The following is a 144179-nucleotide window of genomic DNA, read 5'->3' on the forward strand; positions in this document are numbered from 1 at the left end:
TAAATTATCTACTAAATGAGAGGAATCGAGTCAAAGAAATGGATATTTTATTGACCATTGACGATGAAATAAATGAAACTTGTGACATTTTACCCTCTCTAAACAACGAACTCAGTCTTGTCCGTCAAAAAATAACAATAATAACGATGATGAGAGATACTGGTTTTGGAGACTTTAACTCAATGCGTGAGGGGCATCCTTACTAGAAACCACTGTCTTAAGTTAAGGGTGAAGTAAAGAAAGTCTTGAGATTCCTAAGATCGGCTTTCATGTGAGACTACATGTACCATCATAATGATTCGTGACGATCCAGCCCCCGTAGCACGAGCTCTGGGATCTTGGTATAATTAAGGCAGTCCAACAGTCCAATCGGTCTGTGCCACACAGTGGTTGTACGGCATGGACCCTGAATTGAATCGATGTGACATGCGACTATGTCATGGACCGACATCTAACTTTGTAATTTACCTTAAAGTCATTGTGGATGATGACCGCAAGGAAAATGATGCTATAATGGCAGATGGCTCTAATATAAGTCACTGAGGTTGATGACCCCATGACCATCCAAACTTCTAAGCTGAAGGCTGAACACAATTAAGTTACAGTAGTTGATGACCAAGGTTTCCACATTAATAAATTACCAGCACATCTGTTGCTCAGCAAATAAAAATCAAAGTGATAACAACAACAAACGCTCACAACACTTGTGGCAGTAAAGTCCCTTTGCCATCGGACATGTCCCCTTAATCGTTACGTTAATAAGTTAAGATTTTCCAGCAAATAAAACTAAGATTTCCAGAATATATTTTCAAGTTAGTCACTTGGTTTTAAGCTAATTCTCAAAATACGATACCACTGAATTAAATAACTTAAAATATGAAGTAATCTCATAATCCTAATTAACAACAAATTTTATCTACCCCGGACGAATGGTTTCTTTGTAATCCCTAATCATTTAATTAAAATCTTGTTTTATGCGCATATTTCCCTCCCCGCCGCTGAAAATGGGATACATTGTAATAATTACCAGTACTATTTATTTACGTCATGACGTCACTCAAAAGCTTTCATTATAACACTAAGATTAAATCCTACAATCTGCATAAATTAACACACAGCGCAAAACAAACAAATCCCTGTCACTTCGCTTCGTGACATTCAAATAAAACTTTGTACACCCTCAAATGATATCAGATAACATCACTACCGATTTTCAAATTTTGACATTCTTGAAAATGGTCATTTCCAACCTATCATATCATCGTCTCATTTCTCTCGCTTCAAAAAATGAACTCAAGTCTCTACTAAAACGAGTCTTCTCTTTCAAAAAATGAAATCTAATTCCAAACATTTTACTACACATGACACGCCTCAGTTACAGTTAATTTCTGTCTAGCATTAAGCTGGCTTACCCATCCAACAGCTGGCTGGTGTAACGGGAACGCGAGCCTCCCTTCGTTATCGCTAGACAAAACACATGTGTGCTAGTCGTACTTTACTGGTATCAAATGAAACGACAAAACTCGCCTCGCTGGTAATTCACATGAAATATAATTCTTGATTCACAAAGATTATGCGAAGAGATTTAATTTAATACGTCACTCAAATATTCTTATCCATCACGGTCCTACGATTTTACGCGGAATCCTAATTATGGACTGACCCTATTCCCATCTCAATAAATTACACAAAAACAACTCCTCGGGTTTCCTACACTGAACAACCCGGCATCAACACTACAGGATTTCAACAACCTTCTCCACAATCCTTCATTCCTCCCCATTTCGCAAGATTTGAAATACTCGCTAACACAAATTATCGACACGACAATAATATGAAATATCTCTCTTACTCTTACACAACACACTCTGTGACAACTAATCATCTCTCCTCGCGCATCTGAGCTAATATTTCCAAACCGAAACGCACAACTTGACTTGCAAAATGTTTACCGTTATTTTCCTCTCATCAATTCTACACAGATTTCAACAGACTTACGCCCTGTAACAAATTTTATCGGTCTAGTCTCGAAACATTCCTTCAATAAAATTTTACATCGCTTAACACAACGGTGTGCCTTTCTGCCATATCTAACTGAATAACTACCGATTACGCTTACATGAATTTCACCTTTACACCGAATAGAATTTTATGAAAAATTAATATCTTAACTTTGACAAACCACTAATATAGAAAATAAACGTTCGGGAATGATACTTTGCTTGAGACATTATATTCGTTTCTCAACCACCAAATGCACTACTCTACAACACTTCACACGCTAGTTTCGTGACTTTCCCGATTATCCAAAAACATAAGCAAATTACCTTTTGTCATATTCCTCTGACATTTTCACGAAATAAGGGGGTGACAAAAATGCGTCACAGGTACACACAAACATGGTGACATCATGAAATAAATAAAAGCAGTTTATAAATGTGATAATTCACATACCTGTAGTCGTACGTCGTCTCCCATCATTAGAGATTCACCAGACTCTCATTCTCTTTATCTAGCCACCTCGACAGATAGTGGTTTTACAAAACATATTTTTCCTTTTTAAATTTTTTATTTCCATTCACCTTAAAAGAATGACATAAACAAAAATGCCCTTCACATGATCTCTTCCTTGCGCGGACCGAACACATTTGTCGAACCACCGACCCTCACACGCAGTAATTTAGATTACAAGAACTATATTTACAGCTTCAATTGCAGGAATTGCAGGACCGCGGCATTAGAATGACCGTCTGTTGCCTGTCCTTGAATTTACTTGATGATTCCATATTTGGAATACCGTCGATTATCTTTATTGGAAGAATATTCTGACTCATTGATTTACGTTACGCAACTTTCGGCAGTTGCCGACCTAATCCCTATAACACAGCATTTTAAATTGTAGTTCATAGAATGTTTGCGATTCCGTACTTTTAAAACCTATCTCCACTTGGAGATTATGTTATAGCCACCTTCGACCAAAACCTATCTTCCCTTTTGGGACTTGTCTTCCAAACGCTGGATTGTAAAGTTGTTCACTGAAATGAGTGGAGTCGCCTCGAATTCACTGGACACAATGTGGGTTTACAAATGGTGCACCGTTCCTGTATACCATTTACTCCCACTCTCATGCCATTTTCATTTACCACCAAATTTTTAGACATTTTTCTACCCCATAAAAATGCACTAATGGCAGATCATGATGTAACACATAGTTGTTTATTTTAGTACCGGTGTTGATGAAAACACATTTAACGATTTCTCTAAACCAACTAAATTGCCAAATTACCTCATAAGACAGGTACTATATTTAGTCGATGTAACAGAGTTCGAACGAACAGGCACGTCTTTTGACAAATTTCCTTCTGGAGCTGTTTAGGGTCTAAAACCTTTATCATTAATGACCAAATTGTTTCACTTACACTTTCCTAACGTTTACTACGGCAGTTTCGTCGCCAATTCTTCTTAAAATGTAGTTTTTATTAGGACAAATAGTCCAACATATCCTTGCCCCTCTTACACGTGTGGGTGACGTAATTTCTTTAGCGTGCAGTCTCTGGTCAGAGATAAAAAATGTAGCTAGAGTTCATGACTTGTAATTTATAGGGACCTCATGTAATGATTTTAGGATTCTGGTTCCTTAGAACACAAAGGTCATGGGTTCAATACATCATAACACCATTTTATGATAGATGTGACAACTATAAGAACTTTGTAATTAGAGGGACAAGAAGAAAACAAAAGAAGTAGGAGAGACATTGCAAACCATTACAAATAAACATACAAATGACTTTTGTAAGGGTGTTATTTGTAGGATCTATTGTCTATGCAAATTTTTAAATTTTTATTTTATAAGACGAAACATGTCCCAAATTTATTGTAACGTAATGTGTTCGTTCGACGTAAATGCAGGACAAATAAAGTATTGAGTAGGTGGAAACTCTCTCTCAATTTAATTTAAGTGGTATGTTCCGAGCTGTCAGTGGAGAAATGGCGTGGAATGACATTAGTAGACGAATAAACTTGAGTCGTGCTTTTAAAAGTAGGAAAGATCAAAATATGAATATAAAGTTGGAATTCAAAAGGACAAATTGAGGCAAATATTCGTTCATAGGAAGAGGAGTTAGGGATTAGAATAATATATCAAGGGAATGTTCAATATATTTCCAAATTCTTTGCAATTATTTAAGAAAATTCTAGGTAAACAACAGATAGGGAATCTGTCACCCGGGCGGCTGCCCTAAATGCAGATCAGTGGTGATCAGTTGATTGAAGATTGATTCTATATTAATTTTTTTCCACTCTTAACTTAAACATTAAGAGATTGTATTCTAGATATGCTTGTGACCACCTAGTTCATCAGACAGATCCTCAAGAATCCCTTTGAAGATGTTGGCATTGATATTCCGGCCGAGCATGTGCAGAAAACAGAAATCTCCCACCTGAAACAAAGAATATAACACAGTTCAGTATAGAATTTGACTAATTATGCTAGTTATATAAAGGCACTTTTGCAGAGTTTCATTCTGTTCTGAACGCCAGTGTTATACTGTACGATAGGTTTAGGCCATGCTACGTTCTTTGATGACATGCATAATTTTAAAACAAGTTTACCATATGGCTTCTCCAGCTGGAGAGCATAGCGTTGACGTGCCATTTGTCTAGACCTCGTGGAGGAAGAACGTCTCGTTAAATTTATGTAAGCGGGTGCGTGAAAGATGGATGGAGAACTCAATACAAAGCCTGCACCGGGCGAGTTGGCCGTGTGGTTAGGGGCGCGTGGCTGTGAGCTTGCATCCGGGAGATAGTGGGTTCGAATCCCACTGTCGGCAGCCCTGAAGATGGTTTTCCGTGGTTTCCCATTTTCACGACAGGAAAATGCTGGGGCTGTACCTTAATTAAGGCCACGACCGCTTCCTTCCAACTCCTAGGCCTTTCCTCTCCCATCGTCGCCATAAGAATTATCTGTGAAGGTGCGACGTAAAGTCTCTATAGGTCTTTTCTACTCAGTGGCGGGCGGCCTACATGCTGTCAGGGGAAGTGAAGTGCGGGCAGTATGTCACTGCCCAATCAGGTAAAAGATCGCCTGGCGGTGGCGCTGAGAACTACTCAGTCTCCCGGGGAGTTTGCCGCGCTCACTTCGCTCTCCGAACTGCTGTGTTGCCGAGTAGCCTTGCGGTGTGCGTATGGGTATTACAAGGAGCTTGCTTGACGAGTTTCTTTTATGAGTACTTCTTGCCGCGTCCTTTACTGCGTTATTCGCGTGCTCATGACGCGTGATGTGACGTTAGGTTGTTTCTATTTGCATTGCTCAATATTGTTATATGTAATAACTGCACTATATATCTTACAATGGCGAAGAGGAAGGAGATAAGGAGCCAGGGTAGAAAAGTGATCAGCAATGTTCATGAATATTTTCAAAAGGAAGCAGAAAATAATGGTCCTTTGTCAGTGTGTATAAAGTGCAGCAGAGAGTGTCGGAAGCTTGTCAAGTTAGTATGCGAACCGTTCAGTGTATAGTAAAGGAAGGTAAAGACATTACCTACCCAGTCATCTGGTTCCATCTCATTTCAATCACCGCGCAAACGAATCAAAAGGAACTGTATAATAAAGGCAATCGACGGATTCCATAAACATGTAATAAGAAGAACTCTCCTCAGTTACGGTATTACGTAAAGGTGAATACCCGACACTGAACAAATGTATTGTGTAACTCTGTACTTTTGAACGAATTATTTTTCAGTATGTTGCCAATGCACTTTTTATATGCATTATTAATTAACGTAGCCCCACTCCCATTTGAAAAGCGAGGGACTCCATGGAAACAACTAGGTAAACGAAATGGAATTCTATGGGGAGCTATCAGCATTAATGGGGCTTATCGAAGAAAGAAAGTAGAACTGGCTGTCAGCAAAATGGATGCATATGGATGCGTTGGGGGTTAATGACATTCGGGTAAGGAGATATAACGAGGAAGAGACAGGAGGTTATAAAGTGTTCTTCACGGGTGCTAAACAGGGAAGGGTTGAATGTGGTGTTGGACAGTTTATCAGGTATACTATTGCATGCTATAGTATTTGTCAGGCACGCAAGTGAGCGAATGATGGAGGTAGATTTGTCAGTTGGAGGAATGCATTAGGATGAGAATTTTCTCAGCGTATTCACGATGTACGGGTGCAGACAAGGAGGAAGTTGACAAGTTTTATGAAGTTTTGAGTGACATTGAAGTCAGGGTGACCGGGCGAGTTGGCCGTGCGCGTAGAGGCGCGCGGCTGTGAGCTTGCATCCGGGAGATAGTAGGTTCGAATCCCACTATCGGCAGCCCTGAAAATGGTTTTCCGTGGTTTCCCATTTTCACACCAGGCAAATGCTGGGGCTGTACCTTAATTAAGGCCACGGCCGCTTCCTTCCAACTCCTAGGCCTTTCCTATCCCATCGTCGCCATAGGACCTATCTGTGTCGGTGCGACGTAAAGCCCCTAGCAAAAAAAAAAAATAAGAAGTCAGGGTCAACAGCATGGATAGGATAGTGCTAATGGGCGATTTCAGTGCGAGAGTTGGAACGGAAGGATATTTATTTATTTATTTATTTATTTATTTATTTATTTATTTGTGTCTTTATTAAGTGGCGAAGTTAGGGCTCTTGGCCCTCTCTTACACTTAACCACATACATTTTTTATTTTTACAGTATTAATCTAAAGTATCATTGTAATCGATTACTGTTATTGAGATATGTATGTCAGATAAGGAATTACAATAATACAATTAATTAAGGTTACTACTGATGAAAAATTATAGGATAAACAGATAGTGGATAATAACAAAAAAAAATATCAAATTATAACCTTAAGAATATATCTACAACTAGCTTAAAGAAAAACTTATTCAAATATAAGGCTAAAAATAAATTAACTAGTATGTTACCGGGCGAGTTGGCCGTGCGCGTAGAGGCGCGCGGCTGTGAGCTTGCATCCGGGAGATAGTAGGTTCGAATCCCACTATCGGCAGCCCTGAAAATGGTTTTCCGTGGTTTCCCATTTTCACACCAGGCAAATGCTGGGGCTGTACCTTAATTAAGGCCACGGCCGCTTCCTTCCAACTCCTAGGCCTTTCCTATCCCATCGTCGCCATAAGACCTATCTGTGTCGGCGCGACGTAAAGCCCGTGGCAAAAAAAAAACAAAACTAGTATGTTACGATCTGAGTGTACTAAAATCGATGTTACTATGTAGTCTATTTCTATGAACAGTCTATAGCCTTAAATGAGAGTAGTAAGAACGTAAATGGGATAGCCTAAGAACTTAAATCTAGTATGTCATTTTTGGTTTCATTCACACGTCATTCACTCTTACATTCATTCGAGTCAACTGTATGTACTCTGGAGGAATTTACGGTAGGCTGTTTTAAATGTCCTAGACGAGCAAGACTTTTTAATATCATCCGGGATCGTATTCCATAACCTCGTAGCGGAGACCAGAAATGAATGGCTGTAGGTATTCGTTCGATGCGGTGTTATTTCAAGTAGTGATCCGGAACGAGTGTTAATATCGTGGAACGAAGAAAGAAGCCTAAAATTGGACGACAGGTAGGTGGGGCTGTTTGAAGAAAGCAACTGATAGACGAGGGTCATTTGGTGCGTTTTTACGGTCATTTAAACGTAGCCATCCCAACTTTTTGTAGTATGGTGTTATATGTGCATCATGTCGGAGCTGGAAGACATATCGAATGCAAGAGTTCTGTACACGTTGTAGCTTTGTTGCTTGTTCACAGGTTAGATCAGTCAATGAACTGTCTTAGTAGTCAAAGATTGGAAATAGAAGTGTTTGTATGAGTTTTAATTTAAGGTCCAGTGGGAGAACATTTTTATGACGCTTCAAAGGATAAATAGATGCGTGTACTTTTCTGCACACATTGGTTATATGCTCATTCCAGGTCAGAGTCTCATTTAAGGTGACCCCGAGGTTTGTAACAATCTTGGAGTATGGCACTTCGGTATCATCAATGGTAATTGGAGGAGGATTGTGATTACTATTTAGAGCACATAGTCATTTTTGTGTCCAATTATTATGCTTTGGGTCTTTCGTGGGTTGATGACTAAAGCATTGTTCCTGGCATACGTTGTGAGTCGTTGTAGGTCTGTATTCATATGCTGGATCGCTTCGCATATACTATCTACACTGGTATCGTAATATACCTGTAGGTCATCAGTATACAGATGGCCTTTACAGTGGACAACTGGGGATGAAATATTATTGATATGCAGGCTGAATAATAAAGGTCCCAGCACAGATCCTTGAGGCACGCCAGATAATCTGATAGCCCATTTGGACGTAACATCGTTTACAGAGACACACTGACGACGATTTGTGAGGTAGGATATAAAGAAATTGAGCGCATTCCGGTCAACGCCAAGGAAGCGCAATTTTGAAAGGAGTAGTTGTATGTTGACTGTATCAAATGCACTGCTAAAGTCAAGGAGCGTGAGTACCGTCACCTGTCGCTTATCCATAGCAAGCCTGATATCATCTGTTACCCGAAGGAGTGCTGTCGTCGTACTGTGGCCCTTCCTGAAGCCAGATTGCAACGGGTCTAGTAGTGAATGATTTGTGAGATATTTAGTTAGTTGCTCGTGAATAAGTCGTTCAAGGGCTTTCGCAAGCGGAGGGAGTATTGATATAGGGCGGTAGTCTGATGGATAATTTGATGTGGTGTTCTTTAATACTGGAATCACTAGAACATCCTTCCAAATGTCTGGAAAAGTTCCTGAGTTTATACAGTAATTGAAGATATGAGTAATGATCGGTAATACTGCGCCGATAACATTTTTTATGAAGCCTATTGGAATATGATCTGCTCCTTTCGCTTGAGATTTAATGGAATTTAAGACTCGTTTTACTTCGTTTATATTGACGGTTCGCAATGAGAATGTTGGTTCAATATTCAAGTAATTGCCATCTTTGTGTAGCGGGATTCCGGATTGGGGTCGAGTTTCTTTGATTTGATTACCAGTGAAATGAAAGTTAAGTATGTCCAACGATATTGTTGGTATATGAGGTTCTTTAATTTTTCCTATTCCCATTGAACGTAACTGATTCCACGCATTAACTGTATTGAGATTTTTTTGTTTGATTTCTGATATATTTAAATTTACTGTTTCTAATTAATTGTTTCGTTTTGTTCCGTAGACGACAGTATTGTTCGAAATCCGTTTGCTCTTTTGTTGCTCTGTACCGGCAAAACAAAGCATCACGGCGGGCCATTGTTGCTTTTATCTCAGTGTTTAACCACGGAGCAGGAGGGCGAGTAATCCTTGCCTGCAGAACGGGAGCATGCTTGTCATAGAGTCCTAACAATAAGGAGCAGGGTTGCCAATCTGGTGATTTTGTCACCAGATCTGGTGTTTTCAGGAAGGCGTATGGTGACAAAATTTGAATTTTGCGACAAGTCGAAAATATGGTGTTTTTCTTTAAAATTTGGTAACATATATGGTGATTTTATAATAAAATGTCAATTTAAAAAGGAACTACGGTCATGAGACGTATAACTTAGTAAAATATTATGACCTATCATATAAAATATGATCTTAACATGTTTACGTAAGCGACTCGCTTGACAATAAAACCAGCGCCATTGTCGCGTGTGAGCAAGAGCGCTGGATTTTTAACAGCATCAGTGTTGTATTTCCGTGCATTATTGATCTTATTATTAAGGTGAATAATAGCGCGGTCGACATCATTCTTACTTGTAACAGTTGTAACTGGAAAAGTTAGAATGAATCATGCGAGGAGCCCAGCTCCAGTGCCAATGTCGCTGTGTGATTAAAGATAGTGCGCTGGACTTTTGAGTTATGATTGTGTGGTAGTGTCTACTTCTTAATTTATGTTAAATGTGTTAATTACAGAGTTAGTGTAGTTGGGAACCATGGGGAAGCCTCAGTATAAACAGCGATTTAGAGAGGAATGGCTTAAGGATGATAGGTATAATAAGTGGTTACTAAAAGTAGAAGGAAATGCCACAAAAGGCTTTTGCAAATACTGTAAAACTCAACTAGCTGCTAAATTAGGAGACATTGAAAAACATAGGAACACTGCTAAACACCTCAAGGCAGCCGAACCCTTTAGTTCTAATAGGCAGAAAAGTTTAAATTTTAAACCAGTTAATATTGAGACAAATTTAGTGGAAGGAAGAACGGCACTTTTCATAGCAGAACATTGTTCGGTTCAAGTGGTTGACCATCTTAGCGAGTTGTGTAAAGTGAATTTTCCCGATAGCAAAGGGATTAATAATTTGAAGTTGCATCGTACAAAATGCACTGCTATAATACAAAACGTGTTAGCTCCTCATTTTGAAAAAGACTTGATAGATGATTTACGTGAAAGTGAAAACGGTTATAGTTGTTGGATGAAACGAATGATATTTCAGTTACCAAGTTACTAGGCACTGTTATAAGATACTATTCAAAGAGAAAAAGAGAGATTGTCGTGACATATCTACAGTTAGTAGAGTTGTCAGAATGTACAGCTGATGCTATAGTTGAGGCTTTGGAGAAATGTCTGTGTAATAAAGGTTTGGATTTGACTAAATTACAAGCAATAGGAACAGACAATGCGTCTGTTATGGTAGGCATAAATCATGGCGTGTATGTAAAGTTAAAGGCTAAAGTGCCAAATCTACAATTAATCAGATGCGTTTGTCACTCTCTACAATTGGCAGTTTCACATGCATCAGGGTGTTTACCGAGGAACTTAGATTTCCTCATAAGGGAAAGTTACAATTGGTTTTCACAATCATCTCTACGGCAGGTTGTATACAAAGAACTATACGAGACAATAAATGAAGGCAACTCTCCCCTGAAATTAGTACAGTTAAGCCAAACTCGGTGGCTGTCCATCGAAAGTGCAGTGACAAGAATAATGCAACAGTTGGACCGAGTTAAAAACACACTTTGAAATCGCTCGTCTTAAAGATCGCTGTTATACAGCCGATATTTTATATTCAATGTATAGCGACCCTCAGAATTACTTGTAATTGTCTTTTCTGAAGCCAATTTTGGTTGAAGTGTAGACCGTAAATAAGAAGTTCGAAAGTCGAAACCAAGATCCTACAAAATTATTAGGTGACCTAATCCTTCTCATTAAGTCATTATGCACCAAGGTTCTACTGCCCACTGTCAAAGTAGATGTCCTGAAAACAGAAATGAATAATCATCTGGACCCAAAGCCCTATCTAGGTTATGATTTCGAAACTAAAGTATCATCGTCCTCGCTTTCTGAAGACCAACAGAAACAACTACGCGATAGATGCGTGCAATTCATTGTTGAACTTATCCAACAATTGAGGCAAAGATTACCTGAAAATATAGGGATCCTTGAAAAAATGTCTCTCTTTTCACCCGAAAATTGTTTAAGGCCTTTTAAGTTGCAAATTATTGATATAGCACAACTCTTTCATGCTGACAATAATGTTATTGCGAAAGTAGAAAACCAGTGGAGAAATCTGCATCATATCCAGTGGACTGAAGTTAAGGACACTGTGAAATTTTGGGCAGAAGTTGATATGTATAGGGATTCAACTGGTGAAAACCCTTTCAGCGAACTTGCAAATTTAGCTATATCGACTCTCGTACTTCCTCATTCTAATGCGGATGTAGAACGAGTGTTCAGCCAAGTCAATATAACTAAAAATAAACTGAGAAATAGAATGTCAATACAAACTCTCCATTCGGTCTTGTGTGTAAAATTTGGATTGAATAGGACAGGGAAATGCTGTTATACATACGATCTACCGAAAGAAGTACTGCAGAAAATAGGCACATTAGAGTCATACAACTATCCGGGTCAAGTACCCTCAACTTATACAGATCAGCCATAAATAAACAAATATAGTACAGTTTTTAATTTGTGTATATAGTTTGCAATTAAATACACTTATGTTAGGATTACGACAATTGATAACACGCAGTGAACATTTTATTATTATAATAGTGCTAGTGTTTGAGTGTGACTTGTATTCAATTGATCATATGGCTATAATATAGGCTAGACCTATCTTTACAAGAGGACACCATTAGACTTACTGAACTTTAGAGGCAGAACAGCACAACTGAAAGGAGGTAAGTGTAAATTTAATGCATTATCTTACTACATCTGGAGAATTTATAGTTTTCAAATCCAGATCTGGAGATTTCTGGTGTTTTTCAAATCCATATCTGGTGATAATGAGTATCTAGGAGTTGGCAACCCTGATAAGGAGTTAAATAGTTGTACTTTCAAATTCACGTCGTGCAATTGACGTATGTCGTCCCAAGGTAAATTATATGCGTCATATTGTAGTAGAGTTAAGTCTATATTTTTCATGTCTCTGTAGTTTACATACTTAGCTTTATACTTCGACACCCGCAGTGAGTAGCACAGATAGATAAGAACGTGTGTAGAGATACCAGGGACAGAGATTTGTTCGTGCTTGACAGCCTTATGGGGATTATTTGTCACTAAGTTGTCAATTAGGGTGTGGGTTGAGCCGTTACATGTATGTACGTGGTTAGTTGCGTCTAACGGTAAGATGGTCATGTCCATTGACATGAACAGCCTGCGAATTCGGTCCGAGTCACTAGTCTGGGTCAGGAGATTTATATTAAAATCACCGAGGATTATGATGTGTTCGTAGCCTGGTATAAGTTTCAGCAGATCCGCTTCAAGTTCGTCTATATTACTTACCTTGGGTGGCTTATATACGACTACTATTAACAATTTCTGGTTGTTGACAATCGCCTCAAAGAACATATATTCAGTATGAGGAGTGACACTGGGGGAAGATTTACAGATTATTTTGCTCTTAATGTCGTCTCTACAGTATACTGAAACACCACCACTTCGTTTACCTGCGCGGTCATTCCTGAATAAAGTATACCCATCAATTTTTACAAGCGCGGAACTGATACTATTAGTCAACCAACTTTCACTCAGGCCGATTAAATGCATATTTGTACCAGTAATTATAGAACAGACTTCGTCAAAGTGACTTAAAAGTGATAAACAGTTAATGTGGCAACACTGGAGGGTTCTAGGAAACTGCGCCAAGGCACGTTTCAATAGGATTCCTGTGGGCTCAGGTTGGGGTAGGGGAGCTACTGGTGATTGTGAAAGAGGGTTGTCATTGTCTTGGAATACGTCCGGGTCAATGGCATGCAGGAATTCCTCACCTGCTACAAGCACAGGCTCATTAGTCTTAGCCATTATCATGCATAACTAAAGAAACACTTACCGAGAATTTCCCAGGTACATTCGCTGACTCAATTCGCACACACTCAAACACACACAAATATATATACTGAAAACTACTGAACATTTTAAGACTTAAACATTAATTCACTGTTACACCTGCTGAGTTTAGAGTTCTGTTCAAGTCACCTACAGTACTAATATATTCTTTCCTTCCATTATTTAGTAACACTACTATGCGTCCTTCGACTGTCCATACCCGCTTATGTCCTAGGATATCCCTAGCTCTGTTTAGAATCTGTTTCCGGATACTCGTAAGCGGTTCAGTTATTATAAATTTAGATCCTTTGAGAAGTTTTTTAACTCTCCAAACCCGGTTACGATCTTGAAACCTAAGGAACTTCACGATGATCGGTCGTCTTCCCGTCACTACGGCTTCAGCTGTTGTACGTTTCCGCTCACCAAGCCTGTGGCAGCGGTCAATGTTTCCTAGTGAGATGTCCAGTTGTAGCTTATCCCTGACGAAGTCCGTAATTTTTTTATACACGTCTTCATCAGGTTCCTCGGCAACAAGTGCAGTAAGAGGCAGTTACGACGGCTATACTGAGCCAAATCGTCAATCATTTCTTCATGACGGGTTAGTGTCTCGTCCATCGTAGATATCTTAGTCCTTAGTTCGGCAATTTCAATGGTCACTTGGTCCTTGAAGGTTTCAAAGTCGGCAGCCAGGCTCTGTATTTCTTGTCGTGGGTTGGTAGTAGTGTCGCCAGCACTGGTGGTCGCTGCTGCTAGGCGAGCTTGGAAGTCACTCAGTTGACTTTCAAAGACAGTTATTCTTTGATTAACTTCTTTAAGTGTCATGTTTTAGTGATATATTTCCACTAGAGCACTGTACAAATGTTTTCAGTGACAGAGTTCGTACCTAGATGCGGTTGTTCTTGCTGTTTTCGCAGGATATAACAGAGAGCACTTAACACTCACACTGCACCGGCCGCCATCTTTTGATGGAAGCTCTCTTTTGAGGGGAAATGTGGGTAAGATATGGATGCTAAGAGGAATGGGAAGCGTTTACTGGACTTCTTTGGCAGTACGGGATTAGCAGTTACGAATATGTTCTTCAAACATAAGGCTATTCACCGCTACACATGGGAGGGTAGGGGTACCAGTTCCATAATAGACTATATCATAACCGACTTTCAATTCAGGAAATAGGTTACGAATATGCGGGTTTTCCGGGGATTGTCCGATGAGATGGACCACTATCTGATCTGCAGTGAATTAAGTATATATAAGCCTAGGATAGGGAAAGTGGTATATTTCTGCAGACGAATAGGGTAGAAAATATCCAGGCAGAAGTTCATGGATATGATTAGTGAAAAGTTCCAAACAATGGACAGCAAGCAGGTTTACAATATACAAATAGAATGGGTGGCATACAGAGATGCTGTAGTAGCAACAGAAAGGGAATGGCTAGAAACAAATATGTGTAAACATGGGGAAAATGCTAACATCTCGGTGGAATGATGAAGTGAGAGCAGCTTGTGAACGTAAAAAGAAGGCTTATCGGAAATTGCTCCAAACAAGGACTGATGTAGACGGGGAATTGTACGTAGATGAAAGAAAGAAGGCGAAACAAATAGTTATTGAATCCAAGAATAAGTCATGGGAAGATTTCGGTAATAACCTGGAAAGTCTAAGTTCAGCAGGGAAACTTTTCTGGACAGTAATAAAGAAACTTGGAAAGGGAGGGAAGGAGGAAATGAACAGTGTTTTGGGCGAATCAGATGAACTCATAATATATCTTAGGGAATCAATGGACAGGTAGAAGTACATACATACATACATACATACATACATACATACATACATACATACATACATACATACATTATCATTATAGACTGTTATGCCTTTCAGCGTTCAGTCTGCAAGCCTCTGTGAATTTACTAAACGTCGCCACAATCCTCTATTTGCAACTAGTGCTGTGGCCTCATTTAGTTCTATACCTGTTATTTTTAAATCGTTGGAAACTGAGTCCAACCATCGTCGTCTTGGTCTCCCTCTACTTCTCTTACCCTCCATAACAGAGTCCATTATTCTCCTAGGTAACCTGTCCTCCTCCATTCGCCATGACCCCACTACCGAGGCCGGTTTATGCATACAGCAATCATCCTCGCTACTTTCATGTCTGTTACTCCTAACTTATGAATAAGATATCGTGAGTCCACCCAGATTTCGCTCCCGTAAAGCAAAGTTGGTCTGAAAACAGACCGATGCGTCTGGGAGCTGACTTCCTTTTTACAGAATACCACAGAACATTCTAATGAACATGTCCTGTGAATATGAACTTGCTATCTCTAGTCTTTCAAGGTGTTCTGTTTTTTTTATGAACATGCGTGTATTTAAAAATAAGAGTTATAGAAGTAAACGAGGTCACAGAACTATTTACAAATAGAGGATTGTGGCGGAGTTAAGTAAATTCACAGTGACTTGCAGACTGAACGCTGAAAGGCATAAATTTCTATAACTGAATGCAAAGGAACCAGGGTATTACTTATCCTACCTCATTGGTCATGAAATAATCAAGTAACTAAGCATCCCTTTGTTTATTTGACTGCGTAAGTTTACAACACCATTCTTGGTCGATGATAATGTTCACGGTATCCACGAGCTTTTCCATGCAATGAAAATTGGTGCAGTGTATGACGTGTCCATTGACTGTATCATTGATGTAAGATAAAGGCAGTTTCATGTAAGACTACGTGTTATATTTAAATACATTATTACAAAACATGTCCTAATTAAGTATATGATAACTGAGAAGGCAAATGAGTAATGAATAGTATATAATTAATTTACAGGTAGAATAAAAACACGTAAGACATGTAAAGTAACGCGGATATTAAAATCAGTCTGTTTAAATGTGCCCTAAGTATTACAAACTGTATGCTTATTATCGCAACTGATACATGTAAATAGAATATAAACCGAGCTCGATAGCTGCAGTCGCTTAAGTGCGGCCAGTATCCAGTATTCGGGAGATAGTAGGTTCGAACCCCACTATCGGCAGCCCTGAAAATGGTTTTCCGTGGTTTCCCATTTTCACACCAGGCAAATGCTGGGGCTGTACCTTAATTAAGGCCACGGCCGCTTCCTTCCCACTCCTAGCCCTTTCCTGTCCCATCGTCGCCGTGAGACCGATCTGTGTCGGTGCGACGTAAAACAACTAGCCAAATAGAATATAATTCAAAATTATTTAAATAATAATAGAATATTTGCTTTTTGTGCTGGTGGTTTAACGTCAGGCAACACATTGAAGATTTCCAGCGACGAAAGGATGGGAAAGTGCTAGGATTGGGAAGGGCTCGGTCGTGGCCTTAATTAAGGATCAGCCCAAGCATGTTGCCTGGTGTGGAAATGGGAAACCACGGAAAACCATCTTCGGGGCTGTCGACATCTCCCGAATGCAACCTCACAGCTACGTGACCCTAACCGCACGGCCAACTTGGTAGTGGAATAATTGTGATATGTGTACAGTATGATATACTGTGCAATACAGTGCGGCGCGTTCTGTATATTCAGTGGCTCAGTGAAACTCGTAGAAATAGAGAAGTCTAGGTAAAATTGTTTATCAAGAGTCTATTATTAGCTCTGTATATTCGCGCGCGTAGAGATAATTTTGACATCAACACTCGGCTGCTCTCTGGAACCAGCGAAGAGGTTCAATTTCAAGACTAGGTGCGGGGCGTGGGACTTAAGGAGGGTGCGCTAGGCGAAGGGCTATGGGGAGCAGGGAAAACACAGCCCAGGAATCACTGGCAACTGGACCAGCGATAGACACGAGTTACATCGAGCAGTCCCGAAATTAGCCGAAGCACTGTCAGAGCGCGTGGTTAAAATTTGCCGCGTGTGGTAGGTTTTGAACGGAGCTAGAATATTTTGGTAACTACGGTTTGTATAGCATCAATAGGCGTACGTAGCCTAGGTTTATATGATTACTGAAACTTTTCATTAGTGATAGGTGTTTTATGAAAAGTAAACGGCAAAATCGTCAAGTCATAAATAACAGTAGTCTGCCTAACACGATCATATATAAGCGACGTCTTCAAAATCAGAGGAAATTGGATCAGCTTAAATTACTTGCACCTCATATTTTCTGTCTTTCATTCTTCATTGTTTTGGTAACTTCATCAAGTTGTTGCCGTATGCCTTCAAAGGAGAGTCGCTTTAGCAATGTCACTATTTTACATCTATGTAAACATCAAGTAACAATACATCTGAACACGTCATTTTCCACAGCAGTGAACCCCCAGCCGTTTTATCCACGCGCCGCCACTGGTACAATATTAACTCGTACCTGTGAATTGATCAGGAGTCAAGTTTGCAACATATGATTTATAAATGAAATGCTTTAACACTTAAATGCACGGGCTATCATATATGAAACATGGATTAAAATGTTGTTCTTGCGTCTCTGGAGAAAATTCCGAGTCGTTGCATTTACCCCTGTTGATAGAAGTAATTTTCATAGTATCAAAAGATTGCATTTCTTTCAAAACATCTATTGCCTTGTAAATGCTTAGATTCGGGGAATAAAATTGACTGCTGTGTAACGAATGGAATAATTCTACTCCATTTGTCATGTGTGGGCCATCAGACGGTTCCGTTGCCCAGAGAGATGGAGGGAAAGGCGCGTCATCAGCTATGCACGGTACGTGTTTGTAATCTTAAAATCCTATATCATCAATAAGGAGATCGACATTGAATGAAATAATAGCCTCCCTCTGAAGATGTAATGAAAGAAAGTCCAGAAAAGCACTTCAACCATATGCCGAGCTCTATAGGGGCGCGTAGCTGTGGGCTTGCATTCGGGAGATAGTGGATTCGAACCCTCTGTTGACAGCCTTCCGTAATGTCTCATTTTCTCACCAGGTAAAGGCTGGACTGTACCTTAATTAAGGCCACGGCCGCTTCCTTCCCACTCCTAGGCCTTTGCTATCCCATCGTCGCCATAAGAACTATCTGTGTCGGTGCGACGTAAAACAAATTCTGTGTGTAGATTTGACAATGATGAAAGGAAGCCATGTAACAGTATGCGCAGCCTTTTCAAAATCTCCGTGGAAACAAAGAAGAAGAATTTATTGTCCCATATAAGACATGGACATGTTATTGAGTTCCGTGCACATGTCCATATACAGTAAATAATACAATATATTGTGTTTCGGTACTGACAAAACAAAATTGCTCACCTCGAAAAGTAATCTCACTTTGGCAACTAAGTAGTTGGTTTGATAATTCTTCTAAGTTTTTTCGTAGAGAGAGCCGGGTTGAGTGGTTCAGATTGCTGAGGCGCTGGCCTTCTGACCCCAACTTGGTAGGTTCGTTCCTGGCTCAGTCCTGTGGTATTTGAAGGTGCTCAACTACGTCAGCCTCGTGTCCGTAGATTTACTGGCACGCAAAATAACTCCTGCCGAAAAAATTTCAGCACCTCGACGTCTCCGAAAACCGTAAAAGTAGTTAGTGGGACGTAAAGCAAATATTATTATTATTATTATTATTATTATTATTATTATTATTATTATTATTATTATTATTATTATTATTATTATTATTATTATTATTATCTTCCGTAGAGTTGGAAAGAGCCACCATGTCTTAGGCGGAGCACGCCGGCCTCTCACCGCTGGGTTCCGTGGTTCAAATCCCGGTCACTCCATGTGAGATTTGTGCTGGACAAAACGAAGACGGGACAGGTTTTTCTCCGGGTACTCCGGTTTTCCCTGTCATCTTTCATTCCAGCAACTCTCTTCAATATAATTTTATTTCATCTGTCACTCATTAATCATTGCCCCAGGGGAGGGCAGCCAAAGCCGGCTCAATTCCTATCCTCGCCACTAGATGAGGGCTTCATTCATTCCATTCCTGACCCGGTCGAATGAGTGGAAACAGGCTGTGGATTTTGAGAGTTGGAAAATGGCTCTTTCTACCTGCGTACTTTGATTTGGTTTGACTTCTCAGGTCCTAGGCTGAATGTGTTTTACCGATCAACCAACTATGCTTCGTTTACGTGGCATGTCGTTTCTGTAAAAAAGGTTGAAACAATAAAGGAAGGAATTGTATGGATTTTAGTGCTCTTTGGCCCCTAGGTTTGAAGTTCTTACATGGACAACCCTCAGAGTAATGTTTACAGTTTTGCAAACTGGTGCAGCACTCCTTTCGCAAACGTACCGTAATTTAATTCCCTGCATTTGTTGACCTATTGCAACTGTGCCTTCCCCCTGAGAGCTGGCCGGGTCAAGAGAGCCAAAATTAACGGCCGGAGGAATCGTTACGCTGATCACTCGTCACCTCGAAATGTACAGCAGCTATGGCTTGATCGTCCAAGGCCCATTAGAGCTGTAATGCTACGAGGTTTGTTTATAGCCCTATATGTCACAAGAGTTGGCATAGTTCATATTAGTTTTTCCATTAGGGGTCTTTACTTGAACTTCATTAATGCAAAATTACCAACCTGGGTATTGTTGACAATAGTCGTAGTGCTACGCGATGCAGTTAGCTTGAAGCGATACTGTAATAACCATTTGCGAACTGCAGGAAAGAGGATGATGGCTGTACTGTAGAGCACAGCCAGAGCAGACAGTACGGCGAGAATGATGAACCAGAACCACAAAATGTAGAATATCTTTTCGTTGATGATGTTGGTTGCTAGCACACATAGGTAATCATGTCTCTGTATGGTTCCTGAAAACAAGAAATTGTGATGATGCTATTAATCATAAGCATAACAGTCTCATCCTTCAATAATTGGTCGTTTTAAAAATAACATTTACAATTCTCAGCCCTTACTTTATGTACAACAATGGTAATTTCTAAAAGAAAAACTTTAATAATAATAATAATAATAATAATAATAATAATAATAATAATAATAATAATAATAATACCGGGCTAGTTGGCCGTGCGGTTAGGAGCGTGCAGCTGTGAGCTCGCATCCGGGAGATAGTGGTTCGAACCCCACTGTCGGCAGCCCTGAAAATGGTTTTCCGTGGTTTCCCATTTTCACACCAGGCATATGCTTGAGCTGTACCTTAATGAAGGACACGGCCGCTTCCTTCCACTTCCTAGGCCTTTCCTATCCCATCGTCGCCATAAGACATACATGTGTCGGTGCGGCGTAGAACAACTAGCAAAAACTAATAATAATAATAATAATAATAATAATAATAATAATAATAATAATAATAATAATAATGGCGTGTGGCCTCCGTAGAGGCCTGTTGCAGGTATTTTGAGTTACACCGTATTGGTGACCTGCGCATCTGTGAGGATGAGGCCCTACCCAGGGTGATTTCTAATGATGAATACGGCACAAACACCCAACCTCCGAGCTATAGGAGTCAACTAATGAATGTTAAAATCCCCGATCCGGCCGGGAATCGAACCCGTGACCTCTGTGATCAAAGGCCAGGATGCTAACCATTTAGCTATAGAGCCGGGTGGTGCTAATCTAAAAATGCATGTTTGAATAAACGTACGGCCTCAGCTATTGTAGAGCAGGTCTTCTGAAGTAGTGCAATCCAACTGTACACCACTTTTATTACGATTGTATTGCTAGTTAGCACCGAATGCGAAATTCTACCTGAACGGATATTGCGGCTAACTTAATTTAATTTTATCAGGTGACATTGAGTGCGCTGCCATTGTCTTTAACATCCCAACAACAATGACTTGGAGTGCCAAGAATTTTGACCGTCCTTCAAAAATCGATTACCACAGCTGGGATCGAACGTGCGAACTCGTGGTCATGAGTCGGACACTACCTCTTATCCACCGAGGCAACTGATGAAAAATATTGATAATGTTCATAACAGAATCCCAGATTTCAAAACTGACATAGATATTATAAAATTCGCTGGTAACTTATTCAATATGAGAGCTGGTAACGTGTCGATATTCGCCGTTTCCTTCATACCTCTCTCTTATTGTCGCCTCAGTTCTGAGGACAGCGATCTCCGAGGAGGCTATTGTTTAGTTTTCTCCATCGTTTGTGGACCTCACCCAGACGTTCTGCACCAAAGAGGTTCAATCCCCTTTCATTCTTGATAATGTTTGTCCAGCGAGTGGGAACTCACGATCTCTCTTCCCAGGAACGTTTCCAAGGATGATCACTTTTTCCATGCTGTTATTCCCACGTCGCATAGTGATTCAAAGAATTGTAGAACTCTTTGTTTACACACTGATGATGCTCTGACACTGAGGCCGAGCTGATTAGCAATGGAGTAAAAATGAAATGGCGTATGGCTTTTCATGCCGGGAGTGTCCGAGAACAAGTTACGCTTGCCAGGTGCCGGGAGCTCTGAAGATCGTTTTCCGTGGTTTCCCATTTTCACACCAGGCAAAGTCACGGCCGCTTCCTTCCTATTCCTAGGCCTTTCCTCTCCCATCGTCGCCATAAGACCTGTCTGTGTCGGTGCGACGTAAAGCCAATTGAAAAAGGAACGATCAGAAATCAGTAAAGAGGGTGGACGAAGACTATCTCAGTCTGACAAAGTAACTCACAACGACAACATTTTTAGGACAGTTAACAACTTTAAATACTTTGGAGTCGTCTTACAGACAACCAGGAAGTGCTTTACCCAAGATATCACAGACAGAACACCCTCGGCAACCAAGGCAACGGCCGAGATAACGGATCTGGGCAAGATGTCAGTTGATGCAGTGGTGCGCCTTTTCGATATCAAGTTCCTGTCTATAGTCACTTACGGCCTCGAGATAGTATGGGAACTAGACATCAACAGCCTGAGAAGATTAGAAAAAGTTAAGGTCACATACCTTTTAAGAAAGTGTTAAGTCTATCAAAATACACAATGTCTCATCTAGTGTATGTCATTATAAGGGAAACCTTTCTTATTGAGGATCTTCGATGCCGCATGGTGCTACCATCTACTCCAGCCTATAACTAGCTACCCAAGGAGCTACAGCAAAAGAAAGCAGATGTATGGACGGAATTCTACGGCATAGAGGCAATTATTTCTCGCAGATGGGTGGGAGCAAACTATGAACTGCGACACCTCGTGACCCGAAAGGCAGTGCACGGTTTTCACCACCGATTATGCAGAAAGGAAACCTATCATGCACCTGATGAAGACAATGTGTGATGCACCGGTTACGACCTGTACATGCCGTATTTTTTGACTGTTAATTGTACTTCATCATCACGCAAGACGTTCAGAGCGAACTTGGTTTGTTTACGTTTGGAAGAGCGAGCAGGCGAGCCGGCGACAGCTGTGTGTGTGACGTAGCTGCAAGAACAGGATAGACTACCCGCCTGATGCCACGTGTAGCCTGCATGACCTGGTATGTTCTGGATATGAACGTCACACCTTCGCGAACGTTCCATTGAAAAAATTTCAAACTCCTATAGTAGCAATCGCAGCGACTTGAGCGATACGTCATTTTGAAGAGGATAACATAAACGTCTCAAATTATGAATCTCAATAAAATCCGTCGAGGGATTCACGAGATAATCCGCTTCAAAGGGATCACGTTATCTGATGACGTAGGAGTGCCAAACTGAATATAAGCTGAGCTCACTAGACCCGATTACACAGTAATAGCTGGGTTTCCAGCCTGACTCTCCACGCTGCAGTATTCGTCGAAGAGCTGACAGAGGCTATCTTCGAATATTCAAAGTCTTCATGTAGGACTTAAACTCTGACAGTCGTGTTGAAATTATAAATTGTGCGCGTGTGAACTCTAATGTATAACAAAGTCTTTATAATGAACACTGAGTCTATCAGTTAAGTTGAACTTGTAATTTTTGCGTGTGATGAAGATCAAATTATTCAAAGTCTTTATATAGTAGACTCGGATTATATCCGTCAAGTTGAACTTGCACATTTTGTGTGTGTTGGAACTCTGATTACGACAAGTCATGTATTGGACTTAGGTGACAACAGTCAAGTCGAACTTATATTCTGTGCGCATGTAGAAACTTCTCGATATAACTTACTTTCGTTCTTGTGGAACTGAGTTTATTACCACGTTACCTGTATGAAAATTAGTCTCTGAATCAATATTAGTTTAAAAGTGATACTACTGCGATATACTAGGAACTGTGATATTTATTTTTTAAATATCAGTCAGCAGCTCTTAATCTCTGAACAAACATGTCATTAATTACAATGTGACACTACTACGTTATACTATTAACTGTGACATTTTGTTAAATCTCAGTCAGCATAATTTAATTTATAAGCAAGGGTGTTTATGAAAGTGTTCGAACTTTCACGTGAATGTTAATGCAAGTGATTGCCATAATCGTGTGCAACGACACCAAGGTTTCACTCCGAACTCAAACTGTGTTCTTTATCCAATTCAAACAAAATTGTGTATTATTTCTTCTGAACAGTGTGCACTGCCAGCAGTGTCTTTGATAAACTCTCGAACAGTCGCCTTTTATTATGTCAAGTGCGCCTAACAACGAACTGTGTTCTTCGTCAAAGTGTTTAGTATTATTGCATGGCTGACAGCAGTGTCTTTGATAAACTGTAGGGCAGTCATACATTTCTTTCAATGTCAAGTGCTATTTTATTTAGTGGAAAATCGCCACGAACTGTGCCAAGTGCGTGAACAATTTTCAGTTTCATGATTTCTATTCATGAACTGTGCTTTATTTTCTTCCAATTTTGAAGCTACCCGCATCTTCATCTTTAGTGAACTTATAAATTCTATATACAAGATTAAGAGTGAATTCGACTGCATATGAAACAGTGCTATTAAACCAAAGTGTCGGGGGTCTGTGTAAATTTGGACAGTCGCGTAAGTTATGTGACGAGTGATTACCTCGCAACATCGTCGGAGATCGTCGGAGAACGTCCAGAACGTCGAAAGTTCGAGACTCAAACCCATATCAAACCAACCTTCCAGTCTTATCTCAACGTAATATTAGCAACTTCCAGAACGTGTTCAGGCCCCGTTCAGCCTGGTGAACTGGGAGCACGGGTCATCAAAAGGCGATGTTGAAGACAGCGACTATCAACAGTAAGGTGATGTGCACTTGGAAATGGATTTTCTGAATAAAAACCATTATTCAATCTATTTAAAAATTTTCTTGTAAGTAGGACCCTGCCTCCTGTACCAAGTCCTAGCTAGAAACCACCCAGAAGTTCCCTGAGACCTACTTCGTACTAACCTTAAAATTAATCCATAAAGTCGGGCTATTTTACAGGTACAATGCGACAGTTGCAACCAACATTGTGAGAGATATCACGTTCTAATATGTTCCGAAAGAGGGACCTCCGTAACGAAATTCAGCCTATATGAGTAATTTCAGTGTAACATGCGTTCCAATTTTTAGCACATTCCCTTATGGATTATTGTAAAACTAGCAAATCTACCCGTGCTTCGCTACGGTACTCTACATTGTATACGGATATCGAGGTAAATTAGTGCACATGAATTGAATAAGATTTTTAAATTGGGTTTGTCTTGGATTTATCCCAGAATAAGTATTGTGAAATCCACAGACGTTGTTTCCAATGAAAGTGTGATTTGCGGAATTGCGATGATAACGGCAAGTCCACTTGTTTACTGCAATTCACAACGAAGAAGGTAATTTTCATTTAACGGCAGACCCCATTCCCTAGTGCGCGGCCAAAATCGATTTGGGGAGGTTTCATTACAATGGCAGACCCCAATTCCTACTTTCAGATAGATTACATTTGAGGAACTTTTATTATATTTGCAAGGACCTTCCTTACTGCCAGTCAAAAGTGAGTTGCGTTCTTATCTTTATAATGGCAGACGCATTTTCTAATGCCAGTCAGCTTCCTGCCGGTCACACCGAGTTGGTGAGATTCCATTATAATAGCAGGCCACTATGCCTATCGTCAGCCACATTTTAGATGGGTCAATTTGTTTATAATGGAAGACACCCTTGCCTACTGACAAACAGGATCGGGTAAAATAGTTTTTTAAAAAATTGCACGCTCCCTATAGTTCTGCTAGTCGAATCGAGAAGGGAATTATGCATTAAAATAGTGCGCAAGAGATGGAGGACGACCCCATTCTTACTGCCTGACAAAGTCGATGTGGGGAAGACTGAAAACAATAGCAGAAGCCCTCATTCTGACAGTCACTATCGATTTGCAATGTATTTAATACCAATGGCAGACAAACCCTTTCTAGATTGCTACAAATCGACGTCAATGAAAGAATATAGTCGTCATACGGAAGTATAAGGTTGTTAACCATCATTTACAGAATAACTGCTGCTAAACGGTACTTCAAATCGTAAAACGGATTGTACGATAAGACGCAATTTCTGGCCATATCTTGGGGTCATCAGCTACTCCCGTACAAGTTTCAAATTTCTGAGATTTCTCGTAGTGCCTCATTAATTCACGTCTTTTTTCATTTTTAAATATTTATATATACATCGCTCCAGCCCGACTTGCTTTTATATATACAGATGACGGATAAGCATGAGCACGTTGAAAAGTGCAGACTTCCACTTCGTGATTCATATCTCCTAAACAGTTCATGATATTAAGAAACGGTTTACGCCATCAGACGCCTCATTTATCGCTCTACATGTTTGTTCTGAACCATTTTCTCGTATCTCCCATATTAAGGGGGTAAATGGAGTTCAAATTTTGAATAGGCTGAAATATGGGTACATTTTTAACATTTTACATTACTTTTTGCCTACTTATGTATAAGCTAGAATCATGAAATTTGGTCCACATATGGCCCTTAATCGTGCCAATGTGCGCACCCAACGTGATGATCCTATCATTCTTATAAGTGTGTCAAATAATGAAATATACTTGTAAAAATCACCAAATTTACGAACAGTCCAGAAATAGGCCAAATTTAACGTATAAGGGAGAGAGATACGACAAAATGTCACGGGACCAAAGTTGTAGATCACTCCGAATTGAAGCGACATCGTGCCATCCGTTTTGTGATACGACTTACCGTTTAGCCAAAAAATAGCTCAAAAGGAATGTCTGCACAGTCATTAAAATTGCCTCAATATTTCGATATCTTTGGGGGTTAATAGTGAAAAATTTGAACATCCCGGAATTTTCCCGTCGGTTAGGGACCAAAAGCTATAATTTCACCAAATTTCAATTGTCTACCTCGTCTGGCCGGTTGTGCCGCCATCTTGATTTGGAGGGACGGGGGATAAAAATTAGGAAATTCCCGAAAATTTTTTAGCCCACGAAACCAATAGGTTGTCGTTTCGGATATATTATACGACTGCGTCCTTATGCTGTGCCCAAAATTTGAGCCCCCCCAGCGTGCCTCCTTCAGGAAATTTTGAGAATTTCCGATTTTTCTAGGGATCCTGGGGTCATCAGCTTCTGCCGTACCAAGTTTCAAATTTCTGAGATTTCTGGAAGTGCCTCATTAATTCACGTCTTTTTTCATTTTTAAATATTTATATATACATCGCTCCAGCCCGACTTGCTTTTATATATATAGATTAAAATACTGGTAATTGTGCGTTGATTTTTTACAATAGCTTAATGGAAATTGTATACGGCTATATGGCTGCATTAAAGTTATTATTACAGAAAATGCTTATATTAGTTTCTCAATTTACCGAGCTCGATAGCTGCAGTCGCTTAAGTGCGGCCGGTATCCAGTAATCGGGAGATAGTGGGTTTGACCCCACTGTCAGCAGCCTTGAAGATGGTTTTCCGCGTTTTCCCATTTTCACAACAGGCAAATGCTGGGGCTGTACCTTAATTAAGGCCACGGCCGCTTCCTTCCCATTCCTAGTCCTTTCCTTTCCCCTCGTCGCCATAAGACATATCTGTGTCGGTACGACGTAAAGCAAATAGCAAAAAAATAAAAATAAATCTCAATTTATATTTCAATTGGTACTTCATTAAAAGAACGGTCTTGTGTAATAGCACAGTTGAGGAGTGTCTGTTTAAAAGTTGCTATTGCCATCTTAAGAAAGTTGTGGGAAAAGCTCAGGAAACGTAAAGTGAAAGGCACATGGAACGAACACATGATCGCGTTTTTGGTACAACTTTTAAGGAATTACATCTTTCTGGTGTGGATTGCCCTCAGCATTCGATAATATTCAATATAATATGCAGGTGACGAAGTACTGATTTATTTTTTGGAAGTGGAAATAGCACCTTGTGAACAGATATTCCTCAGTTAAATAATGTGATTTCATGTTACTGATAGCATACGTAAATATGCACCGCCTGTACTTGCAATTTTGAAGGATTTGTTTACAAATTTTGAATTGCTGGCACCACCAATAGAATAATCAACAGCCGCCACTACTCCTCCTCCTACTACTACTAATTACTCGTCGTTACTGCTAGCCTGGTGCAGCCCTTGTAAGACAGACACTCCAATGAGGGTGGGCGGTGACTGTCGTGTATGGGAAGCTGCGTGTTATATGGTGGAGGATAGTGTCGTGTGTGGTGTGTGAGACGCGGTAATGTTGGAGCAAAACAACACCAGTCTCCAAGATGAGAGGATTAACATTTTTCTTTTTTCCTGGCCTCTTTATCAGTTATCTAGAATAGGAAATAACGCGGTTTAAGCCTACTTTTACGGCAGGATACCCTTTCCGACGTCAATACTACGTGGAAGATGTATTCACTATTGCGTGTTTCTAGGTTAGTAGTGTGATATATTGTGTGTAAATGAAGATGTTTATTAAGATGATCACAAACAAAGCTAGAGGAAATTAACGTAGAAGAATTAGCGAAACATGGTTGAAATACCCGGCCCGGCCGGGAATCAAAGCCAAGGCCTTATGAACTGAAGGCCACCACGCTGACCATTCAGCCAAGGTACCGGACAGAAAATGGGAATTAATCCCTCGTCCTGGCTGAGAATTGATCCCGGGGCCCCAAGGACCTAAGGCTAAGACACTGACTACTCAGCCATGGAGCCGGGCTTCTCTAAACAATTCCTTGTGATTTCTGCTTTATGTCGCACCAACTCGAAAAGGTCTTATGGCGACAATAGCGTAGTTTGGGGCTATGGCTCGGAAATAAGTGATCGTGCCTTTAATTAAGGCTCAGCCTGACGTAAAAATGGAAAACCACGAAAAATCATCTTCACTGCTGCCGAGAGTGGAGCACCCGAATACAAACTCACAGCTACACGCCTCGAACTGCGCAACTAACTCGCTCGGTCTCCAGATAATACTGTGTGAGTGCGCATAATGTAAATTAGGTAATTAATGTTTGTTGAAGGGAATATTAATTATGCGATTCATAAAATATATTTAATAATCGTACCTGAAGGCCCATAACGATGAAATACGCACTTGGTGACCTTCGGGAACGCTTCAGATGATGCAATATCCTCCTTTTGTGGGATGAGAGAGTTCTGGATCCCATAGGTCAGGAACTGGCCTCCCAGGAACTTATCTGTTAGGAAGATGATGACCACCTGCAGACATTTATACCATCAATGAGTTATATCACTTTCAGATCGGAGGATACAATTTTCACACTAAATTTGAGTTTTTGTCCTAGATAAGAACGACAAAAATTTTCACAATTTTTTAGAGCAAATTTACGACCTTGCACGTTTGTTTGTTTTAATTGCTTTGCCTTTACTGCAGGTTAATTTTAGCTGTAACTACACAAACTTTTAACAATTAACCCATTCCAGTCTGGGCCTTAATATCCCTTACACACGTTCTGGATTGGGCATTTTTAAGGATTTTTAAAACATTGTATCTCTGTACCTATAGGAGATTTTTGCATGATTCTTTTCTTTTTGTGCTTGTTTGAGCATCTAGTTTTGAAAAACGCTGTTTTTATCATGTCAACTATCACTTGAAATTTTAAAATTGTTTAGGGCCTATATATTATACCATGTTATGCGACTGGAGAAAAGGTCTGGCTGATAACTAAGCTGGCGTCTGAGTGAGTGGCACGCGCGAAACGAGCTCTTCGAAAGTGTGTAATTTCAAGTGTTAACAGCGGGATTTTGAGTGTACTCATACAACGTGTTCAAGTGTGTGATATCTATTGTGAAGTGATTAAAGAAAAACACGAATTTACTTATCGGCAATCCCGAAATACTGTAGTATTAATTCCGAAGCTTGTTGCGAACATAGCAGAATGGGTGCTTGCGAGCAATGTGGAGTGGAGCTGGGAAGAGCCCTTAAAGTACAGTGTGCTCAGTGCAAAAAGTGGTACCACAAGAATTGTGTGAACAACCTGAATAGATATAGTGTGTGGTCCTGTGAAAGTTGTAGTGTAAATGAAGGAGACAACAGTAAAAGGAAATCAGTGGGGAACACTATCCCATCCTTAGATAGTATATTTTCTCTTCTAAAAGAACTAACCGAAGAAATTCGGCAACTGAAAGAAGACCAAAAGACAAGAGAGACTGATTTAGGGAACTCACTCGATCTGTGTCATAAGAAGTTGGACGATACGGCCCAGCTTATTTCAAAGCAACAAACTGATCTCGATAAGTGTTTTAATCACATAGAAAACCTGACTCAGGAAAACTGCAATTTAAGGGAAAAAATAAAATCCCTAGAGTGCCGAGTGAATGACGCGGAAATGTATTCAAGAAGGAACACAATTGAAATCCAGGGGGTTCCTGATATCCAAAACGAAAGTGTACTGGACACAGTTAAGAAGATTGGACGGGCTCTGGACATAGAGGTGAAAGAAGAAATGGTGGACGCGTGTCATCGCCTCCCCAAAGCCCCGCATCAACAACACTGCGGAATTATAGTGAAGCTGGTAAGGCGAATGGACAAAGATCTGTTCATGGAAAGACGGCGAGTGAAGAGAAACCTCTCCACCAGGCACGCAGATCTTCCAGGCGACAATGTCATCTAAATCAACGAGAGCCTGTCACCGCAGAGAAGAAAACTGCTAGCCCAGGCCCGAGCAATCCGCAGAGGGAAGGACTACGCGTACATATGGGTAAGAAACGGAGTCATTAAAATGCGTAAAACTCAGGGTTCCAAAGTAGTTGTAATTAACAACCAGGATGATCTAAATAAGCTGTAAATTAATGGATGACACTGGGCTTAATATTTATTATCAAAATGTGCGCGGGTTAAAAACAAAACTTGAACTGAGTCAGAACATTCAGGCCAATGAATATCAATTCGTGGCTCTAACAGAGACTTGGCTGGACTCTACTGTGTTCGATAGTGAGGTCTGTAGTGAGCAGTACAGAGTGTACAGGGCTGACCATAGCACTAGGAGGGGTGGGGGTGTGCTCACTGCTGTCAGGAGAGGATTAACTGTGCTCAAGGCCGAACAGGTCACAAATAGTTTTGAGGGGCTCTTACTGAAAGTTGTCATTCAAGGAAAAGTATGGTATTTCGGTAATGTGTATGTACCACCTTCCTCAAAATCAGCTGTCTACAGTGAAATATTTGGATGGCTAGAATCTCATTACGAGCTACACGACAGTAATGTCGTCATTGTCGGTGATTTCAACATACCGTCAATAAGTAACATGAACAGTGATTTGAACACAAATTCGCAAAGTCAACAATTAAGAAATTTTATTAATCTTCATAATCTCTTCTTATGTAATTCAGTTCCAAACTGTAACGGAAAAACATTAGACTTAGTAATGACTAATCAAAATATTTCAAATATTGAATGCACAAGGAGCACAGACCCGCTACTGCCAGAGGATGTACACCACCCAGCCTTAGAAATAGAGCTACGATTTACATTGCATCGGGCTAAACCTAACACTTCTCCCCAGACTTCATATAATTTTAAAAAAGCGAACAACGAACGACTGTTCATGAGGCTTACAGACACGAATTGGAACTCTCTCTATGAATGCACTGAAGTTGATGCTGCAGTAGATTGTTTTTACGGCAACCTTTATTCAGCTATAAACGAATCGGTTCCCACGAAAAAAACAGGTAACGGCAAAACATACCCCATTTGGTTTAAAGATAGCATAATTCGAAAATTGAAAGAAAAAGAATATTACAGAAAGCGGAAGCACATTACGCAACATTATGATAGTCAATATAAAATTCTGAGAGCTCAAATTAAATCTGAAATTAAGTCCGCACACAGAAGATACATTGAGACAGTGGAACAAGGTATCAACAATGACACTAGATCTTTCTGGGCATACGTTAAAAATAGGAGAAAGAATAGTAGGGATTGCGACACTTACAAATATGAAAATAACGTATTAGATACTAAAGATAAAATTGTAGAAGGCTTTGCGGACTACTTCCAATCAGTATATTCCCCGCATAAGGCACAATATGGCATACCTAACGCTCCATCTTACACTAACGATACGTTGCATATTGACAACTTTGCTTTAGAAGAGGTTGAAGTAGCACTTAAAAAGCTGAAACCTAAGGCATCTGCAGGACCAGACCATGTACCACCGTATGTGATAAAAGGATGTTCAGAAGTTCTTAAGCATCCACTTCTATTTATTTATAATTTGATTGTTAAAACATCTATATTTCCATCCGTCTGGAAGTTATCACGAGTGTGCCCCATACTTAAATCAGGTGATCCCACACTAATAAGCAACTACCGGCCTATTTCTATTTTATCCGCGTTAGCAAAAGTTTTCAAATTTATGTTATGTAATCGACTAACAACATATTTAAGACCTCTTATATCAGACAAACAACATGGTTTCCTTTCACGACGTTCCACAGTCACAAACTTGGTTAACTTCACTCAGCGAGTGTCCACAGAACTTGACACGGGCGGACAAATGGACGTAGTAGCTGCAGATTTAGCAAAAGAATTCGATAAAATTAATCACGATGCTCTACTAAGTAAGTTAAACCTGTTCGGTTTCTCGAAACAACTCTTGCATTTTTTCAGTTCCTATCTGGGTGATAGGAAGCAGTTCGTTTCTTTCCAGGGACTTTCTTCTCGGGAATACCCTGTAAATTCAGGAATAATTCAGGGGTCAAATTTAGGCCCTTTAGTTTTTCTCGCATTCATCAATGACTTGCCTGAACAAGTGAAATATTCCAGCTGTCTGCTATACGCCGACGATTTCAAAGTGTTCAAAGCCATTGAAAACATAAACGACTGTGAACAGCTTCAGCTAGACTTGAAAAGTGTATTGGAGTGGGCGACTGAAAATAAACTGTACTTAAATGTAGAAAAATGTGTATCGATGTCGTTCACCAGAAGGAAACCTCCCGTCCACTACACTTACAAACTAGGTGACAGTGATTTGCGATCAGTTTGCGAGATGAAAGACCTCGGGGTTTTATTCGACCACGAGCTTACATTCAATTCGCATTTACTGAAAATGGTAGCTGAGTCGTACAAGACCCTAGGATTCATTATCAGGAATATAAAACCCTTCAAAAACACACAAATTTGAATTCGTCTGTTCAATACCATAGTAAGACCAAAAATAGAATATGCCAGCATCGTTTGGAGCCCTAGGTGTCAAACATATGCTTATCAGATTGAAAAATTACAAAAAAAAAAAAAAGATTTTTAAAATACTTACAATATAAAAAAACTGTCTGCTATCCCCGTATGGTACCCTATAGTGATATCCTTTTAAATTTCGGAGTGGAGAGTTTAGAAATTCGCAGACGGAAGGATGCAGTAAAATTTCTTTTTAAAGTTGTAAACTATGCTGTTGATAATCCTGAATTACTTTCTCTCCTAAATTTCCATGTACCTCGCTTCAATTCCAGAAATAACATAACATTTTTAAATGTAAAATCCAGGACGTGTGCCCATGATAACTCGCCGGTAAACAGACTCTGCAGTATCTTCAACAGTGCCATTCAGAAAAATAATGGCCTTGACTTCAGTTTGCCATTGAGTGAGTTTGTAACTGAACTTCATCGCGCAATTATATGAAGTCCTAAAAATAGGGGAAATTGTAAGGTGAAGTTCTATAATATTATGCAATATAATGTATTGCTTCATTTATTTTATCATTTTACTTTGTCGTGTGTTGTTCTACCGCATTAATATAAGGCTTCTTTAGTCTTTAGACCGGGCGAGTTGGCCGTGCGCGTAGAGGCGCGCTGCTGTGAGCTTGCATCCGGGAGATAGTAGGTTCGAATCCCACTATCGGCAGCCCTGAAGATGGTTTTCCGTGGTTTCCCATTTTCACACCAGGCAAATGCTGGGGCTGTACCTTAATTAAGGCCGCGGCCGATTCCTTCCAACTCCTAGGCCTTTCCTATCCCATCGTCGCCATAAGACCTATCTGTGTCGGTGCGACGTAAAGCCCCTAGCAAAAAAAAAAAAATTAGTCTTTAGAAAAATACTTTCATATTTTATATCAATATTATGCAATATAATGTATTGCTTTATTTATTCTATCATTTTACTTTGTCGTGTGTTGTTCCACCGCATTAACATAAGCCTCTTTAGTCTTTAGAAAAATACTTTCATATTTTATATCAATAGTATAAGAGAGATAAAATTGTAGAATATAGTTTAGATATAAGTTTCACCATGTTAATTGTAGCTTATCTGTCGTAGTTGCCACTGCAATTGGGACACTAAGTCCTGTAGTGTGCAATAAATAAATAAATAAATAAATAAATAAATAAATAAATAAATAAATAAATAAATAAATAAATAAATAAATAAATAAATAAATAAATAAATAAATAAATAAATAAGCAAGAACAGTTTCCTGAAATACTGGTACATTCACCCTATTTTGCTAATATAAAATTGCAATTACAAAACAACAACATTAATGAGTACGATATAAAAATACAAATTTTTCAACAATAGTAATAATTACAATAACGAAAATGGGAGCTCTTATGAAATTTTATTTTAATTGATAAATTTTGTCAAAAGTTGCTCAAATGTAAAATTATTGTTCCATTTACCACAAAAGACTTCTGAGAAAGAGAAAATAGAGTCTTCTAAACAGATAACTTTACTAATATATAGACAATCTTACGTATTCACGCAAATATGAAATACGCGGGAACATGCGCTAGGCCGTAAAACGAACTCCAGTCATAATGACATGTAAGAAGTTGTTTCGAATTCATAATGTCAATAATATGTTAATTTGCGCATAAACTTATAATATATCATAAAATATCGAAAATATCACTTTCGTCAAGCACATATTTACCGCGAGAAGCCATGTCTTAGAGCCACTGAGTGACAACATCTACTGATGCATGTTGATCGAAAATATCGTAAATTCTCTGACTTAGACATATAACGCTGCCATCTGCTTAAATACTCTCGTAACTAATACATGAAGAAACACGATATAACCACCAGAATGCGTGCATAGCTCATTCTCGATTTTTAGTGAATTGTCAAACCTTACTACGGGCTATGCCCGCAGCGCGGCCTGAACGTAATTTCGGCCGCTGATGCTCGCAGTTAGACCGGAAAGAGATGTCACATATTGCTTAAGTCCTTTCGTTATGATGATGATACACAAATTTGACTTCATGAGAGTTTCTGAATTAGTTCCCACTATTTTTAAAGGCTGAAACACACCCTAATTATACAGCCTTTTTGTAACAGTTAAATGACATATTGCATTTATGATCATTTCTGAAACCGTTTGCATCCCTTGATACTCATCAACATTTCACAACCAAGTGCTGCAGCTCTTTGGCGATATTAGAACATGAACAGGTTGAAACAGAGAGAACAAAGCCTATATACACGCGTGGTAAAAGTTTGTCTAGCAGGAAATATGTTCCTGACTTATGTTTGTGGGCAGGGCGAGAAAGGGCAATTGCATTATTCATTTACCATGAAACGAGAACATTACGGATGGCCCGAACAATAATCAAGTTTAGTACACAGATTGTATTCCCTAGCCTAATAAACAAAACAAAAACAAAACAAATCCCATGGCACTGCAGCTTTGATGGGCGTTGGCCTACGAAGCTTCTGTGATTACTGTACCCGAATGTGTATGATTTGTACCACGAATACTTCTCGTTTCATGAAATTAATTTATCAATCTGTGAAACGAATGTCGACTTGGACATTGCATATCAGAGAATCTTTCTTGAACAGTCGCTGTACAACACGAGCCAATGGTTCCTAGTACATGCCATGGCCACCAAATGCCTCACATTCTCCACACGTCTCCATCGTCACCACAAATCTCCTGGCCAGACAGACGACGTCACCGTCTAAGAGGCCAACCTTCCCCATCAGGGAACGAAAATAATTTAGTCGTCGTCGTCGTAGTAGTAGTAAGTTTAAGTTCACACTTCTGGTTTGTTTCTCGTGAAGAGAAACAGCCATTTTCCCTCTTACCGTATTGATTGTTGTGGTTGTGCATTAATGATGGTTGGAGAGTGGCGGTGGTGATTATTGTTTTAAGAGGAAGTACAACTAGGCAACCATCCTTGTGATGGTGGAGAGGGAGCCTTTTGTATCCTTTTGCAGTTTGCGGTTCCTGTGACCATTGTGGTGGTGTTTAGTGCTTACTAAGTAGTGGTGTAGTTTTTGCTGTGCTGTTTGCTTAAATATTGCTATCTAGTTGTTTTATTGCGCTTGTAGTTGCTTAGAGATGGCTACTGCCCCGCCAGAAGGTGGGGAATCCTCCTCAATTGAGGCCTCGAGTTGTTGTTCTGTTTAATAGAGCTTCTGTGCTTGGTTGGTCAACTCTATCTGAATTCATTGTCCTAATATTGACCAAAAATTTCTCAATGAACTAATTAAGTCAGGCAATTCCGCATCTATTCTTGCTTCCCTTCCACCATGGCACCCCATGGCGAAAGGGAAAAGTAAAGATAAGTCGACGCTAAAGAAACTGGCCAGAAATTCTCTAAAAGGAGCCGTTTCACTCACTAATCAATTCCAGGCTTTAGCGTCTCCTCACACCAGTGGGAGCTCCCAACCTGAAACTTTTGTTTCGACCCAGTCGGTTACCCGAAATGAGATTGTGGTCCAGACCTCTAATGTGGCTCAACCTTCTACCAGCTCGGCTCAGTACGAGACCGCTCAGACTAGGACCAGCTTCACTCTTGTTGAAGATGGCGGCGAGGCGATGGACACACACTTCCCAGACAAAAATCCCCCCCCCCCCCCATTGTGGCTGATGAAAAAGCTGAATATCAGCGCTACTATAAATACCTCAAAACTAAATACACTGGTGAAGTTTCATGCCGCCACACTAATGACTATGAAGTCGAGAAGAATTACTTTGAGGAGTCGAATGCTAGTTACTACACCCACCAGCTGCCCAGCAACAGGCTCCTCAAAGTAATAATTAGAAGATTTTTTAATTTTTTATAGTTGGCTTTACGTCACACCGACACAGATAGGTCTTATGGCGACGATGGGATAGGAGTGGGAAGGAACCGGCCGTGGCCTTAATTAAGGCACAGCACCAGCATTTGCCTGGTGTGAAAATGGAAAACCATCTTCAGGGCTGCCGACAGTGGAGTTCGAACTCACTATCTCCCGAATGCAAGCTAACAGCTGGGCGCCCCTAACCGCACAGCTACTCGCTCGGTATTTGAAACATTGTTTCTACGTTAAGACTGGGCTCGGGAGGAGCTCATGTCACTGGGGAATCAACTCCAAGGTTTATATCAATTTACTCATCGTGACGCCACGATGAAATTGATCCTGTTAAGCATCACGAGACTCCTTCCAAACACTGATTTTTCAGAGACGACCTACTCCCTTCGATACCTGTATGGGTGAGCGTCGAGGCATATCGTGGTCATGAAGGCCTTGCCCAATGTTATCAGTGCCAGTGGTGGGGGCACACGGTTAACTATTGCAAGACTTAAGATGTATTAAGTGCGGGAAAAACCATTTGGCTGCCGCCTACCCTCAATGCGGAGGCGCAAGCCAAATTTGTAAAGTGTGAGGGCGAACATCGCCCCTCTTGGAGAGGATGCCACTTGTTTCGCACCATTATGGTGCAGAAACAAATAAATGTGAAATATTATTACACATGAATAAATTAACTGAAATAAATTACTAAATTAATAAAAATAATCGAAATATCTGTAGTATGAGCGCCAGAGTTCACCAGAAAGGATCCTCGCATTTTGATAAAGCATGATAATTCTCTCCTCCAGGTCGTGTTCATAAAGCTGCGTACTGGTACATCTGCTTTAGGCTTTACCTAACCTTCTGAAAACGATTACATGGGTAGGAACTGCTCTTAGGTACATCAATAACTCCATTGATTCTAAAATAAATAACTATATTCTGAACAATATCCGTGCATGAACACCTCATCATTACACCAACATATACCTATAATACACCCACAAAATACTACTGGAAGACTCCATATATACAACAATAACAACAATAAAAACAGTGAGAAACCAGAAGTGAGGACTAAGCTTCCATTGCAATTGCCCTATGAAAGTTCATTACAAGGCATATATATGTGGATAAATACCCTTCACTGTCTCTGTGTATCAACACAACTTGCATTTCTCATTATTAGTACTTGTTATATCACACAGATACTACCTTTATAATACTGTGTTCACTGATTCTAACACTTGGTTTAAAGATACATACATTCAAGCAACACACGTTTGTTGTTCCAGAACACAAGGTATGGAAATTCTGAGATACAATAACCCATAGCTTTCACAAACATATAAGACACCAAGTCGCCACAAGTGATACAATATCAAGTGCCTAAGCACTCCACAGTTTGTAGCTCAGCCACTTTTCACAAACATAATAAGACCACGTTCCACAGAAGTCACATCTCCTCTCTTCCGCTGTTTTAAGTCAAGTCTTTCCGCCGTTCCCCATATGCCTAAATAGACCTCATCTTCCCCTTACTCTCACATGACACGTCTGGATTGATCCTGGCCATTCAATCACGAGTAGAAGATCCTCTTGGCGTACCAAGACCACGCCCTGAACCACTTCCGGATCCCATGACAATAACAGCCATGCCGCGTCGTCGGACTCTGGGCAGTTCCATGACTCACGCAATGTTTCCGAGTTGTAAATAGCACTGTTTTCCTATCCGCTTCTACAGAACAAATTTTTCTTATCGCATACGGAGATATTATTAATTATTAATGTACCGGAAGGTACACCCCAACGCCGCGCATTCAAATTCAGCGCCTAAATGAACTCCTTTTTTGGTGAAACAGTGAAACTGAAAATACACCAACTTGGAACTTTAATCAGAAGATGTCACCATCTAAATATTGAGTAATTTTGTTATTGTGCAGTTTCGTAACCTGAGTGAATTTCTACTTGTTTTGTTTGACATTCAACGAGAAGTTTGGACATTCTTCCATAGATGGCACCACTAAAAACTATGATCATGCACCCTGGTGCGAAGTGAAAGAACTTATGATTTAAAGAAGTTTTGTATTTTTTTGCTAGGGGCTTTACGTCGCACCGACACAGATAGGTCTTATGGCGACGACGGGATAGGAAAGGCCTAGGAGTTGGAAGGAAGCGGCCGTGGCATTAATTAAGGTACAGCCCCAGCATTTGCCTGGTGTGAACATGGGAAGCCACGGAAAACCATCTTCAGGGCTGCCGATAGTGGGATTCGAACCTACTATCTCCCGGATGCAAGCTCACAGCCGCGCGCCTCTACGCGCACGGCCAACTCGCCCGGTAGTTTTGTATTTCTAGATTTTTGTAACTGAATGATGTTCATTTATTTTTGGGTTATAAATTCTTCCTTTTATTTCCGCCAGTTTTGAATCTAGCCAATCCCTAATTTTTGTAATTAATTTCCAACCAATCCCGCATTTCTTCTTCACCTTGTGTTTAACCAATAAAATCAAGAGGGCGTGTCCTGATTCATCTTGAATGATCTCGAACCTTCCCTGAAGGTTTATAAATTGCGGCTTTTCACGTCTCTTGGCCAATTGATCGTCATCTTACTAAGTGTGTGTGTCAAAGCGGGAGGCGGGCGGCCTCTTTCTTCGGTCAACAGTACATCTACAAGGTAATGGCCACATAACATCTTTCTTTCTTGCTAACTACGCAGTTTAATCCGAGGGATAGGTCCGAATCGTTAACTATGTCACCTTCTTTTCTAAAAATGTAACTTTCTGCCAGTAAATGTAAAAACTTCATAAATCTTTAACTGTAAATTGGGGATAGAGAGTGACGTACCCTCTCGAGCTCCCCTTCATCTTGGTTTGAGGTGACTACGTTCCATAACTGTTTTTCATTCTGTATTGTGGTAATGTAAATTCTATACGAGTCACCTCAGTAGTTTGGGAATAGCCCCGGTTTCATCGGCCTAGAGCCCCTTAGAGTGTTTTAGTGTTCATATCTAGGAGTGCAAATATACGCCTCCATTCAGTTTGTGTTTCGGGCCATTTACTTAACCTGTTCTATCCCGCAAAGGCCCTGTAGGTTGGGTACTAGATACCCCTGCATAACATTACTTTTGAATGTGTAAGTTGTGCCTTGATGGGCGAATGATTGTAATTTTTGGATATTGGCTTGAATAGGCTAGAAGAAACTGAGATCCTGTTAGCTCTTTTTCAAATTTTGTGATTGTAACGAGTGCCTCTGGAAGGCTAGATATTGTATTTTGGGAGCAAGTGCGCCATGAATTAGGGGATTTCTGCCCTTGAATAAATTTGTGCTCTTTGTAAATTTGAGCTTAAAGCCCAAAGTGTTAAGGTTCTGAATCTTGGATTTTTTCCAATCTGGTTTAATGATTGCTACTTGCACCTGTAATATTGGCATGGAAAAATGGTTAAGTTTAAAGTTCTGAAAATATAACCTTCAGTTTAAGTTTTAAATTCTATTCTTGACATTGTAGTTAGACCCATTCACCCCGGCACCTTCTTTCAGCTCTGCGTTCCACTGGAAAAACCGTAACAATTAATAATTTAATGTTAAGAATAAATAGATAAATGAAGTAATAATTATACGAATAATGATATAAATGTCTCTTACTTGTGAATACAGTGAGAGGGTGTGAAATATGTACTATCACAAACGAGTATTTCAAATTTCAGAATAAAAGGACTCTACCGCCCACAAGTGAAGTTGACACCAACTTCTCTTTCACAGAGGCCACGAGATGTGCTCCGCCCTCTCACCCACTACGAACCTTGCCCTACCAACACAGGCGTTTCTCATCTTCGATTTGTCGGACATGAACGACATCCTGGATCTATTGAGGCAAATTAATTTTACCAGGCTTTTGCCTATAGGCTCTGTGCGCTGATGAGAAAAATGCACCACTGCGCTGCGAGTGATGAATATTGTAAGTTAATGCGATCACCGCATACATATCTCAGTCGTCTGACAGCGTGCTGCCACGGCCGGCTAAATAATAACAGTGGGATTTCAGAATGTTTTATGTAACAACAAGCGGCCAAAATATTCCGAACTTCCAGAAAGTGGTCATGTATTACATTTTAAAGAAGAACTGTTCGCAGGAAATAGCAACAAAGCGAATAACAGCAAATATGATAAGAGAAAAACGTTGGTTCACTAGAGACACTACCATTTCATGATAGAGGCAACATAGTAATTAATTTATTATTTGTGGTGATAACGAGATTAATGTTCATGTACACATTCAACAACGCTGCCTTCAGAAAAATACATTTGTTCTAATTCCAATTCGTTATATTAGCGTAGCTTAATGTTGCTAAGGAGGCTTTGGCAAAATAATATTTCTGCTGTTATTTATACATTTTACTCAGGACATGTCACTTCGCATACTGATCAACCCTGTGAACGGTCTCGACCTCGCACTTCAAAAGCGGGGAAAGAGAAATAAAACAAGGAGAAGAGCTTAGAGGACCTTTCTCCCTGAAAAAAAAAAAAAAAAAACAGGTTTGATGTCGGACAAATTGAAATTCCAGATTTTAAAACCGAATGTACACTGTCAAAAATGTTGTGGGAGGAGAACATATCAGAATATCTTAACGTAGCCAATAAATGATTGTGTCTGCATTTATAATATGATCACGACCACCTCTGTAATATAACGGTTAGCGCCACTACTTTCCTTCGTCGGGGGTCCGAGCTTGATTCCCGATACAGACAGAAACTTAACATTGACATGAGGGTACATGCAGCTCATGTTCATTAGGGGTTGATTGAAAAGAGTTGCACCACCTCGGGCGAGGACAGAATTTTACGTATGTAAAATGCGGTATTTCTGTGAGCACTTTATATTGTGTAATTCTATAATTAGCCTATATTTATTTACTGCCTTTTAAAATCCATTTCGTGAGGTTGTGACAGAATACTATAAAATTTCATATTGTGGTCTGTAGTACAGTACGGTACGTTCTTCTTCTTCTTCTTATTTATTTATTTATTTATTTATTTTGCACACTTTCGTGGTAATGATATTCAAGCAATTGTACAGATTTTAGGAAATCAAAACAGAATAAACCTTAATTTACACTACCGTTATACGTATAATTTGAACCCATAAATTTCCGTACAATTTCCAGTCGTGGCAATGACCAACGTCTTCTGCATGGTCTTGTAGATGTTGGTGTTGACATCCAAGACTATGTTAATAGAATACAATGTATCTGTTACAGTATGATGTGTGTGCTTTAAAAAAGATGATCTATTGTAGCTTACCTTGAAATTTAACTTTGCTATAATAATTTGTTTGTAATTGTTAACCTTTACATTTTGTAAAGAGTTGTTGTGTATTAAATAAATGTACAAATCCTGAATCATTCCCTGCGATTTACTGCTAAAGTCCACCGTCTTTCCAAATCCATTTCGTGAGGTCGTGAATGAAAGCTCTGTATTACAGTATCTACGTATTAATGCAGCCAAGAACAAGCAACACAGAATCATCTGAAGACAGCACTGTAAAAATAATTGAATAAATGCATGTAAACTTCACACATATTCCAGTTCATGGTGAGCTGTTGATGAAGATGCCTCTAAGTAGTTCTCGCAGTATCCACCCGCAGCAGCACAGTGCTATACGCACGGAGCCTATATTGAAGGGCACAGCGCAACAATGGGCAAGATCGTGGTTCTAATAAAATGCTGTTATGCAGTATATCTCTGAACCGTAACTTCATTAAGTCTGAAGTTCCTGTTCTCTGACGATGGACTTAACCGACTGTGCATGAAATTATAAGTGTGTTTTCGGTCAGAAAATGAGCTCGAATCTTTTATCTCTGATGACAATATTGACATCATGATTCTAGGAGGGACATAGCTAAAACCACATGTGCCCTTCAAAATTAAAAATATTACCATCTATCGTAAATGTTATACGATGAGTAATAGAACGTGGCTGTGCTGATTAACTCGAGTTTACTTAACACATCATTGACCCTCTCCGTCATGGTACTATTTTCTCGTTATCGGGATTAAACATGAAAACTATCTCTATCGACGTTTTGCGGCCTATTTACCTTCCCGCGCTCCTCTGTATTTGGAAGAAATAGATACATTGTTAAATAACTCGTTACTTGTCCCTTCTATTACTGCTGGTGACTTCACTTCCAAGCATTCATATTGGAACTCACGACTCTCAAATCCGAAGGGGAGAATGCTACAACGTCATATGAGAGAAAATGACATTGGGGTGTTTGCCCCAACAGAACCTGATTTATGGGAGTGCATTTTATTGTTGATACAGAACAAGTACAACAGTAACATACAATTTCAGTAACCAAGTGAATCTATATAATATTACTATCTGGGTAGCCGGGCTGAGTTGCTCAGACGGTTGATGCACTGGCCTTCTGACCCCAACTTGGCCGGTTCGGTCCTAGCTCAGTCCGGTGGTAGGCCTATTTGAAGGTGCTCGAATACGTCAGCCTCGTGTCGGTAAAATAACTCCTGAGGGGCTAAATTACGGCATATCAGCTTCTCCGAAAACCGTAAGAAGTAGTCAGTTATTGCTATTATTATTATTGTTACTATTATTATTAATACTTTTGACCCCAAAATTTATACAAAGTAAAAACCAAACCCAGTCTAAAAACGCAGAACTTATTGCAGTTTATAAAAACTAACCTTCTATTACATGATTATGACATTATTATACATTTTAAAATCAAACTATTGCTAGTAGATGTTGTTTGAGTCATCAGTCTATAGACTGGTTTGATGCAGCTCTCCATGCCACCCTATCCTGTGCTAACCTTTTAATTTCTACGTAACTATTGCATCCTACATCTGCTCTAATCTGTTTGTCATATTCATACCTTGGTCTACCCCTACCGTTCTTACCACCTACACTTCCTTCAAAACCCAACTGAACAAGTCCTGGGTGTCTTAAGATGTGTCCTATCATTCGATCTCTTCTTCTCGTCAAATTTAGCCAAATCGTCTCCTCTCACCAATTCGATTCAGTACGGTATCTCTTCATTCGTGATTCGATCTATCCATCTCACCTTCAGCATTCTTCTGTAACACCACATTTCAAAAGCTTCTATTCTCTTTCTTTCTGAGCTACTTATCGTCCACGTTTCACTTCCATACAATGCCACGCTCCACACGAAAGTCTTCAAAAACATCTTTCTAATTCCGATATCAATGTTTGAAGTGAGCAAATTTCTTTTCTTAAGAAAGCTCTTCCTTGCTTGTGCTAGTCTGCATTTTATGTCCTCCTTACTTCTGCCATCGTTAGTTATTTTACTACCCAAGTAACAATATTCATCTACTTCCTTTAAGACTTCGTTTCCTAATCTAATATTTCCTACATCACCTGCCTTCGTTCGACTGCACTCCATTACTTTTGTTTTGGACTTATTTATTTTCATCTTGTACTCCTTACCCAAGACTTCATCCATACCATTCAGCAACTTCTCGAGATCTTCTGCAGTCTCAGATAAAATAACAATATCATCGGCAAATCTCAAGGTTTTGATTTCCTCTCCTTGGACTGTGATTCCCTTTCCAAATTTCTCTTTGATTTCCTTTACTGCCTGTTCTATGTAAACATTGAAAAGGAGAGGGGACAAACTGCAGCCTTGCCTCACTCCTTTCTGGATTGCTGCTTCTTTTTCAAAGCGCTCGATTCTTATCACTGCAGACTGATTTTTATACAGGTTGTAGATAATTCTTAGTTCTCGGTATTTGATCCTTATCATCTTCAGAATCATAAATAGCTTGTTCCAATCAACATTATAGAATGCCTTTTCCAGATCTACGAATGCCATGTACGTGGGCTTGTCCTTCTTGATTCGATCCTCTAAGATCAGTCATAAAGTCAGGATTGCTTCACGTGTTCCTACATTTCTTCTGAAGCCAAATTGATCTTCTCCCTGCTCAGCTTCAACTTGTTTTTCCATTCTTCTGTAAATAATACGTGTTAAAATTTTGCAGGCATGATATACTAAACTAATGGTGCGGTAGTTTTCACACCTGTCAGCACCGGCTTTCTTGGGAATAGGTATAACAACATTCTGCCGAAAATCGGATGGGACTTCTCCTGTCTCATACATCCTGCACACTAAATGAAATAACCTTACCATGCTGGTTTCTCCAAAGGCAGTCAGTAATTCAGAAGGAATATCATCAATTCCAGGTGCCTTGTTCCTATTTAGGTCATTCACAGCTCTGTCAAACTCTGACCTCAAAATTGGGTCTCCCACTTCATCAGCATCAACAGCCTCTTCATGTTCCAGAACCAAATTATCTACATCGTTACCTTGATACAACTGTTGGATATGTTCCTGCCATCTTTCTGCTTTGTCTTCTTTCCCTAGAAGTGGCTTTCCATCTGAGCTCTTAATATTCATGCACCTAGATTTCCTTTCTCCAAAGGTTTCCTTGATTTTCCGGTATGCAGCATCTACCTTCCCCAGGACCATACAGCCTTCGACATCCTTGCACTTCGCCTTCAGCCATTCTTCCTTAGCTACCTTGCACTTTCTATCCACTTGATTCTTTAATCGCCTGTATTCTTTTCTGCCCTCTTTATTTCTAGCATTCTTGTATTTTCGTCGTTCATCAATCAGGTCTAGTATCTCCTGAGTTATCCACTGATTCTTAGTTGATCTTTTCTTCCTTCCTAACATTTCTTCAGCAGCCTTACTGACTTCATTTTTCATGACTCTCCACTCTTCTTCTATTGTGTTTCCTTCAGCTTTTTCATTTAGTCCTTGTGCAACATGTTCCTTGAAACAATCCCTCACACTCTTGTCTTTCAACTTATCTAGATCCCATCTTTTTGCATTCTTTCCTTTCTTCAATTTCTTCAACTTCAGATGGCATTTCATGACCAACAAGTTGTGGTCAGAGTCCACGTCTGCTCCTAGGAAAGTTTTGCAATCCAACACCTGGTTTCTGAATCTCTGCCTAATCATAATGAAGTCTATTTGATACCTTCCAGTGTCGCCAGGTCTCGTCCACGTATACAGCCGTCGTTTGTGGTGTTTGAACCAAGTATTGGCAAGGACTAAATTATGATCAGTGCAGAATTCAACCAGCCGACTTCCTCTTTCGTTCCTTTGTCCCAATCCAAATTCTCATACTGTACTACCTTCGCTTCCTTTGCCTATCACTGCATTCCAGTCTCCCATCACAATTAGATTCTCGTCACCTTTTACATATTGTATTAAATCTTCCATCTCCTCATATATTCTTTCAATTTCTTCATCATCCGCTGAACTAGTAGGCATATAGACCTGCACTATTGTGGTGGGCATTGGTTTGGTGTCTACCTTGACGACAATAATTCTTTCACTATGCTTGTCGTAGTAGCTTACCCGCTGCCCTATTTTCTTATTCATTATTAAACCAACTCCTGCATTTCCCCTGTTTGATTTCGTGTTGATAATTCGGTAGTCGCCTGACCAAAAATCCTGTTCTTCCTGCCAACGTACTTCACTTATACCAACTACATCTAACTTTAGCCTATCCATCTCCCTTTTCAGATTCTCTAACTTACCACAATGATTCAAACTTCTAGCATTCCACGCTCCGACTCGTAGAATGTCAGTATCCATCTTCCTGATGATCGCCCCCTCTCGTTTAGTCCCCACCCGGAGATCCGAATGGGGGACTAGTTTACCTCCGGAATATTTTACCCGGGAGGAAGCCATCATCAGTACATCATTCATACAGAGAGAGAGAGCTGCATGTCCTCGGGAGGTAGTTACGGCTGTAGTTTTCCGTTGCTTTCAATCGTGTTGCAGTATCAACACAGCTAAGCCATGTTGAGTATTATTACAAGGCCGTATCAGTCAATCATCTAGACTGCCGCCCTTGCAACTACCGAAAGGCTGCTACCCCCCCTTTCGATGAACCATTCGTTAGTCTGGTCTCTCAACAGATACCCATCCGATATGGTTGCACCTGCGGCTCGGCTATCTGCATCATTGGGACACGCAAGCCTCCCCACCGCGTCAAGGTCACATGGTTCGCAGAGGAGGGCTAGTAGATAACAATTAGGTATTAGAAGCAATGCATCTTAATTTATCGGCAATTTACATGATGTGGGAAGCGACTAACAGTTATTGCTGTTCAGTCCATTAATATTTGGAGAAACGTGGTCTATTCCTAAACAACTACAAAAAATATAAATATTTGTGTGGAAGAAAGGACCTCAAAAAGTCTTTAAATCATAGCGCCAGAAGTTTCAAGAATATCACAAAAGCTGCTGTATTTATGCCCATCTAGAGGCATGGAGGTAGTCTTCTTCCTCTTACCATTTTGTACGTTCGTTATTTCCATATTTTTTATCAATACATAATTATTATTTGTTAGGTACATTGACGTTATATTTTGACATCGTAGATCACGCTTTAAATCCTATTTCTCCTAAAATTACATAGACCTAACTTACAAGATACGAAACAATCACATGTGTTAGTGATCTCACTTGTTATATTAATACAACCTTTGTAAATATTTCATAACTACAAGGCACAGATGTATAGTGTCGGTCGGATGGAGGAAGCAGTTCGCCTCTTTGCGTGACATCATCCGAGCTATAGTATGGCCCGGAGTGTACATCACGAATACAGTGTATCACCTAAACGGTAGCGAAATGGCCAATGAGCAGGTGGCTGAGTGGATAGCGCCTGAGTTTTGTAATAAGGGCATCGCAGGTTCAAGTCCGCTGCGTGCGCGGTTTTCTTTTCCTTCCCACCAACCGTTCTTATTTTTCATTCTACGTATATTCTAGGAAGAACATTTCCAATGGTTCAAAAGTTGGGTGCAAAAATGAAAAATGCCAGGTAGGAAGTTGAAAATATTTGTATTTTCTCTAGACTAACCTAACCACATGGCACTACAGCGCTTGAAGGACCTTGGCTTACCAAGTGACCGCTGCTCAGCCCTAAGGTCTGCAGATTACGAGGTGACGTGTGGTCAGCACGACGAATTCTCTCAGCCATTATTCTTGGCTTTATAGGCCGGGGCCGCTCACATAGCTCCTCAATTCTAATCATGTAGGCTGAGTGGACCTCGAACCAGCCCTCAGATCCAGGTAAAAATCCCTGACCTGGCCGAGAATCAAACTCTGGCCCTGATTTTTTCGTTTTTGTACCCAACTGCTGAACTGTTACTGATATTCTTATAAATAATATGGGCAGAATGAAACACAAGAAGGACAAAAAAGAACAAAAACCCATTAATGCAGCTTAACTTCAATCGGCGATCTCTCGATGCCTGGATTGCGGCACTATTCACTGAGCTACGCGCTTGTTCGTCACTTCATTAACGTTTAGTTGATATAAGGCACTTTAAATTTGTCAAAGCCGATTTTGTTGAGAGTGCATGGATATATAACCCAATGGTTTTGGCACATTCATATTCGAGGGGACACCTTTACGTACTACGGAATAAGCATGGAAAATAATCCCTGACCTATCAACCTCCAGACCTCTTATCAGTACACATGAACAAGTTAAGTAGGAAATAAGTGGTCTCAGCCTCCTACATAATTAACCATTACTATGTACTGGTAAATATAATTATTTGAATTCCCTAACCAACAAATTGTGGTTGTAACTACTCTAATCACATTAAATATGCATAAAACAAAATACTCGATCTTCGCACTATGTGGTCTCACTTTGTATTTACTTTCAGTTTTCCATATACAGTAACCAGAAATACTAACACTTTGATTTATGATGGGCACCAGCTGCAAATAAATGTAACAGTAGTAGAATGAGAATCTTGAATATCTCTACTATGTGGGGTAATAAGCTTACTTTGACAGCATAACATATAGGTTCCGGCAAAAGGATGTTGAAGTTTGGTTTCCCAACTAAAATTTGAGGTTATTTGATCTACCATTAAAAAACCCAATTAATTGTACTTGATACTAAACAAAATTGAAAAGGCGAGACTTGCTGCTATAATATGAATGACAATATAAAACTCTGAAATTACAACGGAAATAAACTCTAGGCATTAAATTTGAAATCCTCTTGACCGGAAATATAAAATCTGTACAAGAAATTTATCCCTCACTGTTTCACTTAACAGTACCCTGAACACTTTGAGTGTTATTATGACGTATTTCTTGGAATTGGTATCAGGTGTAGGTATCTCAAACCTATTTTGGTGATGTATCCTTTTAGTTTCACAAACGAGATATAGCATGGCTTGAAAATGTAATCACACTGCACAGTCAACTTTACAGTTAATTCACTGAACTGTTAGTCTGCATTACGAAGACTCAGTATTCGGCTGTCACCAAACTGACACAAGAACTCAACCGAACAGTTACACGGAAACACACTACGAATATATAATCAATCTGGTCACTGACGACTACGTAGCCATGTCACTACTTCTTCTCCATCTAACTGACTGGCCGGCTAAGGCATAACTATCCATATTACTGCTCACTACCATCTCAGTAGCTCCTTATGGCAAGGCTCTGTATTCAACTGACTTCCACTATAGGAGACGCCTCCTTTTATAGACACTAGATGTCACATGGTATTACACCCACGTCATGGTTAAAACAGTCTATCGCATCACTCAAACCCAGCTCCAATGTGTTACAGATTGTGTTGCAATAGCCTCAGGCAGCGTAAGAACTCCCTAAAATACCCCATGCTTCTAAATGCAAACAATGACGTATGGGTTTGCTGCTATGTCTTAAACGTTGTTTCACAAAATAAATACATATCCTATATAAAGCAGTAAATCTCGCCATGTACATTATCTTAATGCTAACACACACACACACACACACACACACACACACACACACACACACACACACACACACACACACACACACACACACACACACACACACACACACACACACACACACACACACACACACACATAATGAAATAAAATTAAACAAGCGATAAATGATCAATCAGTAGCGAAATCAGATGATAGGATTGAATCAAATAATAATAATAATAATAATAATAATAATAATAATAATAATAATAATAATAATAAATACAGAGGAATGTTTGTAACGGGATTTAAACCGTTACAAAGTGTTAATGAGCGCATGTAAGCCACTTAACGGTGTATTGAAACCCGCATTACTTCTTTTTTTCGCGAATTCGAAAAGCTACATTCAAACACTACGCAGTTATTCACACCATTCTGCTACTGTAATTTGCTGAAACATTAAACCAAAATGTACACGAAACGACAGAATCCAAAGCTCCACTTAGCACAGTAACTACATGGTTACAGTGAATCTGTAGTGACGTAAGGTGGTGGCGGGCGTATGCTTCCCCCGTTACTAGCACCAATGCTACGAGATAAAGCTCTGCCTGTCTATTTACTACGTATATGTCTGTGGCCAAGATGAAGTGAGTTGCACACTTTGCAAACTCTTTTCGCTACTTCGAGGCTGGCAGGAGCATGTATGTTGGCCGTAGTGGCAATCATGAGTGCTGCCATTTACTCAGATCCCAAGTTGCTGGTGCGGTCTCTCCCCTCTTCTCAACTATCGAAGCACGAATTCAGTTGTGAGGTTAGTATTCAGGGCTTATGTAGCACAATAGGCAGTCAGAGAAGAGAGGGTAGGGTAGGACATAATTTTCACAACACCAATCACTAGGCCATGGAATGTTCTGGATTCATCTGGTGCAGACTAGGTGCTATGGAATGACAAGGTGACATCACCTCTAAGGTTATGCTGAGAGTCTGGTGATTAGCTTGCTTGCGGACGTGCAGAATAGCAGTTCGTAACTTGTGGTACGGGATGCAAGGAAGTTCATGCAAAAGTTTGAAATTCCTGGTGGATGAACGGTGAGTAGATACCGTTATTCATTATGACTGAACGGACCAGTATATCTGGTATTTTTGAGAGACAAGTTGCTACAGGAACGTGTGCCCCTAGCAGTTCGCAGCGCTATGTGTTTCATGTATGATGGGGCTTTAGTGCACTTCAATTTGCATGTACGCTGGTTTTTCGATTACACCTTTCCAGGACGCTGGACCAGGCCTCAAGGTCCAGTGCATTGGCCTAACCGGTCTCCTGACTTTAATCGACATGTGAAGACACATGACAAGTGTGGTGTTCGCTACTCCATCTAACGACATTTATAACCTGGAACGGTATATCAGTAACGCCTGTTCAGCTCTTCGATAGGTCCCACATATCTTCAAGCGGTTTCGCCAGTCCATACTGAGCCAGTTCATGGCGGACGCTTTGAGCATATCCTGTGACGTCGCCAATGTACGTCCTGTAACTTCGTCGCATGTAACTCAGTAAGGACATATTGTAGGACGTATGTTCATAGGGACACTTTTTGCTTGTTTTGATTTCAGGAATCAGCCCCTAAGTATATTTCAAATGTTTAAATACATCCTGTGTATGAGGGTTGCTCATTTGAAACGCAGACTGGTGTTAAGAAATTTACACTGTGTGTATTGGACAATATACACAGTGCTATATCAAAATGACAGCATATTGATGATCGTTTGAGAGCTTCCACATATCCCCACTAATTCAGTGAAAGCTGAAAAAGTTTCTCAATACCTTCCGCAACGAAGAACGCTGGTTGCTGATTGAACCAGTCTTTCACAGCATCAAGGACCGCTTGAAGAGTGGTGAAACGCTTAATCTTCAGGACGTTCATCAGCATGCAAAAGACGTGACTCTTGCCAGGGGAGGTATCTCGGCTCAAAGGCGGGTAATCCGTAAACCCCTGTGAAAAGAGCGCCGACTGTCCATTGCTACGTTCGTATCGTGTTGACGTACTTTACCATGCAGCACAAACACACTTTGTGTGGGAGTTTGCCCGGTAAAAGCACTTTCTTTGCACAATAATTGAATCGTGTCACGTTGTATTCGTATGGATGGAAACATTAAACACGGAAGTTGCTTCAACTTTTTCCTCTACTTAGCAGACGCCTGTCTCAGACTGACCACGTTCTGAGCTGTTACTACAAATATCAACCCACTCGGTGTTGCCACCTCTTGCCTATCCCGTCATATATTTTCAGTGTTTCCAACTCTGTCTATACTGAATTGAGCAACCCATTTTTATAAACCCCATACTCACCACGTTTATGAAGTTGAGGAATTCGCACAGGTAGTACCATAGGGCGTAAAGATTGTTTCGATGTATCGTAAGTAGGAAGTACTGAACCAGCTTTCTCTGCTGTTCCTTGCGGTCTGGCATTGTCTCCGTGGTGGGTCCTCGAATACCGTCTGTCACATCCTTTACTTTCCTGTTTTCAATATTTTTCCAGATCCAGTGAGGTGTATAAAATGCAATTCCCTGGGAAACAAGAAAATAACATTTATCACTACATTAATTCATATCGAACTGTGCATCAGGATGGGAATACGTGCTTAGGAGAATAATACGTGATAACGCATACCTCACTGAATAAACTTAATAACTGAAAACATATAGAGTGATGTATTATTAATATGCTTACCAGACATTCTAACAGGTTATATTGTTTGATCTCGAATCTCACCTTTAATGAATTTATCCATAACTTACTTTATTGGTACTGCATTATCAAGGAGTGTACAAAAATTTTGTTCATAACTTCTGCGATCAATCAATCAATCAATCAATCAATCAATCAATCAATCAATCAATCAATCAATCAATCAATCAATCAATCAATCAATCAATCAATCAATCAATCAATCAATCAATCAATCAATCAATCAATCAATCAATCAATCAATCAATCAATCAATCAATCAATCAATCAATCAATCAATCAATCAATCAATCAATCAATCAATCAATCAATCAATCAATCAATCAATCAATCAATCAATCAATCAATCAATCAATCAATCAATCAATCAATCAATCAATCAATCAATCAATCAATCAATCAATCAATCAATCAATCAATCAATCAATCAATCAATCAATCAATCAATCAATCAATCAATCAATCAATCAATCAATCAATCAATCAATCAATCTTGATCTGCACTTAGGGCAGTTGCCCAGTTGGCAGATTCCCTATCTATTGTTTTCCTAGCCTTTTCCTAAATGATTTCAAAGAAATTGGAAATTAATTGAACATCTCCCTTGATGAGTTATTCCAATCCCTCACTCTCCTTCCTATAAATGAATATTTGCCCCAGTTTGTCCTCTTGAATTCCAACTTTATCTTCATATTGTGATCTTTCCTATTTTTATAAATGCCACTCAAACTTATTCGTCTACTAATGTCATTCCACGCAATCTTTCCGCTGACAGCTCGGAACATACCACTTAGTCGAGCAGCTCGTCTTCTTTCTCCCAATTCTTCCCAACCCAAACGTTGCAACATTTTTATAACGGAAATCACCCAGAACAAATCGAGCTGCTTTTCTTTGGATTTTTTCCAGTTCTTGAATCAGGTAATCCTGATGAGGGTCCCATACACTGGAACCATACTCTAGTTGGGGTCTTACCAGAGACTTATATGCTCTCTCCTTTACATCCTTAGTAGAACCCCTAAACACCCTCATAACCATGGGCAGAGAGCTGTACCCTTTATTTACAATCCCATTTATGTGATTACCCCAATGCAGATCTTTCCTTATATTAACACCTAGATACTTACAATGATCCCCAAAAGGAACTTTCACCCCATCAACGCAGTAATTAAAACTGAGAGAACTTTTCCTATTTGTGAAACTCACAACCTGACTTTTAACCCCGTTTATCAAAATATCATTGCCTGCGTCCATCTCACAACATTTTCGAGGTCACGTTGCAGTTGCTCACAATCTTGCAACTTATTTATTACTCTATAGAGAATAACATCATCCGCAAAAATCCTTACCTCTGATTACACTCCTTTATTCATATCATTTATATATATAAGAAAACATAAAGGTCCGATAATACTGCCTTGAGGAATTCCCCTTTATAAAGCTGCTTTATAAAGCTGTGCAAATCTACTGACTAGGTACAAGATATTTCTGTATTTTCGAAGCCTAATGTACTGTCATTTGCATATAAAATAGGTTTCAATATTTTATGTACCTCAGCATTTGCTTTGTAGGGACAGCGAGCCTGCCTATTTCCAGGAGACCGCTTGTTCGATTCCCGGCCAGGTCAGGGATCTTTACTTGGTTTGTAGTCCACTCAGTCTCCGTAAGAGTAATTGAGGAGCCATTTAACAGTGAAGTGGCGGCCCCGGTCTAGAAAGCCAAGAATAACGGCCAATAGGCTTCGTCACGCTAACCACATGCCACCTCGTAATCTGCAGGCTTTGTGCTAACCAGTGGTCGCTTAGCAGGCCAAGTTCCATCAAGGCTGCAGCACCATGGGATTTGGCTTTCTAAATGCATTTATATTATGTATTTTACCGTTTACAGTGTGTTTTACCACTTCATAAATTTAATAGATTGCAGTTTAGTGTAGAAATGCAGAACATTGACGAGTTTGCTCATGCCATCAATTTTCTTCACTGGTGTGTGACATTTATTGGCTTAAAGGAGAGAACATGTATCTGAAGGTAAGCTGAAGAATATACTACCCTGCAAGAAAGGGTAACACTAGTGCCGGTTCGTGACATTTAACTCTGGCAGGGCTGTGCCGCCATTTCTTTCCCCTCCCCAATCGGTCCATTTTTCAATGACCAGCACCACGATGCTTTAGATGAATAATAATAATAATAATAATAATAATAATAATAATAATAATAATAATAATAATAATAATAATAATAATAATAATAATACTTGTACCGGGAGGTACACCTCAACCCCGTGCATTTAAATGAAGCGCCTTCAAGAACGCTATCTATCACGTAAAATTTGAAACAACTAGTGCAAGAAGTTAAGCAAATGTAAAAGTTAAAGATTGCGTTGAGTAAGCTGCAAGGGTTTGGGAGCGCAGTCTCCTTGGTAGAATTGGTAGAACATATTATAGGCTCTTTCTTGTAAAGTAAACCTGCAACCGGGTGCCTTTGGAAGGCCGGAGCGTGTAATATTTTGGAGCAAAAGTGCTCTTGATAATTAATTTGAAATATCCTGTAAAAGAAAATTGGGAGATCTTTCTCCTTGAATGTGTTTGAGATGAAGCCTCAGTGCTCTTGTTAAATTGTCAAGTTAAAGAGCGACAAGCTCAGGTTCATAATGTATATTTTTTTGATATTACCTACTTTGTACCTGATCTAACTAATTAGTTCTGTAACCCTGTTTTCGCAAAGCGAACCGATTGTTAAAATATTTACTTCTGAAAAGAAATCAAAAGAAATATAACCTTCATTTTCAAAGTTTTAAATGCGTCTTCTGTCTGTCAAAGATAGACCCATTCAAGCCCACACCTTCTTTCACCTCCGCGTTCCACAAAATACCCCGGAACAAATGGTAGCAGAGCGTGGTTGAATGGGTCTAGATAAAGCCCCCTTTGACGACGAAACGTAGAATTTGCTCCGAACTCTAAGAATTTTCACGGTTGCTGGAAATTTTCTAAATTGTTAAATTTTTCTGTCAACATGTCTGGTCCTCGCGAAGTCCTCGTTCCCGGATACTTGCGCAAGGAGGAATTAATCTACGAGCTTCTAATTAGGAAGGTCCAATCTGGAGGCACGGTTGTGGCAGATGTTGCCAAACTTAAAGAGTCGTTAGAACTTTCTATTTGCATCCCAGTATTTGGGGAGAAAGAAATTGATGAGGCTCTATCCACTATCACAGATAATACCACCGAGCTAGCTTCTACAGTTAGAGTTTTTTTTGAAGTGAGTGATCCACCTGCGAACCAACTTAAAAGAGTTCAGGTTAGGCTATTTCATTTCTACAGCAGGGCTAGGGACTTATTGTCTCTAAAATTGAAGAAGGATCATACTAAGGAAGCGAGTAACCTATTGGAACACCTCTCCGATATGTCGAATAGAGTTAGTCAATTGTTGACCGGGGCCGCTACTCCTAAGGCCGACCAAGTTCCTATGGTACATTTATTTGCGGAAGAGGATCCTAGTAAATCTATTGAGAGTAGGAAATATGTTGCCACTCAACAAACATCTGCCCCATCGAAAACTGAGTCTCGTCATCCAAGAAAACTTCCACCTTTCGTTTTGACTAGTGCAGTGTTTGAGCCTTCTCAACCTCCTATACCGTCACCTTTTATGTCACCCCGTTTCGGTAGTTTGCCTCACCCATTGGCTGTATTGCTTAAAGCAATTTCAAAGTTTTCAGTAAATTCAAGTAATGAAGTCATTTCCTTCTTAAGCTTTTTAGTCGAATTTTTTAGATCATGCTTTAGTGTTTGCTCTCTCTCACTCCCAAATACTTCAAATTATTTACCGTTATTCTGTAGGCGTCCTCTCGGACAAAGTAGTTAAAGTAAGAGCTGATCAATCATAGATAGAGGACTTCCACGCCCACCTCCTGGCAAACTTTATCCCGCCTAGTGCAATGTCATCGTTAATCCAGAAGTACTACTTTAGAGTGCAAAGGTTGGATGAGAAGTTGGCAGACTTCATTCAGGATATTAAGTTTTACACCAGAGTATTCGCTGTTCATTTCCCTAAAGACCAAATTGTGCAGACGACTGTTGAAGGTATCTCTCCGCCCTGTAGGTCGTATATATGTTTTGCATCTCGACCTCAAACCTTCCCTGAATTAGAGGCAATAGCTGTGTCAGCCGAAGGAGTAAGGTACGGCGATACGTTACGGGTCACCAAGGAGCCCCGTCCGCCTTCTAACAGTTCTCGGCCACCACCTCGCCGAACTTTTCTCACTCGCAAGTGTTATGCATGTGGATCAACCGAACATCTTCGAAACAAATGCCCCTTGATAACATCTAGTGGGACTAGGAACGGAGCAGGTCCATCTCAAGGTTGCTATAAATGCGGCTCATTTGCTCATATTGCCAAGAATTGCACTAATCTTAACAGCACACCATCTTGCTCAACTTCTGGTGATACCTCCGCTAACCCTGATAATAGGAAATGACTAGTATCATCGGCTGAGTCAGTATGTTCACCTTTCCGAGGCTCAGCTCCCGTTAAACCAAGTAAAAATTCGGTTAAGGGTGAAATTTCTTCTAATTTGTCATTTGAAAGCCCTAAAGAATGCCTCAGAATTGCGGCAGAGACCCCAGGAATCGTGTCATTTCTGAAAATTGAAGTAAATAACGTACCAGTCACGGCTTTATTAGACTCAGGAAGTGTGAGTTCCATTATTTCTGAGGAGTGGCATTCTAAATTAAAAACTTCTTGTAAATATCCGGATTATTGTAGCTCCTCTATGAAATGTGTTTCGGCAAACTCATTTCCATGAGAAATTTTAGGTTTCATTTTTGCTAAATTTCGAATTTCAAAGTTTAGTTGGATGATTAAGTTGTTAGTTGCTAAACAATTGTTTTGCCCTGTAATATTGGGGGCCGATTTCATGTCCAATACTGGTTTTGTGCTCGACATTCAGAGCAAGTCGTGCACCTTCAAGTTTGCTAGTAACTGTAATATTCCCCTTTGAAATGTAATTCTGTGTCATGTTCATCTGCTTCGCCTACCCAGAGTGAGATGTCGTTAGATCTTAAGCATCTACCTGAGGAGCAGGCTGAAAGTATTAGAATGTTGTGTCAGTCCTTTCCTGGTATATTTTCAGGTACCCTTGGCATTACTGACCTTATTTAATGTAAGATTGAGCTAACAGGTTCTATTCCAGTTAGGTTTCCGCCTTATAGGCTGTCTCCACCTAAAATGAGGGCCCTTAAGGAAATCATAGATCAGATATTAAAGGATGGTATCATTCGACCCTCCAAGTCGGCGTATTCATTGCCCATTTTTATTGTGCCGAAACCCCAAGGTGGCTTCAGGCCAGTTATTGATTACAGTGCTTTGAACCGTAAGGTGGTGTTACAATATGTGCCCCTTCCTGATCTTCACTCTTGTTTTTCATGGTTTCGAAAGGCCAAGTTCTTTACCTTCCTTGATATTAATCAGGCATATAACCAGATACCTCTAGCAGAAGAATCGAAACATCTAACGGCTTTTGCCAAGGATTGGAACTTGAATGAATACAACTGCGTGCCTTTCGTGCTCCCCACGGGTGCAGCTGTTCTTACTAGACTGCTAGGTAGGGTCTCTTCTGATACCACATTGGAATATCTGTATCATTACCTCGATGATGTCGTCGTGTTTTCAGAGACCTTCGAAAACCACTTAGATCATCTGAAGGAAGTCTTCTATCGCCTTGATTTTAGCAGTGCATTTGATACAGTCAACTTACAACTCCTTTCAAAATTGCGCTCCCTTGGCGTCGACCAGAATTCACTCAATTTCTTTATATCCTACCTCACAAATCGTCATCAGTGTGTCTCAGTAAACGATGTTACGTCGAAATGGGCTATCAGATTACCTGGCGTGCCTCAAGGATCTGTGCTGGGACCTTTATTATTCAGCCTGCATATCAATAATATTTCATCCCCAATTGTCCACTGTAAAGGCCATCTGTATGCTGATGACCTACAGGTATATTACCATACCAGTGTAGATAGTATATGCGAAGCGATCTAGCATATGAATACAGACCTACAACGACTCACAACGTATGCCAGGAACAATGCCTTAGTCATCAACCCACGAAAGACCCAAAGCATAATAATTGGACACAAAAAATTACTATGTGCTCTAAATAGTAATCACAATCCTCCTCCAATTACCATTGAAGATACCGAAGTGCCATACTCCAAGATTGTTACAAACCTTGGGGTCACCTTAAATGAGACTCTGACCTGGAATGAGCATATAACTAATGTGTGCAGAAAAGTGCATGCATCTATTTATCCTTTGAAGCGTCATAAAAATGTTCTCCCACTGCACCTTAAATTTAAACTCATACAAACACTTCTATTTCCAATCTTTGACTACTGTGACAGTTTATTGACTGACCTAACCTGTGAACAAGCAACAAAGCTACAACGTGTACAGAACTCTTGCATTCGATATGTCTTCCAGCTCCGACATGATGCACATATAACACCATACTACAAAAAGTTGGAACGGCTACGTTTAAATGACCGTAGAAAAACGCACCAAATGACCCTCGTCTATCAGTTGCTTTCTTCAAACAGCCCCATCTATCTATCGTCCAATTTTAGGCCTCTTTCTTCGTTCCACGAAATTAACACTCGTTCCGGATCACTACTTGAAATAACACCGCATCGAACAATTACCTACAGCCATTCATTCCTGGTCTCTGCTTCGAGGTTATGGAATACGATCCCAGAAGATATTAAAAAGTCTAGCTCCTCTAGGACATTTAAAACAGCCTACCGTAAATTCCTTCAGAGTACATACAGTTGACTCGAATGAATGTAAGAGTGAATGACGAGTGAATGAAACCAAAAATTACGTACTAGTTTTAAGTTCTTAGGCTATCCTATTTACGTTCTTACTACTCTCATTTAAGGCTATAGACTGTTCGTAGAAATAGACTACATAGTAACATCGATTTTAGTACACTCAGACTGTAACATACTAATATTCAGTTAACTTATTTTAGCCTTATATTTGAATAAGTTTTCCTTTAAGGTAGTTGTAGATATATTCTTTAGGTTATAAGTTGATATATATTTTTTGTTATTATCCACTCTCTATTTATCCTATAATTTTCATCAGTAGTTATTTATTTAGCGTAACCTTAATTAATTGTATTATTGTAATTCCTTATCTGACTTACATATCTCAATAACAGTAATTGATTACAATGATATTTTAGATTAATACTGTAAAAATAAAAAATTGTATGTGGTTCAGTGTAAGAGAGGGCCAAGAGCCCTAACTTCGCCACTTAATAAATAAATAAATAAATAAATAAATAAATAAATAAATAAATAAATAAATAAATAAATAAATAAATAAATAAATAAACCTCCTTTCTCTCAATGGGTCACATATGCAAATACATGTTTACAAATCCTTGTTCTTTAGCAGCCAGTTTTAGTTCCATTTGTCGACAGTTTCGCTTCTATTTTTTAACCTATGCTTTGCATCTTGTTCCTCCATCACATTAACTTTTCGTCTCTGCACAGATGTATCCCTCACCTCTAGAGAATAGCAAATATTATTAAGACAGAACAGAAATAAAATCTTAAGCTCTGAAGTTTATGATTAAGATGGCCTAATGAAATCTGTAGCTCACCTGCAAGAAGAGCACGAAGGGGACCCACTGGTAGTAGTAAACGAAACGTTTTTTATGCTCATCTTCTACGTCAGGTCCTACTCCTGGATGTGCGTAGTGCTTCCCCTGCAGCAGCTTTCGGTCCATTAGATGAGGGTATGTGTACGTTGAAGTGATCCAGCAGTACACGTTTATGAAATTCTTATTTTCCTTCTCGTCGTACAGGCACTCGATAGGGGGACCTAGAACAAAACCACTCTAACAGTTCAACATAAAATGTAACCATATAATAAGGGTATTTGGGGTCTGTAGAAAGGATGTAAAGGTGAGGGCGTATAAGTTACTGGTAAGTCTTCAGAGTACGGTTCCAGTATTTGGGACCCTAACCAGAATTACTTGATTCGAGAACTGGAAAAGATCCAAAGGAGGGCAAGTTGCAAACTTTGGTCTAGGAAGACTTGGGAGTAAGGAGACGACTTGCTCATCTAAGCGGTATTTCAGTGGATAGATGGAGTGGAATGACATTTGTCGGTGAATTACTCGTAGATTGAGTGGAGTTTAGAGAGCAGGAAAGGTCATAACATGAAGATAAAGTTGGAATTCAAGAGGACAAACTGGTGCAATTATTCGTTTATACGGAGAGGAATCAGGGATTGGAATAATTTACCAAGATAAATGTTCGATTCATTTTCTACCTTTTTGAAATAATTTAAGAAAAGACTAGATAGAGAACTGAAGGGAAATCTGCAACCTGGGCAACAGTCCTAAATGCAGATCAGTAGTGACTGATGATGTTTGATTGGTATCTGCCACCATGGTCTAGAGATAAGTACTGTAGATTCATACATGGTTGGCATGAGTTCGATTGCTAGCTAGTGGCGGGGGTAAATGCGCATTTGGTTCTCCCGGACTGAAATGAGTTCTATTCGATATAAGAAAGTCGAGAAGTACATTAACAAGACGCCTGTTTCTGGACTTTTGAACTATTAACCGCCGTCTTGCTTTCTATTATGAGTAGACCTGGGATTTTAGGCTCTAAAAAAATTAGTTTTAGGCGCCTAAAATAGACTTTTAAAACAAGTAAATAGGCTTTTAAAAGAGGAAATAGGCACTTAAAATATGTTTTAAAAATGTGTGGATAAGCAGGAAATAGACTTTAAAATATTACAATATAAACTGTAATGTGATACTTTTTTACTTTAACAAACGTGGTATCCCTATTCTTAACCAAAATAACTGCAAAATTAAGACAGAATAAAAAAGACATTTATCAAAAACAATATAAAAATGTCATTGTCAAAGATATAGATTATATGATATATCATTATCAGTACTGATCTAAAACCTTAATACTAAAATCACTGTACACAATTACAGAACTGTAGGTATCCGATAACAGTGTAAACACGAATGGAGTAAGTGTTTATTATTTGTGAGGAACATTTCTACAGTATTTTCATTCGTAGTTTGTTTTACAGTACATAACAATAATCTTCTGCAAATTTTCCACAGTCAGGCTGTGTCTTTTGTCTGTTAAAATCATTCTGAAAGCAAAAAAAGAGCGCTCCACACTCACAGATGTTAGAGGGGCATAGGAAAATTTACCTACATTTTTCAATTCAATTTCACTTGGTAAGTCTACCTTTTCGCCATCCATTACCTGATGTACCCTTTTCAGCACTGAATAACCTGGGTTCTTCTGCAGTACACTAGACCACTTGTCTCTTCTTTTATCCCATACCTTGCCCCTAACACTTTGTATGTTGTTCTCAGCTTCCTTAATTACAGAAAATTGCTGTTTGAGACTGTTTCCTTTTCTCTCCATTTTTGTAATGGTGGAAGAAATGAACAATTTGCCTGAATATACGCAATGTCTCTCTGAACACTGGAACAATCATTTAACAGCTCTTTGACAGACGACACACATGCAGAGTTGTCCGTTAAAGGCAAATTGTCTATTACAGTCATTATTTCCTCAAGATTTTTTGCATAATACAGGGCATCTTCCATCCAGGAACCCCAACGGGTGATGATTGGCTGTGGTGGAAGGGGAATAGAGGGGAGTTTCTCTCGAAAGATTGCTATTCTTGATGGAGCCTTACAGAACACTTTCTTCATTGTTGAAATGAGAGTATTTACTGCAGGAAACTCGGCCCTAACTGTTTCTGCGAGTCTATGCAAGGCATGGGTCATGCAAGTAACATGAATTAAAGAAGGATATAAAGTTTTGAGGAGGGGTGCCGTGACAATCATGTAAGAAGCAGCATCGGAGACAAGGAGAAGGACTTTAGAATCATCAACACTCCCAGGATACAACAATTGCAACCCCGTGTTGATGAAGTATGCAATGCTTTGACTATTGACTTTCTCAAGCTGTTTAGAGCAGAGAAGGTGAGCGGTAGATGCCTGATTGGATTCCACTTTTCCTACTATAAGGTTAGTAATGTACCTGCCAACAGAGTCGGTAGTTTCGTCCACACACAACCATATTCAAGACTACCCAATATCCTCTCTGAGTGACAAAATGACCTCATTGTAACAAATATCTAAGTAGTTTTTCTTTAATGTAGATGCTGATGGGATGTGCTGCTTGGTGTATTTCTGTAAAAAATCCCTGAAAACCGGATTTTGCACAGCATTACAGGGGATATTTGCTGCTACTAGGGCTCTACACATATCAGCATAGAAACCATTATGGGTTGTAGGAGATATAGTTTGTATGAGCAGAGTCTCTCTAATGTTACTTTTCATGGCTGCTTTCACCTTGTGACTGGCAGTATCTGCATGCTGCTGAAGGTGGCATTTTTTTCTCATGTGAAATCTAAAACACAATAAAGTGATGTCAGTTAGAGACTAAGATGAGGAATAGAAAATGTGAGCTATTGAATAAAATTTGTAATTTTGTATTACTTAAATTAAGCCATTATTACTCTAAAGTTAATTAAGAACAAGAACACTACAGTCTCCGAAGGGCCTCGGCTTTCAATAACGGTTGCTGCCCAGCTCATAGCCTGCAGATATTGGGTGGCATGTGGTCATCACGATACATCCCTCAGCCGTATTGCCTTGCCTCCTTGACCCCTGCCCACTGTAGCTTCTCAATTGTCCTCACGATGCTGCGTCAACACCGTTCAAGACTTCATAGATTTCTAAATTACTGCCGGTACTGGAAATCAAACCAAGGTCGCCTGGACTAGGTCTCTACAATTAATTAGAGGAGCCAATATCAAAACCTTAGTTTTAGATTAATATGAAATTTAAGATATATGCAATACCTGTTTATTACAGTACTGGCAAAAAATAACCTTGCCATCAAAAGTCATCCCTGGACATTGTACAAGCCATTGTTGTATAAGCGCACTCTTAGATGATTTCGTTTTTGGCATGATGAACTATATTCACTTAAACAGATGTTCTTTCACTGGCGACTTGACACAGTATGTCCCTTCTTACTACCTGCTCCTTGTTCTTCCTAGATAATCCTCCCCCTCACCCCGTCACTCGACACAGTACGTCCTTTACTACCTGGCGTTGTTCTTCTGCTTTTCTGCTCGTTCCAGGGATGTCCATTGTGTGATTGTAAAAATTACAGAAGTTGAATTTTATTTTAATATAGAAAATAGGCATTTTTAGGCACTAAAATAGTAAAATAGGCTCTAAAAGTCCAAATAGGCATTTTAGGGCACTATAAAACTTTATCAATGTAAGGGATTAATCATGAAACGTCAACATATTTTTAAAAAATCATGTTATTTCGTAAGGAACGAAATAGGCATTTGCCTTAAAATCCCAGGTCTACCATACCTCAGTCACTTTCATATTGTCAAAGCCAAGGATAAGACAGATACAGATCTATGAAAGTAACAAAATTGCTCTAGCCTATACCAGAAGACATAGTGCACTGTAAACACTAGGTCCTGCCAGCAAAGGCGGAATCGAAATATAGCTATACCAAATTAATTACATCTTTCAAATGTAATCAATTGACGAACAAAGGGAAATATTCAAGGTGTTGTTCAACATACTCTTAACCCGTTATAGGCCATAACATGAATTTTCCTTCGATTCGAAGATAATTGAGAACTACGTTATCGGACAGTGCTTCTGAAGTTGTACTCCGAAAATCATTTGAAAACGAGATGTCCACTTCTGGAGAAGCACATGGTTCAGTGAAGCCGAGGTACAAGAATCTTATTTCGGATGAGTTCTCTAACTTGCCGAGACGACGCGATGCTGACATATTTGACACTTTCAACCAAGGCCGACTCCAATGCTTAGACTTTCATGCTACTCTCAATTGTCCAAACATGGCGATTCGAGTAGCCGAGCATGTTCGAAACGTGGGTTCCTTATTTTCGTATGCAGTCGGTGTAATTTAATGAAAGTTGACGACATATGTTCGTTTCCTTGTAGAATATACGTAGGCGAGTGTATTTATATGAGTCAGCTGCAGTCGCTTAAGTGCGGCTAGTATCCGGTATTCGGGAGATAGTGGGTTCAAACCCCACTGTCGGCGGCCCTGAAAATCGTTTTCCGTGGTTTCCTATTTTCACACCAGGCAAATGCTGGGGCTGTACCTTCATTAAGGCCACGGCCGCTTCCTTCCCATTCCTAGCCCTTTCCTGTCCCATCGTCGCCATAAGACCTATCTGTGTCGGTGAGACGTAAAAACAACAACAACAACAACGAAAACTAACTACCTGGAATTGAAGACTTGACACGGAAAAGGATGTAAGTGTCAAAAAGTAATATTTTCAGGAGAAAGGAGGAACGTAGTTGGGATCTCAAAAATACTCTATTTGTGTATTTTTCACGCACAATCAGTGTTGTTTGGTGTTTAGAACAGGTATTACTAATAATATTATCAATAATTTACATTAAACATAATATGGATAATTATTATCCTGAACAATTGAGTGTCTGAGTAAAAGAAGGGGCTAACCCATAAACATTCAGAAATTCGTTTTATCCTGTTTTTGCATAGTGCTGGTATCTCGTAGCAATCCTGTGCACTACTTGTGGTTGTGGGATAGTTCCTTGTCTGTCCAAATAGACACAGAAATCTGAGGGTCTTGGGAATCAGTTGTATACTTAGTAAGAGAACGAACTAACCGTTGCCTACGTGATATAGAAGGCCTGGAAATGCTGGCCAGCTGATGGGGTCGCGGAGAGTTTCAAAATACGCCGCTAGATGCCATCTTTATGGGCTGACCTATACAATGCTCTTAAATGGGAAAGAACACAAGTATGTTGATATTCACCTGATAAACTAAAAATGCTATAAGGAAGGGTATATTTACAAAAAATAAACTGGTTTAAATCACGTAATACTTATTCCGTACCTGTCACTCTACAATATTTTGAAGAATCGTTTCAATTTTGAAGGTGTTTTCTCCATTAGTGTAGCCAAGGTATTTTTAATGTATTCTTGTGTGGAAGTTTTAAGCGACCGTCTAATTACTCGTAAATTCCTACGCTGTAAAAGAGTTTTTCAAAGCAGTCTCACCAAATTTGATGTTTTTCATTTCCGTACGGGTCTTGCTTGCTTGTTGTTTAAAGGGGCCTAACATCGAAGGTCATCGGCCCGCGTACGGGTCTAGCTGATCTACTTTCTTCTGTAATTTTGTTGTTTTCACTTTCTTCTCAGATTTTAATTCTCTCGGTTCTGTCAAAGCTTATTAATTACTTTCTTATATTTATCAATCGACCTCCTCAGCAAGATATAACTGGGAGCAACCACAGGAAAAGGTCTTTGAAACATTGAAACTCGCTCTTGCAAATGCTCCAGTCCTTGCCATCTCGGACTTTAACAAATCTTTCATTGTGCAAAATGATACGTCCTGCTCCGCTATAACGGCGTCCTTCTTCAGGAAAATGAACTTGGAAGGAGACCCATTGCATATGCTTCTAGAGCACTAATTTCACCTGAATCTAAGTATTCAGTACATGAACTGGAATGTTTAGCTGTGATCTTTTCATTGTAAAAATTTCGCTCATACATGGAGCATTCTCATTTTCTTTTGGAGACCGACAATCCGGCGTGGTTTTGGGTACCCAATAGACCCCGTCGTTCTGATCGTCTGGTAAGATGGGCTATTCGAATTGGATATTTCAATTTTGATGTTTGACACGTCCGTGGCACAGGTAATGTGATTGCGGATGGCGTAAGTCGTATGTATGGTGAAGTTTCGGACAATACCAACGAAATTCAAACCTCTAAATTCCTTGATTCATGGGTGTGTTAATGCCTTATATGACTGATTTTCCCGTGTTGTACCAAGACATTACTAAGCTTCAATATGCTGATTCTGAGCTGAAACCCATCATTGACAGTATTAACGCTGGTAAACATGTTAAATCGTATTTTCTTAAGAATAACTTTCTGTGTTGCAAGTCGCGAAATTACCGTAAGATGAAAATAGTTTGCCCTCATTTTCTTATTCCTGATGTTTTCAAATACTATAAAGATAATCCGTTGGGAGGATATTTGGGTGTGTTTAAAATCAGACAAAAGATCAGCCATTATTTGGAAAAATATGGATACTGAGATTAGAGAATTGGTAAACACTCGTAAGCAGTGTGCCATTAGTAAACCTGCTGTCAACACTCTTATCGACATGTTAGCTTCTTCTCATGCAACTCGGCCCATGGAGAGGCTTTTTAAAGACCATGTAGGCCCATTACCTAGAACAGCCCGTGGGCACCGGTTTATGCTTGTCTGCGTTGACGATTGTACCTTTTCTTCCTGGATCTTTCCGACTCATTCTACTAACGCTCTCACTACTATTGGTTGTTTGAACTCCATCTTTTCATCTTTTCGACATCCCAAGTTCATTGATTTGACAATGCTAAATCTTTTACTCATCATCGAATCGCATATGCAAAATCCCATAGCTCCCATGTTTAATTTCACACCCAATTATCCTCTGACTAACCTAATGAATATCGACCAGCTACTCCCTTATAGCAAGAATCCCGATGAAATTCAGGAAATATGGCGTAAGGCTAAACAGAGATTAATTGTTTCTTACCAAAGAGTTTAAAGATACAATAAAGGTCGACGAACTACTAAACTAGCTGTCGTTGATGAAGTTTTTGCGAGAACTTACCCACATAGCAAGGCCGTAAATAAATTTGCTTTTAAATTAGCCCCTCGTTTCAGTGGTCCTTGCACTCTGTTAGTTAGTGAACCTAATACCAAGCGTATTAGGCGAGTTCACCTTAGCCAAATCAAATCTACTTGAAATTGCGTAGATATAATGTTTAAGATTATAGGTTGAAGCTCCATTTAACTGAATTTTACTTAAAGTCATATAATCTTGAATGACTTGATGCTTGTTATTAGTATTACAAGAATTTATTGATGTACTATTCATTCAAGTTGTATGTGAAGCCTATGTTAACGGTAATACTACCTTAATTAATAATGATGTGGATCTACAAGGTAGTAGGTAACCTTGTGTGATACGATCGCACTAATTGCCGATTAGCAATTTTATATTCAGGTAGCAGTCAGTTAAAAGAAATCCAAACTGGAATTAAGAAGGCTAATTGACATTGTTATTCAAGGGTTAAGTCCAACGAACAATTAGGGATACTTCCTATAACTCCCTAATCAGTTTAATGGCACTGTACGCTCCTCCGGCCCTTCACTGTTGCCTTCTGGTTATGTTGAAGCTATATGGACGTCCTATTAACATCATCTCTACTGAAAAAGCAATCGAAGATCTGGTGGTGCGATTGTTTGAACTCGTCGTGAACTCCGGTGGTATATTGAAAGGATTAACAACAACATTGGTCTTGTGATGATCGCAGTGGCCATATCTTCATCGCGAAACTGTCTACTACCATATTGACATACCATTTTGAAAATGGTAATGACTTAAGTAAGACGCATGGTTCAGTATTATTTTCCTGATTGGTGACTGTTCTCGACTTATTATTGTGCAATCTTGTGAACATTTCTGCTTGAAATGTTATCCTTTGCATCCCTTGATTGAAATAATTTGGATTATTATGGTGCAATATTTGGAACATTAACTAGAAAACTTAAACTACTCATCTCTATATTGAGATATACTATGTCAGTTCCCTAGTCTCACCCTAATTCGAGTTTAGCGGGAGTAGAATGTAACGTTAATAAGGAATTTAAAATCTTTAGGAAATATTTGGAAATTTGTATCACATAATTGCTTTAAAAAGAAATGTAGTTGATGTTCATAGCAACGCTGCGTGTTGTCGTAACTATTTAATAAAGCCTCATCCAGCTGGTGGCACTCCTGGCGGCCAATATCCATAACTGCGACAATGTGGCATGTATTTGTTACAGACAAGTGACGGATGATCTTTTTAGTCTTAGCTATCATGGAGTCAGCGTTTGATGGAATTTGGTGTTCCTTCCAAAAAAGAATGTCAAAAGAAGGAAATTATGATCCTGGATAAGGATCGGAATTGGTTTCAGGTTTGAGAAACACTTTTCATCGGCACTAGCCACCGAAATTTCATTTCACAAATTTATTTTATTTAGAGCAAATTGTTTTTTCTTACGCGCATGTTGTAGTGTAATTTCATGGTGCATTTTCACTTAATTAAGTATGTATTAATTCCGGAACCTTAACTTCATACTCTAAAATCCTCATTGGCAGTATTTTAATCAAAATTTCATGTTTGGTTGATTCGGCAGGTAAATGATACCTGCAGTTCATAACTTATGCAATTTGAAATCCTTAATAACTACTAAAACTTCAACCTTTCACCTGTTAACATTATTCCAAGTAAAATTTGGAAGATATAGTATTATTCTGTTTCTTGGTCAAAGTCCCTCGAGGTCTATTATCCTTTTGCTAATGTAAACGAAACCTCAAAATTATTAACTGCCTTAAGCCTAGTTTTATGTACGCTATTTTTGCCTTGCCTATTGCTCTGTTTTGTTGCTGGGTTATGACATTTATTTAATGATGATTTGTTTTTGCTCCTCTTTCTTGTTTTATAAAGAATGACAGACTTCAGATGTTACTGATTGGAAGTATGGTTAACTGATGATTATAAGATTAATTCCTCAAGCTTGTAATTTCATGGCGGAATACTAAATAGTCACCCATTTATTCTAGTTCATTCCTTATTTATTACAATCAGATTGATTGAATTTTTAAGGCTGTGGCTTAATATTTGCCTGATCTTAAATTCTGATCAAATAAATCTGTGATAATGTTGGGGTTCCGGATGATATGTTCTGACCCAGTTGGGAGTAATAAGAGATATTCTAAATGGTTTCATTGGTTACCTGTAATTAGACTTTCTTTGAGGTACCTCAAGGTAAGTTATTATTTTAACCGGCAGCTAATTTCAACATACAGGTTATGTCAGTTTAAGGTTATTATTCTAAATATCAGCTTTTAAAATACTTTATCTTCATTTTAGTTTATATTGGTAATCTGTAATTATGAACAGATTTATTAAACTCATTTAATTTTAATTGTGTGGCTCATTTCATAACACACTAGCAGGAGAGCTGAAACATGTATTTGATATTAGTTCCTGGTCTTTGATTTTAAATATTATTGGGGTGGGTTGCACCGTTTCCACATATAATTATTGTCATTGGTAAGTATTATTTGTTTTGTGACAGACTTGTTAGCTGAAAAAACTGAAGGAGGAAAATCATCAGTTACTGTAAGAAGTATAGAAGGCGAAAAGGGGAAACACTTACAGTCCAGACACGGAGATGGTCGCAGAAATAAAAGATAAGCCTATGTTGAATTAAAAGGGTAGAAATCTTCATCTTTCGGAACATTTCTCATTTGACTAGGAGAGTGTTGTACCCGTCTGATCGAGTCTGATTGAAATACAATATTGGCTTCAATAAACATTAAATATTAAACGTGATTTTTGCTAATACATAAAATTTCAGTTCCAGCGCTGCGGAATATCTTCAAAGACCTCCGGAGAAGCGTGCTAAGCCACTCGAGTCGCCAAATGTCACGGATTGTTTTGATCATAAAGGTATTATCTTTGAAAATAAAGCTTGCCATATCCGGTGCACATGTTCGAGAAAGTCTGGGAGCAACGAACAAACGTGAGAACATTCCACAGAACAGTAGAAAAAGAAACAGAAGTTAGAAAGAGAAAGAAGATCCAAAAAATATACCCAACTCCCCTTACTTTGCATTGGAATCATTCAAGCAGGGAAAGGTCGAACACCTCTCAGCCAATGGAAGTTCGCCATTTTTACAATTTTAAAACTAGCGTGCAGAAATATTCAGTGGATGTGTAAAGTGTGACAAAAGTTTAAGAAGATTATGTGTGAGCATAACACTAGGTTAAAATCTGAAAATTTAGGAACAAGTGACAATATTAATGTGTAACAGGAAATTAATGATGAGATTGTGCGTCGTAGTAGCGCATACGTTAGAGGCTATCGCTATATTTTGACTACGTCAACGAGTCCGTGAAGAAAAATATCACTACTCCAGCCATCAAAGTTATTAAGTTAGACGATCGATTTCTGAGTCAAGACATCTGAATCGAAACGCAGTGATTTCATGAGTTACGCAAGACAGAAAGTGAAGTGATACGACTGTTGGTATGGAAAAGTGATGCGCTGAGTAGATAAAATCCACAAACATTGTAGTAATATCCTTCCTCTAGGACTCGAAGGGAAGGGAGAGAAGACTACCAGCTCCTGTCAAATCAGTCGTACTTCGAGCTGTCAATCGGTTAAGACGTGAATTGTGACCGCTCTACACCACGTGAATAAGTTGTATTGTATTGAGGAAATATTCATGGGCTATAGCCACAGGGCGACGTCCAATAGTTTTATCTTTGATGCAGCGCTGCCGATTTTACACCAATTGCATTAAGAATAAAAGGGAAGATTTCGAGTAACAGTGTTATGATAAAACGGAGATTTTATAAGAGGAATTGACACTTAAAATCGTGTTTCAGGAGTCTGCTATTTCATAATTTCAAATCATAAACTTTCCACAGATAGACGGGACACATGTTTCACTGTTAACAGAGGCCTGGTGGGGGTATTTTTCTCGTAGACGGCCTATTATGCCACCTGCATGTCTGTGAATATGAGGGCCCTACCTAGGATGATTTCTAATGCTGGGTACACCATACACACCCAGCCCCGAGCCATTAGAATTAACCAATTATGTTTAAAATCCCAGACCCAGCCGGGAATCGAATCGGTAATCGGGACCCTCTGGACCAAAAGCCAGCACGCTAACCATTTAGCCATAGAGCTAGACGTTTCAATGTTAACCAGCTGGTAATCAGTATAGACTTTCCATTTCATTCATTTGGAGAAGAGAACGGCCCGAGGAATATCACGCAAACAATAGTACAAACTGCTTCTGACGTGGTCTATGGAATGCAAGTGAGCCAGCAGGTAGGGAGTCCCAGAAGTCAGGCTAACGAGCGGATACAACAGACTTTACGGGGCGACCTTGCAGTCGAAGCAAGCTAAAATGAGGAAACTCAGAATCGCAGTTTTGCTCGGACCCAAACCACATAGCACAGAAGGACCATATTCGCGTTAAGCCCGTTATAATCTGTAGGACCGCTAAGTGTAAAACCAGTTAAGAAATATAAGTGTGTTAATATTTTATGTTGTAGGCCATGTGTCAGATTTAAAGCTTCAAGATATGTGTAGCGTGTGTAGAATCAATTTAATGACGGCCATGTGTGTGTACGGCAAGATTATTGAAATGTCCACTATTGAGATCAACATGTTCTAATTAATCAGGACGGACGCCAGCGGACCATGGGGTGAACGAGATTGCATCTAAACGAGTAAGTCATAATAAAAATCTAAGATGTAGTTTACAATAAATATATATTATCATTACGCGAGTAGCCAGTCCTAATAATTATTCAGTGCTTTGTTTAGCGTTGTAGCGCAGTCAATATCTTTGTACAGTAATTTTTCTTTGTTCACGTACAGTTATAGTAATCATATTAATTCATATTTGCAACACTAATTTAGGAGTTAATGCAAAGGCTTGCATTTAAGTCTAATTAATATGCCGTAAGTGTTTATTTGACGTGATTGTAGAGATGAATAATGTTTGATTTTAAATTCAATGATCAATTTGATGTAGAAAGTTAAACCAGGCGAGTCGCTTCATGGAAACCAGTAGTAATATTAATAAGTGTAAATTAGGAACATTTTGTCTTTTTTGTTTGTGTGTTGAAAGATCATTTAAGTGATGTAGACAGGCAACTGGAGATAAGAGTTGATTGTGAGAAGTTGGATCGCCGGTAACAGTGATGATCATACTACGATTACATATTTCAAAATGGTAATAATGATGAATATTCAGATTTTTAGATAATACGGAACAGTTCGAGTGGATAATTGATTCCTGATCCCACCTGATGGACCATACAAGAGAATGTCTAGTAAATTATGTCATGTGGATTATTTTAAGAAAATATCTGGGAAAACCAATTCGGAGATAGTAAATGTTATAAAAAGGAGTCATTTAATCTCACCAAAGGTGCGATTTGAGTAACGAGGTTTATTGAACGTGGAAGAGGTCCAGATAAGTTGATTTCTAGAACATTATAATGAAGTCTTCGCAATTTAAATAAGAGAGGAGAAAGAGGAATTTCTATTCCAGCGGATAAGCTGATGCTAATAATAATGCCTGCGGATAAGCTGATGAGAATAGTATGTCAGTGGATAAGCTCATGAAAATGATGCAATTATATGAGAGGACAAAGGTAATTTATATGCCAGCGGATAAGCTGAGGGAAATAATGTAAACTAAGTGCTCACAGATAAATATAAGGACCGTAGTAGAGATTAAGAAAACCAATGTAACGCAACATCGCAGGTTAGTGTGATTACACACCTAGACCGTTAGAGATTAGCAATATCATGGTAATATTGTCGAGTTATCCTGAACACACAATTGAGTTTACTAGGATATTTGGAGAGAGGATGTCTTTTTATCATGACAATGCCTTTGATTTGGAACCATATGAGTTTAGGTTGACATCGCCTGTTTACATATTTTGTTGTGTTGTAAGCAAATTTATTTCATTTGTGTATAATAACGCAATTTAATTTCACTATTGCAAACCCCAAGAACAGACATGAAACAACACTCCTAGTCATGGCAAGCGCTAATTTCAGTGATTAGATCTCCATGGGCTCTGAAATTAACAAGCTTCATAGAATCAGACATTTAAGCAATTCGGTACTAGTGTGTTGAAGTTCAATCATGTGCGTGAATAACCTGTGTGTAAATAAAATAGAGTAGTGTTAGAAGCAGAATGTTTTTTATTTCAGCTGTGTTTTATTATTTTTAATAAGGTAGTGTAGATTATGTTTGCCTGTGACTCCCAGTGTAATATAGTCTTTTCTTTCTTTGAGTGGGAGAGTTGCCCACAGTATTTGATTTAATGTCAGGAAAGTAGATGGCTCGTGTAAAATTAGGTAAACAACTTCTTAGATTTATTGATGTTACTCAGGCAACAACCACAACAGTAATTGCATTACTGAACAGAAAATTTGTAAATTACATTTATAAGGTTGAATAATAGGACCAATTTATGTCAATTAACTGATGCCAATTATAGCTATTCAGTTAACCTAGATGAATTTAAGAATTCAAATCTCCGCGTGCTGTGTTTTATACAGTGATGTCAGTGTTTAGTTGGAAATTATGTTTTTATAATGTTTAATGTAATGAAATGGAATCATAACGGGAGTAATGACTCTGTAATTTTGGATGTTATGGTATTAAAATTCTAGCACCCACATTGTACCAGGTTATGGTTTATTTCAGTGGCGAATTTACTGCAATTGTCAGTGACATATTTTTATTATTTATATTTTTAAACTTTGTTTGTTAGTGATTCATGTGATGAAAACACGTCAGTTAAGCAGTAATCGTCATGTTGATGTACAATCAGTCTATGAGAATCCATGTATTGAAAGTTAATTAATTAGCGAGATTATTAATATCTCTTAATGAGTTTTAGGTAACCTTTGTGAAGTTTTTTTTTTTGCTAGGGGCTTTACGTCGCACCGACACAGATAGGTCTTATGGCGACGATGGGATGGGAAAGGCCTAGGAGTTGGAAGGAAGCGGCCGTGGCCTTAATTAAGGTACAGCCCCAGCATTTGCCTGGTGTGAAAATGGGAAACCACGGAAAACCATCTTCAGGGCTGCCGATAGTGGGATTCGAACCTACTATCTCCCGGATGCAAGCTCACAGCCACACGCCTCTACGCGCACGGCCAACTCGCCCGGTAATTTGTGAAGTTTAAATGTTAGAACAATTTAGTTTCATTTTCATGGTTTGATTACTTAGCTACACTGTCACTATAATAGCCACTTTTATTTGATTATTTCTTATTTTATTTTATGGGTGAGAAAATGTTTAATTTCATTTAAAAAAATTCATATATTTTGAAATTATCAGTCTGTGTCGGAGCATTTATTTAGTACGGTAGTATAGCCTTTACTTTGGTAATCCCTATAATTGCACTCAAAGACGACTTTGAACTGATCACCCCTGAAGAGAGAATCTCCACTAGCGGTATTTTATTTGAAGCCGAGGCAAGAACCGCAACCATACACCGCAGCTCTACCTATAAAGGGTGCAATATATAGATTGAATTATTATTATTTGCTAATGTCGCTCCGTGTAATGCGAACACATAAAAGCTGGCAGCAGGACTTGGTTCAGTCATACGCCACCAGATGATATTAATGTTGCTACTTGCTCCAAAATGACAACCTCACTGTATTGAATGAGCAGCATGAACTATTGTCTTCTGTCTACTATTGTATTCAATAAGCGAAAACAACACACCAGAGAGTAGAGCTAGATTCTGTCTTATGCCAATAAGTGATGTCAATGTTATTATTATGATTATTATTACCGTATTATTATTATTATTATTATTATTATTATTATTATTATTATTATTATTATTATTATTATTATTATTATTATTATCTAATCAGTTTATCGTCCAGGGTTGTACTTTCCCTCGAACTCAGCGAGGGATCCCACCTCTACCGCCTCAAGGGCAGTGTCCTGGGGCATGAGATATTTCGTTGGGGATAAAACTGGGAAGGAGGACCAGTACGTCGCCCAGGCGGCATCACCTGCCATGCTGGACAGCGGCCTTGTGGCGGATGGGAATATTGGAAGGGACAGGCAAGGAAGAGGGAAGGAAGCGGCCATGGCCTTAAGTCATGTACCATTCTGGCATTTGCCCGGAGAAGAAGCGGGAAACCAAGGAAAACCATTTCGAGAATGGCTGAGGTGCGAATCGAACCCCTTCTACTCAGTTGACCTCCCGAGGCTGAGTTGACCCCGTTCCAGTCCTCGTACCACTTCTAAAATTTCGTGGCAGAGCCAGGAATCGAACCCGGGCTTCTGGGCGTAGCAGCTAACCACACTAACCATTGCGCCAAAATGACAATTTCACCTCGTTGAATGAGAGGCATTTTGTCGAGAAAGAACCAAGCATACGAAATTCCATCTCAGCCGAATCATATCTCTACCATGGAAACGCCTACAACGAAGCATCCAAAATCAATATTTGTTAAAATGTCCTTCCTCAAACTTGTATGCCAAACCTATTTGGGGCCGGGTATGCAGTGAAATATCTTTTCGTAGCAAGGTTATATGGCTGAATGCCCTTCCGGACGTCAGCCTCATCAGAGGTGTTAATGAGGTGAAATGAATGACACGATATATTATAGTGGGAAGGAAGTGGGTGGAGCCCTATGCTGGCGCATAGCCTACTCCTGTCTACAGTATTAGCACCAAAGTATCTGTTCAAGGCTTTACGTCCCTATCGGACCGTAAGCAGCATCATATGCCCTTACGCCATATGCGCACTGCGAAAAGTTTTGGAATTTTATCCAAGCTTTTGGCACGCAATCTAGTTATTAGAAATTGTGTACCAACACCTCCCCTACCTTGCCGGCCAACGTTCTAAAGGCGACTCGAGCAGGCTAAACACGGTGTCCGATCATTTACGTTTTGACGATCATGGACACCGTGCGAACGGCACTAACCGTTCGAAATAATGTGCTTTCATAAACCAGAAAAAAAAAAAAAAAAGATTCACTCATTTCTCGGAAAGATAGTATTTTTCACTAAATAGCTTCAGTATGATGGTCATCATTGCATTGTTCCTGTAACTCGTATCTGGTACGAATTTAAGTCTCTCGAACGTTCGGTTTTCTCAATCTATATATGTATAATAAGAGTTTTGCCTGTACATTGCTCAGAATTTGAAAATAATGGTATTTCTTTATAGGTCATCTCCACGGTAACAAGGAAATGCCCTTTTTACTTTTCCGTAATTTCTGTCTGTCTGTCTGTATGTATGTATGTACACGCATCAATAGAAAACGGCTAAAGAAAATTTAATGAAAATCGGTATGCAAAGTCGGGGAATAAGTCGCTATAATCTAAGCCATAAATAATTTTATTCACGCTGAATGAAATGGTAGTTTAGGGAAAGGCCTAAAATTTAATTCTCAAATATTAATAGTGGTCGTATCGATAAATACCACATAACCAAAGTTATAAAGAATTAAATTTCCGACCATTTATGTCTTATACATTTTTACTGTACCGACTATGATAACACAGATATTCATGAATTTGTATTTCTGTTGCTAAGTCCATATCGACGCCGAGCCACGAGAAAATGTTTCAACAGAATTTAATGAAAATCGGTATATAGAGTCGGGGAATAAGAAACTACAGTCTAAGCTATAAACAATTTTATTCAACCTGGATGAAATTGTAGTTTAGGGGAAGGCGCATAAAACTTAATTTTTAAATACGTATGTTTTTGGTCCTATCGAAAATTACTACATAACAAAAGTTACAGAGAATACAATTTCCGATCATTTATGTTTTATTCAGTTTTACCGTACCGACTATGCTGAGTGGTATTTCAGAGTCGGAAGAAAACTAAATGTGAAGGCCTACAACATCAAAAGCGCATAACATTGATCAACAATAACATTACATTGACCATTGTTTGCTGTGATGTTATTTGTCTATTATGCTGCCTCTCAACTCCGATAGATGGCATTACTGCTGCGTACCGAGTATAATAGACTGACTGAATATTGGCAGGAAATAGCCGGGGAGTTAGAAAACGTCCTTCTTTAGCATGTCATTCCTCTGCTTCATACATTTTCGGATACAACTGGTACGTAACACACTGGTCCTTCATAGGCAGAGGCTGACTTAGTAGTAGTAGTAGTAGTAGTAGTATGATGGCCTGGTCTAGAATAACAATTTAGGCATATTCCGAATTATAGCATCACAATTCACTAAATAACTCAAAATTCAACCCTGAAAAGAGCAGTTTCTGAAGGAAAGCTTCTTCCTCTTCACTTTTATTAAATTATACATTCATTTTATTCCAAATTATCAGTGAAGAGGGGGTTTCTCCTCTGGCTTGGAGGAAAAATTTGCCTCGAAGTCAGATAGATTTTTCCGCCACCAGTGTAGTGAATTGATATTTTCCAACTCATCGCGTTCTCCTAGGAAACAGGTTAGTAAACGGGCATAGTTTTTGCCCTGGGAGTCTCCACTATTCCACCCTCTCCCCGCCAAACAAAGGACGAAGAGTGTTCACGAATCACGACTGTCTGCTGCTTGGTCATTCCAGCTCTGTGCACTGTTAGATTGTCTTGTTCGTTAAAAGTGTGAAAATATGTGGTGTTTCATTTGATCGAGTATTTCATATGAAAGGATTGCTTTTAATAGCGCCATTCCTACTGACGTCATTGTAATGTATGTTCATTTCAGTTGGAAAAACCACTTAGACAGCCTTTCTGAGGATGTAAAAAGGCAGGTGGAGAGTGAGTGTCTACCATTATAATGAAAACTCCCCAACCTGATTGTGACTGATGGTATGCAAGCGGGTCTACCATTACAATGAAAATTCCGTAACTCAGTCTTCATTATGGGAAAAGATGTTTGGCGACTTCCCCGTCGCGTTTCTAGGGTAACGTTAAGAGCTATGCAATTTAATACAACTTTGCTCACGACGTGTACACTAGAATTCCGTATACAATGTAGAATTTCATAGCGAAGCACGGATACATCAGCTAGTATACTATATGTGGAAGGCAACAGAAGTCACGATGTAGCGTACGTAGTTCGACCACAGCCGAAAGATATAGCCATGTAGCTACGTCATTATGGCGAATCTGAGGCAATAACTTCGCTAATAGAAACGTATTTTTCTTTAAGTACAAAAGTCGTCATTGTGAGAGGCCCATTGTATTATTCTTGTAAAGAAGACATGACGGATTTTATGTATTTAGATATAGATATGTATAGATATGTATATGTATAGATATGTATTTAGATATAGATAAACTCAACATTTGGTAGACAATTTCCTATGTATATTCCATTTGATGGTTTTGACTTCAGATCCGGGTCGTGCACTATGGCTTGTGTTATGAGAAGAGTCTTTGTCATAAAATAAATAAATAAATAAATAAATAAATAAATAAATAAATAAATAAATAAATAAATAAATAAATAAATAAATAAATAGTCCGCCTCTGTGGTGTAGTGGTTAGCGTGATTAGCTGCCACCCCCGGAGGCACGGGCTCGATTCCCGGCTCTGCCACGAAATTTGAAAAGTGGTACGAGGGCTAGAACGGGGTCCACTCAGCCTCGGGAGGTCAACTGAGTAGAGATGGGTTCAGTCCCCACCTCAGCCATCCTGGAAGTGGTTTCCCGTGGTTTCCCACTTCTCTTCCAGGAAAATGCCGCGATGGTGCCTAACTTAAGCCATGGAGCCGGACTGCGACCATGGTGAGGAACCATCAGTGATACAGGCTTGTTTTGAAATCAGCAGTGTAAGATTGTCAAAAGTTATCATCAACTAGTGACAGAGATTATATTGTAAAAACTTTCCTCGCTGCTACTTATATTAAGGTAAGGGTGTTATCTGCCCGAAGGCAGGTCTGTACCTCCGCAGAGGTGTGCCTGAGCCGGAGTTTACGTGCGGTAGGGTGGCCAGTTCCTTTCCGCTCCTCCATTCCCTTACCCCCACCAACAGCGCGTGGCAACCCATCCACTTCTCGACCACACCCAATGTTGCTTAACTTCGGAGATCTCACGGGATCCGGTGTTACAACACGGCTACGGCCGTTGGCGCTACTTATATTAGGCACCTGCCGAAAACTGACATTCTCTTGCTTACTGATAGCTTATAGACGACAAAAATATTTTCTGATTCCTGATGTTGCTGAAGCCACTTGGGCTCTTTTCCTTTCCGGTCGGCGTTTAAAGCCGGATGCTCTTACGGACGTTTCGTGATTTCTGAGATGAAAACCTCAACGCAAGATGGACCAGGACTCGAACCTCAGTCTTCCATGTGGGAAGTCAGCAGCTGACTCACAGAACTAATTACGCCCGCATATTATATTATATTATATTATATTATATTATATTATATTATATTATATTATATTATATTATATTATATTATATTATATTATATTATATTATATTATATTATATTATATTATATTATATTATATTATATTATATTATATTATATTTGGAATATGCCTAAATTGTTATTCTAGACCAGGACATCATACTATTACTACTACTAAGTCAGCCTCTGCCTATGAAGAACCAGTGTGTTACGTACCAGCTGTATCCGAAAATGTATGAAGCAGAGGAATGGCATGCTAAAGAAGGACGTTTTCTAACTCCCCGGCTATTTCCTGCCAATATTCAGTCAGTCTATTATACTCGGTACGCAGCAGTAATGCCATCTATCGGAGTTGAGAGGCAGCATAATAGACAAATAACATCACAGCAAACAATGGTCAATGTAATGTTATTGTTGATCAATGTTATGCGCTTTTGATGTTGTAGGCCTTCACATTTAGTTTTCTTCCGACTCTGAAATACCACTCAGCATAGTCGGTACGGTAAAACTGAATAAAACATAAATGATCGGAAATTGTATTCTCTGTAACTTTTGTTATGTAGTAATTTTCGATAGGACCAAAAACATACGTATTTAAAAATTAAGTTTTATGCGCCTTCCCCTAAACTACAATTTCACCCAGGTTGAATAAAATTGTTTATAGCTTAGACTGTAGTTTCTTATTCCCCGACTCTATATACCGATTTTCATTAAATTCTTTTGACCCATTTTCTCGTGGCTCGACGTCGATATGGACTTAGCAACAGAAATACAAATTCATGAATATCTGTGTTATCATAGCCGGTACAGTAAAAATGTATAAGACATAAATGGTCGGAAATTTAATTCTTTATAACTTTGGTTATGTGGTATTTATCGATACGACCACTAATAATATAAATATTTGAGAATTAAAGTTTAGGCCTTCTCCTAAACTACCATTTCATTCAACGTGAATAAAATTATTTATAGCCTAGATTGTATTGACTTATTCCCAACTTCACATACCAATTTTTATTAATATAGGACTACTAATAACAAATATTTGACAATTAAAATTTAGGCCTTCCCCTAAACTACCATTTCTGTCAGCGTGAATAAAATTATTTATGGCTTGGATTGTAGCGACTTATTCCCCGACTTTGCATACCGATTTTCATTAAATTATCTTTAGCCGTTTTCTAGTGACAGACAGACAGACAGACAGACAGACAGACAGACAGACAGACAGACAGACAGACAGACAGACAGACAGACAGACATTACGGAAAAGTAAAAAGGGCATTTCCTTGTTACCGTGGACATGACCGATAAAGAAATACCATTCTTTTCAAATTCTGTGCAATGTATAGACAAAACTCTTATTTTTATATATAATATAATATAATATAATATAATATAATATAATATAATATAATATAATATAATATAATATAATATAATATAATATAATATAATATAATATAATATTCGCCTCTGTGGTGTAGTGGTTAGTGTGATTATCTGCCACCCTCGGAGGCCCGGGTTCGATTCCCGGCTCTGTCACGAAATTCGAAAAGCGGTACGAGGGCTGGAATGGGGACCACTCAGCCTCGGGAGGTAAAGTGAGTAGAGGTAGGTTCGGTCCCCACCTCAGCCATCTTGGAAGTGGTTTTCCGTGGTTTCCCACTTCTCCTGCAGGCAAATGCCGGGATGGTACCTAACATAAGGCCACGGCCGCTTCCTTCCCTCTTCCTTATCTATCCCTTCTAAACTTCCCATCCCCCACAAGGCCCCTGTTCGGCATAGCAGGTGAGGCAGCAAGGGCGAGGTACTGGCCATTTCCCCCAGTTGTATCCCCGACCCAATATCTCACGCTCCAGGACACTGCCCTTGGGGAGGTAGAGGTGGGATCACTCGCTGAGTCCGAGGAAAAAGTCAACCCTTTAGGGTAAACAGATTAAGAAGATATTATATTATATTATATTATATTATATTATATTATATTATATTATATTATATTATATTATATTATATTATATTATATTATATTATATTATATTATATTATATTGCCCATAGAATTTTGAACGCAGGGACGAATGGTCGAGTTCAGCTAAAGGGATCACAGAAAAGAACGAGAAAAATCACAGAAAAAATGACCATCGGTTCAGTACCAACTAAAGCTTTTGCTTTCTTGATGTGCCTGGAATTCTACAGAGCTTGTGGTCCTAGAATTGGTTTCTTCAGACTTCTAAGAACTCATAACTGATAGCCTTGATACATTCGGAAGACTATAGTCGCCAGCAAGTGAATATTATTATTACCGGTAGATATTACTGTATTATGCAATGATATTATGTAAGATAGTAATACACACTGCAGAAGATTACATTGTAAATTTAATGTATGGTAAATTTGGTTTCATACCTTTTTGGAGGAAAATAATAATTATGTCTTACCTATAAGGCTGTTGGCTGTAGACAGGATACAGAATAGGAAGAGAATCATCGATGTAAAACGGTAATGACAGCGGAACACTGAATTGTCGATGACGGGCTTATCTTCCAAAAACTGAACTTTGGTTCGACTCCCCAATTTCGACACATAGCTGAGCATCGACATCTTGGATCACTCTGAAACACAACAGTAGGATGTTTTGCTCTCAACTTAGCTGTTAAGTTGTAGCTAAAGACTTTAAAACAGTTGTTACACGATAGAAATGGTGGGGGTAAGAGGTATGCCGATGACAGGAAGGCCTCCTAGTGTGGTTTGTCGACACATTTCCTTCATGGAGTTTTGATAGCAGTTATCACGTACATAATCTACTTACTACAACGCACAGAATACGTAAGAGGAAAACGGAAAAGCAAGGCTATTTACATCATTCCCCGATTTAAAATGCGCTCTCTAAACTATGCGTTGTGTAACACGTAGTCAAATTACTCGAAGTAGTAACACATGCTCAATTTTTGAAATTTCCTTTTTTTTTTTTTTTTTACGGAGGTATGACATTCGCATCCTCACATCAAACCTCAGAATGCCTTAACTGATAGTGTGAAAGAGGCCTATCATATGGGATGATGTAATTTGCCTGACCTTTTTTCGTCATGTGAATTGCCTCCTGTTTACTAGAGTTGGTAATACACAAATTACCTCCCATTTGTCATGGACGTAGGAGCTTCAAATCCGCCACTGAGTGCATCTCACATGGCACCACCTGCCCATCCACCGAAATGACGTCATGAAGCCACCAGCTTCCCGTCTATAAAGTGGGCAGAACAACGTCATCAATTAGATGCACTACTAAAACCTCAAGAAAGGTATGAACAAATTATTCCTTACAAAATTATGTCAAAAGGATACATTTGGTACTTGCGGCAAAATTAAAAATAGATTTCCCTCATCCACAATTTTAAGAAATCGTAAAAGAGAGAGTTGGATATTGAAGTGAAAAATATAATTTAAACTAATCAAATTATGTGAAGAGTCCCTATTTTACCAACGTTACTCAAGAGTTATATTATACTTCACATACTAGCTGAAATATATTTTACCGGATGAGTTGGCTGTGTGGTCAGGGGCACGTGACTGTGAGCTTGCATCCGGGAGATAGTGGGTTCGAATTCCACTGTCGGCAGCCCTGAAGATGGTTTTTCCGTGGTTTCCCATTTTCACACATGGCAAATGCTGTTGCTGTACCTTAATTAAGACCACGGTCGCTTCCTCCCAAATCCTAGGCCTTTCCTATCCCATCGTCGCCATAAGACCTATCTGTGTCGGTGCGACGTAAAGCCACTAGAAAAGAAAAAGATATTTTGGCTCTAAGTTTGTTTGTCCAACCCTTGTCCCGTTTCTCTACGGGGTCGGGTATGATGTAAGATGAATCTGTCATGGCGGGTTTTTATGACCGGATGCCTTTCCTGCCTTTCATCAGAGGAGTTAATGAGATTAAATGAATGATGTGATATATGCTACTAGGAAGGGAGAGGGTATGTGCCGGCACATACCCTACTCCTGTCGAACAGCACCAAGGGGTCTGCTCAAGGCTTAACGCCTCCGGGTCTGCTCAAGGCTTAACGTCTCCATCCGACGGACGAATCACCATGAACAGCGTCATATGCCCCCATTCAATATGAGCACTGAGGAGAGGTTTGGAATTTCATACAGGCTTTTGGCACATAATCTAGTGATTAGAAATTGTATACCACCACCTCCTCCTTCTTACCGGCCAATATTCTGATGGTGAAATTTTTTCGACCAACGGGACTTGAACCAGCTAACCATGGTGTTAGACCGTTTAAACGTCAACGCCTTAACGATCATGGCCACCAGGCGGGCTTCAAATAGATCGATACAAGTTTCATGTATGTCCAACACTTATCCCGTTCCTCTGCGCGGTCAGCTATGAAGTGAGATGAATCTTTGTAGCGAGTTTTTATGACCGGATGCCCTTCCTGATGTCAACCTCATCAGAGGAGTTAATGAAATGAGGTGAAATGAATGACGTGATATGTGCGGGAGAGGTTGAAACCCGGTGCCGGCACATAATCTACTCCAGTTGAATAGTACCAAGGGGTCTGCTCAAGGATTTACGTCCCCATCTGACGGATGAATCACAATCAACAGCGTCATATGCGGAGTGGTTTGGAATTTAATCCAGGCTTTTGGCACGCAATCTAGTGATTAGAAGTTGTATACCACCACCTCCCCTATCCTGCCGGCTAGCATTCTGATGGTAATTTTTTTCGAACAACGGGACTCGAACCGGCTAACCGGAATCGGACCGTATAGACTTCAACGCCTTAACAATCATGGCCACCACGCGAGCTCTATTTTGGCTCTAAGGAACCATGCAAAATTAGAAATATTATAAAAATTATAAACAAATGAAGTCCGCCTCTGTGGTGTAGTGGTTAGTGTGATTAGCTGCCACCCCCAGAGGCCCTGGTTCGATTCCCGGCTGTGCCACGAAATTTGAAAAATGGTACGAGGGCTGGAACGGGGTCCACTCAGCCTCGGGAGGTCAAATGAGTAAAGGTGCTTCGATTCCCACCTCAGCCATCCTGGAAGTGGTTTTCCGTGCTTTCCCCACTTCCCCTCCAGGCAAATGCTGGGATGGTACCTAACTTAAGGCCACGGCCGCTTCCTTCCCTCTTCCTATCTTCCATCCCCCCGCAAGGCCCCTGTTCAGCATAGCAGGTGAGGCCGCCTGGGCGAGGTACTGGTCATCCTCCCCAGTTGTATCCCCGACCCAATGTCTCACGCTCCAGGACACTGCCCTTGAGGCGGTAGAGGTGTGATCCCTCGCTGAGTCCGAGAAAAAAGCCAAACCTGGGGGGTGAGCAGATTAAGAAGATAAACAAATGAATTTTATGCAGTGTTTTCAAAAACATCATAACTCTTATCAGTGTTAGTTGTAAATTAATGAAATTCACATACAAGACAAACTATTAATATGACATTCAGATGGCATATTTTTAATTAAAATAACCAGTTTTAATAAACGTATTGAAATATTGTCATGTTATAAAGCCACTAGAAGACTTTTCAAAAATGCATCAAAGTTATAAACATTTCAAATAATATGATAAAAAGGATTGGTACCTCCATTTTTAAACAAACAACACAACTCGCGTTATGAATGTATCACTCAATTCGTTCTATTTAAAGGGTGCTGTTATAAAAATGTTTACTTTTCATTCGATGAAGCCTATTTAATAACTAAAAATATAGCCCCTTTTATTTGCTATTTTTCTTCTTCTTCTTCTTCTTCTTCATCTATTTACCCTCCAGGGTCGGTTTTCCCCTCGGACTCAGCGAGGGATCCCACCTCCACCGCCTCAAGGGCAGTGTCCTGGAGCTTCAGACTCTAGGTCGGGGGATACAACTGGGGAGAATGACCAGTAGCTCGCCCTGGCGATCTCACCTGCTATGCTGAAGAGGGATCTTGCGAGGGGATGGGAAGATTGGAAGGGATAGGCAAGGAAGAGGGAAGAAAGCGGACGTGGTCTTAAGTTAGGTGCCATCCCGGCATTTGCCTGGAGGAGAAGTGGGAAACCACGGACAACCACTTCCAGGATGGCTGAGGTGGGAATCAAACCCATCTCTACTCATTTGACCTTCCGAGGCTGAGTGGACCCCGTTCCAGCCCTCGTACCACTTTTAAAAATTTCGTGGCAGAGCCGGGAATCGAACCCGGGCCTCCGAGAGTAGCAGCTAATCATACTAACCACTACACCACAGAGGCGGACTATTTGCTATTTTTTCCATTTAAAATGTACGCAATGGCGAATACATTTCTACTAAACTCTCAAAAAGTATGAACAGAAATTCCCTACAAAATTTAGTCAAACGGTATTTTTGGAAGCCCTCTCTTGAAGACGTGAAAACATTTCTGGGTCCGGCCTTGATTCCACTGAAAACTTAACAGTCCTTTTAACACCAGTCATCCAAATTTAAGATCTTAAACGAATACAGAGGGACACATATGTGACACTTAGAAGCCTGGGTAAAAGAAATAAGTCTGTTTTAGGCAAACACATTATTTTGTCTTGCACTTCCACAAAAACAGATTATTCGACTTGAGTCTGTAAGGGCTGTTTGTTTCATATTCCTGCCTATCTAAAGTTTTAACTCACTTTAATTTTTGTAACGGACAGTTTCTGATCAATATTTTAACTACATTTTAATCCATATCATTAATTTTTGCGATTTATGATTTATGCTTATAAAACTGGGAGCTCTAAATGTGCAAATGAGAAGGTTACAGTGGCGTATTTATAAACGAGAAGCACGTTCGCTCTCTCAAGTAAAGAGGAGGTGATTTACGTAAACGGGAGGCAATTTGCCGTCTCTGTATTCAAAAGGAGATTATTATTATTATTATTATTATTATTATTATTATTATTATTATTATTATTATTATTATCATTATTATTATTATACCTCTATGCTCTGTGCTTTGTTCCATCAGGGGTCGCCGAGGCCGAGGGCTGTTAGGTCTTCCGGCAGGTCATCCATCCAGCGCAATCGTGGCTTTCCTAGAGGACGTCTGGTGTTCGATCTTCCCTCGAGTAACTTCTTCACAAATGTCTCTTTGGGCGTGCGGGCTAGATGGTCTACTCACGGGATTTTTCCGCTCCTTTATTTCTGTAAGATATTTGGCTTCTGTATCAGGAGATAGATTTCTTCATATCTTCAAATGCAATCGATCAAAAAGCCCAGTCCCAGTAATGATCGCATTCCACGACTGGAATTAGCGTAGGCTATCAATGAATTTAAAACAATTGTACGTTCTTCAAGAAGCAGTTCACTTTCGGTACCGGAATGCTCATGTTCTTTCCGAAGGAGATCACGTGACCGGTCAAGCACAAGGGCAGGACAGCGTTTTAACCCTAACAGATCACTGTGCTGGTATTATTTTAAAGATCACCAAAGAGCAAAGAAATGTCAAAGCTATTGCACATACCAGTCATGTTCCATCATCAATTCTAGTAATCTGTCAAACTAGGACGCTCTACACTAGTGGCAGCCGGCGACTCGCGCCGTCTATCTTTTAGTTACAGAACCAGTGGATGTAGATATTTAGTTGACACATGAATTGATGTATCTTTAGTTCCTCTTTCGGCTAGTGATCGCTGAAAGAAAGCAGAGTGAAACATTTATGCCAAAAATGACACATGTCTTAGCTCTTGGCTTACGGCCCAACTTTTCATGGAATTTTCTGTTTTCGTACACACAGTATATATATTTCAGTAGATCTAAAGAACAGGCGACTCATTGACTCAACAACGTCTTCAGTGACACCTGGCACGCTAGTTACGGTTTCGGGCATAGTCAGTTCACGTTGCGCCACCATATCAGAAGCATGCGGACGTTCTAAAGAAATTTCCCAACTTGCAACATGAAAAAATCCGAGGTGTTGATCTTCTAAGAAGCAGCCTCGCAGCTGCAGCACTACTGGCTCATCCTTCTTCATACTTACCCTTCATTTTAATGGTTGATGTCTCAGATTGTGCAATCGGTGTATCACTAGAGCACATCAAAGATAATATTTTGCCACCTTTAGCATTTTTCTCTATGAAACTCACCAGTGCGGAGAAGACAGTGGACCTCGCTGCCTACTCTGACGCTAACCATTTTCAGTATTTGTTAGGGGGACGTGATTTTACAATTTACACATACCACATGCCACTCACATTCAAACAACGGTTGGAGAAATCTTCTCCTTGACAGATCCGACATATTAGTTTAATTGGACTTTCCACCACCGGCATAAGTTATACCACTAAAAAGAAATCATCGCAGCCGACGCATGCTCACAAATTGCTTCACTCACTATACCTTCAACTATACGAACGGAACAGATTTCGGAGATTCACCAGTGTGACGAAGAGCTAACACATGTTAAGAAGTTATCGTCACTCGTGTTCCAAAGAATAATATTGACAAAGGGTAAGGAAATTATTCGTGACGTCTCAGAATCTAGTTCGTCCATATGTGCTACTGGAGGTAATTTGAATGTCAACTGTTCAAATATCTTATCAACGCACTAGGCGTTGCCCACATAAAACTACAGCCTACCATCAGGCAGCAATGACAATTTACGGAAACACGATGACTAGAAAAATTTCCAATAGCAAATTACAGCTGCAACAGTCTTATTGTCAACGTGGATATCTTGTTTTGGTGTACCTACAGATCGCGGAAGACAATTTTAATGTCAATTGTTCAAAAATCTTACCAGCGCACTAGTAATTGTCAACATAAAAACTACAGTGTGCCATTCGGCAGCAAATGGCCAAGTCCGCTTTAAAAGTACAGCTATTTTACAACTGGGTTTTGAAGCTGCCGTTAGTCTTGTTGGGTCTTCGCTCGTACATGAACCCACAAATCGATACCATTCAAGCGGAAATGATCTTTGGTTCAATGATCAGGTTACCAGGAGCTTTACTTAATGAACAGAAGTTATTGACATTACAGCCTTTGTTTCCAAATTAAAAGAGCAGGCGAGAAATCTGAAACCAGTTCCCACTGAACACCACGACCACAAGATGAACCATGGTGACAAGCAAGTTCGTCTTCATTCGAAAATGCTTTATTCTACAAAATTCACAAGGAACCACATGGGACACACCACCAACTTCACCAAGCACCGTCACCCCTGAGACATAGGCTACTGGAAACCCAGCCAGTGAACCTTCAACACAAACTACAAGATCAGGCCGACGCGTCACCTTCTTGTCACTGCGGAGGGAGTGTCTAGTGGACCCTAGTGTCATTTTCGTAATCTTTAATTGCTTTTATGTATGTAAGTTACTTTATTCGCAAGTCCGGCTCCATGGCTAAATGGTTAGCGTGCTGGCCTTTGGTCACAGGGACCCAGGTTCGATTCCCGGCAGGGTTGGGAATTTTAACCATCATTGGTTAATTTCGCTGGCACAGGGGCTGGGTGTACGTGTCGTCTTCATCATCATTTCATCCTCATCATGACGCGCAGGTCGCCTACGGGGGTCAGATCAAAAGTCCTGCACCTGGCGAGCCGAACATGTCTTCGGACACTTCCGGCACTAAAAGCCATACGCCATTTCATTTTTCACTTTATTCGCATTATTTGTCGTGAGTTTACATGCTTTATTAAAAGTAAATTATAAGAAACAGTGCTTTCTTTTGTAGATTTCACAATAAACATCCATGCCTCTATGCCTGTCAAATGCTAAATTCCATACCAAACCAAGCCAAATCAAACCCCATGGCGCAACAGCCCCGAAGGGCCATGGCCTACCAAGTGACCGCTGCTTAGCCCGAAGGCCTGCAGATTATGAGGTTCGCGTGGTCAGCACGACGAATCCTTTCGGCCGATATCCTTGGGTTCCTAGGCCGAGGATAATATTCATATATTCTTTTAATCTTCAAGTATTAGCTGTATATACTTGTTCTTTCATTTTTTGGAGGTTTCTTAAAGAAGGTTGATAGGTTGATATTATTTGTTATTATTTGTTATTTTCGACGACCCGAAGAGTTGGGGAAGGAAAAATTGCCACATTAAATAATTAATAAATTAAAAATATTAATTTAATTGATTTATGTGTATGTCCTAAATTTACCTGTCAGCAGCAAATATATTTCTTATACTCAAAAATTATGCTCCCAGTAGGGAACCATCATTTAATTTCTCCAGCTCCCTTTGTAGATGAGTTGGCCTCCTGATCGTAAGATCGCGGGTTCAAACCCGGCAGTGGTAGTTGGATTTTGGGAGACGGGGAAAAGTACATTTGACACACCATGTCGTATGACGTCGGCATGTGAGAGATTTCTGGTTTCTCTGCAATCTGAAAGAGTAACATGGAACGTCAACATTGATGTGCAGGCACACAAGATGGCATCAAACTGAAATGTCTGAGGTCATACCTTTACGGTTCAACCATTACCGCTGAAAGCTGGGAGTGCGTTGATGGGTGGTATCTGAGGAAAACCAACAGCTTTAGTTAGGACGGGGTAGCTTCTGGCACCACAATAAGGCCGTTTTGGGTCTTCTAAAATTTTAAATCTAAATGTTCATTTGGAGATGGAATAGAATTAAATATTTCGGGATTTATAATCCTGACGTGTTATAGTGAAATAAATTTTGAGTCAATGAAAATACACTGACTGACAGAGCAAATGCAACACCAAGAAGGAGTGGTTCGAAAGGGATGAAAGTTGGGGAAAAAACAGAGACGGCACGGACGAATAATTGATGTTTATTTCAAACCGATATGCAGGTTACACAATGCGCACCGCATCGACTCAGTAGGATGTAGGACCACCGCGAGCGGCGATGCACGCAGAAACACGTCGAGTTACAGAGTCAATAAGAGTGCGGATGGTGTCCTGAGGGATGGTTCTCCATTCTCTGTCAACCATTTGCCACAGTTGGTCGTCCGTACGAGGCTGGGGCAGAGTTTGCAAACGGCGTCCAATGAGATCCCACACGTGTTCGATTGGTGAGAGATCCGGAGAGTACGCTGGCCACGGAAGCATCTGTACACCTCGTAGAGCCTGTTGGGAGATGCGAGCAGTGTGTGGGTGGGCATTATCCTGCTGAAACAGAGCATTGGGCAGCCCCTGAAGGTACGGGAGTGCCACGGCCGCAGCACATGCTGCACGTAGCGGTGGGCATTTAACGTGCCTTGAATACGCACTGGAGGTGACGTGGAATCATACGCAATAGCGCCCCAAACCATGATGCCGCGTTGTCTAGCGGTAGGGCACTCCACAGTTACTGCCGGATTTGACCTTTCTCCACGCCGACGCCACACTCGTCTGCGGTGACTATCACTGACAGAACAGAAGCGTGACTCATCGGAGAACACGACGTTCCGCCATTCCCTCATCCAAGTCGCTCTAGCCCGGCACCATGCCAGGCGTGCACGTCTATGTTGTGGAGTCAATGGTAGTCTTCTGAGCGGACGCCGGGAGTGCAGGCCTCCTTCAACCAATCGACGGGAAATTGTTCTGGTCGATATTGGAACAGCCAGGGTGTCTTGCACATGCTCAAGAATGGCGGTTGACGTGGCGTGGGGGCTGCCAGCGCTTGGCGGCGGATGCGCCGATCCTCGCGTGCTGACGTCACTCGGGCTGCGCCTGGACCCCTCGCACGTGCCACATGTCCCTGCGCCAACCATCTTCGCCACAGGCGCTGCACCGTGGACACATCCCTATGGGTATCGGCTGCGATTTGACGAAGCGACCAACCTGCCCTTCTCAGCCCGATCACCATACCCCTCGTAAAGTCGTCTGTCTGCTGGAAATGCCTCCGTTGACGGCGGCCTGGCATTCTTAGCTATACACGTGTCCTGTGGCACACGACAACACGTTCTACAATGACTGTCGGCTGAGAAATCACGGTACGAAGTGGGCCATTCGCCAACGCCGTGTCCCATTTATCGTTCGCTACTTGCGCAGCACAGCGGCGCATTTCACATCATGAGCATACCTCAGTGACGTCGGTCTACCCTGCAATTGGCATAAAGTTCTGACCACTCCTTCTTGGTGTTGCATTTGCTCTGTCAGTCAGTGTATAACCGTTTGTTTACCTATTTTTGCGCACATCCCGTCTAATAAACGAAAGAAAAACCTGCACCAAGGAAGTAAGAAGCCAAAGACGTACAATACGAAATAAACAATTGTTACGCCATTTACCTACTGGCTCACTCATGTTTGAGTACCGTTTCAAAAACCTTCAGAGCTTTGGATTAATTACTTAGCAACAATAAATAATTTTTACGATACTTTCTTGCAAATCTATATGCAGTATAAGAGTTTTGCCTGCACATTACTCAGAATTTAAAAAGAATGGTATTTCTGTATCGGTCATGTCCACAGTAACAAGGAAATGTACTTTTTACTTTTCCGTAATTTCTGTCTGTCTGTCTGTCTGTCTGTCTGTCTGTCTGTCTGTCTGTCTGTCTGTCTGTCTGTCTGTCTGTATGTATGTACGCGCATCACGAGAAAACGGCTGAAGAGAATCTAATGAAAATCTGTATGCAAAGTCGGGGAATGAGCCACTGCAATCTAGGATTTAAATCATTTTATTCACGCTAAGTGAATAGGTAGTTTAGGAGAAGGCCTAAAATTTAATTCACAAATATTTATGTTATTAGCAGTCCTATCGATAAATACTACATAACTAAAGTTATATAGTACTAAATTTCCGGTCATTTATGTCTTATACGTGTTTACGGTACCGGCTATGATAACAGAGATATTCATGAATTTGTATTTGTGTTGCTAAGTCCATATCAACACCGAGCCAAGAGAAAAAGGTTAAATAGAATTTAATTAAAATCGGTATATAGAGTCGGGGAATAAGAAACTACAGTATAAGCTATAAACAGTTTTATTCACCCTGAATGAAATGGCAGTTTAGGGGAAGGTGCCTAAAATTTAGTCTTTAAATTCCTATGTTATTGGTTCTATCGAAAAGTACTACATAACAAAAGTTATAGAGAATACAATTTCAGATCATTTTTAATTCAGTTTTACCATACCGACTGTGATAAGAGAGGTATTTCTGAGTCGGAAGAGAACTAAATGTGAAGTGTACGTCAAGGCTTAAGCGTTTTGAGCTGCAGCCAGTAGCCAACGGAAAAGCCTGTTGTGTTGTCAAGGCTGCTTCACAAGCTACTGTCCTGGCCTCTACTACTGTCGGTACTCAACACCTAAGGTTTAGAAAATTAAAGTCCTTAGCAAATTAAAATCCATCCATGTGGCTAAATGGATATAATGCTTGCTGTTAGTCCGATGGCTCCGGTTCAGTTCTCAGAATCACTCCCCCCCCCCCATACTGTTGATTCCACTGGCCTGGGGACCGGGTGTTTTTGACGTCTTCTCCATTCATTTCATTCTCATTAGGTTAGCACCAAGCCTATACAGATGCCATGCACCATTATTATTTCTATTATTATTATTATTATTATTATTATTATTATTATTATTATTATTAAAATTTTGAATAATATAGCATTACCAGCGGCCTTACCCATGATTCACTGGTTTATTAGCTTCCTAGGGAGTTCAGTGATGGCGTCCAACCCATAATCACGGGTTCGATTCCGACCAACAAGAGAACAATAAATCTGAAACATTGCATTTCATTTTAGCAGATCTACCTATAAAAAGAAAACGTTATTACTCCTTTAACAACAGCGCTGAAGTGTCTTCCTACAAGGAAGTAGAAGTAGACGGGAGTGAAATACCAGCACTCTGGTATCTATGTAATTAAGTCAGAAGTATGAGGTGAGGAAGTATATGTTGAGGAATGCTTTGTTGTTCGTTAGCAGTGGCAATCTTCATAGCGATGCTTACCACACCTACTCTCCGGTCCGCGCACCTATTTGACATACAGCAGCAAACCGCGCGAGGAGATTCGAGGGGTGAGGGACGCAGAGTCTGGACTGCAAGATCAGTCTCCGATGCCTTGCTCTCAGAAGTACGTGGGATGTTTATTCTCATTAGTTTCAAGTTTTATAAATGGAACAATGTGTCAGAAGCGTACATTATAATATGCTTTAGATTTCCATCGTTCTCATTTGAGGTCAGGGCTTCACCGATAGCCTTGGTAGCTGAGTGTTTGGAATATTAAGAGACTTACGATGACTTTGCTATGACATTTCCTTGAGAACGTAATGACATCTTGGTAGATTGCCAGGAACTTCATTTTAAGACAAGTCACGTATTTTACCTATCTCGTGCGCAGCTCTGCAAATCGTATGCATTGCATCTGGGAGATAGTGGGTTCGAATACCACTGCCGGCAGCCCTGAAGATGGTTTTCCGTGGTTTCCCATTTTCACAACAGGTAAATGTTGGGGCTGTACCTTAATTAAGGCCACGGCCGCTTCCTTCCCATTCCTAGGCCTTTCCTATCCCATCGTCGCCATAAGACTTATCTGTGTCGGTGCGACGTAAAGCAAACAGCAAGGGAAAAAAAAGAAGAAAGAAAAGTCGTATGCAGATCTCACTGCGTCAAGTCTGCACTATAATAATTCCTTTTTGGTTACATCCTGTAAGCTTTTCAATGAACACTGTCGCAATATTAAAGGCAAGTGGTAATTTACTATTGATTTGCGTACATGAGAATTGTAATCATGATTTCCTAGCTATCCCTAGAAATTGCAGTGTTTGGAATACTAAGAGACTTACCAGTGGCGTATACTGAGGGCTACCAAGACTGTAGGTGAAGCCCAAACCTCAAATGAGAAGGATGGAAAACTAAAGCACATTATAATGTAAGCATCTGATACGCTGTTCCATTTATAAAACTTCAAAGCATTGAGAAAAATCGTCGCACGAATTTCTGCGAGCAAGGCATCTTGCAGCCCAGGCTCTGTGTCTCTCTCCCCTCGACCCACCTCAAGCGGCTTACTTTTGAATGTCAGATAAGTGCGGGGACCGGGTGGATAGGTGTGCTATGCTTCGCTCCACCATATCGCCACTGCTAACTACAAATACAGTATAGACAATACACGACACTTCCGGATTTAGCCTTGTTAAAATGGGAGACAATTGGCGCTCCTAGTGGCGTGACTTGGAAATTTACGCTAAATTCAAATATCAATGGAAATTCATATACGAAAATGGATAAATAAATTGTGAAAGTGTTATTAAGATATTAACTTCAAAGTTGCTAAAGCCATCTGGATAAATGAAACAAGAATGAAGTAACAGATTATTTAAAGACTGAAATTAGACATATAATCAAGATGTGAAATGCACTGCTGTGAAAGGGCTTGATCGTTAATCTATGCATTACTTTTTCTTTTTGCTTTAGCATTCCTGCCTGTACGTTTCTGGTTATATTTGTCTACTCCCTCATTTCAAAAACATTGTATCATCACATTAAGATACTTGTCAATAAACAGATCGGCACATGCCTATCTTTTTCTCTTGGAAGGACTATCCCTTCTGGAAAGGTCGGTAGCATTTGATGTTTCATTTTTTGAGAGCTTCTATGTTGGTACAGATCACTTCTAATTTGAGGAGAGGGATAATATAAAGAAAAGCATGAAAATGCTATCAATAGTTATATTTTGAGGAATATTTAAGTACAATTAGAGTAAGAATTTAACATACCCTTCGCTGTATAGTCGGGGATTTGTAAAGTCGCTGACCTGAAAATGATCTGAACAGATCGTATAATTCTTATTGAAGCGTAACGTAATTTCTTTCATATATACTTTATCGAAGTCACTTCTCTGACGTTTCAAACCCCACAGTTCACACCTTCAACAACACATCGGTATTGAAAGTTAACTGTTGCACTATACAATAACATAAACTAATTATATTTTAAGCCAATTAAGATATGGGTATCGCAGGTCATAAGTTTATGATGTACTATTATCACTGGAAGAATACATATGCAAACACAATATTTACTTACATTTTCTCGTCACGAGGGAAACGGAAGAAAGACCGCGAATCCTTCTGCACTTCATAGTCATTTTCATTCATGTCGAGAGGAGATATAAAGGAATGACAGACGCTACCATTTACTTACGTTAACTTACTGAAAACGTATAAATAACACCAAAAACCTCACAAACAAATACACGTGCTCTTATGATAGAATCATTAACTCCAGGTCATTCCGCTAGACAGAGCTCTAATCGCTGTTCGTCGATATCTCGCAGACTGTCGTGTATCATCTCTACTGTATTTAGACTACCATCTCTAGTGATTCAGGTGTTGAGTATTGACAGTAGCAGAGGCCAGGGCAGTAGATTGTGAAACAGCCTTGACAACACAGCAGGCTTTTCCGTTGGCTGTTGGCTGCAACTCAAAACGCTTAGGACTTGATGTTCTCTAAACCAGCCTTCGAAGAGGGGTAGCGTAAGTCTAGTGGTAGCCCACGTCTTGTTCCCAGCATACGCCACTGAGACTTACCATGACTTTTCCTTGGGAACGTAGTGATGTACAGTACTTAGTAGGAAAGCCGTGAAGTTCCTTGTAACGCAAATCATGTGATGGCTTGTAATTGATAACCTTGTCTAACATAAGATATATGTTCCTTCCTAAAAAAAGTAAATATTTATTTGTGCTTGTCCTTGAGCTCTCATACGAAATCATCTTTACACCATTCTGTTTACAGACAGACTTGCTGTACGGGAGTGAACGCTAGGTGGACTTAGGATATCTTATTCATACATTAGCAATAAACTAGCTGATGTACCCGTGCTTCGCTACGGAATTCTAGGTTAGGTAGTGTACACGTAGTGAGCAAGATTGCATTAAATTGCATAGCACTTAACGTTACCCTAGAAACGCGACGGGGAAGTCACCAAACGTCTTTTCTCATACGAAGATTGGGTTAGGGAATTTTCATGGTAATGGTAGGTCCCCTTGCCTTCATCAGTCACAATCAGGTTGGGGAGTTTTCATTATAATAGCAGACACTCTCCACCTGCCTTTTTACATCCTCAGAAAGACAGTAGTTTTCCCAAATGAAATGAACATAGGTCATTACAATGACGTCAGTAGGAATGGCGCAATTAAAAGCAATTCTTTCATATGACATACTCGATCAAATGAAAAACCACATATTTTCTCACTTTTAACAAACAGTACTACGCTGCCGATCTAACAGTCCAAAGTTCAGAGCTGGAATGACCAAGCCGCAGACAACCGTGATCCGAGTGAACACACTTCGTCTTATTTCAGCTGGGTGGGGGTGTCGAATAGTGGACACTCCCAGGGCAAAAACTATGCCCTGTTTACTAATCTGTTTTCTAGCATTACCCGATGAGTCGGAAAATCTCAGTTCACTACACAGGCGGCGGAAAAATCTATCTGACTTGAAGGCAAATTTTCCCTCCAAGCCAGAGGAGAAACCCCGTCTTCACTGCTAATTTGGCATAAAATGAATGTAGAATTTAATAAAACTGAAGAGGAAGGAGCTTTTCTTAAGAAACGGCTCTTTTCAGGGTTGAATTTTGAGTTATTTAGTGAATTGTGGTGATATAATTTGGAATAGGCCTAAATTGTAATTCTAGACCAGGTAATACTACTGCTACTACTAAGTTAGCCTTTGCCTTATGTGTGCACACTGCTCATTCAAAACAGCTTGTCAGAGTAGGGATCGAATAGCTGGAATACTATGATGAACCAGTCTGTTACGTACCGGCAGTATCAGAAAATGTATGAACCAGAGGAATGGTATGATAAGTCTGTTACGTACCGGCAGTATCAGAAAATGTATGAACCAGAGGAATGGCATGCTAAAAAGAAGAAAGTTTTCTAACTCCCCAGCTATTTCCCGCCAATATTCAGTCAGGCTGTTATACTCGGTACGCAGCAGTAATCCCATCTTTGGAGATGAATGCAGCAAACAAAGACAAAGAACATCACAACAAACAATGGTCAATGTAATGTTGTTGATCAATGTTATGCGCTTTCAATATTGTAGGCCTTCACATTTAGTTTTCTTCTAACTCTGAAATACAACTCTTATCATAGTCGGTACGGTAAAACTGAATAAAATATAAATGGTCGGAAATTGTATTCTCTATAACTTTTGTTATGTAGTACTTTTCGATAGGACCTTTCCCTAAAGTACAATTTCATCCAGGGTAACTAAAATTGTTTATAACTTAGACTGTAGTACCTTATTCTCCGACTCTATATACCGACTTTCATTCAATTCTGTTTCTCGTGGCTCGGCGTTGATATGGACTTGGCAAAAAAATACAAATTCATGAATATCTCTGTTATCAAAGCCGGTACGGTAACAATGTATGACATAAATGATAGGAAATTTAATTTTATATAACTTTCGTTATGTAGTAGTTGTCGATAGGACCTCTAATAATCTAAATATCTGAGAATTAAATTTTAGGCCTTCCCCTGAACTACCATTTCACTCTGCGTGAGTAAAATGATTTATAGCCTAGATTGTAGGAGCTCATCCCCCGACTTCACATACCGATTTTCATTAAATTGTCTTCAGCCGTTTTCTTGTGATGCGTGTACAGACAGACAGACAGACAGACAGACAGACAGACAGACAGACAGACAGACAGACAGACAGACAGACAGACAGACAGACAGACAGACAGACAGACAGACAGACAGACAGACAGACAGACAGACAGACATTACGGAAAAAGTAAAAAGTGGATTCCCTTGTTACTATGGACATGGCCGATACAGAAATACCATTATTTTCAAATTCTGAGCAATGTACAGACAACAGTTTTATTTTATATATATATAGACTAGCTGATGTACCCGTGCTTCGCTACGGGATTCTCAGAAAGATTGACTTTGTGGTTTTCCTAACTGAAATCAACATAGGTCATTGCAAAAAACGTAAGTATGAATGTAGCAATTAAAAGCATTGCTATCATATGATCAAATGGAAAGCCGCACGTTTTATCACTTTTAACGAACAGTGTTGCGGTTAGATTGCGGTGCCAATCTAATAGTCCAAAATTCCAGAGCTGGGATGACCAGGCCGCAGATTGCCATGAACACTCATCTGCCATTATTCCGCTAAATATGCACACTGTTCATTCCAATCAGTGCCTCAGAGTAGGGATTTAATAGCCCGAAAGCTATGATGATCCAGTGTGTTACGTACCAGTAGTATCAGAAATTTAGAAACCAGGGGAATGGCATGCTAAAGAAGAAAGTTATCTAACTCCCCAGGTACTTCCCATCAATATGCAGGCAGGCTGTTACACTCTGTACGACTGAGCGAGTTGACCGTGTGGTTAGCGGTGCGCAGCTGTGAGCTTGCATCCGAGAGATAGTGGATTCGAACCCCATTGTTGACAGCGCTGAAGATGGTATTCCGAGGTTACCCACTTTCACACCAGTCAAATGCTGGGCCTGTACCTTAATTAGGGCCTAAGGCATTCCTAGCCCTTTCCTATCCCATCGTCGCCATGAAACCTATGTATGTCGGTGCGACGTAAATCAAATAAAAAGTACTCTGTATGCAGCAGTAATCCTATCTACCGGAGATGAGCGGCAACAGAAGACACAAAGCACATCACGACAAACAATGGTCAATGTAATGTTATTGTTGATCAATGTTATGAGCTTTCTATATTGTAGGCCTACACATTTAGTTTTCTTTCGACTCTGTGATTTGTAAAATATTTTATGCCGTAAACTGTAGTTTCTTATTCTCCAACTATACACACACCGTTTTTCATTAAATACTGTTTACCCATTTTCTCGTTACTCGGCGCTGATATGGACTTAGTAACAAAAATCCAAATTCGTGAATATCTTTGTGATCATAGCCAGTACGGTAACAATGTATAAGACATCAATAATAGGTAATTTAATACTATATAACCTTAGTTATGTAGCATTCATCGATTACACCTCTAATAAGAAATATTTGAGAATTACATTTTAGGCCTTCCCCTAAACTACCATTTTTCTCAACGTGAATACAATTATTGACAGCCTAGATTGTAGCAATTTATTCCCCAACTTTACATACCTATTTTCTTTAAAATATGACCACTAATAACATAAATAGTTGAGAATTCAATTTTAGGCCTTCCCCTAAACTACCATTTCTCTCAGCGTGAGTAAAATGATTTATAGCCTAGATTGTAGAGGTTCATCCCACGACTTCACATACCGATTTTCATTAGACCACTAATAACATAAATAGTTGAGAATTCAATTTTAGGCCTTCCCCTAAACTACCATTTCACTCAGCGTGAGTAAAATGATCTATAGCCTAGATTGTAGAGGCTCATCCCCCGACTTCACATACCGATTTTCATTAAATTCTCTTCAACCGTTTTCTCGTAATGCGTGTACATACATACATACATACAGACAGACAGACAGACAGACAGACAGACAGACAGACAGACAGACAGACAGACAGAAATTACGGAAAAGTAAAAAGTGCATTTTCTTGTTACTATGGACATGACCGATACAGAAATACCATTATTTTCAAATTCTGAGCAATGTACAGACAAAACTCTTATTTTATATATATAGATGACATGAAAGTAGCGAGAATGATTACTGGTACAAGAGATTGGAACAATGGCAGGAGGTCGCTCACAATGAAGAGATAAAGACTGTTATAAATAAACTTCATGGATGAAGCTGTGCATATAAAGTGGATTCGTTGGCGGAGTCATGTGATGCGAATGAGGGAAGATGGGCTACCTAGGAGAATAATGGACTCGGTCATGAAGGGTGAGGTTAGGTACAGTTTTTAATATACTTTTCGCTTTTTGCTTTACGTCGCACCGACACAGATAGGTCTTATGGCTACGATGGGATAGGAGAGGCCTAGGAGTTGGAAGGAAGCGGCCGTGGCCTTAATTAAGGCACATCCCCAGCATTTGCCTGGTGTGAAAATGAGAAACAACGGAAAACCATCTTCAGGGCTGCCGACAGTGGGATTCGAACCCACTATCTCCCGGATGCAAGCTCACAGCTGCGTGCCCCTAACCGCACGGCCAACTCACCCGGTACAGTTTTTAATGAAACTAAACGAGGGTGCAGAGCCAGTTAGAAATGGGGGATTGTAGAGGCTCTCAGTTCATACACAAAGACTTGCAGACTGAACGCAGAAAATCATAACAGTCTATAATGAAGACGTATGTATGTATGTATGTATGTATGTATGTATGTATGTATGTATGTATGTATGTATGTAACAACATAGACTACGGTACACCCTTCTCTATTTTTGACAGGAAACTTCAACAGCTTACATTGATCATGGAAGTTTTCCAGGATTGAAGGACGAGATCCGATTGTGTTTATATGCGGTGTTTGAATTGAAATATTGTGGAACTGTTGTGTAAATACATAATTTCGTGTGGTATAATTTGCTTAGAGTGCATATGAAATTAAGAGAAAGTGTTACTTGAGTAAGTTTACACTGGAGGCGGAAACAGTACAATCATATTTTCAACAAGAAATATACAATATTTACACGTTCAGTGTATTGTGAGAATTATATTACAATTTAATTATTTTTTACCATGTGGTTTAGAAAGATTTTAGGCCTACGTATTAAAATGTTCCAAGTTTTCAAATGTGAAATAATTGGACTCTTATGTATATGTCAGATCATCAGTATTTCTGGTATCACGACATTATTTGGAATATACTGTATGCCGGGTTTAATTGCTTTAAAACGTCTTTACTCTGTTTTATATTCAGTGCTTACATTTAACATTTTTCTATTTATGTGTGGCGATATAGAACAGCATGGCTGCCTTTCTTTGATTTAGATATATTTTTTTTTGCTAGCGGCTTTACGTTGCACTGACACAGATAGGTCTTATGGCAACGATGGGATAGGAGAGGCCTAGGAGTTGGAAGGAAGCGGCCGTGGCCTTAATTAAGGTACAGCCCCAGCATTTGCCAGGTGTGAAAATGGGAAACCACGGAAAACCATCTTCAGGGCTGCCGACAGTAGGATTCGAACCCACTATCTCCCGGATGCAAGTTCACAGCCGCGCACCTCTAACCGCACGGCCAACTCACCCGGTTTTAGGTATGTTAACAATGAGTTGTCTTACGTCATAAACATAGCTATCACCATTCGCTTAGCCACACTTCGAAAATATGATACCATTACTTATTATTCCACATACATCGAGAACGTTATATTTTATTTTTATTTTACAGTTTGTTCTACGTCGCACCATAGTCTTATGGTGGCGATGGGATAGGAGAGGGCTAGGAGTGGGAAAGTGTGTCTGGTGTGGAAATGGGAAACTGCAAAAAACCATCTTAAGCGCTGCCGACAGTGGAATTCGAACCCACTATCTCCCGAATGCAGGCTCACAGCTACAAACCCTAACTGCATGGCAGAAACTTCATTGTTTTGCCATTTTATTGTTTTTGGACATGGTAGTATTCGCCATTCAGTGAAAGCCCAGTTGGCGATGGTCTGCTTCTTTACCGAACCCGCCAGAGATTTAAGAATGGCCGAAGGGATGGTATGTGGTTCAAATGGTACATGCAGCTCACCGCAATTGCAAGGTTATAGCTACAACAATACAACAATTCATAGCACGTAGCCAATTCACTCAGTAATAATAATTTCGTGTGGCTATTTCTAGCCGAGTGCAGCCCTTGTAAGGCAGACCCCCCAATGAGGGTGGGCGGCATCTGCCATGTGTAGGTAACTGCGTGTTATTGTGGTGGAGGATAGTGTTATATGTGGTGTGTGAGTTGCAGGGATGTTGGGGACAGCACAAACACCCAGCCCCCGGGCCATTGGAATTAACCAATGAAGATTAAAATCCCCGACCCGGCCGAGAATCGAACCCGGGACCCTCTGAACCGAAGGCCAGTACGCTGACCATTCAGCAAACGAGTCGGGCATTCACTCAGTAAGGAGATAGTATTTATTTACCGATTATAATTTTTCCTGATTGGATTTTTCCCCCTCACGCATGCAGTTAGTAATTTTTAATTCATAAGTAATAGTTCATACAAGATGTTATAAAATAATAAAATATTAATTAAAATGTATTATTCTTGAACTGTATACAGTATACATATGCCAAAAGTATATTTCATGGATTTATCTTGCAGTAATTAATCATATGCAGACGTTTGAAAGTACTTCCTAGGCTTCAACGAAGTTCTGGAGTCGACGGGACCTCCTCATGTATATCATAACTTCTTACTACTTGTACGCTCTTTCTCCCGTCACTTTCCTTTTATTTCCTTTCCAACATTCCAACGTAATTTGGTTCTTTCCTCCATTCTCCATTAAGTTCGAGTTCATTTTAAATTCGATTCCTCTGATCTCTTACGTCCCTCCACAGTTTTTTACAAGGTATGCCACTTTCATACTTTTTTACTTTTCTTTATAGATTTATTCTTGAATGTACCAGTTACCCACTAAGTGATTATTTTTGTAAATATCTTTAATATCAATTTCATATAAGGGGTCATCACCATTATTAGTTTTATCTTCGCTTGACATCCAGAATCAGTATAGTGCAGTTTATTCATTTCATTTTATTGTGTACTTTTTGTATTGTGCATTTCATGCTACCACCGGTTATAAGCCACAAGTAGCAGGAATAAATACTTATTTACTAATTTCCTTTCAGTTAACATTTTGGTTTTTATTGTCATATCTTCTTTAGGGCCTACTGACTGTACAGAATTATGCTGGTGTTTTCTTGTGGTTATAATCTGCCCTTACTGTTTATTTTTCTGTGTCGTTTACCCTTTGGACTATCATCTTATTTAACGCCGATTCTTCCGTGCAAGAAGTCCTAGAAAGGTATCGTGTTATGTGCCTTGTTTCATATGCTATTATAATCACACAGATTTATGCACTACTTCGAGACCTGTAGTTCTTTTCCTTTCCTTTCTCCCCCTGGGAGTTGGAGCGGTAGAATAACATCCTCGTTATTTTCTGCCTGTCGTAAGAGTTGACTAAAAGAGGCTCTTAACTTTGGAGAGTTGGTTGGTGACCACGGGAACCTTAGCTGAGTACTGACATTGCTTCCACTTACTGTACTTGTGCTAGGCTCCTTTCTTTCATCTATCATATCCGATCTCCCTTGGCCCACTCTTGTTATTTTACGACCCCGATGATATTAGATTTGCGAGTCCTAGGGAGTCTTTATTTTCACACCTGTCGTGGCTCTTTTCTTTCTTTGGCCGATACCTTCATTTTTCTAAGTATTGAGCCCCATCCATTTTCCCCTCTGATTAGTGTTAATAGAGGGTGGTTGCCCAGGTGTAACTTATTTCCTTTTTAAAGTAACCACCACCACCACCACCACCACCACCACCTATCCTTTCCTTTCTCATTCAGAAATGTACACCTTTGAAACGATGTTAAAAGTGACTTACAACGTTATTCTAGTCAGCCCTTCAATTGACTGATTTAGGACGGTACAGCCAGCTATGATGTGATGTGCTTCCTCTTTATTATTATTATTATTATTATTATTATTATTATTATTATTATTATTACCATCACCTGTATTTTAATTGGAGCTAGTGAAATCACGAGAAATGGTTTCTAGAATGGCCGAGAGTGGAATTCTAAGTCCTGATTTTTCTACGCAGTGTTTCTGGAGGCAGAGACCACTTCAACAATGATGATCAAAACCAGTCTCAAATCCTAACCACAGCAGAGTAGAAAGCTTCTGGGCTAACTGCGGCAGCCAACAGTTGGAGATAGATACAAATTAGAAATGTGTAAGAAATCTTGAGATCCTTCGTAACTGAGTGAAGTAGATAAATATTCTAATAAGCCTCGTATCAGTTAGACATGAATACAGTATATGACGCGATCTTGGAAAGAAACTTGTATCTGGGTGATGTCTCTCCTCATACAGCTGCAATATTATGATTCATTTACTGCAAAAGCTGAAGACATTTTCCTTAAAGGAAGTAACAACAATGCGTGGTAAGTTCCTCATGGAGTCACACTCTGCGGGCATAAGTTTCACAATGTCGTAGAATTGCATACTAGTTTAATCATAGGGAAACAAGATGCATTCTCAACTGAGCTCCCGTTGACAAAGAGATTTAAATTATATGAGGAATATATGTGAACAATAAATTGTATGAGGCTATAATTTGTGGTTACCAGCATAAGGGTGGAAATTACAGCAGTCCTGTGGTTGCATTGTATCATTCTCTCTTAACCACGAGACATGAATCATTTTACTGTAGACTGGCCAGTTACACGCTCAGTGGCTACAGTTAAGCTCATGTTCAGGAAAGTGTCTATAAAATTACAAACACTCCTAGCGATCATAACTAAATGTGAATGTCGGTCTTTCAGAAAGATTATCATCCTTTAAAGTTGGTTTAAAACGACATACCCTTGCCTCTATCCACATGCAGTACATAATATGAATTGTGTATGTATGTATGTATGTATGTTGGGTATTCAGCCCGAAGGCTGGTTGGATCCTCAACAGGTTCACTATTAGCTGTCAGAGATGGCCTAGGTGTCACTGAAGAGGCGTACTAGGGAAATGAGGAGTGAGGTAGTTTCCCGTTGCTTTCCTCACTGAGCCAGAAGTTGCTATTGCACATCAGTCTGTCAAGCCCACTGAAATGCGTGCACCAACCGACCCTATGAGCGACATTTTCACACCATTCATAGCAGGGACTGGCTGCATAAGGAATGCAATTACTAGTGTCACTCATACCTCAGCCACTTTCATATTGTCAAAGCCAAGTATAAGACTGAGACAGGTCAATGAAAGTAACAATTTTATTCTAGCCCGTACCAGAAGACATAGTGCACTGTAAACACTACATCTTGCCAGCAAAGGCCTACAATATGAATTATAGCATATACAATTAATTTGAAGCACACGTACATGTAGGCCTAAGGAAAGCTAAATACAAAGAAAATATTGAACTAATTCAACTATTATGAGCACAAACTAAATCTAACGGCCACGTATCGCTATGCCACAGTGATCTGAACGACTGTGTGATGAATCAGCTCAACGGTGGGGCATACGAAAATAGGATATTGGAATTCGAGTGCGGGGAAGTATAACATAATAGATCTCGCTGTATTAGCATATATATCGTGGGACGATGTGGGGAAACCCATACGAAAGCTGCAATACATACTTATTTATCATTTCTCATTTGATGGACTGAGTGGCTCAGTCCAGTGGTATTTGAAGGTCCTCAAATACGTTAGTCTCGTGTGGATAGATTTATCGGCACGTAAAAGAACTCTCACGGGACTAAATTTCGGCAGCTGGGCAGGACGGAAATTCTAGTAGACCAAAAAGTACCGGGCGATTTGGCCGTGCGGTTAGGGGGCCGCAGATGTGAACTTGCATCCAGGAGATAGTGGGTTCGAGTCCCACTGTCGGCAGCCTTGAAGATGGTTTTCCGTGGTTTCCCATTTTCACACCAGGCAAATGCCGGGGCTGTACCATAATTAAGGTCACGGCCGCTTCCTCCCAACTCCTAGGCCTTTCCTATCCCATCGTCGCCATAAGACCTATCTGTGTCACGGCGACGTAAAGCAAAGAGCAAAAAAAAAAAACAAAAAAAAACCACTGTCGGCAGCTCTGAAGATGGTTTTCCATTTTCACACCAGGAAAATGCTGGGGCTGTACCTTAATTAAGGCCACGGCCACTTCCTTCCCATTTCTAGGCCTTTATGTCCCATCGTCGCCATAAGGCCTATCTGTGTCGGTGCGACGTAAAGCAAATAGAAAAAAATATATGTAGGCTAACTTTACAGTCATCACGTACATTATTCAAGACAATGACTATACTATTTTATGCCACATGTATTATAATATAAATGTTATGATGGGACTAGCTACCAACACAGAATTTCTAACCTCTTCAATAATAGTGACTTGTAGGCCTATACCACGTAAAACTAAATTTTGAAGTCTTACGTCAGGTAGTCAGACTCTGGATGTAACAAATACTGATAGGCCTATATACATACCTAGTCTATTCTTGATTGAAGTACTAATATCATTCTCCTTCATCTATCAGCTGATTGAGTACTTGGCTAAAACATGGCGGCTGGACTGGCCTTGGCCACACTGTACATATAGATTCACTGTAGTCTCGCGCTTGTTGGCCTCAGTTGGCCGTTGAGTCCAATGCGTATAACGCTGTGTGATCAGTTTTCCCGCTCTGTTATCAAGACATTCAAGGCAAGAACTTAAGGCGATGCCTTGTTAATACCGCACAGTTGTTTTAATGTGCTTAACAGCCTATATAATTAGTAGGATATCCAAATATTATTATGTGCTGGGCATAGTGGATACTTTACAGTGTAGGTTGTTAAATTCACTTGCTCTGACGCTGCCATAATGTGCACGTTGCGGAAAGTGGCATCTCACTCCGACCCTCGGAAGATATGCCACTTTTTATTCGGGTAAGATGCCGAATTTGATTCTTTAGATATAACAATTTCTTTTCGTAGGAATATCCCAAGAACATATATCAGGGCATCAAACCGTGAGAGGAATGAAAGAGATTATTCAGATAGCAGAGGATGTGCTCCTCCCTCAAAGAAAGACAACAACAGGCTTGAAGATCCAGCGGAATCAGCGATTGCAAATGAGACAAAGCCAGGAACATCGTTTGAAGCAATTTCTCCTGTACCTATCTTGGATCCGTTACCTAACGCAGAATCTCACAGAAGAACATCGAATAGACGATGCAAGAGCTCGACGAGAGAAAAGTAAGACCAAGAAATTCACAACGAATCAATCTGTTAGACTAAGCAGGTCAGAGAATGACAATGACTTTTGTGCCCTCAATTATTATGGCAAAAATGGACCACAGGTAGACAGGGGCGAAGCGTCAGGGGAGACAGGGTAGACAGCGTGCACCCTTAACATTTTGTGAAAGAAATATTGTCTAGTAATTCAATTACTTTTTAGAACATTAATTATTTCCAGATTCGTGGCATTATTGTATTCCCCGCTTTTCTTATTTTCGTCTCACTTCCGCAATGCTAAGGCTCGCGTTAGTTACACGAAGCACTTAGGCGAAAGTAGACGCTGTCCATTCTGTGTATTTTCCCTTTGATTTTCAAAGCTTTCAGATACAAGGTCTGTCTAGGGAGGTCAAGTCACGAATGCTACTTATGGAGCCGCCATATTGGGTCTTCAAGCGAGCGTAATTAAAGGCAAGTGTATTCGAATTTAGAGGATTTCGGTACCGTACATTGAAATAAAAGCAATATACCAACTATTGTTCATAAAGAATTTAATTGGACATCTACTGTTCATGTGTATATAACTGTATAACACTTAAATTATATGAATACATTCACAGCTATTTGATTAGGAAGATAATTAACAGAGCCTGATTTTTTTTTGGAGAAACAAGAATCAACAGAAAAGCTCATATCCTACTCTTTTACTTCCTTACAACTTGGTCTCACTGTGTTTCTTATTAATATCATCTGTCAAATACGTAATATTATTGACAAAAACATACAAATCTGTACAGTACCTGTGTCATTTTATGATTGCCGGTACATGAAATACTGAACTTGAAGCACTGTACTAAAAGACAATTGTAATAAATTATCTTCAGCGTTTTCTTTATAAAGAAAGTAATTACCGATACTGCGTTTCTAAAAGGTTTCCCCAGTATGTTGACAAACACTGAATGCCTCTTGAGTTGAGTGCATTAAATTATGTATGGTAACTGTCGCTATCCATTCATGTGGTAATTTCCTTGGGTTCTAAAGCAAAAATACTCTGCACATATGCAACAAGAGTGACGTTCTAACTAGTTTATTGATAACCCATGCAGCTATATAGTACAAAGTGGTGGTGGTGGTGGTGATTATTGTTTTAAGAGGAAGCACAACTGGGAAACCATCCTCTGGTAACACTAATAAGAAGAAAACAAATGGAAGGGGTACAGCACTTCGAAAAATGAAGGTATCGCCAAAGAAAGATTATGGCCGCAAAGTGCGTGGAAATAAAAACTTCCTGGGCCTCGAATGCGCTAATGCCTTCGCAGTCGGAAAAGAACAAGTGTTGATAAAGGGAGGTCGGATGGGATAGAAAAAGTCCGAGGGAGAAACTGGTACCTCGCCTGACACAAGTAAGTGAAAGCAATGTCAAGACTCAGCTAAGGGCCTCGTAGTTACAACCCAAAATAGATTTCCCCTTGTGGGTGGGCGCAATAGAATAACACCCATGGTATTCACTGCCTGTCATACGAGGCGACTGAAACGGGCGTCAGGAGCTCCTAACTAGGGAGTGTGGGTTGGCGACCACGGGGCTCTTATTCATGCATATAATAATAATAATAGTCTAATAATAATAATGGTTAAGAAAATTAAAGCCATTGGTAGACACGATTCCATATGAAACAGAAATTCTTTCTTTCTTTCTTTCTTTCTTTCTTTCTTTCTTTCTTTCTTTACTTCTTTCTTTCTTTCTTTCTTTCTTTCTTTCTTTCTTTCTTTATCTGTTTACCCTCCAGGGTTGGTTTCTCCCATGGACTTAGCGAGGGATCCCACCTCTACCGCCTCAAGGGCAGTGTCCTGGAGCTTCAGACTCTGCATCGGGGGATACAACTGGGGAGGATGGCCAGTACCTCGCCCAAGCGGCCTCACCTGCTATGCTGAAAAGGGGCCTTGTGGGGGGTGGGAAGCTTGGAAGGGATAGACAAGGAAGAGGAAAGGAAGCGGCCGTGACCTTAAGTTAGGAACAATCCCGGCATTTGCCTGGAGGAGAAGTGGGAAACCACGGAAAACCACTTGAGGATGGCTGAGGTGGGAATCGAACCCCCATCTACTCAATTGACCTCCCGAGGTTGAGTGGACCCCGTTCCAGCTCTCGTACCACTTTTCAAATTTCGTGGCAAAACCGAGAATCGAACCCGGGCCTGTGGGGGTGGCAGCTAATCACACTAACCAGTACACCACAGAGGCGGACAGAAATAGAAATTCAGTCACTATTAAGTTGAGTTAACCTAGGTTAGGCTATTTTAGGGATTACATTAGGATATTATTTTAGGCTACGGTACATTAAATTGCAGTAGCTGGTTAGTGCGAGTGAAGCGAATGTTGTGATCTTCAAGTATTTGTCCAGCCATATAATGTACTCTAGACAGCATTTAAGATGAATTAAATATAGCTATAAATAATAACTACAGAACCGTATAAGACTGCTATTAACAATTGTTGTAATGATGGCAAGCTGCACACTAATTGTTGGTTTGAAGTTGGTTCAAATATCTGTGAAACGTTTCTACATTGCATGTAGGGTTAGAAAGATACTGTCTGTAGTTTACATGAAAAGGAATGGAATGAAATGGCGTATGGCTTTTCGTGCCGCGAGCGTCCGAGGACAAGTTCGGCTCGCCAGGTGCAGGTCTTTTGATTTGACTCCCGTAGGTGACCTGCGCGTCGTGAAGAGGAAGAAAGATGATGAACGACACATACACCCAGCCCCCGTGCCAGCAAAATTCACTAATTATGGTTAAAATTCCTGAAACTGCTGGGAATCGAACCTGGGACCGCTATGACCAAAGGCCAGCATGCTAACCATGCAGCCATGGAGCCGGACACATAAAAAGGACATCAATACTACTATTATACATTTCCTGTTACTTGCCTTGCTTGTTTTGAAAGACAATTCTCTTTCTTTGGGAGATTTCCTGTTACATGGCAAAGACTTGGGTGGATTAGGGACGTTGAACATTGTTGGGATGGAATTCCACTTGAGTAGTTTCCGTCCATCTGCCCTTTTAGTTCAAATTGCGATTCTTCAAAATGATGCTAGAAGAAAATACATAATAAGACCTATAAATATAAAACATCGTTCTAAACATATTATTATTCAGGAATAATACGAATGTATAACTTCACTAACCGCGCGCAAGACGGAGTTATCTGTAGGTTGTCATTTGTCACGCCTACAGTTTTTTACCCACTGAGTTCTCCTTTGCTTATCTCTCGGGAAGCGAAACACTCTAATTCCGTCAGTTGTCTTATTTTGACATTTTGGTGCGGCACAGTATGCCATTTTCCTCCAAAATACAAGTAATAACTCACATAATTACATCGGGCACGCCCACATAACAACGATGTTTAAGACCCAATATGGCCGCCACCGCAAAGGATTGAGGTAGCGTGACCAGACCTCCCTAGACAGACCTTGTTCAGATAGAGCAACACTAACGCTATCTGTAGGTGCTGACTGTGGAACTATGACTTTCCTATAGCGAGATGTCTCCGCCCAGTAGACAGACTTACCAGCGTCTCTTCTTGCTCTCATTGGCTAGTATTTGGATCTCTCTTATAAAGGTGCTCTTATTGGCTACCATCTTAGACATGCTCTTAATGTTATTAATTTGAATTTACTTTATTATAAGACACGTCTAAAAATAAATCAATAATATATAAATACGAAGTATAGTAAACTTACACCTAATAAATGAATGGCAGCATCAAAACCCTTCAAGTACGTGCATTTTCTTGCCCGCCAATATTAGTTGCGGTATTATAACCTCAACAACTATTGGCTTCCGGTATTAATAAGCTACTCCAGAGTACGTATACGGAAAAAATTGCTTAACTTAATGCTGTATATTCCGTTAAAGTCAGTTTCTAGTAAACGCGCTATGAGAGCATTTAAATTAATTAAAACGTATTTAAGGAATTGGATGACCAACCAGAGACCGTCTAACTTGGGAACTCTAGGTATAGAGAAGAAATTTTTGTGGAATTTTAGCAAGACTTCAAGACGAGAGTAATAGATATACAGTATTTGCCGAAATGAAGGACAGGCGGATTAAACTCATTTACAAGAATATTGTTTAAGGCGACTTGTACGAAATACTATTTATTTCTTATTTATCTTATTAAATCTACATAACAATGAAATATATTGCAATTTTTATTCTAAAAGTATGTTGTTATTTCACAACTCCCGCGGCCTATTTCGTCTATATTTAAAAGTAAACCAAGAGCACGTAGGGTTATAGGTTGTTATAGGGTTTGTCCTATTTTCAGAGTCATTAATATAATACTGAATACAGATGTATGCGTCGAAAACAAAATTCCATATAATAATATGATTAAAACAGTTTAAATAAAATAAATCTCTGTCTACCCCCTTACTTAGTTCGCGCTTCGCCACTGCAGGTAGACTGGATTCGGTGCATCGTTTGTGATAAATGGTTACATGAAACCTGTACAGATTCAGAAAACATGTGCAATAACTGTGCTAAAGAACTTTGATACAAGGGTCATTCATACATCTGTTTTCATGTGGTTACAATAAGATCGTATGTGTCTATTCTTTGATAATCATAGTAAACATGCTTTATGAATTGTATTTAGACGATTTGTCCCCTGAATGGCATAAAACTACTGTAGTAGTCAAAACTCATCCAGATGTAATTGCCATCATACCCCGACGCTCGGGGTGAGATGACTAAACACATGTCTTTATAAATAAATGTCTAAAACATAAAATTACGAATGATTGGCATCGCTAACTGGTCTATATATAGAAACACTAGATAAAATATACTTGTTTTATGTCTAACTCAAACTCTCAGTTTTCATGTAAATGTTTGTCCTCAAAACACTAAGTTGGGCATCTTCCCCAGATCTACTCATATTATTGTCCAAACCACGATACTCAAAAAACAAAAAAACAAAAAAGAAAAGAAAACTGGAACATTCGGCGTATGGTTTAAATGGTGCAGCTTACGTGGAACAAAATAAAAAATAAAAAAAACAAACAACCGTACATCTGGTAACCCTAATTGGCTTCTCACCAAGGCGACCGCGATTCGAATTCCGGCAAATATGTTTGTGTGTGTGTGTGTGTGTACGTACACTGACGGAAAATTAAATCTCATCACCAACAACGAGTTGTTGATGCCAAGCTTACATTCGAAAGGCTTTCATTCAGTAACTCTGAATGAGAACGTAACTTCGAGCCTCCATGGCTCAGGCAGCTGTGCTCCGGCCTCTCACCGCTGGACTTCGTGGTTCAAACCCTGGTCACTCCATGTGAGATTTCTGCTGGGCAAAGAGGAGGCGGCACAGGTTTTTCTCCGCCTACTGTCATATTTTCCAGTATTATCTGTCAGTCATTAATCATTGTCCCAGAGGAGAGCGACAGGCCGGTAGATGGTGGCTTCATTCATTACATTCATGACTGGAATCAGGCGGTGGATTTTCATGTTCATTTTTCAAGAACGGAACTTTCTTGGTGGAAGAGGCAAATCTAACATTCCATAGAGTATCTGTGCAGCCTTATTGCCTTTGCCGATACACCACATGTCATACGCCAATCTCACATTTATGCTGTACATTTGTGCACTTGCTAACTTAGAAAACATAACAGATGTCTCTTTACCACAAACTGTACGTAACAAATTAATACTGGAGGCCAGTCCCTTCCTATTCGCTAACACACCGCCTGCATTTAGTAGCACTTTTTACTAGTTCCGAAATAGTTCGTAAGTCTACTATAATGTCCCCACTAAGTTTCTTAGCTTCAACAATGTCGTTACAGTTACTAGAGTTCTTACGCTCATAGGAGTCTAGACAAGAAGGCCTTTCCTTACTAGAAGAAGGTGGACTTTCCGCCATTATTCAGGCATGGTGTTTCACAGGGAACCCAGCAGTAATCCCATCTATAGGAGATGGATGGCAGCAGAAGAGTCAAATGACATCACAACAATGGTCAATGTCATGTTATTGTTGATTAGTTTTATGAGCTTTCGATATTGTTGGCCTTCACATTTAGTTTTCTTCCGACTCTACCATATTATAGCATCTAATGTATGTTCCCTGGAACGTAGGCCTATACACTAAGGGTACAACCTTACTATTTCTCCCCTGTTAATATTGAAGGTAGCGATTTTTAGTTTTCTCATTGTTGGATTCGATCCAGTGTCGCCAGCTATACTGTTTAGGGACCCTACTTGCCGATAAGACGTCTTACCGTTATTGTTAATCTGGCACGTTGGCAGTATACAGTCATGGTTTATTTCGTGATTTGCGAGAATGACGTATTGCCACTGCCGTATTGTTAAATTTAAAACATATTTTCTTTTTCTGTGGGACTGTAAATCTGTTTGGGTAATATCAGGTAAGTAGGATGGTATCACGTTCGAGTGATGTACTGTACCGGTACTGGGTGTGAAATTACGAACGCACCATTTTATTGTTTACGGTATTATTTCGTCCAATAATTAGGTATAGAATTCGATTAGGATGTCTGAGAAGCAAGAAAAATCTTCAAGAAGTCTTCCGAAAAGGAAAGCAGGACATTTCGTTAACAACCTAATGTAACCTAACCTTGTCTTTTCACAATTTTGGTATTGTTTGCAGACTTAGCCTTCGTGTATTCTTATTGACTTACGACATATGTACATGTAATGTATTTGCTTATGTGCATTATTACAGCGTGGTTTCTCACCAGTCCGACGAATATTAGCAAATTTCAAGAAGGGAGCTGAATTATTTACACACGGCAAACACCGGAAGAATACGGTTATACTAATGCGTATATCAAAATAAAGGCAGAAATATATAACAATAACACTCCAGTGGTCGCGCGGATCACAATAGTGATCCAGCCGTTTAGATTTTTCCGCTTCTGTTTTCTGGTATGACCCTGAGTACCTGTGTAACTTCCTCGCGCCCCATCCACTCTCTGATTACGCAGTAGTCTGCTTACCTTGACTGATGGTTGTTGCGTTATAAAGCAATTTATTCTTGTGGATCACAACTGTGATCCGTGCGACCACTAGCGTGACTTCTTTTGACTTTGTTTGTTTTCTTATTACGGTGTCTAATCTCAGTTCATGTGCATATATCTACTCCGTTTCATGAGTTTATATAAATTTTTGATATATAAGTACAAATGGATGACTATGAGAATATAAATCGATGACTGAATGCACCAGGCAGTGAGGTACCTTATGGAGGGAGTAAGTGAGACAAATCACAATGTCCGGTAATTTTTCAGGGATTGTTTATAAATGCACGCATAGTTATATTACATTTTACAGAAAAAAGTTCTTTTCACAATGCATAATCATATTCATTGAATAAATAGCATAGCATAGCCTTATATTACAAAGAAAGTACGTACGGATCACAATTGTGATACGCGCGACCACTGACGTGACTTTTCTTCGCGCGACCACTGGAGTGTTAAATTTAGTGAGGGTGATAGAGAGAGAGAGTATTTCCTTAAATCCTCATTAAGCTTGAAAACCGAGTTAACTATGAATATCTGGATTGATCATTTATTATCATTTACTTGGGTAAGGGAACCTCCGTTATTGATACTTACATTGAGGTTAGTTTGTTGATGGTTATGTCTCGTGATTTCAATATGTAACTAGTCAATTTGGCTGCAGTGACGAGCCATTAAAAAGAAAAGGATAGGACGGCACGAGTACTTCAAGCGATCGTTCCTTCAGGATTTTTTCTCATTTTTAATAATTATCTTCACATTTTTCCTTGTCGATATGGACCGATGACCACATGGTTTTGCACCTTAAGACAATCATGACAATAAACAGTGCCACTTAACACGACTGAACAATATTTCCATGCGAGCAATATTCGGCTTTGACTAAACAACGAAAGTCTAAAATCATGAATTCTATTATCATAGTCGGGACGGTAAAACTGTATAAGACATATTGAATGGAACTTGTATTCTCTATAACTTTTGTTATGGCATGTAATAATTTTCGATAGAACCAATAACAAAGGTATTTAAAAAATAAATTTTAGGCACCTGTCCCTAAGCTGCCATTTCATCCAGCGTGAATAAAAATTATAACCTAGACTGTTACACCTTATTCCCGGACTTTACATATCGATTTTCGTAAAATTCTGTTCACTCATTTTCTCGTTGTTCGGCGTTTATATGGACTTAGCAACAAAAATCGAAATTCGTGAATATCTCTGTTATCATAGGCAGTATGGTAAAAACGTACAATACATAAACGATTGGATATTTAATTCTATATAACTTTAGTTATGTAGTATTTATCGATAGGACGATTAATAACATAAACATTTGAAAATGACATCTTAGGCTTTCCCCTAAACTACCATTTCACTCAGCGTGAATAAAATTATTTATAGCTTAGGTTGTAGTGCCTCATTCCCTGCCTTCACACACCGATTTTAATGAAATTCTCTTCAGCCATTTTCTCGTGATGCCCGTATATACGTACATACATACATACATACATACATACATACATACATACATACATACATACATACACGACGGAAAATTAAAAAGGAAATTTCCTTGTTACTGTGGACGCGACCGATCAGAAATACCATTCTTTTTAAATTCTGGGCACTGTACATACAAAACTCTTATTTTATATATACTCATTTAGACTATTCGTCATATCGTTTAGCAATTCAGCTGGGGTTTTTCAAAGTTTCTATTCTATCACCTTGCTTTCAAGTGGAATACATGGAGTCAGGCATAGCGTGATGCACTTTGCAGAATGTTTTACACCGTAATATTCAAATTGTCACGTACAAATCACACCTTTAGCACTCACACGGCCATTTCTGAAATCGAGAGGAGTTGGACCCATAGACGCTGCCGTTGCCTACGATATCTCGAAGGCAACGACGCTGCTCATTCATGTAGCACCAGGGTAACCAACATGAAAAGCAGTGGTCAAAGAATAAATAGAGCAAAACCAAAGAAAATCTGCTGCAGCCGGGATAAACCGCCGAATGTACAACAGACAGAAGGGGAGGACTGGGGTATAATTTAATGGAATTTTTAAAAAAATCGTTATTTCGACTAATTTTCACTTCATGGTTCCCTTAATACCGGACGTGAAGTTCGACACTGATACGCCTGCCTAGTTGTAGTTATCATCGTCCACCAGTAAGTACCACTGCACTGAATTGGCTCTCTAACATGTCTTTCACTTCCTCTGAAGTCGACTTGCTTCGCGCGACGTTCTCACGAAAACCCAGCGGGACAGTCCCTTATCCGTCCCCAAACGAATTTTTTTTTCAGCCGACAGGGTGTTGACCTTGATGTTATTGCCCTTTAATATAGATCGTTTCTCATGAAATGAACCGGGAATCGATCTACATGTTATGTAAAAGTCAAAGTTAAAATAAGGTTCGGCGGAACATTTTTTGTTGCGACGAGGAAGATATTACTGATGATGAAAAAAGAGAGGGAAAACTAAAAACGTCCATAGTTGCACTACTTAAAGACTGAAATAACACATAAGAATGGGAACGTTTTTCAAGACATAGGCAGAGGCGAACGGCCAGCAGAAAAGTATAGGAGAGACTTAATCATAAGCAGCATTGTGCAATTGATCCTGACACCACCTATTGACATTGAAGGAAATCAGTGGTGATACGTTCAACTAACCTCTGTTCGAGGCAAAAATTCGTCTCTCAAGGCCAATAGTCCTTGAAGGTATAATAATAATAATAATAATAATAATAATAATAATAATAATAATAATAATAATAATAATAATAATAATAATAAACCAAACCCCATGGCACTGCAGCCCTTGAAAGATCTTGGCCTACCAAGCGACCGCTGCTCAGCCCGAAGGCCTGCAGATTACGAGGTGTCGTATGGTCAACACGACGATTCCTCTCGGCCGTTATTCTTGGCTTTCTAGACCGGGGCCTCTATCTCACCGTCCGATAGGTTCTCAATTCTAATCACATAGGCTGAGTGGACCTCGAACCAACCCTCAAGTCCAGGTAAAAATCCCTGACCTGGCCGGGAATCGAACCTGGGGCCTCCACGTAAGGGGCAGGCACGCTACCCCTACACCACGGGGCCGGTTAATAATAATAATAATAATAATAATAATAATAATAATAATAATAATAATGTGCAGAACAAATATGGAACTTGAAGACGATATTAAGGATTCGCCGAAGTGCCAGCACGATCGTCACCTTTGTGGATTTTAAGAAGGCGTATGACTCTGTGGACAGACAGACAGTATTTGATACTCTAGAAGAACTCAGAGTGGACAAGAAGACCAGAGCACTTATCCAGCAGACCCTCACAAACACGACCTCTGAAGTGAAATTCCTTGGAGAAATGTCTGAGCCTTTTGAAATATGTACGGGCGTTCGTCAAGGTGACAGCATCTCCCCTATTCTGTTTAACTTAGTTCTAGACAAAGTTATTAGAGAGTGGAAAAAGGATATCAAGGGTGTGAACATCGGAAATTTGGGAAGCAAGGTCAATGTGAAATGTTTAGCATTTGCTGATGATCTCGCAATCATTACTAAGACCAAGGATGAAACAAGGTATGCCATACAGAGACTACACAATATAGCATCAAAGGCAGGCCTCCAGATTTCCTACGAGAAAACTAAGTACATCGAAAATCTACGTCAAAATAGCAAAAGAACTCCGCTAGAGATGGAAAATGGCACAATTTCACAGGTGCCCTCCTTCAAATACCTTGGAGAAATTATACTACCATCAGGATTAGACAGTAGTGCCAATGTAGAAAGAAACACCAAACTACATAAGGCATACAGACTGACGTGGAATTACTACAACAAAAGAGTCATATCGCGTAATGCAAAATTACGACACTACAAGACAGTTGTATTTCCCGAAGCTTTATATGCCTCAGAAACCATGTGCTTAGGTGGTCACTCTAAAATTACAGAAATTGAAAAGCAGGAGCGGAAAATTCTCAGTAAAATTTATGGTCCTACGAGAGAAAATGGAATGTGGATTAAGAGGAGAACAGCGGACCTCTACTCCTTCACCGACAGGTTTACTGATGCCGTACGGAAAAGGCGCCTTAATTTCTATGGCCATATCTACAGAATGAACAGCGACAGACTAACTAAAAGATTATTCAAAGTAATCAACTCAAAGAAGATCAAAATAAAATGGCTAGAAGAAAGTAAGGCGGACCTCCAAGAAATAAATATCACAGACGACATCATGGAAAATCGTGGAGCTTTTGGAATAAAAGTAGCAGCCAATCATAAATTTAGTGAGAAACCAAAAAAGACAACTGGTAGGAAGTGGTCGACAGAACGCAAGATGCAACACAGTGCATTCATGAAGAGATTTTGGGAGGATAAGAAGGCACAAACCATCAAACCAACTAACAAGTTCAAACGCGCTCTATGAATGGGCATAACGAAGAAATAATAATAATAATAATAATAATAATAATAATAATAATAATAATAATAATAATAATAATAAACCAAACCCCGTGGCACTGCAGCTCTTGAAAGGTCTTGGCCTACCAAGCGACCGCTGCTTAGCCCGAAGGCCTGCAGATTACGAGGTGTCGTGTGGTCAACACGACGATTCTTCTCGGCCGTTATTCTTGGCTTTCTAGACCGGGGCCTCTATCTCACCGTCCGATAGCTTCTCAATTCTAATCACGTAGGCTGAGTGGACCTCGAACCAACCCTCAAGTCCAGGTAAAACTCCCTGACCTGGCAGGGAATCGAACCCGGGCCCTCCGCGAAAGAGGCAGGCACGCTACCCCTACACCACGGGGCCGGCTAATAATAATAATAATAATAATAATAATAATAATAATAATAATAATAAATATAAATTAGATCCTCAAATCTTAGAAGCAAACAACTTGTCGTAATCTTTGTAGACTTCAAAGAAGCTTATGCCTTCGTGGACAGAGAAACGCTCTTCAAAAGGCTACTCTTGAAGAATCTGGTACAGATAAAAAAAACCTTGGCATTATTAAAAGAAACATTTACAGAAACAAAATCCAAAATAAAATTTCGAGGAGAAGTCTCAGAACCGTTTGGAATCAAACCTGGAGTACGGCTCATTAACTGCATTTTGGATAAGTTAATAAGAGAATGGAACTTTAGACATTAAGAAAAATCCAACAGATCAGATTAGGATATAAAAAAGTTGAACATCAAACTTAATTTTCTAGCTTTGCGGACGACTTAGGGATATTTTACAAAAACATTGAAACAGCAACTGAGCAAATAAACTTTTCGAAATAAGCTGCTGAAAATAGACAGCAGGGTTACAAACTTATTTTGAGAATTCGTAACGAACATTAAGAATGTTCCAAAATTCCTAAACACAAGATGCGGCATAATTAGTTGAGTAAATATAATCAAGTAACTAAGAGAAATAATACAACCAAACGGCTTAGAAAAAGAAGGAAGGAAAAATAGAGCTCTGAAGATGGAATTGGCATATCAGTTTACGAAAGACATTTACAGTAAGATATCACTCTCAGTTAAAACAAAAATTCAACATTACAACACTCTCATAAAACGGAAATACCTTAATTCAGCAGAATGTTTAGTCCTAAACAAAAAAGAAGAAATTGAAGAATTAGAGAAAAGGGAAAGTTTACTAAGGAAAATACATGGACCAAGAGAAGTTGGAAGTACTTCGATGATAAAGAATAATAAAGAAATGTTCATACCTCCACATAGGGTTGGCGTCAGGAAGGGGATTCAGCCGTAAAACAGGGTCAAATCCAAATGTGAGACACAGTTCACACCCGCGACCCCACATATGTGGGAAAAGCGGTAAAAAAGAAGAAAAAGTTGTCAAGCTGAAAAAAATAAAATTACAAATCTGATGTCTTCAGAAAAAGAGAAAAGCATAATTTATTCTTTATGGTGACTTGGTTCGAATGAACCAGAAGAGACTGAAAAAAATGTATTTGACCATATTGAGAAAATTCCCAAAACACAAATAAATTGGTTCATCGAAGTGAAAAAGAGGATTGAGCAGAAATGAAGATTACGAAAGCATACAATATTCTAGATAGGCCTATATTACGAAATAGGATTAGAAAGTTAGAAAGACAGCGTGCAACTGTCTGGATGGATGAAAGAAAAAAAGAACGTAGTGAAAGGAAGAAGAAGTACTGGAGAGACAGAAAATCAAGAAAAGGGACGAAAATGTGAGGAAGTTTTTACGTGGTCCATACATACACGAAATTGAAGAAGGAATAGAAGAATTATGGGTGGATGAGTCTCAGATTGTAAGAGTGCTCGCTTTATGAGCTCATATTGGCGGGATCGATCCTGATTCAGTCCGGTGATTTTTAAAGGTGCTCAAATACAAATACGTTAGCCTCGTGTCAGTAGATTTACTGGCACGTAAAATAATTTATGCGGGACAAATTTTTGGCACCTCAGCAAAAATCGTAGAAGTAATTACGGGACGTAAAACCTATAATTTATAACGTATTATTATTATTATTATTATTATTATTATTATTATTATTATTATTATTAAATGTTCGGAAGTCCGGGTCCTGGGCTGAATGGACTTCGGTTCAGAGGGCCCCGAGTTCGATTCCCGACCGGGAATGGCTAATTCTCTGGCTCGGGATGTACTTTGTGTTTGTCTTCATACACTATTTTTCATATACGAGCATGCATTTATGTACAACGTGACTGAAATACGTTTCAACTCAATGTTCTTGCGCGCTAGTAGTGAATTCCTAACTAGCTACACAGCACAGCTGACTGTTCTTACAATAATTTTCATTTCCACTTGAATATAAAATATATTACTTCCTAAACGTTACTCGTCGTTGTACAATTCACTACCAGCAAGTTACAATCAAGAGCAAATAGTGTAAGCTGCTCAACCTTACCTTCGAGTGTCTGGACGGTAGATATCAGTTCAGATCACTGTGCCTCCGTTTGATGTAATGAATGCCATGCCGTAAGCAGACATGTCTTCCCCTACTGCCGATGAGTGTACACAGCTCATGAGGAAAAGTCACACAGTTGTTCGATTCAATTGAAACCTTGACAAGTTCCTTGGCCATCAGCCCATGTCTCGGTTTTCCTTATTTTTATTTTTTTTATTTTTTTTAGAATTGTGTGTCATCTGCATGCTTATGAGTACAGACAGGTGCAATATGAACAAAAAACATTTTACCAAAATATATTTTTTTCTCCGAAATATGAAAATATTAAAAGACATGTTAAAATACGAAATACATATTTTAATGCTAAATCTCTGTTCTGAACCACTTAGAAGAGGTGTACAACAAAACACGCCTGTAAACCAGTAAATCTTATAAAATATGATATAATAAGACGATTATCATGAAATATGAATATTACTAAAATATTAAGCAATGATGGTGCTTGTTGCTTAAAGGGGCCTAACATCTATGTCATCGGCCCAATAATTATAAGAAAACACGAAAAGATTGCGCGATATGAATTCTACTAATTGATAATTCTGTGTATTTATGGCGTTAGCAACCAAGGTTTGGAATATCAAATTTCATACTTTGCTTGTCCCTACTCATGAAGTATGTGGCAACCTGGAATACATGTTTTAGATCTTATAATATTTTGTCTCTTTCTTGGAATAATTATTGATTTGTGAATGTTACACAAATAATTCTAACAGTGCCAGGTTTCAAATATCCGATTTTCAGAATGGAACAATTTTCAAGTCATCCTGGAATGGTTATTAATTTACTTTTCTACAAAGTTGAGTGCTTAGGAGTGGATTTGGGACCATACCAGATGTATGCCTAAGTCTTTTCCGGTTTCATTAAGAGATAGCGAACAGTACGCAGATAAGAATTTGACGCATACGTCAGTTTGTCCATCTGACATCAACCTACCAACACACACAAGTTGAGTCCGCCAACACTAGCGTCCGTGTTGTATCGCTCAGTGATCATGATGACGTTTGTGCTTGAAGATGGTTTTCCGTGGTTTCCGATTTTCATATCAGGCAAATGCTGGGGCTGTACCTTAATTAAGGCTACGGCCGCTTCCTTCCCAATCCTAGCCCTTTCCTATCCCATCGTCGCTATAAGATCTATCTGTGTCGGTGCGACGTAAAGCCACTAGCAAAAAAAAGAAAAAACCCACAAAAGTGTGAAGACTCTTGAAGCCCGATAAAACTGTTAATGCACAACGATATCGCCAACAAATGATTGATTTAAATCGCGCATTAACCGAAAGACGACCGGAGTGGGGCAGAAGATATGGCAAAGTGATTTTGTTACACGACAATGTGCCGTGTCACACGGCAAAAGCAGTGAAAGACACCCGTTGATGGAAAAAGAAACTGTCGCCCTTAGAATATTGGCCGGCTGGGTAGGAGAGGTGGTGATATATAAAGTAGATTATATTTTTTTTTGCTAGTGGTTTTACGTCGCACCGACACATATAGGTCTTATGGCGACGATGGGACAGGAAAGGCCTAAGAATGGGAAGGAAGCGCCCGTGGCCTTAATTTAGGTACAGCCCCAGCATTTGCCTCGTGTGAAAATGGGAAACCACGGAAAACCATCTTCAGGGCTGCCGACAGTGGGGTTCGAACCCACTATCTCCCGGATGCGAGCTCACAGCTGCGCGCCCCTAACCGCACCGCAAATTGTATTGTAGGAGGCTCTGGATTTGCTCGCTTATTTCAGTCAAGCATCTTCTCTATTGACAGTAAATTCTCGTAAACTGGAGTATTTAGGGAATATCATGAGGAAAAGGCAAAAATATGCTTACTACAGCTGATTCTCTAGGGAAAGATAGAAATAAATAGAGGACGTGGTAGAAGAATCTCTTTGCTGAAGAACTTGAGAACATGGCTCAGTACAAGTTCAGAGGGACTTTTCAGATCATTTACAGAAAAAGAATGTGTTGCAATTGTATGTTACCGTCTGTTTCAGATGGAAGATAGTGAACAAATTGCCTGTTTTCCAGGTAGGAAGTCAGGTAACGCTACGTGTAACGTACATATTATTCTCTTGTTAGGTACGTCATTCACGGATTGACGGATTTTGTGCTGGCATGTTTGATGGGAAAGTTGAGGCTCTTACTGGTACTGCTCCCTCGTGGTTGTGTCTGTCTTTTTTTTTGCTAGTGGCTTTACGTCGCACCGATACAGATAGGTCTTATGGCGACGATGGGATAGAAAAGGCCTAGGAGTTGGAAGGAAGCGGCCGCGGCCTTAATTAAGGTACAGCCCCAGTATTTGCCTAGTGTGAAAATGGGAAACCACGGAAAACCATCTTCAGGGCTGCCGACAGTGGGGTTCGAACCCACTATCTCCCGGATGCAAGCTCACAGCCGCGCGCCCCTAACCGCATGGCCAACTCTCCCGGTGAGTTGTGTCTGTCTCGAGAATTACTAAGGAATTCTCAAACTTCTTCCGTGAGTGGTGCTAAAGCAATGCAAAATGGCAAGGTAACAACCGTTATTATGAAGTGGAAAAACAGCCAAGTTTGGATGATCACTAAACACACCAAGACAATATTCATGCTAAAGGCAGAACTTACGGAAGAGGGAACAATGTTAGGAAGTCCTCGATAGTAATCGATTACAGTGCTATGAAAAGCAGTATAGATTTACTGTGTCTATTACTCTGTCATCTTATCATGCACCTCTGCGCAAGACGGGTACACTGATACTACAAGGTCGCAAAAAAGATCCAGCTCTGTAACTTCCGCCAGCAAGTAGCGGCGAGAATGTTCTGATTCCGACAGATTCTACTGGCACGACGCCAGACAGGAATAACAATTTCCTGGAAAGGTTACAATAACTCACTGACGAGAAATATTGCAGTTACACTGATTAATAATTTATTGCAGTAAAAAAAAAACACTTTTTGAAACAACATAACATTCTCTTCCAGGAAAGGTTGTAGACACTGTGAAGAATACAGATTATAGACGCATTATCGGTAGTAATGAAGCTTATAAGAAAATAAATGCCAAGCGTTTGCAAGTCATGTCAAGCTGTAGTTGCGTATCAATCCCTTCAGCCGTGTTAACACTGAACTGGTTCTTGTTTCCATCCAAGAATTATTTTAAACAGATCTTATGCCGTTTTGTGACCATTTTTCGTCTTTTTCTATATTTATTTTTCCTTTAAATATACTCTGATGTGGACGGCAGAGACATCGAGAGAATGTCTCAACATAGTGAGGCGATGTCATGCATAATATTGTACCAGATCATGGTACTACTTCAGTAACTTATAGAATGGTAATAAGATCAAGGAGTGTTTTTTCATACATAATACAGTATACCATATATATATATTTAGCCTTACTGATTACTCAAATTAGCATTCTATCAACCATTTCTTTTCGATTTACTTCACACTGAACTGGATTGTTTAACTGGATAGGATTAAAAACTAACCTGGGAAATCTTCCTCTCTTCAAACAAAATATTAGGAAAAGTAAACAAGAGAATCTTCGGTACATTCTATAAAAGAGCGACTCCATATGGGAAAGAATGTGTTCGATGCGTTCGTGCAGATCGTTCATTCATTCATTCATTATTTTTTTTTTTTTTTACAATTTGATTACGTCGAACCGACACAGGCAGGTCTTATGGCGATAGGATACGTTAAGGCTAGGAATGGGAAGGAAGCGATGCTGGCCCTGTTTAAGGTACAGTCCCAGCATTTGCCTAGTGTGAAATTGGGAAACCACGGAACCATCTTCAGGGTTGCCGACAGTGGGGTTTGAATCCAATATCTCCTGAATACAATAGAGTAAATTAATGTATTATTTGGGTCCACCTTTTCAATACAAAATGTAAAGAGGGACTGGTTTCGACCTAGTACTAGGTCATCGTCAGCCTAAAGCAAAATTAAAACACAAATACCGAAGAAATTAAACAATGTAAAGACACGTAAGGTCTCGTAAAAGTACATACCATGTGAGATATTGTGCAGCACTATGTTAACAAATAACTCTTTGAAAGGGATTCGTAATAAGTCCAGTGCACATTAAAAAGATGTTGTAGATGCTGGATTCTTAAATTTGCTGCTGTATATTCGAAGAACAACTGAGATGAAGTTACGTCGTTTTTTAAGATATTCATAGACTTAAAAACACATGGATGCTGGAAGGCTCTTCAGTTCTTTGGAACTTGAAGGAAGGTAATTGTTGCGTGTGGAGGCTTAAGAAACCAGAGATGCGCTACATTATGTTAAAAAATAGAGATCCATAAAAAGGTCCAGTGCGCCGTATAAAAGTAACAAGTTTTAAAAGTAATCCTTAAGTTGTTGGTCATGGAAATCAAAAAAGGTTGGTTTTCAAGCGATGCTGTTGTTCATTCAGAGATCAATTGAAATTACAGTACCGTAACATTGTCTTCTCAAGATGTTTATAAACTTGAAATAAATGTCGATGAGAAGTAAGATGCTAGAAGAAAGCTCTTCTGTTTCTAGGATAAACATAAAGTTTACGCTTGAATCTGAATCTGAACAAAGAATAAATTTTTTAGACTTAACCATCTTATGGGGATCACTGTAAGTACCTTGGTGTTGATATAAGGAAAGGTCTTCATTGGGGTTATCACATATATGGGATTGTAAATGAAGGGTGCAGATCTCTGCACATGATTATAAGGGTATTTAGGGGTTGTAGTCAGGATGTAAAGGAGAGAGTATATAAGTCTCTGATAAGACCCCAACTAGAGTATTGTTCCAGTATATGGGACCCTCACCAGGATTACTTGATTCGAGAACTGGAAAAAATCCAAAGCAAAGCAGCTCGATTTGTTCTGGGTGATTTCCGGCCCCGTGGTGTAGGGGTAGCGTGCCTGCCTCTTACGCGGTGGCCCCGGGTTCGATTCCAGGCCAGTTCAGGGATTTTTACCCGGACCTGAGGGCTGGTTCGAGGTCCACTCAGCCTACGTGATTAGAATTGAGGAGCTATCTGACTGTGAGATAGCGGTCCCGGTCTAGAAAGCCAAGAATAACGGCCGAGAGGATTCGACGTGCTGACCACACGACACCTCGTAATCTGCAGGCCTTTGGGCTGAGCAGCGGTCGCTTGGTAGGCCAAGGCCCTTCAAGGGCGGTAGTGCCATGGGGTGTGGTTTGGATTTCCGACAAAAGAATAGGGTTACAAAAATATTGCAAAGTTTGGGCTGGGAAGGCTTGGGGAGGGAGAAGGAGACGAGTTGATTGATTAAGTGGTATGCTACGAGCTGTCGGTGGAGAGATGACGTGGAATGACATTAGTAAACGTGTTTGAGTGGTGTTTTTAAAAGTGGGAAATCACAATATGAAGATAAAGTTGGAATTCAAGAGAAAAAAACTGGGGCAAATATTCGTTTATAGGTAGGAGAGTTAGTGATTGGAGTAATTTACCACGGGAGATGTTCAATAAATAGAGAATCTGCCAGCTGGGTGACTGCTCTAAATGCAGATCAATGTTAATTGACTGATTGATTGAAAAATCCGTTTTCCGATGAAAAAAAAACATCCGATGATTGTATCCGAATTACGAAAGAAGATACAGTCATTTTTGCGTCTTTGCGGTAACCAGTGTTCATCAGCAAGTTCGACAATCTACAAGACCATTATGAACAATGCATGAGACGTTAGGGTTCGGATTTTGAACACATGCTGTACTGACGCAGATACGCGTTGCCGTCTTCACCTTACTTGTTACCTGTTATAATGACGTATCTTGATGTTCATAGCATGTTTATAATTTCAGTACTGTTTGCACTCTTTGTTAAGTGGGTATAGTTTTTCATGCCATCTCCTATGTTGAACAATGAATGCAGTCAATTTTTGACTCGGTGATCGTTTGAGTGAGAACGCGATGCTGGTTGAGGCAATGATAGCACGAGCGAAAGGAAACCAGTCACTCTATTGCAAATAAATACTATCTCGTGAGGACCTCTTTCGAGGTTTCATTATATAGGAGAACATAATATCTCCATATTACTCGAGAAATATATTAAATGCAGAGAATTTTAAAAACATCGCACCTGAATATATTGCATATCAGCTGCTGTTTAACAATGAATTACTGCACTCCTTGTTCTCTCTGCATTACTGGGCATGGAGGAAAATGTGACAAAATATTATCTTGCTTACTTCACCCATTCCGGATAAGCATGTTGTTGTTTCCTTCACAAGAACCACAAACCTATGCGTTAAGCATAACACGTCCCAGTTGTGTCATGGGAATCTTAAAGAGAAACTGATATGCAAAATAAGTGGTTTGACAGAAGGCAGTCTGGGTTAAGGAAATGTTATTCCACTGAAGCTCAACTTGTGGGATTCCAGCAACATATAGCAGTTATCCTAGATTCAGAAGGTCAAATGGACTGTATTACGATTAACCAGCTAAGGCATTTGATAGGGTAGATCATGGAAGACTACTGGCAAAAATGAGTGCTATTGGACTAGAAAAAAGAGTGACTGAATGGGTGGCTATATTTCTAGAAAATAGAACCCAGAGAATTAGAGTAGGCGAAGCTTTATCTGATCCTGTAATAATTAAGAGGGGAATTCCTCAAGACAGTATTATTGGACCTTTATGTTTTCTTATATATATATCAATGATATGTGTAAAGAAGTGGAATCAGAGATAAGGCTGTTTGCAGATGATGTTATTCTGTACAGAGTAATAAATTACAAGATTGTGAGCGGCTGCAGGGTGACCTAGATAGTGTTGTGATAAAAGTCAGGTTGTGAGTTTCACAAATAGGAAAAGTCCTCTCAGTTTTAATTACTGCGTTGATGGAGTGAAAGTTCTTAATGGGGATCATTGTAGGTACCTAGATGTTAATATTAGGAAAGATCTTCATTGGGGTGATCATATAAATATGATTGTAAGTACATGGTTATGAGGGTATTTAGGAGTTGTAATAAGGATGTAAAAGAGAGGGCATATAAGTCTCTGGTAAGACCCCAAGTGGAGTATGGTTTCAGTGTATGGGACCCTCACCAGGATTATTGAAGAACTGGGAAAAATTCAAATAAAAGCGGGTCGATTTGTTCTGGGTGATTTCCGATAAAAGAGCAACGTTACAAAAATGTTGCAAATTTTGGGCTGAGAAAACTTGGGAGAAAGGAGTCGAGCTGCTCGACCAAGTGGTATGTTCCGAGCTGTCAGTGTAGAAGTGGCGTGGAATGACACCAGTAGACGAATAGGTTTGAGTGATGTCTCTAAAAGCAGGAAAGATCACAATATGGAAGATAAAGCTGGAATTCGAGAGGACAAATTGGGGCAAATATTCGTTTATAGGTAGGGGAGTTAGGGATTGGAATAACTTACCAAGAGAGATGTTCAATAAATTTCCCATTTCTTTATGATCATTTAAGAAAAGGCTAGGAAAACAACAGATAGGGAATCTGCCACCTGGGCGACTGCCCTAAATGAAGATCAGTAGTGACTGATTTATGTCTTGACTGACTGACTGACTGATTCATCATCTCCGAGCCAAAACTACTGGATGTAAAGAAATTAAATTTTAGGGATACATTTATATTACTGTGTAGGTGCTCACTAAGGGAGAATTTTTGGATATTCCGGCACTAAGGAGGTGAACAGGGGGGTGAATTTTTAAAATGATGGTAGCTATATCTCAAAAACTTAAAAGTTTACTGACGTAAAAATTGGTATTAGAATCTCCTTTAAAACTAAAGTAGCTTTTTTGTTTTCAGAAAATCCCATTAACGGGGGTGAAATATAGGGGAAAATTGGTTGAATACCTTTTATTAGGGTACTCATATATTAAACTGAGGATGTTACAGACATGAAAATTGGTATTTGGAATGCCCTTTGAAAATAAATAAACACGTCTTTTGTGTTTTTGAATAATCCGACAATAGGGGGTGAACAGGAGTGACAGACGGGGGTGAATTAAAAAAAAAAGACTATACCTGCAAATTATGTTAGACACGTAACATGTTACATATTTGAAAACTGGCATTTGTAATTTCCTGTAAAAGTAAAGATTTTTTTTCGAAAAATCCACTTAAGGGGAACTGAAAAAGGGGATATACCTCAAACACCTCAACATGTTGCAGACGTGAAAATTGGTACTTGGAAACTCCTTTAAAGATAAAGAAACAAGTATTCTTTTGTTTTCGAAAAACCCTTAACGGGAGTGGGGTTAAATAATTGAAAAATTAGTTGAATTAATTATTTGTATGAATATATATACCAAAAAAGTCTAAAGATGTTACAAACGTGAAAACTGGTATTTGGAATCTCCTTTAAAAATAAACACGCATTTTGGCGGGGGAAATCAACCTGGCATGGGGGATGAAAACGGAGATGAATTCCTTTTACGAGGATACATATGTCTCAAAAACGGAAATGTTACAATAATGATAATACGTATTTGAAAGCTCTTTTAAAGAAACGGGTACTGTTTATTTATGGAAAATTCACTTAAGTTGGGAGTGTGAAAGGAAGTGAAAAAATTAAATTCTTTTTCTGGAGGAACCTAAATCTCAGAACTGAAGGTTACGGACGTGGAAATCGGTATTTAGAATCTCCTTGAAAAATAAAGAAACATGCATTTTTTTTGGTTGGAGTGAAACTAACTTAACGGGTGAGGGTGGAGTGAAAAAAGAGTTGAATTCTTTTCATGAGGATACTTATATCTCAAAAACTGAAGATGTTACAGACATGAAAATTTGTATTTGTTCTTTCCAAGTAAAGAAACACGTAATCTTTTGTCTTTTGAAAACCCACTTAAAAGGGGGTGAATTAATTGAAAAATTAGTTGAATTTTTTGTATGAGGATACTTATATCTCAAAAACTAAAGATGTTAAAGACGTGAAAATTGGTATTTGGAATATCCTTTAAAAATAAAGAAACACGCATTTGTATTTCTTTTGGAAAATCGACGTAAGGAGTATGGGGTTGAAGATAAGTAAATAAAGATTTGAAATATGTTTATAAGGATACTTTTTCTTAAAAACTGAAACTGTTACAGACATGAAAGTTGGTATTTTGAATTTCCTTTCACAATAATGAAACACGTTTTTTGTTTTTGGAAAGTCCACTTAAGGCGGGAGAGGGGTGGAAAGAATTGAAGAAGAAGAATTATTATTTTTATTAGTATACATTTATCTAAAAAAACTGAAGGTGTTGCAGACGTACAAACATGAAAACTGGTATTTGGAATCTCCATTAAATATAATGAAACACATATTTTTTTGTTTTCGGAAAATCCAGTTAAGGGGCTGAAAGGAATTGAAAAAGCGGGTGAATATTTTTAAAAATGAGTACCGGTATATCTACATTATATGCCAAAAACTTAACATGTTAGAGACAAAAAACTTGGTATTGGAAAAGTCCTTTAAAAGTACAGGAACATACACCTTTTTGTTTTCGGAGGAGGCACTTGAAGGGGATGAAAATAAGTGAAAAATAGTTGAATAATTTTTATGAGGATACTTGTATCTTAAAAACTGAAGATGTTGCAGACGTGAAAATTGGTATTTGGAATCTCCTTTAAAAATAAAGAAACCTGTATTTTTGTTTTCGGAAAATACACATAAATGGGTGTGGGGTGGGGAAAGGACTGATCAAGGGGTTGAATTCTTTTTATGGGGATACTTATCTCTTTACAGATGTAGGGATAGGTATTTGGAATCTCCTTTAAAAATAAAGAAGTATTTATTTTTTCGACTTGAGAGAAGACCGTTCCTCACATGTAAAGTTATGTGTCGCATGGTTGTCTTAGCCCCAAAAGGTAATGCCACAAACACGGTTTACAAAAAATTTCTGGGGTAAATGAAACTCAATTTGTGGGTGAGTTTTCATAATTTAGGAATTTTCAGATAATGTCTTAGTACAATGCCGAGGAACGATTACTTTGATCAAATTACGAAATCCACGCGAGCGAAGCCGCAGGTAATTGCTAGTTTTACAATAAGGATGAATAATTCTGAAACTCGAATGAGTGGCAGTGACAAGCGGAGGAATGATTTGGCAGGTAGAGGGAAGGCAGACTTATCCCGTGGGACTTGTCTGCAGTGCAGACTCTGTATGGTACTTTTGATGGGCGGTGCATCCTTGATTGCAATTACGTAGCCCGTAGTCTAAGGAAGCATTACATATTTCATTTTGACTACCACTTACACCCATTCTTCTCACGGGAATTTTCAATGGATTATGTACTTTCCTCAGGAATTTATGCGAAGTCACGTGCCTCTATTCACATGTTTAATACGGTATGCTAAACCAAGACCAACTCCAATACTCAGACCTCAAGGCAGGTTTCGATTATTGGCAAGATGGCGGTGAGCGCGGGCCACAAATGAATTCAGTGTGATCTTGAATGCCAGTTTAAAGTAATTGTTGCGACTGAAGTATTTCGGGTCTGCTTTTGTGGCTGCGTTTAGTAGTCTTCAATAGTGACAAGGAAGTATAGGATTCGTCCGGTTCTTTTTTTTTAAATGGAAGTTTAATATACTAAGTATTGTTATCTACTGTTTACACGTGGTCACGTGTAGGTTATGTGTTTGTTTATCTTTGTGTTCGTCTGTTATTGTTAATATTATTAGTGTCGTTTTAGAATGTATTGCAATGTAATGTACATATTTTAGATTAACATGGGTTATTGAGAAGCTTAAGAAGTATAACAACTGTGCTCTTTGTGTTGAGATGCTACAGTCCGAAGAAGAAATGGTGATACACTGTGATGTTGACCAACTGTTCTCATATTTTAGGCAGTTAAACAGAAGTGACTTGAAGTGCCCATCACCGATCATGGTTTCTATGTGTTGTAAAATATTCATGCTCTTTTAGATCCTCATAAGTAGTGCTTATGAAGTAGAATTTTCAAAATTAGAAAACCAAAGGAATGCAATAGTTGCTTTAGGTGTTGAGGCCTTTGAAAGGAGTGGTGATAACGCGAGTGATATATGCAACTGTGGTGTTTCTTGACCAGAATTATGAAGAAGTGTGTAAAAATTCTGGTCTATATTTTTATTAACAATTACACAAAGGTCTTAAATGAAAAGAAAACTCCCTCAAGGAATTTCCAAGAAACTTGAAAAACAGGGAGCCAAGAAAGAGACTGATGAAACAACTCTCAGGCAGAAACAGCACTTTAGGAAAGAATTGAAACTCAGCAGCAAGTAACTTTAAGGTAATACATTAATTAATTTTGAGTCATTAACTAATGTTTATTTTTTGGTGTAAAAACTTTCTTTAAAATTGTTTGTTGGATATGCACAGTGCTAGTTTTGTTCGACAGCAATATTTTGGTGAAAGGTGTATAATAGGCTAATGGGTATGTTGTGATAGTGTTATTAAGTTAGAAGGTTAGGAGGAAAATTGATTTTTTTCTTTGTTTGGTGTTATGTTGCTTAGTCTGTAGGCCTAATTTTTATGTCGGATGTGTGCACGACTAGTTTTGTTCGACTGCAATGTTTTGGTGAAGGGTGAATAACGAGCTAATGGGTATATTGTGTTAGTGTTAATAACTTAGGAGGAAACCCTGATTTTTTTCTTTGCTTGGTGTTACACTATGTTGCTTAGTCTGTAGGCCTAATTTGTATGTTGGATGTGTGCACTACTGGTTTTGTTCGACTGCAAAATTTTGGTGAAGGGTGAATAACGAGGTAATGGGTGTCATGTTAGTGTTAATAAGTTAGGAGGAAAACATATTTTTTCTGTGCTTGATGTTATGTCACTTAGTCTGTAATTTGTTTGTTGGAAGTGTGCAGAACTCGTTTTGTTCGATTGCAATATTTTGGTGAAGGGTGAATAATGAGCTAATGGTTATATTGTGTTAGTGTTAATAACTTGGGAGGAAACCTGATTTTTTTCTTTGCTTAGGGTTATGTTGCTTAGTCTGCAGGCCTAAATTGTATGCTGGATGTATGCACTACTAGTTTTGTTCGATTGCAATATTTTGGTGAAGGGTGAATAATGAGCTATTGGGTATGTTGTGTTAGTGTTAATAAGTTAGGAGGAAAACTGATTTTTTCTTTGCTTAGGGTTATGTTGCTTAGTCTGCAGGCCTAAATTGTATGCTGGATGTGTGCACTACTAGTTTTGTTCGACTGCAATATTTTGGTGAAGGGTGAATAACGAGCTAATGACTATATTGTGTTAGTGTTAATAAGTTAGGAAGAAAACTGATTTTTTCTGTGCTTGGTTTTATGTTTCTTAGTCTGTAATTCGTTTGTTGGAAGTGTGTACTACTAGTTTTGTTCGACTGCAATATGTTGGTGAAGGGTGAATAATGACCTAATAGGTGTGTTGTGCTAGTGTTAAGAGAAGGCAAACTGATTTTTTGTTGGTATTATGTTACTGAGCCTAGTCTGTAATTTTCTTAAATATGTGTTTATATTTAAATGAAGTCGTATTTATAACTTACTGTTTGTTGTAAAGCTTTCAAAGTCCGCTCTATGTGACATACTGTCACTGATAAAGCGCAATTTAAATTACCACTGTTATTTTATGTTTCAAATATTCTGTGTTTGACAACCAGGGATAAACATTTTCGTACTACAAATTTCTTACGACTATTATTATTATTATTATTATTATTATTATTATTATTATTATTATTATTATTATTATTATAGGTTATTCGTCGCTTTGGCCCGGTACGGCAGCCATGTTTTTCTTGCATTGTGGTCTGAGTATTGGAGTTGGTCTTGGCTAAACTGATATTTTTCTCCGAAAACACGTGGCAGTACGTGAAGTACGATAAAGCTGAATAACGTCGAGGCAGATTGAGGACGATTTTCAAATTTAACCTTTGAACAGACTCCTTGGTACTATTCGACAGGCGTAGGCTATGTGCCAGCACCTTCTCTCTTCCTACTATCACGGTGAAATTTTCTCTGCTTGTTTGTTTTGTTTGTCCAACATTGTCCCGTTTCTCTAGGGGGCCGGCTATGAAGTGAGATGAATCTGTCACAGCGGGTTTGTATGAAGGGATGCCCTTCCTGACGTCAACCTCATCAGAGGAGTTAATGAGATGAAATGAATGACGCGATATATGATAGTAGGAAGGGAGAAGGCGAAGCCCGGTGACGGCACATAGCCTACTCCTGTCGAATAGCACCAAGGGGTCTCCTCAAGGCTTAACGTCACCTTCCGACGGACGAATCACCATCAACAGCGTCATTTGCCCTCACTCCATATGAGCACTGCGGAGAGGTTTGGAATTTAATCCAGGCTTTTGGCACGCAATCTAGTGATTAGAAATTGTATACCGCCATCTCTCCTACTCTGCCGGCCAACATTCTGATGGTGACATTTTTTCTGGCTAACAACGGTGTCAGACCGTTTAGACTTCAACGCCTTAACGATCATGGCCACTATGCGGTCTAAAAATTCTCATGCTTCTCAGTTCAATATTGTTTGTCTGACCACCGGCGTGGTGCTCTGCCGGAAGACTCATCAAACCCATCGATGTTGGTACCTACCTTGTTATCAGCTCTGTCGAAATTAGTAATTTGACTCTTTAGTTCTTCTCGTTAACCCACCTTGAAGTGACATGCACCAAGTGTCCCACGGGACTTCGACTTAACATCCAATTTTTCCTAAGCACCTCTTTTATTATCCGTCGTAGGATACGTATATATAAACGAACGGAAATAACATATACTCTGGTTTTCCAATAAACCTCCAATCATTCAGTGATTTTAAAATGATATGCTTATTAAAATCTGCTCCTGGATGATTAGACTCTAAATATGAAATACGGTCGAGATTTAATCAATATTGTAAAAGAGAATTGAAAAAAATTATTCTGGTCTTCCTATAAATCCCCAGTATATTCCATGATTTTTAAATGATGTGCGTATAGAAACCTGCTCCTCGATGAGTAGAGTCTAAGTATGAACTTTTGGTCGAGACATAATGATTCGTGTAACAGAGAATTGACCAAATCTCTTCTGGTCCTACACACCCCCAGTCTATACAGTGATTTTTGAATCATATGCATATGCAAACCTGGTCCTTGATGAGTAGACTCTAATTATGAAGTTTGGTCGAGATACAATCAATAGTGTAAAAGAAAATTGAAGAAAACTCTTCTGGTCTTCCTATAAACCCCCAGTCTATACATAGATTTTTTTAAAAATGTGCAAATCGAAACCTGCTCCTGGATAAAAAGACTTCAAATATGAAGTTTGGTCGAGATATATTTAACCTTTTACCCGTGATGTCGGAACAAATAAACAGAAACGAAAGCTGAAAACTACTGATACGGTGAAATAAATGAAATTACAGACAGTGGACCCCCCCCTACAATATTATTTATAAGATTATCTGTAAACCCTATAAATATAGTCATCGAATATTTCAATAATTGGTGTTTATAGTTTAAACTCTCAGGGACATGTGTGTTTGGAATGCTGAAGTTGTTATTACATTCATTACCAATCAGCTGTGGACCACGTTTACACAATCCACCAGATCTTCTATCTCTTACGCTTAGTCCTTTTTATTTGCTCTCTTTCCAGATATTCTTAAGTATTTGACTTCTCCTTCGTCGCTATTCAACCGAGATGTTGCGTGACTTGACGAGTTTTTCCGGTGCATCCCTCATTCCCGCAATTTTCTTCCTGAAGGTTGTGCTTTCCTATATATCACCCTCCTGGATCCCCACTTCTTCCAAGTCCTTGTGATCCTACTTAAGCCATAAAGGTTGTGCCTGCCATTTTTATTGTAGACTAACCTGTCTACCAGTCTGTTTGAATTCATCTTCTTAATGTGCCCGTAAAATGCTAGTTTTTCTTTCCTCAACGTTTTCATAAAGTTCTGGATTCGATCTCAGTCGGAACATGGGTTGTGAATCTAGTGACACTTTAGGCCTAAGATTTTTCTAAGGAATCTCCTTTCCCTTTTTTCAATGACTGGGTCCTGATGTAACCGTCGTAACCCAGTCAAAAACTCAATTCAATTTGTAAACAGAAACAAAGTGAAATTGTATTTTCCACTAATTATTTGTTTACTAATCGTCTTCAGAGCATTAGAGTTTCATCTATTATTCAATACAAATCTGTTATGATGGAAGAATTATTTGTTTGTTTACAATTTTCTTTATGACGCACCGAAACAGATAGGTCTTATGACGACGATGGGATAGAAAAGGGCTAGGAGTGAGAAGGAAGCGGCCGTGGCCTTAGTTAAGGTACAGTCACAGCATTTGCCTGGTGTAAAATTGAGAACGATGGAAAACCATTTTCAGGGCTGCCGACAGCGGGGTTCGAACCCACTATCTCCCGGGTGCAAGCTCCCAGCTGTGCGCTCCTAACCGCACGGCCAACTCACCCAGTGCAAGAGTTATTTATATTATTTTGAAACCTGTAATTATGTCAACAGTTATTTACACTTCTTTACTCTGAAGGTGGCTGATACCGGTCAGAAAAATAAATCATTCTTAGTCGAAAAGATAATTTCTGTTTTGATTTCTGTATAATTTGATATCATGGTTTTCCGCATCATTAACAACGAACTATATCGTAATTACTCAATTGTTCTCCGGAAAACAGAAGATTCGTTCCACACATGTGGATGCGCTTTGGAAGTAGAAATGTTCTGAAGGCGATATCTAAAGAGACCATGAATGATTTTCTGAGGCAACCCGTCACACAATACAAGTCGTAGTGGAAACATTTAATGAAGCAAAACTGTAGAAGATTTTGATATATTCTGAATTACTGTGTAACTTACCGCTATTCAGTTTTGTTTTCCAGTAAAATGTTTAGAATTCTACTGGAAATCCCATTTTAAAAATTATCAAGCAAGAAAATGCTTAGATAAATTTTCGGGATATTAAGGAAGTAAGGAGACGTTTTTGAAATGAAACTGTAGTGAGGTACACAACTGAAAATAGACGTGAAGTAATGAGGCACTTTATGGCACCCCAGAAACTTAACACGTAAACCTCCAAGTTCTCTAGAACTCCCCAACGGTCTGGAGGTTCAGAAATTGGGGCTGGGAAACAAAATAGCATAAGTTCAAAATGGCGACCTCTTGTTCTTGTGGGTTTGAAGTTTCTTGAAAATACAAATTAATTTTTTCCATCAAATCCCGAGAAAATGTTGAGGGGATTTTTTGAGATAATGGGAGATTAAGGTTCATAATTGATCGATAGAGGAAATTACACTGAAGTGAAGTGAAAACGTTCTCGCACGCACGCACCTGGTCTTGCGTCGGTTTCATAAATGTCTGTATCCAATTCTGAATTTCCGACATTTCAGAGTTATTTCCATATACTACGTTTTGTCGCCACATTTCGCAGATTGTTCTGAGTTGTCATAATTTAGTAAAAAATAAAATAAAATAAAAACTAGCGCACAGTGAAAAAGAAAATCATACACACCATCACTTGACTAGAATGCCCACGTTAATACACTCGCGAAGCTACCAGGAGTGAGCCATCTCATAGCGTGTCCAAGGACGAACTGAACTTGCTCTGACCAAAGAGAATATAATAGGATAGAAATGAAACTCATACATTTCCTGGGCCGATGACCTTCGATTTTAGGCCCCTTAAAACAACAAGCATCATCATCATCATCATCATCATCATCATCATCATCATCATCATCATCATCATCATACATTTCCATGCCAACCAAGAAGGCGGGCTAGCTGTTACTTAAATCCGAGTTAAGCCGTTGCCTACGAGATACATAAGGCCGGGAAATACGGCCTCGAGATACTTCCGACAAGCGCCGCTAGAGTTCTCTTTACTGAGCTGTCACGCCCGTTCATTACAACACGTTCCAGTACGAACACCTATAAAAATTCATTAAAACTAGCAATTTCAGAAGACACCAAAACAGATGTGAGATAAAAAATAGACCAAGAGCAATTATATGATTTACTTTCTACAACGTATTTCTTACACTTTGCTTAAACGAAATAAGTAATTCACGAAAGAAGCAGAGAAGTCTAATAGCGAGTTTGTCACTTCTTCCCGTTTTCTTTAATTCTGCCTCAGTGTATCCGATAAACTGATCGAGATTGTGGTCATAAATAACTTCGGATTTAATCACCATCTTATAAATTATCAGCTATCCTACCTTTTCTTCCCCACATATGATGTTGCGACATTTGAAGCCGCTGTTTGGAGAGCGATGTTATGCCCGTTTCGCCATTACAAAATCCTATATAATTTTTAGCATCTTCTGATGTGGTACAGTTAGGCAGTGCAAGGATCTCAAATCTGTAGCCGGTAGGTGCTTTCCTATGCCAGAGGACGCAAATTTTTAGCGTCGTTTCTCCGTATTTCACTTTTCCTTCCCGTAAGATTCAGTTTGTTCTATCAGCAATAAAGCTCCTAGATGATCATTTGTACCATTATTTTGAAATTGGTTTACTTTTTGGTCAAGTTCAGATACCTTAAATCATTTTTCTGATTTCATTACCACCGGGCGAGCTGGCCATGCGGTTACAGGCGCGCGGCTGTGAGCTTACATCCGGGAGATAGTGGGTTCGAATCCCACTGGCGGCAGCCCTGAAGATGGTTTTCTGTAGTTTCCCATTTTCACACCACATCTTAATTAAGGCCACGGCCGCTTCCTTCCAACTCCCAGGCCTTTCCTATCCCATCGTCGCCATAAGACCTATCTGTGTCGGTGCGACGTAAAGCCACTAGCAAAAAAAGAAAAAGATTTCGTTACCGTACCCTACTTCTCAATATAAAGACTGTTTTCCGTAATATGGCATTTGAAATTTCATCAAAATATATTTAGATTTAACATGTTAGATACTCTTAGCCTTTCCTTGACATAGAAACGAGACTTGTAGGTACTTCTTTTTTTGTTTGTGGGTGACGTAGATCAGTTATATGCTGAAGATATGGTATGTTCATCGTTATCTGAATCTGAAATTTTACTACATTTTGATGGAAATACATCATTTCTTGAAGATGGAGCCTTCTTACATTTGACACTTTTCTGTTGTGAACAGGATATACACTAAAAACAGAAAGAAATTAGTCGGCGAGAATTCGCTTGATTGATATGCTTACAATAAAATCTGATGTATTAAAATGCAATCTACATACTCGTGCCCAGAAATAGCTTGTCTGCATTTCTCTCTTAACCCGCACTCCGAAGGAAAATTATGGAAGGTCACATGTTCTTGCTTTTTAGGGTTATCCGAAGTACATAGAGGTACACAACAATGCACCATGATTTTCAACCTGACGGACACTCACTGACAGAAACAATCCGCACAATAAATCGCATAAAATCAACCATGGGCGCCCGCAAGGAGGGCAAGGGGGGGCACTTGCCCCCCCCCTGGAATTCTAAAGATGTTGATGTTCAATTGTTTAATATCATACTAGATTATTTCATAAACTGAAATTACTGACAGTCAGCTAGCATATGTTATAACTGGAAGTTTCTGTAAACAATTTAATGTTGCTGACGTTATATTGGTTTTTATATTCAAGAAAATTGTTAATGTGCCCCCCCTGGAAAAGATCCTGCGGGCGCCCATGAAATCAACACAACATCACAATTACTCCGTACATCACAATGTTAAAGTCCGCCAAGAGCCAAGGTCAGTATAGGAAGGTCTGGTCACGCTACCACAATCCTTTGCGGTGACGTCCATATTGGGTCTTAAGCATCGCTATGATATGGACGGGCCCGATGTGATAATATGAAATATATTTGCATTTTTAAGGGAAATGGGATACTGCGCTACACCAAATTGTCAGAATAAGTCAACTGGCGGGATTATAGTGTTTCGCTTTCCAGTGATAAGCAATGGAGAGCTCAGTGGATACGGTAAAAATATTACAGGCGTGATAAATGGCAACCCACTTATTATGACGTCTTGTTCGAGGTTAGTAAGTTACTGCAATGGAATTATTCCTGAAGAATCACATGTATATATGAACAATTTTTGTATTTGTGGGTCCCATTATGTATTTTCTTCTGATATCATTTTGATGAATCGCAATTGGAACAGAAGAGTGTAGATGGATAGGAACACTCCAGTGGAATTCCTTTCCATAAATATTTATAATCCACCCAAGCCTTTAAAATGTTGTAGGAAAGCTTCCAAACATTTTTTTCTTTTTAAAGACGCAACAATTGTTATAGGAACTATGTAATAATATTATTCGTGTTTTCTTTTATTTTTACTTAACTACGCAAGGGAGGTTGTTTATGAAAAATTAAAGTAAGGAGCCTGGCACAAGTAGGCTACGTGAAAAAAGCCCGGGCTCAGATAAGGAACCCAGGCCGCCAAACCGCGCTTCCAAGTTAAGAGACCCCGGGCCCGTTTTAGTCACCTCTTACGGCCGGCTGGGATGTTATTCTACCACCCGTACCCACAGGTGCTAAAGATTATGAAAGCCTATACAAACAGGTCCGTAGTTATCTCCCGTAAGTGTTATACCACTCCTATAAAAGTGAGACATATGATTCGAACGATAAGTGTAGCCCAATATTCACATAATGCCTGAGTCTTCTTCTTCATTCTTCTTATTCTTACCGGGCGAGTTGGCCGTGCGGTTAGGAGCGCGCGGCTGTGAGCTTGCATTCGGGAGATAGTGGGTTCGAATCCCACTGTCGACAGCCCTGAAGATGGTTTCCCGTGGTTTCCCATTTTCACATCAGGCAAATGCTGGGGCTGTACCTTAATTAAGACCACGGCCGCTCCCTTCTAACTCCTCGGCCTTTCCTATCGCATCGTCGCCATAAGACCTATCTGTGTCGGTGCGACGTAAAGCCACTACCTTCTTCTTCTTCATTCTTCTTTTACAATATTATGTTTTACGTCACACAGACACAGATAGGTCTTATGGCGACGATGGGATAAGAAAGGGCTAGGAGTGGGAAGAAAGTGTCCGTGGCCAATTAATTAAGGAGCATCCCCAGCATTTGCCTAGTGTGAACAATGGGGAAACCACGGAAAACCACCTTCAGGGCTGCCAACAATGGGGTTCGAACTCACTATCTCCAAGAATGCAAGTTGATAGCTACGTGACTCGAACCGCACAGCCACTTGCTGGGTTTTCTTCTTCTTATTATCTTATGGTGATGATGATGATGATGATGATGATGTTGATGACGATGATGATTATCTTGATTTTTTTCTTGCCAAAAGCCAACTGAAGATTGTAGCCCTACAAATTATGGTCACCAGTTTTCAAATGATGTTGACAGAAACATAATACAGATATCGACTTTGTACCATTTCGTGGGAGCGGTAGAATTCATGAACGGTATCTCCTCCCTGTTGTAAGAGATGAATAAAGGGGACCCAGGGACTCTTAACTTGGGAGCGTGGGTTGGCGACCACGTGGCCCTTACTGATTCCTGGCAGCTTGTGCCAGGCTCCTCACTTTTTCTATCAGGTCCGACCTCCATTGACCGACTCTTGTTTATTTCCCACCACGACAGTTTTAGAGCAGTCGAAGTCAGGGGAGTCTTTCATTTTTACGAATTTCGTGACCCTTGTCTTTCTGTGTCCGATACTTTCATTTTTCGAAGTGTCGCATCCCTACATTTTTTCCCTCTAATTAGTGTTAACAGCGGATGTTTGTGCACTTGTATTTCCTTTTAAAGCAATAATCACCACCAACCGCCACCACTATCACCAGCTGCAGCAGCAGCACTTTGTACTATTTAGGTGAATGGTTTAGCCATAAACTAGTTAGAGTAGCTAACAACATCACTCTTGTTGTATATGTAAAGAATATTTTTGCCTCATACCCTAAGAATTTACCACATAAATGGGTAACAACAGTTAGCAAACACAATTTAATGTACTCAACTCAAGAGGCATTCAGTGCTTGTCAACATGCTGAAGTAAGCTTTTAGAAACGCAGTACTGGTAACTACTTCCTTAATAAAGTAAATACTGAAGGTAATTTACCTTTACAAGTTGCTTTACGTCGCACCGACAATGATACGTCTTGTGGCGACGATGAGACAGGAAAGAGGTTGGAGTCGGAAAGAAGCGTCCGTGGCCCTAATTAAGGTACAGCCCCAGCAGTTGCCTGGTGTGAAAATGGGAAACGACGGAAAACCATTTTCAGGGCTGCCGACAGTGGGATTCGAATCCACTATCTACCTAATAATGGATACTGGCCGCACTTAAGCGACTGCAGCTATCGAGCTCAGTGGTAATTTACTACAACTGTCTTTAAGTACTATAAGTTCAGTATTTCATGTACCGGTAATCATAATAAACAGAGTTACCGTACAGATTTCTTTTTCTGTCAATGACGTTACGTACAGTATTTTGACAGATGATATTAGTAAGAAACACAGTAAGACCAAATTATATAGAAGTACAAGGGTATACATGCGCTCTTCTCCTAATTCTTGCTTCTCAAAAAATGAAATTTAGGTTCTAATAATTATCTTCCTATTCAAATAGCTGTGAATGTATTCATGCCATTTACGAGTTACACAGTTACATATACATGAACAATAGATGCCCAATTAAATTCTACATGAAAAATAGTTGTTTGTTTGTATTTCAATGTTTGGTACCTAAACCCCTTAATTCGATTACACTCGCCTTTGGCTACGCTCACTTAAAGACTCAACATGGCGTCTCCATACGAAACATTCGTGTCTTGACCTCTCTAGACTGACCTTGAAACCAGCTAGCGAACGCCACGCCACACCTTCGGCCAGACACCGCGGTGCCTGCCGCAAACAATGGCAAGTTCACGGGCACGTGGAGAAGCGATCGCATGTTCTCTTCTATACTCTATGACACTAGTTGAAGATGTCATTAGTACGTGTTGCTCCCGCTTTCCTAATCTAGATCGGTTGCGATTATGCTCATTAATATAAGTCTAAGGGCACTTTTTTCCTATCATAGTACACAATATTATTACGACTACACATAATACAGATATAAAATTGTAATTGAGGACGTAAAATCACTTCACAATAAAAGAGCAAATATGTGAGGTTCAAAGTTTGGCAGTTTTAACTTTTTATACGATTCTGCAGTGTAAGGATATAATTCAAAAGTGTTCCTGAGACGAGTTAGCTTTCTTTTTGAAATGAACCGCACTTTGGGTTCTTTTTCCGTCTATTCTTTTTTGCTCTCATTTCCTTAAAATTATTTTCATGTGGCTATTTCTAGCCGAGTGCAGCCCTTGTAAGGCAGACCCTTCGATGAGGGTGGGCGGCATCTGCCATGTGCAGGTAACTGCGTGTTATTGTGGTGGAGGATAGTGTTATGTGTGGTGTGTGAGTTGCAGGGATGTTTTTTTTTTTGCTAGGGGCTTTACGTCGCACCGACACAGATAGGTCTTATGGCGACGATGGGATAGGAAAGGCCTAGGAGTTGGAAGGAAGCGGCCGTTGCCTTAATTAAGGTACAGCCCCAGCATTTGCCTGGTGTGAAAATGGGAAACCACGGAAAACCATTTTCAGGGCTGCCGATAGTGGGATTCGAACCTACTATCTCCCGGATGCAAGCTCACAGCCGCGCGCCTCTACGCGCACGGCCAACTCGCCCGGTACCAGGGATGTTCGGGACAGCACAAACATTCAGTACCCGGGCCACTGGAATTAACCAATGAGTGTTAACATCACCAACCCAACCGGGATCGAACCCGGGACCCTCTGACCGAAGACCAGTACGCTGACCATTCAGCCAATGAGTCTGGCTCTTAATAATAATAATAATAATAATAATAATAATAATAATAATAATAAAATACGTTTTACGGCAGGTTGAATCTGCTGACGCCAAATCTTTGTGGAGGGATGTATTCACTATGGCGTGTTTTGTCTGGTAGTTGATGATGTGTTGTGTCGTATTGAGACAAACGCAAACAATGAATGCTCGAGTCAGACGCGGCTAAAATCCCCGACCGAAAATCAAGCCGAGGACCCTCTGAACCGAAGGCAGCGATGCAGACCATGCAGCCAAGGAGCCGGAGAAGGAATTTCCTTTACACTGCACCTTTTTTGTTACCCTAGACCACAATGATTCTCAACACCAAAATTTCATCACTGTATCACGTAGTACACGAAACGAGAAATATGTTGATATAATCTATCAGGATATATATTTATTACTCCAAATTATTCTAATTCTTCTTATTCCTGACCTTTTACTCAATTTTCTTCCGGTCAGCAAGCACGTGGATTTGGCCCAGCCGGATGCCCTTTCCAACACCAAACGTAAGTATGTACGCCCAAACCTTTTCCCGTTTCTCTACGTGGTTGGGTATAAAGATGAATCTTCGAGGCGAGGTTTTACGACCAGATGCCCTTCCTGACGTCAGCTTCAGAGGAGTTGATGAGATGAAATTAATGACGTGATATGCGATAGGAAGGGAGAGGGTGAAACGCGTTGCTGGCATATAGCCTACTCCTGTCGAATAGCATCAACCGAT

General features: G+C 39.6%; 1 protein-coding gene across 2 annotated transcripts; it reads right to left on the reverse strand.

The window, feature by feature from the left end:
- Positions 1 to 4140: 4140 nt before the first annotated feature.
- On the reverse strand, positions 4141 to 120830 carry LOC136858071 (innexin inx3). Of its 2 annotated transcripts, XM_067137325.2 has the most exons (8): positions 120716 to 120815; positions 82230 to 82338; positions 81536 to 81709; positions 59648 to 59868; positions 51591 to 51809; positions 28501 to 28654; positions 19728 to 19957; positions 4141 to 4439 (listed from the first exon to the last, which is right to left on the reverse strand). In XM_067137325.2, exons 3-8 carry the CDS (start codon positions 81696 to 81698, stop codon positions 4329 to 4331), a joined length of 1098 nt encoding a protein of 365 aa, XP_066993426.2. In that variant the 5' UTR covers positions 81699 to 81709; positions 82230 to 82338; positions 120716 to 120815; the 3' UTR covers positions 4141 to 4328. The 2 variants fall into 2 exon arrangements, with proteins under 2 accessions (XP_066993426.2, XP_066993425.2); XM_067137324.2 differs by lacking the exon at positions 82230 to 82338 and having other exon boundaries at positions 120716 to 120830.
- Between the last annotated feature and the right edge of the window lie 23349 nt (positions 120831 to 144179).

Source organism: Anabrus simplex, chromosome 1, assembly GCF_040414725.1.
Source record: "Anabrus simplex isolate iqAnaSimp1 chromosome 1, ASM4041472v1, whole genome shotgun sequence".
In the NCBI taxonomy this organism is placed as follows: domain Eukaryota; kingdom Metazoa; phylum Arthropoda; class Insecta; order Orthoptera; family Tettigoniidae; genus Anabrus; species Anabrus simplex.

Bases quoted from the DNA above. Each gene is read 5' to 3' on its own strand.
- LOC136858071 (XM_067137324.2), bottom strand. From the start codon at position 81,698: ATGTCGATGCTCAGCTATGTGTCGAAATTGGGGAGTCGAACCAAAGTT. The intron at 59,869-81,535 runs GTAAGACATAAT...GTTTTGTTCTAG, and splicing joins TACAGCCAACAGCCTTATAG to GTCCCCCTATCGAGTGCCTG. The intron at 19,958-28,500 runs GTACGATTATTA...TCTTGTTTTCAG, and splicing joins TCATCGTTATGGGCCTTCAG to GAACCATACAGAGACATGAT.